Source organism: Dermacentor albipictus, chromosome 9 (assembly GCF_038994185.2).
Source record: "Dermacentor albipictus isolate Rhodes 1998 colony chromosome 9, USDA_Dalb.pri_finalv2, whole genome shotgun sequence".
Taxonomy (NCBI): Eukaryota; Metazoa; Arthropoda; class Arachnida; order Ixodida; family Ixodidae; genus Dermacentor; species Dermacentor albipictus.
In genome coordinates, this window is record NC_091829.1 from 28001376 (window position 1) to 28145554 (window position 144179).

Sequence of the window (144179 nt, forward strand, 5' to 3'; positions counted from 1 at the left end):
ATGAGCGAAACGTCAAATGCTGTGTTCTCTATTTGCTTTGGAGTTTAAAGTTGTAATGTATGCAACACAATGCAAATTCACGCTGTCTTCGACAGCATACATCACACGCCACAGTTTGCTCACCACCAATCAGACCTGTAGTAAACACCAGAAGCAAAACGAAAATAAACCGACTGTGCTGTTGTCAAGGTAACAACGAGTGTGCACAACGCACACCTTACGCTGATGCAGGGATCCTCATTAATTACCTCCGTCTTCAATATGTGCATGGAAATTTCCCCGTATGTGTGTAATTCATTCATATTTCTGCCTCCTCTTAATAAAGCTTGCGCATGCGCCATGCGGACTAGTCGATAGTACTATGCAGCATATCGCCATAGGGCAGGATAAAATCGAATCCCTTGACGTTAACAGGTCGTCTCACTTAAACTGGTGGCCCGGAATTGTCACGCGGGAAAGAACCAGCGCTGGCAATGTAAGATTCAGCCTAGTGTGCGATCTTATATACTGTTTCGGAAAATGAACCGTTCGCTTGACCTCACGTGATTGGTCAGAATCACGCTTTCGTCAGCAAACGCGTCGTTCTGACCAATCAAACGAAGGCAAGCGAACGGTTCGCCTCCCGAACCGCTATAAGACTGCGCACCAGGCTTGGAGCAATGCTTGGAGCCAACATTACGGCAAATGGATTTGTCCACGCCATGACGAAGACAATTCGTGTCGAAAACGAATCCGCTTGCCGAAACGTTGGCTTCGGGCTGCGGCTTCCCTTGTTCGATCGCTGTGGAGCACGTATATGAACACGGAAATTTTCAAAAAGCGCGCGCCTCTCGTTTTGCAGGTACCGGGGGTTGGTCCCCTGTCCACCAGATGGCTCTAGCAGCCACGCGCGCAATCGAAGGGAAAAAAAAAACGCTCTTGGCGACGTTCCGGCCCGGGCTCGCTGGGCCTGCGGTACGCCCCACCGCGACCTTTCAGAACAGGGCAAACATGGGCGCCAGTCTACACGAAAGCAAGCTTAGACCTCAACACTTATCTCTCACAGGCCACGATCGCATCACGGGGCCTCACAGCCTACCAGAAGAAACGTCGTCTGCAAGCCGAAATGTCGTCTGTTCAACGTAGTGCGGCTGCGTTCGCCCGCTTCGACCGAGGGGCGAGTTTTGTTTTCGAAATTCGTCGCCTTCCCCTCCGCACGATCGCAGACTTTGTAAGTAAACGTCTTTTCGCTATTCATCTCGCAACTAGTCTCGCGAGGAACGTTTCGTGCGCGTGCTGCGCGATCGAAGCAAGAACGGTTGCGCGACGAGCCGCGCTTAACCGAAACGTTAGCGCAGGGCTTCCCGTACGACTCGTGAAACGCCAGCGTCGCCTTGCGTAACAGTATATCACTTCCTGCCAACCCCTATCTCGAGTGACTTATCGCGCACTTATCCGCGCGGCCCCGAAACGAATGTCTGAAATAACGGCGCATATGAGCGCCTCAATATGGGCCGGGCGCGCTCGTTGCCAAAGCGGTACTTTCGTTTATTTGCTCTAGGCCTAGGCGAGGTCGGAAACGTCCAGCTGATTCGCTCTATTGCTTCTCTCTTTTTGTCTGCTTTACGCGCTTTCTCGTTCGCGTCTCGTCTTTCTATTAGTGCTCGCCAAACGAAATTCCGTGAGAAAGACGCATAATGCGTTTCTCTTGCTTAATGTCGAACGCGAAAAGCGTTCGGCGCTAGGTTTTTTTGTGCCGAAGTTGTCGAAATATTTTTGTTTTCAGTTCGCTGCTGCATCTCGCAGCCGCCAGAGGACCAAGGGATTGATGCTCTCTTGTCGTCTGCTATCCTCCGCGCGTCGTCTGCTCGCAATCGGTTTCTCTACAGTTGAATGTCCGTGTTACGACTGGCAATTTGAAAATTTGAATATAATGAGCGTATATGCAGTCCTCGTTTCGGTACTTATCCCGCGTTTCTTGACCTCAGCGGTTTGATCACACTTGAGGCTGCTTCGTATAGCAGACAGGTCCGTGTTTGTACTGCGAAAATGCAAATTAAAAAGCTGTATGTTACAAAGTTCACAGTGACGAAATCTGGCAGTGCGCTCGAGTGGGGGCAAATGTCGTCGCATTATCGACGAGTTGCTAATTCCTGATGGAAAGTGCCTTGAGTGATAATCGATTGAAAGTTGTCCGCGTACGTGGTAGAGCAGCTGGGACAAATCGTGACTGTGTCAAAGTCCTGCTAGATGACAGCGTATTGGTGCCAAAGGGAGGAATAAACTGAAAAAAAAAGGAGGGAAGAAACAACATTACTTTGTTTACGTGGTGTGAAATATCTGTCTCACGCGACCACCATTAGCGTCAGAGACAGCTGTTCTAAGGAAATTTCCGAAATGTGCATATCGATCTTAGACCGCATTGTTCTTACTGTGCTGCCTCTGTTTTCAGATCCGGTTTGTCGCTCTTTCGCAGCAGCCTCTGAGATCGGGTGTTCCGGAGGCCATATGCTTTCGCACTACGATCGAGAGTCCGCGATCCAAAAGAAAAAAATAATATAAAAATAAAATAAAAGCATATATATATATATATATCAGCGAGTGCGCGCGTATGTGAATAGTTTGACACTGGTCGTTCGCCTAGGCCGGCCTTGTTCAACGGGTATATTTTGCTGCGATGCAAAGTATTAACTTCTGACGCGAACGTCAAAGTAACGTCACGTGCTGACGTCAGCACGCGTCAAAGTGCGAAGTGAACTCACACGCGATCGAAACGGCTCGCGGATTTTGTATGTTCGAGCGGCAACACCCCTGGCAACGTTGCCCGGTCCCTATCATCATCATCACCACCACCACAGTCATCATCATAATCATTGATTATTATTATTATTATTATTATTATTATTATTATTATTATTATTATTATTATTATTATTATTATTATTATTATTATTATTATTATTATAAGCTTGTGCACTACGGCGTTGAAGCTGCTAGATAGTAGAGCTACATATTGTTGCTCTACTATGGTAGCTAAATCTATAGGTCCTGCTTCATGAGCATCAATGATCAATATTTTTTTTTCTATAATGTATTTAGTGGTGTACCTCAAGGCTTTGTATGAGGTCCACTTCTTCTCGTAATTTTCATCAATGACATTTCCTCAGAAATCAAGAAGTCTTCATTCATTCTTTACTCAGATGGCGTCACAATATTTAAGGACGTACACAGTACTAAGGACAGCCATGCTGTGCAGTCTGACCTTATACCGTCATTCTCTTAATGGCGCCAGTTAAACAGGCTCACTCTCCAGTCATCGAAGACCAAAATATTGTCACATCCACGTAAAGCCCACAATTCTGTCTACCTTTATTCTGGTGATCATATTGTGCGGATGAGGATTGGTGAAATAAGTGACCTCGATGTGCTTTTTGAGACTACGTTAAGCTTCTCCACCCACTCCAAGCACACAGCGTCACAAGGCCTGCGCACACTTGGTTCCATCTGCAGACTTGCAAAAGATTTCCCTGCCCCATTTGCTTCTTCAAACTGTTTACATCCCTCTGTCTCCAGTTACTTGAATATGCCTCGGGGTTGTGGAATGGCAGAAGCAATTCAAGTAGCATTTTAATTGAGTGTGTGCAGAAAAAGTTCATGGGTATATATAAACATTGTTCTCCGACTGCACACACCAAGAACTTTTCAACTCTGAATAATTATCCTACACTTCCATCACTTAGCTGCAGATGCAGTCGTACCAATGTCCTTTTGTTTATACAAAATAATCCATGGAATTATTACACGTTCAGATCAACTAGTTTCTGTTTTGCTGTGGTTTCTGGAGAAGACTACCAAGAAACATAATGTTGCTCCACAATCCTACCTCTTACAGCAAACATTTGCCTCTCCAGAGAGTGCAAAGTTACAGCTGTCATCTTCTCCATCTTGACATCTTCCAAAACGTGTTGTCTTCTTTCTGTTCTGAGCTTCGCACTTGCTCTTGAGCCTTGTTTCCAGCTGCAATCCTCCCCTTCTTCTCATACTTTCTCCCTCCTTCTGTACACGTTCTCCATTTCTCAGTTGTGTGTTGTAGCTTTATTAATAGTTATGCAGCTGTTTATGCAACTCTTTCTTTCCCTTGTTTTTTTTTTCATTCTATGTCCTTTTTATCCCATAACTTTTAGTCATACCTATCTTATGTTTTTGCCTTTCTTGTTTTCATTCTTCTGTGCACCAACACCCTGACCTCAATGTTGTTCCCAGGCACATTAAATAAATTATTCATTGACTGACTGATCTATAATTATCATCATCCTTATCCCTCTCTTGCACAGCTATCCTCTTGACAAATCATGGTACGTTAATGTCGATGGTTGAAAGTGTTCTTTGTGCAAGGCAACTAGTGGCATCCCTCAAAGTTCAGTATTAGGACCACTCCGTTTTTATTTTTGTGAATGATACTTCTTCCACTATGTGTTGAGAATACTTATTTCCTTCTATATGTTGATTTTCTTTTATATGTTGATGATGATGATGATGTCACATCTTGCAGTCCGACCATTCTTTTTGTGAATGGTGCAAACGTAATGACCTAGCCTTGAATGCAGCTAAGACCGAAGTTGTGACTTTCACTCACAAAACTGCAACTATTCCGTTTTCTTATTTTGAAGATCTTGTACCAGTGTGTAACATCTCTGAGGTCAACCACCTCAGGGTACTTCAATTTTGATACAACTGTACACTTTAGTGGTCATAAAGATATGTTACAATGCAGGGTCTGTACTCTCTCCATTCTGTTTGCAAACTATACAAACAATTCAATTCTGCAACACCTTTCCACACGTTGTACATAACAATCTGTCTTCATTCACCAAAACACGCATCAGTGGTCTAGAATGGCACTTCTAAATCCAAGTGACATCATAAAAGTGGTCTAGAAAAAGTTTATAAGCATACATAATCATCGCTTTGGTAGTACTGACAACGCATCTTTTTTAGCACTGTTGGATTATTGCCACTTCCATCACTTTGTTGCTTACATGTTTACTGACCTTCTGTTTTTTTCCAAACTCCTTCATGGTATCCTCACCTGCCCCAAACTCAGATGTATTGTGTTTCAAATTCCACATAAAGTCACCACAGAGCATACATCTTTTCATGTTCCTGCCTGCCATAGCTAATAATCAACTAAGCACAGAATACAAAGTTCTTTTATAACACCTACTTTGTTGAGCTCAACATTTTTTATACGTCACGGTTTTGTTTCCGCACTCTTCACTGGTGTATTCAAAGCATAAAGTTTCACACATCGTTCAAGTCCTTTTCACCTCTTTCTTTCCATTGAACTTAGTGGGATTATTGTTTATGTAAACTGCCCTTTCTATAGTTGCCTTGTTACACTTAATGTGCTTATTCTTTCATACTGTGCCCAGTTCTCACTTTTCGTTTATCTATTCCCTCTTTTTTTTCTCTCTCAGATTCTCTTGTAGATTTTTTTTTTACTGTATGCATGCATGACCACTCACACCTTAAGGTTGTTCCTAGACGCATTAAACAAATTATTGATTGATTAAAGCATGATGGAGATGAAAATGGCAGCTTGTGAAATTCAAACAACAGCAAAGTAGCCACAAGTGAAGGCACAGTACCCTCTTATTAAAATTTTAAAATAAAATGCAGGTTACTGTATTAGGCATATTTAAAGGGGCTCTACAACACCGACATTTTCCCGTTACAGCATTCCGCCTATTCATATTACGGCACCACGTACGCACGGTTACCCTATTAATGGTAATGAAAGCTGCTGTTGGTATGGCATGTTTACATGACTGAGCAAAGGACACTAATCAGCAAATCAGAAGTAAAAAAAAACATTAAGATATTTGTTCGTGATTTCCCAAGTATCATGAACACTGCAATTGCACATATGCAGTTATTAAATTATAAGGATAAATGATAAAAACAATCTGATCTTGCTTAGGGTTCCAATCTGTATTTTGCAATTGCGCTGTTATGTTATTAGTGAGCTTCATATGTGTATTTGGCATCAGTATTACTTTTCCTCAATCTTGCTCTCTTTCCACTGCGACTCATCTTGCAAGTTTGTACTGGAACTGACAGTATTGCTACCTATGATGCTCCTTGATGTTTCTTTTTGGTGCTTGCACATATATTTTTATTCTTTCTGTTTCTACTGATTTGCAGAAATTGTTATATCAATGCTTTCGTGATCATTGCCTCATGTGTAATGCCTAAACAAGCCTTTGGGTTGTTCTAACAAACCATCTAACTAACTGATTGACTAAGTAGATAAATATAATATAAATAAATAAAACAGCTGCTTTACTCAGAGTGGCGGAGATTTTTTTTTTTTGCTAATTGGCATATTTGATTGCTTGCTTTCAGGTTAATCATGGACTCAACCAGCAATCGACACCCACTGCAACCAAACTTAAACATTGAAATCAAGCAGGAACCAGTATCGCCACCGGGCTCTGATGTCGAAGAGGAGGAATGTATGTATAGGCACTCTTTACTCAGTTGCAGGCCCCTTTTCAGCGGTGTCATTGCATGCTTTATTATATAAGAATGAAATAATATTACATTGATGTGTTATTGAGCAGAATAAGGGCAGAAGGAAACAATGTGGACAGGAAAGGCACTGACTTACTACTTAAGTTTAAGAAATAGTTTCCAAGCAAAAAAGAGAGGACGGGCATGGACAGTCAGAAGTTAGATACAGGGCTCATAAAGATTCACATGTGAAGGTTAAAACAAAACCTAATACCTACTAAGATAACTTATTTCTTTATCCGTCAGCGCACTAATGCACGTGGCTGATTGAGCGCTTATCTGGCCAGCCTCAATGATTTCCCTCACCAGTCCGTCATTACACTTGCTGACATTCATAGAATTATCAAAGAGCAAGATGTAACCCCTGGCTTTTAATGCACACAGGTAGGTGCATGCCACCTGTTACAGCCTTCAGAGATGACGACCGCTCCCCGAGTCTGTCGTTAATGCATAGACTCATTTTGCCAATGTAAACTTTACCTCAGCTTAGCGGAATCTCGTAAACGATTTCAGTGGTACAAAACACACGGGATTTTACATGTCTCTTTCCACATGCATGTTTTGAGCTTTTCTTTTTGCTCTGGTAACGTGCACAACCTAGAGAGCTTACAATGGACTGTGAAAACAATGTCTACCCCATGCCTAAGTGCAATTTTCTTCAGGTGGTGTAACATTACAGTACTACTGACATACAGTGTGTTTCGGGGCATTAGGGCCTAAGCTGCTGCAGTGTCATTAAGCCTCTGCTACAACTACAACTATTACAACCTCCCCCTCCTTCCTAAAGTGTTCATGTTAGTATGCAACTTGCCTAGTCGCCTATCCCCCCTCAAGTGCATGCTCCTCCCACCCACACCCCACCCCACCCCACCCAAAAGAAAGAGAAACCAAAGAGAAGAAAGTGCCGACTATGCCACTGCTGCATTTACCATTATTCTTTCTCTGAAATAAAATAAAAATTAAAAGAATAACAATGCAATTCACTTATCTATTCAGATCTATATGATAAACAAAAGTGATAAAAATTATTAGGTGTAGCAATTTGCTTTGAAACCTTGCACTGAGAAAATTATTTGTAAGCAATACCTGGTTTTTGTTTTTCATAGCTCTTCTTGACAATCTGAATTTGTTTCAACCACTAGGATAGAAAATGAGTCCTGTTCAGTGTTTATATGTTCAGTTAATTAGCTAGATGTTATGTACATCACTTATAAATAATTAATTATAATTTACAGACATGCTGACTAGAACTCATTTTCCATCCCAGTTGATAGGACAACTTGAGTAACTTTATCATTGTGATGCTTCAAGGAAAATTTTCTAGATCTTTTTAAAATTTTGTTTACCACATAAATTTAGTTACACGAAGGGTCTGTCTACAATTAATTGGGTTTCACGTTCCACAGCCACAATATAGCTATGAGAAATACCACATCAGGGAGCTCATGATTAATTTTGCTTACCTGCGATTCTTTAGCATGTGCTAAAATCTCGATAGATACGAAGTTTCCGTATTATGTAACATGCATTTTAATTCGACTGAACTTGTGAGTCAATCACTTTGAGCCTGATCCTGGGAAATGCGTCATTGTCACATTGAAGTTAGATGAGTTCCTTTTGTCAATTACAAAGCTGTATTTAATTTTTTCTTTGTTCCACAGATGTGACACCAGACTTGTACAGGAGCTCCTGTATACCACATCTAACCATAAAGGTAAACAGTTATGTTTTTTTTTTCCTTTACCAGTATTCATTACTTCGTGCTCACTGCTTTGACGGTCAATGAGCGAATGCATATGTATAGAGAAGTTCCAACATATCTTTATTTGGTGTAACTTGTTAAGCTTGAACACAATTGTTACAAGAAGGATCAAGAGATGGCACTGCCATCTTGTATGTACGGTAGTAAATTCTGGCGCGACGCTCCTTCTGAATCCCGCACTCGCTCTGTTGCGGGAACCCTCCTCTTCTACGAACTTGGAGCAGACTAAGTACCAAGCTGCGCGCAACCCTCCTGCTCCTCTCCTGCTCATCAGCTGCCCGGTCTGAGAACATTCTACCCTTTGTACCTTCATGTGACCACAAATATTCCTATGTACTCCTCGCTTAATAAACCCAGTTAACCCCCATTGACAAAAGTCCAGTGTTCTATCGTCCACTATGCGAGACCTAACGCAACAACAATGAGATACAAAGTTTGTATCTATACTCATTGACAACCTAAGAAATCAGTAAAAGCTCAACCAACAGCAGTGCCCCCCCCCCCCATCCCTCAATACTGTCATCACTCCGCCTTTGATAACACCCTCAGTGTAACCTTTGTCTACAGCAATGCCCTCAGAACAAGCTCTGCCCATAATACTAACTTCACTCTGCCTACAATACCACCCTCTGTACAGGCCTTGCCCACGATACCACCTTTATCTCATTTCTTAATGCCACCCTCAGTTAAGCTCCACCCGAAATCTGGCCTCTGTGCCCTCCGTGCTACAAAAAATCGCTCCCAAGAGACGCAGACTTTGCAAAGAAGTTCACCTCTACCATGATATCACAAAAATGAGCGAATGTAATTGGTTGGCACATCCGTACAGATTGTCTTCCAGTTGGACAGGCAGTGTTTATTTTCCATAGCATTCTTAGGTTGTAAAAGACTATAGAAAGATTAATGCTGGCAGATTCTCTTCCAGAAAAAAACAAGATGCTTGTCTTCGTAATTCAACTTCAAGGCTGTAGCTCCAGTTTAGTGTGGATAAATGAAGTGGAAGCAATCATGGTGTAAAGTAATCAAGAAAGCAGTATGACTTTCACAGCACAGTCTATGCAATGTATGCTTGTGGGTGTCATTAGAGCCCGCTGTAGGGTCACACATTTTCATTAAATAAATGTTGAGCAATATATCATAAGTTCTGAACGCAGTGTTTATTGGAACATACAATTAAAACCAATTTCTCGGGCACTGTAAAGATAGAATTGACAAAAGCTTTCTGCACTTAGCAGTTCTGCACTATCTCACATGAACATATTCACACACCAGTGTCACAGAGCTGGTCATGTCAGATTACCGATTGGTAGAGCGTAATCGAAAGGTGGGCAGGCTGGTAAAAAGCTTGATGTAATGTCACATAAAATATGGGACAACTCATTTTTAATCATCATGGCCAGGTATTATGTAGTATCAGAGATAGAGCTAAAGCAGACCCAAAGCTCACCTCAGAGAAGTGCAGAATTTCTCATGTACAGTATATGATTGAAATCATTAAAGGGCATTTAAGCAGCAGCAATCCTAAGGTGCATTTTCTGTAGGTTGAGCTACTGGCCACAGGCACAATCTCTTATCAGTCCCATATCAGCTGAGAAACAACACAGATAAGACTCTTTTATTTTTGCAAATGACAGCAGAGAGAAATGATTTGATCTGCATGCAGTCGACACGGTAATATAGACACCGCATATTTTCTCCAGTGAGCATTTTTCACTGGCTAACAAATGTTAATAGTTAGCGCTCACCTCAATACGCACCTTTCTGTATCACAACCTTTTCAAATGTTGCCACTAATTCTATCTGTTGTCTAACTTGTTGCTGAACATTATGTAATCAGATTGCATGTCTAATGTGAATAGTGTTGTACATTCTGCAACGTGCACGAGCACCAGCTATTACACTGGAATCTACATTGAGTCACATTTAAGTAGCCGACATATCTGGCTCGTAAATCTGGTTTCGATGATTGACGACTGCGCTTGCTGCTTTCCCTCTGGTTTGAGCATCACCTGTCTTTCTGTGCGCAAGTTCGCCCAATATAGTGTTAAATTCATTACTCAGAGTTTTGCTAGTGTCTGGCTCTTTACCATCACTACAATGTGACAATGTAGATAACTTTAAGATGTTTATTGAAAGCTGATTGGCCTTTCATGTGCAATCGCCCCCCCCCCCCCCCTTGCATACTGGACATTCTTTGTATACAAAACTATTTTCGTGTAACATACATTCATCATTTGTTACTCACTCTGCAATGACATTTGCAAACGAATCAGCAGTGTTGCTAAGTAAATTAACATGGGAGAATGCACATTCATTTGGCCTCTTAAATATGGTACATTGCATTGTCACAAGTAGTAACATAGTGCAAAAACATTTTTAATTTGCATGCAGAAGGAGGAACCTAGCTCATCACCAGAAGCATCACCAAATAGAGCATTTGATCAAGAAGCAAGTGATCACTCAGCAACTGCAGTCCATCGAACGCTGAAGAAAAACGTATCACCGTCATCAGGTGCACTTCTGCATTATGATATACCCACAGTTAATTTCCTGCTTTCAATTTCATTTTGTTTCGTGAATGTACTGTTGTGCTCAGTATGACCTACAGCGTGATAGCACCTGTTGCAGCACTTACCGGGTTTGTCCGTGAAGTAATGAGACTGGGTCCGGTAAAACGAATTTATTGATCCGATCGGTACATATTATTAAAATTCTTCAAGCTAGTCTCCTTGTGCATCAACACACCACTGCCAACACGATTCCCAGGCTGCAAAAGCTCCCTGGAAGTCAGCTGTCGTAACATGTTTTCAGAGACTCTGTGACAGCCCGCTGGATGGCAGGAACATAATCAAAATGGCGACCTTTCAAGCTTCTCTGGAGCTCTGGGAACAGGAAAAAGTCTGGCGGGCACACATCGGGGCTGTACAGTGATTGCGGCAAGGTTGCAACCCCTATCGAGGCCAGGTAGGCAGTCACAACGAAGGTGGTGTGGGCCAGAGCATTGTTGTGGTGGAGCTTCCAGCGATCAGCAATCTCCGGTCTTTTCCATTTGACGGCTCTGTGAAGGCGCTCAAGGACTTCTCTGTAGAACACAGCGGGTGTTGACGGTTCGACCCGGACGTACAAATTATTTGTGGACCGGACCACCTCACGGCAGTCAAAGAAGACAATGCACATTGTCTCTTCCTTGGACTTCGACATTCTCACTTTCTTGGGACGCGGAGAACTCGCGGTGTGCCACTCCGAATTTTGGCGCTTGGTTTCGGGGTTGTACTGAAACACCCACGATTCGTTGCCTGCTATTACACCATCTAAAAGGTCCTGTTCATTTTCTAACTGCACCTACATCTCACAGGAAACGTCTACTTGCCGTTGTTTCTGCCTATCACTCAATACTTCTGGCACCAATTTCGAACAAACCTTCCGCACATTGAAATTTTCTGAAATAATTTTGTGAACCATTGCTTTGCACATGTTCAGATTTTTGGCCATGAAACTGTTAATCAAATGACAATCAGAGTCTAGGAGATTTATTACTTTAGCCACATTTTCGTCCAAACCACTCGTTCAAAGGCATCCAGGTCGCTCCATGTCTTCGACAGTCTTCTGCCCATTCTTGAACTCACTGAACCACCTGAAAAACCTGGCCTCTGATAGGGCGTCATCATTGTAAGCCTCCTTAACCAAGGCAAGCATCTCGGAAGCGGTTTTGCCCAGGTGAAAGCAAAATTTAATCACGCAGCGCTGCTCCGGTGAACGCTCCGTTTCCGACGTTTTCTGCCATGACAAAAACTCGAAAACAGCTTTCGCGCCACTTCAGATCCTCACTGCGTCAAAGCTTGGATGCGACTGCCGCCCAGTATGCTCCTTAGCTTAGAACCCCCACCACAAATCCCACCTCCGGGGAGCATGTTACTGGCCACTGCAGCGCCATGCAACAGGCAGTCTCAATCAGTATACCGACAAACCATGTATGTGCTTTAGGCAGACTACTACACATTACAGAAAAAAAAGATATTGATTACAATTAAAAAAACTCCAAATAAAACACGTAACTGATTACGGTTGAATTACTGTCCCCCGAAAGAAACTCAGCAATTACTAAAAAGTAGCTATTACTTTTACCAGACTTTCATTCCAACTTTATTTAGTATTGCACAAATACAGTAAATATATAAAACGAGCCGGCCTGGCTCTTTCAGTGCATCGCTGCAGCCCTTCACAGAACGTTTTACTTTACTAAGAAATTTTTTTCAAGGTTTTCATCACTCATCTTCCCTCTTTTTCTTCTAAAGACATCGGCAGCGACACTGAAAGCTCACTGGATGTGCATGCTAGAAGGAATGGTGGTGGTGTTGTAGCGTATGAACACTTTGCACACGAGATCGTGGCTGCACAATGCCGCAGTACTCGCATCTGGATCATCTATGAAGCGTAGCATTTCACTGCTGTTGGAGCTCGTAGAAGGCGCTCCTGGCAGGGAAAAGCTGGAAACATCGCCCACATGCAATTTGCTGGCAACAACTTCTGAAGTGGCCATCGGTCTGAACTTGCAGCAATGCCGGTTCAATTTGCCATCCAGCATCTGATGGAGCTCATGCCGGTCTCCTTCAGTTGATTGCCCTTGAGACTTAAACCAGAGCTTTGCAAGGAACACCAGCGAAAGTTCACGTTCTTTGAAAACGTAGCTAAATGTGTTATGTAATTAAAGATATAGGTGTTTATCATTCAGCCCTCAACATACTGTTTGTGTTACAATCGCAAAATAAGTGTGTGTGAGTCAGGTATCATGAAGACAAACAGGAACATGTGTGTTTAATGCCCAAGAAATTGTCTATTTGATAGACATCGTAGACTGCACTAAGCAAAAGACTGAGTGGTAACTCTTTCCAGCTGCACTTAACAACTTAACGCTTAGCAACACCGTCAAGAGAGGTGTGCGAAACTCAGTTTTGCCTATTGAAGCAGGCGTACCCATGAGGCTGCCGCATTGGACGACCATAGGCATCCTACTGCACTTCCCGCCAAAATGAAGTGCTAAATCCAGCTCTTACAGTTGCTTATCTCTTACAGTGCTTAAAGTGTTCTTACAGCTTATCTAATCAATAAAGTAACAAGTTACATGCAATTTGTTACTGAAAAAATTTAGTTACATTACAGTGACCATTATCGAGTAAAAAAGGTAATCATTAAATTACAAAGTTACCAAGAGATGCAATCAATTACAAGTAATTAATTACATGTAATTTTTTACGTACAAGTCTTGCTGTAGGTCATACTAAACACAACAGTGCTTTGACAGCCATTGGCCCAGTACAAAAGAACAGCAATACATGTGAAAAACATCTGCTTCAAAGGGGATAGCAGCATGGTGGATACTGTTGTCATCTCTCTGTCTCTCTGTATATGGCCTATGTCTGTGTTTGCTTGAGTTTTGCTTGATTGCAAAGCTTTGTAGCATTCTTACATTGAAGATATTTCATCTTTCCAGGTCCTTTTTTTTTATAATACACACCATGGCCTGTGTTGTCTCTCAAAATACTGTGTTGACTGACTATAACCCCTTTAGGTGCCAATTAATTCTGTCCACTCAAATTTTAGTTTCACGACATTTCTCGCATCTTTAGAATCAAGAAAAATATGCAGTTGCAGGACGAATACAGAATTCTCACTTCTTCAGTGAGTTTTGTCAAGCTTAATATAGAATGTAGACTCCATGCGAGAACTCTCTACAGGAATGTCACATATAAGAACATTAACTATTTTATGCTTCCTCAAACACACCACGAGAACACCTAGCTGGCTGCTTGAAAAATATGCCTGATATTAAACATTATAAAAAATAATGAAAACGAACCCAATACATGACGAATTGGCACTGAAAGTAAACACCTAGTTGTTTTTTATCCAATTTACCTTCCTAGAACACGTTACACATGTCATTCAAACTTGCAGCACAGGTCCAATGAGAAGTGTATCAAGCTGCACGTGATACATATCTTAAATTATTATTTTCATCAGTGTTTTGCTTTTGGTGTACTTTTCTGGCATTCACATACATGCATTCAGCGTATGAATGGGATGTGGCATCGAAAAAGAGCGTTGCAGAGTTAAGTGTGCATGTTGCATACTGTCTTTGCATTTCTACATAAGCTTATTGGCGACATATCAGCTTACCTATGATAGCCTCGCACTAAAGCTGCCATCTATATTGCAGCCTGTGCTCCAAACAATGTCAGCGCTGGCCCCCGTGACCACACAGAGCCAGAGTCTGAAGAAGTACATGGCAGCGTGCCACTTCAGGTGTGCCTTGAAGTCGGCGAGGTAGGTTGCATTCTTTTCTCTCCTTGAGAAAAATGCTAGAAGGAGACCATGCATTCCATAGCTGACTACTTCAGCTTGGAATACTACCGCATCACAAGCAAAATTGGAAATAGGAACACACAAAAGAAAGACACAGGAACCATGAACAGAGATACAGTGTTGATGTGTTCATTGCGTTTGTGCATCCACGTTTTGTTTGTGCCACGCTAGTATTCCAAGATAACACACCAACAAACCTGTTTCACAACCCTTTTGGATCACTTTGGCGATGTCTGTCAGCAAGTGCTCGCATGGTAAGCCAACAGACTCATACCAACTCACTAATATTATTGCATTATTATTTTACTCACTCACACTGATGCACATTCATACTCATTGGTGTATTTACATTTTGTGAACGCCGAAAACATGTGAGAGCTGCGGCACTTTTGCCCAAAGCTTGTGCACATGTACGAGTTACGAGAGAGAAATCTGGGGAGTGTGTCTAGGAACGACGGAGGAGTACGCACTTTGCTCCGTTCGTCCCCACGTGATGGCAACGCACACTAAGCGACAACCAGTGCTTAACTTCGATTCAACTGGGATAACAGTGGCCGAACCAGAGTCCGTCACGGGGGAAGCATACAAAACAACCAACTAGCAGTAACAATGTGTCATTATTCATTGGTCTACGGCCGCTAAAGCGGTGTCTACCTAAGCCTGCACCCCTGCACTTCGCGTGAGGTCACGTCACTCCCCTTGGCAGGAACCTTCCATGTCAGGCCCAGTGGGGCAAATCTTACGTAAAGAAACAACCACTACAGAAGTGAAAGGGGGAAATGATATAGTAATGGAGATATTTTGTGGAAAAGCTAATAAAATGCTTGAACCCACATTCGAACAACTGACCACGCAATCACGAGTGCAGCACTGTGACCGTTATGCCACAAAGGAGGAATGGAGGATAAGCTCATTTCAGAGCATTTATCAGCGGTTGTGTAGTGTAGCTGGGCTAGGGTGGGTGAAAGCGTGTTCATCGTCCATAGTACTCAGGTGCAGTCCCAACATTTTCATCTCAGAACTCACGCATGCACGTGTGCATCGAGAAACTTGGCATATCACTTTTGCATCTGCACCGTTGACAAAACGGAAACACATCCCACGAAGCACACAGCTAGCTAGTAGATGTCTGCCTTCTAGCTTGATCTAGGTAAGGCCACAGCTAGTAGCTGTCTTTCGAAAGCTGTACTCTAGACCTAGACCTCTACAAGCCAGCTGGTAACTATGCTAATGCTCCCTGCACTTAAGGCAAGTAGCCACCTCGGGAAGCACTGCTGTAGCTGCGGCGTAGACATTCAATGTCCAGGCTTGCTTAATCCACAGACATTCAATGTCCAGGCTCCCTCGGGAAGCCCCTATCTACGACAAAAAATCTAGCTCTTTCTTGAAAAGATACACTGACGGTCATCTACCATACACTGACGGTTCATCTACCTCGGTGTCTTGCCCCTAGCGCAGTTTAAGTTCACAAAGAAACCTTGTTTTAATGTCAAGTTCACATTGGATATTGTAAATTTCAAAAGGGAAAGCCCACTTTCCTTACTGACAAATAGCACAACATAAAATTTGCTTTCCTGATGCTGACACCACTTTGACATTGCAATTTGGCAAGCTAGAGTTTAGACTTATATATATTGTGACGAAGAAGATCGGCAGGCTGAAAAGCCCCGTTGCCATCGCGTGGCACGTACCCAGTTCGTTCGCTGGCTGTGCCCTACCTGCTGGTGCTGAGTTGGTCGCTGCTGCTCTACGAACCGAATAAACTCCCCCCTTTGCAATTGGTGGAGCTGCTGGGTACAACCAGAATTCTGGAACTTCGTAATCGGACACTGCAGCCCGTCTTCATAATGCCAGAAGAAGGAGCACCACAACCACAACCCGGTGCCCCGGTGACTACCGTGGTCTGCCTCGGCCCGTTGCGGCAACGCGACCCACCCATCTTCAGTGGTGCCGAAGACCATGACGTCAAAGGCTGGCTCACTGACTACGACCGGGTGAGCATCCACAACCACTGGGATGACACCAAAAAACTTAATTACATGTCGTTTTATTTGGGCGGTGTCGCCAGCGTGTGGCACCGCAACCACCAACGTGATCTGACGACATGGACAGCCTTCAAGACTAACGTGACAGAGGTATTTGGGCGCCCCGCGGTTCGCAAGCTTCACGCCGAGCAACGTTTGCGTGGCCGTGCGCAACAGTGCGGGGAGACATTTACTAGCTATATAGAAGATGTTGCCGACCTCTGCAATCGCATTTGACGTCGCAATGCCTGATGCCGAGAAGATCCAGCATATCTTAAAAGGCATTGAAGACGACGCCTTCCAGATGCTGTCGGCAAAAAATTCCTCGACAGTCTCTGAACTCATCAGTCTGTGTCAAAGCTTTGACGAACTGCGCAAACAACGCGTAGCCACCCGCCAATCTACACCTCAGGCCACTTCAATGTCGAGCTTGGCTGCTGCCCCGGATAACACTTCGCTGCTGCTACAGATCAAGGAGTTCATCCGTGAAGAGGTGACTCGTCAGCTTTCCTTGATTCCACTTGCACACGGCCAGCCAAGTACTCCATTGGCGCCCGCTCTCCAATCTGTCATCAAGGAGCAGGTAGCCGACTACATTTCGCCTTCTCTTCAACAGGCTCTGACGGCCGCTCCCCTGACGTACGCCGTAGTCGCAATGAGGCCTGCGCCACAGACCTACGGCCCCCTTCACCCACCTTTGCGCCCACCCGTATCCCCTCCAGTCTGTCCCCTGGTGAACTATGCACGACCTCAAGACCATTGGCGCACGGAAGACAACCATGCGATTTGTTTTTATTGTGGCCGTGCTGGACACGTGGCACGTCACTGTCACCTGCTTACACCGAACGTCCTGAACAATGTGCGTCCGTATGCGCCACGTTTCCCACAACGCCGCAACTATTCGGACGCCTTTGAATCTCCTTCTGCCATCGACACTGCATTCTCCCCCGCTCGCCGTTCACCTACTCCTCGCCGCCGCTCGCTTTCCCCCATGCACCGGCAGCGGAGCCCTTTGCGCCAGGAAAACTAAATATCGCAGTTCAGGAGGCGAGAACTGCGGTGCCAGCGAAATGTATAAGGCCTCACACTTCCCTGAAGAATGTTATTGAAGTCACAATCGAAGGAACATTGATGCTAGCACTTGTCGACACCGGCGCTGCACTTTCAGCGATAGATGCCCGTATTTGCCGCAAGATCGGAAAAGTGATGACGCCGCTTTCTGGACTGTCTCTTCGAACTGCCAACGCGCAGCACGTCGAGCCATCCGGCGCCTGCACTGCTCGTGTCGTAATTCAGGAGGTCCTCTATATAATAGAATTCATCGTGTTGCATCATGTTCACACGACGTCATATTAGGTTGGGACTTTCTCTCCACACATCATGCGATCATTGACTGCGCCCGCGCTGAAATCGAGCTGTTTCAGTTTTCGACCGATATTATCACTGACCATAAGGACCATTGTCGCAAAATCGCTGTTTCAGACGACACCGTTATACCTGCCTGGTCTTCCACTCTTGTCAGTATCTCTTGCAAATCTGTAGATGACGGCACAGTACTCTTCGCTCCGTCCGAACTCTTAGTTCGCCGCCGTTCACTACCACTGCCGTTCGCCGTCGTCGAGTTCAAAGCTGGCTCCTCTCTCATGTGCGTCTCCAACCCATCGGCTGAACCAATTACTTTACGCCGCCGTGAAAGCCTTGGCAAAGCAGAGCCACTGACCTCATCTTCAATATTTGACACGATGGACGACTCCACTTATCTTACTGCTTTTGAGGCATCGCCTCCTCAGTCACTGCCACGTTCTTTTACGCCAGCTGTTGCCAGTGAAATTACGATGATGCAGCGCAACAAACTTCTTTGCTTGCTCCAAGGCTTCTCTTCGTCTTTTGACTGCCAAGCAAAATCACTCGGCCGCACAATGACTGTTTCGCACACTATCGACACTGGGAGCCATGCACCAATTCGACAGCGTCCCTACCGAGTATCGGCGACTGAAAGACGCGTTATCAATGACCAGGTGAACGATATGCTCAATCGCGGTGTCATTCAGCCTTCTAGTAGTCCTTGGGCATCACCAGTCGTCCTAGTTAAAAAGAAAGACGGCACCATATGATTTTGCGTCTATTATCGAAGGCTTAACAAGATTACCCGAAAGGATGTATACCTGTTGCCACGTATTGACGACGCACTTGACTGTTTGCAAGGAGCGGAGTTTTTTTCCTCCTTAGATCTCCGCTCTGGCTACTGACAGGTGCGCATGGCTGACACTGACTGTTCGAAAACCGCATTTGTAACACCAGACGGTTCGTATGAATTCACTGTAATGCCGTTCGGTCTGTGCAATGCGCCCGCCACCTTCGAACGCATGATGGACGGCATCCTACGCGGCCTGAAATGGCATACTTGCCTCTGCTACCTCGACAACGTCGTCGTCTTTTCTCCTGATTTTCCGACCCATCTTCGGCGTTTACATCAAGTTTTGACCTGTCTCTGGAATGCTGGTCTCCAGCTTAACTTAAGAAAGTGCCAATTTGCAGCTCGAAAACTGACTATATTGGGCCACGTTGTCTCCAAAGAAGGCATTCTTCCTGATCCTGCTAAACTTCGCGCCGTATCCGAATTTCCAAAGCCCACTAACTTGAAAGCACTACGCAGCTTCATTGGCCTGTACTCTTATTTTCGACATTTCGTTCGCAATTTCACTACTGTGATCGCACCACTAAACCAACCTCTGATGATGCCTTTATGACTCTTCGTCACCTACTCACGTCTCTGCCAATCTTGCGCCATTTTGATCCCAGTGCACCTACAGAACTTCACACTGACGCCAGTGGTGTCGGCCTTGGTGCCGTGCTCGCACAACGCAAGAACACTAATGCCGAATACGTAGTTGCCTATGCCAGTCATGCCCTCACGAAACCTGAGGCCAATTACTCAGTAACAGAAAAAGAGTGCCTGGCTATCGTATGGGCTCTTCAAAAATTTCGTCCATATCTCTACAGTCGACGCTTTGACGTGGTGATGGATCATCACGCTCTTTGCTGGTTGTCCAACCTAAAAGACCCGTTGGGCCGCCTCGCTCGGTGGGCCCTCCGAATCCAGGAATATGATATCCGTGTCGTCTATCGCTCTGGACGCAAACACGCCGACACCAATGCCCTCTCGCGCTCCCCAGTTACTTCAGACAGCAGCACTTCTACCGACAGACATGACATCTCACCACTTGACATCCTGGACATGGCATCAAAGTAACGAAAAGACCCATGGATCGTCATGACAGACAGACAGACAGACAACGAACTTTATTTAGTCCTGAGGAGCTACTTTCAGGACCTCCTAACGGGAGGCCATTGTAGCATCGTCATGATGTTCGACTTTTTGTCACATCCTCCGGCAACTTCAGCACCTCGAGCGCTACGCCGACAGGCACAGCATTTCACAATCCGGGACGGACTTTTATACCACCGCAACTACCACATTGACGGCCGCAAATGGCTCTTAGTAGTGCCTCGCCACCTACGAGAAGAGTTCTGCTCCGCTTTTCATTCTGACCCGCAGTGTGGTCACGGCGGAGTGTCAAAAACCTACACACGGCTTCGCCTACAATATTATTGGCGAGGGATGTACACCTTCGTCCACAAATACGTACACTCCTGCATTGCCTGCCAGCTACGCAAATGTGTCCCGCATCTCTCCACTGCACCTCTCCAACCACTTCCCTGCCCAGCTCAGCCATTTGACCGTGTTGGCATTGATATATATGGGCCTCTTCCATCTAATAGCGCTGGCAACCGATGGATTGTTGTCGCCGTAGATCATTTGACACGGTATGCTGAAACCGCCGCCTTGCCTGCCGCATCAGCAAAAGACATCGCCTCGTTCATTCCAAACAACTTCGTTCTCCACCATGGCGCACCTCGTGAACTGTTGAGCGATCGGGACTGCGTATTCCTCTCAGATGTCCTGCAGTCACTCCTACCTGAATGCCAAATTATTCACCGCACTACTACTGCTTATCATCCACAGACCAATGGCTTAACCGAACGATTCAACAGAACTCTTGGTGACATGTTATCAATGTATGTTGCATCTGACCACTCCAACTGGGACCTTGTACTTCCGTTCGTCACTTACGCATATAGCACTGCCTCTCAAACCACTACCGGATTCTCACCATTCTTTCTGCTTTACGGCCGCCACCCCTCCAGCACCATTAATACGGTTCTCCCGTACCGGCCGGACCCTGCTGAATGCTCACCTGTTTCTACGGTTGCTCAGCACGCCAAGAAATGCCGCCAACTGGCCCGTTCTTTGACGTCTGCTCAACAGTGCCGCCAAAAAGAACGCCACGACCTCAATCCTCCCCCTCACCCCTTCCCCGTCGACTCACTCGTGTGGCTTTGGCCTGTTGCTGCTCCTGGCCTTTCGTCCAAGCTCCTCCCGAAGTACCACGAGCCCTACCGCTTGGTTGCACAAACATCACCAGTGAACTATGTGGTCGAATCCGTATCGCCATCTTCCGATCTGCATCGTCGGGGGCGTGAGACTGTGCACATTGACCGGCTGAAGCAGTATTACAATCCGCCAACCTCTTCCTAGGTCGCCAGGATGGCAACTCTTCAATTCCGGGGGTGATTGTGACGAAGAAGATCGGCAGGCTGAAAAGTGCCGTTGCCATCATGTGGCACGTACCCAGTTCGTTGGCTGGCTGCGCCCTACCTGCTGGTGCTGAGTTTGTCGCTGCTGCTCTACGAGCTGAATAAACCCCCCCTTTACAATAAACATATATATATATATATATATATATATATATATATATATATATATATATATATATATATATATATATATATATATATATATATATATATATATATATATATATATATATATAAACTCACTTGAAAAGCTAGAGGTTCCTCACCGATAAGTGCAAGGTTAGCTCACTTTCATATATGCCAGAAAACACAGTAAGAATTTTATATATTTAAGGTTATAAAATGCATCAGATTTACCTTTGAGGCACAGGTGATGCTCAAGCAGCAATATTGCCAGCCAGTCTGCCACTGTTCTGATAGAGTGTGACAGCATATTAGCTCACGACGGGTTGTTCCTAGCCACTTCTGAAATTCAGAAAACATTGATCAGCTGATGCAGGTAGCACAAATGACTACTTAAATTAGAATAGCAAAATAATGGAACATTGGCTGTTAATAGCCTTAAGCTGCACTGGCATATGTGAAGGATCAGTTTAAATGTAGGCTCACTATTTAACAAACTAAATTGACCTTGTTTTAGACTCGTTTTTTCTCTCAAATTTATTGTTGTTGCTTTCTCTCTGCAGCCAAATTAACCATACATTACTTCAAACTCACATTCTATGACAGCTATGAATGCCTCATCCAAGGTTTTCTTCTAGCAGTGAGAAAAGTAGAACGTCATATGAACAATGATAGTTTGCGCCAAATTTCAAATGCAACCTTCTAGTGAAGACAGGTGCTCCGAAAGAAAAAAATTTGTATGCTCAGAACAACTAAAATGGAAAAAGATGCAGTCTATATTGACTACACACTACTCTGTAACAACACTGCAAACGACACAGCTGTCCTTATGGTCACATGGGATAGTACAGCACAGAAACTATTCAGTAAAAACAAAATAAAGGCCAACTGATGGTAAAGGTATCTTGCTTAAGGAAATTTTCAAAGTAAATTGTACTCATTCAACCAAAACAATACACGCAAAAGTAATCTAAAGTTCACCATGATTTGCGAATAAGATTTTTACATTTTACACAGGAACACTGAATCGAATCCCTCAATACTAAATTTCCTAACCTTGAAATTGCAAGTTTCATTTAGCTAATGTGTAAAGGTGATTTTTCTTTTCGTTTTTTTTTTTTGCACTCAAAACAGCACGCAGTACCCGTCAGATTCTTGAACCACTTCAATATTTCGATTTTCATGAAATGTTGCATAAGTATATGCTTACAAGCTGCTGATAATATTGTTTTCCTCCCTTGTGGCTTCCCTTGAAACATCGTCATAAACTTCTGCTCTTTACTGCCATCACTGTACAAAAGAGGCCTTAGCTACAGCCGGCCGTTATCTTCGGCGACCGCACGTGTTTGCTGCCTACCGTTTGTATTATTTGCATTGCCTTCATGGCTAATAGTGGAGTGGACGCACATCTGTGAGCTAAATGTCGGGCCATCAGCTGTCTTTTTCCCAAATTGGGAGGTCAACGAACGGTGCCGAGACAACTTTCATGCAATATTTTTGTGGTATCGCTTGTTTTTAATCTGTAGTCGCAGCCTGCGAGTGTTATTTACACAATCATGTCTTAATACAGGGCATGCGTAGTGATGGATATAGTATCGCAACCGCATGTCGAGTCGGTAATGGAATTACACAGCTCCTGTCGTAGTCTCAAAGTCAGTACCATATTCAAGTTGCAAAGTGGCAAAAGAGAAAAAAAAATGGTGCTAACAAGCCTGAAAGAACTTGCAATCTGAAACAGCCTCCGTCAATAACCGCACGAACACCCAAAACTTTAACTGATGTTCATGCAGTTGTAATCATGCAACATGATTCCCAGCAAAGTAGGAACCCTTCAATCATATAATAAAATCACTTACCAAACCGAAATAAAGCGGTGTTGTTGCTGCCATTCCTGCAAACACGATTCAGAGTTCTCCACTCAAAAGCTCGTACCACTTTAAAAAAGCGAACAGCACAAACGAACCGCCACCACCACAATCTACAAAAAGCGCGAAGCGGCACTGTTGCATGTGATGCCACTTTCACTGCTGGCACTACGCTTAAATAAAGCTAATTTTTTATCATGCTTACATATTCTCACTTTAAAACAAGTTTAATGCCTACATAGCTTTGTTCTTTGAACAGAACACATTTTATTTTTTGCTTGTTCTTTACGTTCATATTAAATTGCACACCCCCTTTGCGGGCTGCAAGTCCCAGCATGCTATCAATGTGGTGCTAGATTTGAACTGGCAAAGATGCACACTTCAGATCATGCGTAGCAAATCTATGAATAATCGGTTTCCACACGCTCCATTTATGGTGCTGATTACGCTACAAGGGGTTTCATATGCCGTATCAACAGCTATTCCCTATCAATGCCACTACCCCTCACCTTTTCCAAAGCATGCTGGCAACTTCTGCCCTCACAAAATTGGCACATATTTTGGCATACAGGCGCAAGATCAGTATGCTGCAAAATGCAACATAGAAGATCAACACTTACATGCACATTGCATATACTTGTCATGTATCATGTTTCCTGACATCATTCAGGGGCCTGGGCCTTCTTCGCGTCCCTACATATACTTGTGCTAATCCTTTTCTGTACATATTGTAATACGCCTCCCCTGCAACAACGCCCTTTCCACAAATGTAGTGATACGAGTGATTAAATGAGCAGCACATTGCAATTCTAGAATGCTCATCAGTGGTCCCTACAGTGTGAAGTTACTTAGGAATGCATCTTCACGCTTGTGCACTCAAATAGGTATCGACAGTGCCCAACAAGAAAAATTTAAGTCAGGAATTTCCATGGGGTGTCAGTGAAACAAAGCAACCACTTTAGTCAAGGAGTGGCACGCACTGCTATTCTTGAGAAAAGCTAGGTGAAGTGTAGAGCAGCTAGGAATGTCTTTAAATGCATGGGTCAGTGTGCTGACATCTAAACTTCTTTAGACTGCAGGACCCTGGGCAACCAATCAAGCAAGCTCGGGCAGCAGTACGTTGGGTAAGAAGTTTTCCACTCGCTCGCAGAAGTAGAGAATGGATTAAACCTCCTACGAACTTGATATATAGATTGGTAGCTTAGAACACAGCTTCCAGCAGTATACTCTAAAATATGTGTGCGCTTTTTGGGGGTTTGACTAATCCTCAGGCAGTAATGATCATCTGTCTCGCTGGCATTTTCTTCCTTGAAAACTCAGCGGTCACCTACTTTCCTGTCAAGAATGCCATGTTGTGCTGATGACGCACAGGTTCGTGACCTGGAAGTACCAGCTGTGCAGGGTTAAAGAAAGAAAAGGCATGCAAGATAGGCAACGAGTATTGTTTGGGGACATGGTAAGCTGCAAAGGGTACAAAATAGAGTTCATATCTCGCATTTTGTTTCTTCCATTTATAAACTAAAACCTTGAGTGGCCCCACTAACCCGACAACTCAGCGTCAGTGATACAATAGCATGCATTTTCCTATACAAGGTATCAGCGTCAGTGGCATCATAGCGCCTCTCCCATGCCGTAATGCCCTGGAGGTGATGTATTAGAAATTAGATAAATAAGTGTTGGCTGGACAGACCCATATTTAGAGAATCACAAAGCAGCTCCCATCATAAGGTTGAGAGCCACAGCAAAACACAGAAGTTTTAAGCCTCACAGCCATTGGCTACCTTTTTATTGCTCGTTCTCCAAACATAGAAACACGGGGATATATGGTATTCTTTTCATTTTAAGCCACTCAGGATGGGACTAGCTACCCTTTGAGCCAACCATAGCTGACAAGATGGCCAATTCAACAATGTGGCAGAATTTCAGTGTCCAGAATCTGACAATGATGAGAATATGATACTGAATGAGAATGTGGTGGTGGTGATGATGATGGTGATGGCTCTTACTGATTTGTGAAAACTGCAGATGCACAAGTTTGCAGCAGATGCGTAAGTTTGCAGCAACTGCCGAGTTTGACAAAAGCTAGCAAGTTATTTCATGTATTCGTATATTACTGGGCAGCAACTGCCTAAGTGAGTATTTGGCTGCAAGCTGCAAGCAGAGACGAAAAAAGGTCACATCTGGCTCGTAAACTACAATGTGGTCATTCATGGAGCAAATAAATAAGAATGAACAATTCAATGTAAACAAATGAATAAAAATAACTGCCTCCAAACTGCAGTGGACAAAAACAACAACGGAAGTGGAGGCGGTGGAGACGGGACCGCCACAAAGAGCCAATCTTCGCAGTCAACAGCGGCCAAGAGCGGCCGCCGCATGCCGCTGCAGTGCCCACTCTGTCCGTACACAACCCACAATGCGACCACCATGCGCGAGCATTTGCCAGTGCACACGGGTGAGCGACCGTTTCGCTGTCCGACGTGTGGCAAACGCTTCTCCCGCAAGAAGTACTTCCGGGTACACTTGCGCCTACACGACAAGGTAAGTGCGAGCATGCTTGTGATCTCTAGGCACAATAGGTAAAAAAATAATGGACTTCGCTGACCAGCTAACCTGACACACACTTTCAAAGTTGTTGAAGCTTTCTTCTGAGCCTGTTAATTATTTTGAGGGTACCTGATCAACTTCTAACTTTCGCAAGCATGTCACAAGCATTATGTGCCAAAAAACATGGTGTCACGGAAGAACCATCATGTCAAGAAAGTGCAAGTCATGGGAAGAAACCTTTTCAGAAAACAATGAAAAAAAAAACGTTCGAAACACAATTGTAAGCTCATTCTTATAGAACTGTGCATCTCACCAACTTAAGGATAGAATAACTTTACAAACACTGTAAAAACTAATTGTGCTTTTTAAAAACAGGCTTTATATTCCTACTTAACCACACCATTGAATTATATGAACACTACTGCACAGGTAAAACTTTACTGAAGACCACCTGGGTGGTGATCCCAGACAATCACTTTCAGGGGTATGTTCACTTTCGCAAGATTTCACACGACTAGGTAGGTAATTTGGCAGTGTTTCAGATATGTTCTCGCTCATAGGTGCCAACGTGTCCGAGTCACGTGAATTCTCGCAGAGGTGGTTGTATCCCTGAAAGTTATCACTCGAGAATACCATCCCTGATTGAGCCTACGTCTTGATACTGGCACAATGAAATGAAATGAAATGTCTCACTTACTTGTTTCAGAAGGGGGACAACGATGTTTTCACCAGTGGTGACAATAGCAGCAGCGGCATGCCAGGTGACTCAGCAACTTCAGCCTCGGCCAAGACCTCTCACGAATGCGAGATGTGCGGCGAGACCTTCACACAGCGCCAGTTCCTGCAAAGGCACGTGCAGGCGGTACATGTGCTCGACGGGATGAGTGGCGGCGGCTCTGATGGCAGCAACAGCGGCAGCACAGGTAGCAACGTGTGTCCCGAATGCAACAAGAGCTACAAGTACGCGGGGAACCTGCGGACACACATGCGCATACACACAGGAGAACGCCCATACATGTGTGACGTCTGTGGCCTCCGCTTCACCTGCTCGAGCTACCTGCAGGTGAGACATGGCAGCAGGACACACATTACAGTTTAAGCTAGCTAACCATCGTCATCGTCATCATCATACGCCTACTACAGGACGAAGGCCTCTCCAAGGAATTTCTACTTATCCCTCCCTCGCATTATATCAACTTTACCCTGTGCCTGCAAATTTCCTAATTTCAACACACCACCTAATCCTCTGATGTTCCCAACAAGTCAAAATCAAAATTCAATATTGGGCTGCATGCCCTACTAAGCAACATTATACAAAGTGTGCTTTGTAACTTTTTTTCATGAGCCGAAGTTATGAAAATTTCAATTGCAGGGTATACTTTAACATAGAACAAAACGTCCTTAAACATCTTGCAGTGTATGTTCATAGGACAATCAGCCATCCTAACAAGCTCTGAAAGAAATGTTTTCAGGATAAACCAGCAAATGTTGTCCTGAGCACATCCGAAAAATTGTGAGGATGTTGGTGCCGAGTGTTGTCTGGGCTACTTTTCTTGGCAACCATTCTATAACTCTAATAGACCACCAGTTATCTGCCCTGCACATCACATAGCCTGCCGAACGATAGTTCTTCCTCTTACGCTGTCTTCGTGTCTCTGAACATTTATGCCCATAATTTTTTGTTCTATCACTTGTTGCATGAATGTGGGCATAAATTAGGTTGATGACAGTGATGCTTATAAACACACACTGCAGCTTTTCTGTAGCTAGTCATTCTCTATGGCTTGTCTGCACACAAGCCGCAGAGCTTGACATTATGAAGATAAAGCGCTGCTAGCATCAAATTTCGTGCAGTCAAGAAACACCTTGGCAAGCTCTACAAGCATGAACCTTCTTAAATGACAGATTGCTCAAGGTTTCAAAAGTAGATACTTGGCTATAATTGTTGTTCAAAGCTGTGAACAGCAAAACAAACATGTCAACGTAGTAATATGCCCTTTTAACCTGCACTGTCTGCCCTTGTTTGTAGACACGTAGCATATTGTCATCCCAGTTAGCATTTACTTTAGCTGTGTCACTTTAGCTGTCAATTGCCTTCTTTTCTTTTTTGCCCTGAGCAATTTTACAGTATTGTGAAAAATATTCTTATGTGGGCATCTTCTTTTAAAATGTACCTGCTTGATATGTAAGCATCTGTTTTCACTATGCATATTGTTCATCATTGCTTCGGCTGTCTCTCAGGCAATCCCTTTTGGGAATACGATCACTTCTGCATCTAAAGGAATACCCAATCTGTCGACGGGCTCTTGGTTCCACGTGGCATGACAGCAGAGGTGTTATTCTGGAGCAATCTTTTTCGAGAAAACAATAACTTTCATGAAATGGCTCAGCATCGGACTCGCAAAGTATACAGCCAACAGTGTGCCTAACAGTGTGCCAAGATGGGACACATCAAAGTGTGCGGCCGATAGTGTTTTTGGTGCTGGGCGAAGACATTGAGCCAAGTTTCTGACTGCCTCAGGTCAGACTGCTCCAGACTGCTTCTGAGAACTTTGCTATTCTGTGTATTGGATGTCACTACAGTGTTGAAGAGCAGAATCTGCAGTAATATAGCACATTTCAGACCTGCCGTGGTTGCCCAGTGGCTATGGTGTTGGGCTGCTGAGCATGAGGTCGCGGGATCGAATCCCGGCCACAGCGGCCGCATTTTGATGGGGGCGAAATGCGGAAACACCCGTGTACTTAGATTTAGGTGCACGTTAAAGAACCCCAGGTGGTCGAAATTTCCGGAGTCCTCCACTACAGCATGCCTCATAATCAGAAAGTGGTTTTGGCACGTAAAACCCCATAATTTAATTTAATAGCACATTTCAGTGTCAAGAGAAAAGAAACATGGTTGGCTTGACACAAAAAGTTATTCACTGAAAAGCACTGTTTAACGTTCATCTAAAACAATATATTAAACAAATAAATACTTGGAGGACGCTCAAGCTTCACCTTTAAGAGTGGAATGTTATAGCAGTGGAACATGATAGCATTCAAAGATCCCTTACTGCTTCTCACACTTCCCGGCATTTGCGGCTTATCTAACCGTAATGTTTACCGGGAAACGCTGGCGGCGAACGCTATGCACAAAGGTGAGCTTTGTGGTAGAAATGCGGCCTCTTGCGTGAGCCAGAAAATTACATCATTTTCACGTCTCTGCTAATGTTTCGCACTCAAAATATTTAAGTCTGAGAAGATTTAACTTAAGAGGCATGCTCTGTCGGTGTTTTGCTTCATGACATTGTTTTGTCAGCTGTCATTCTCAAAATTCCGAGGAATAACTTTGTCAAATGTGACACAAGGTATGAGCAACTTTAGTGATAGAATGGTCAGGCAATTTAACCGGCATATATCGCATGTCGTATAGGGTGGCATATACATATACCTAAATATAGGCGTGAATTTTCGCTCATTGACAACTCTGCTGCCGCCAACGCCGACACTGGAACTTCTGCAACACGGGGTCCTTCACAATATCACATTAAATGCGAACTTTCGGGTGGCAATCAAAACCGAAAGTACGCCAAATTTAGGGAAAAATAAGTCCAAGAACACAGAACCATAGTTATAAATCAGGTTCTGCTGTATGTATATGTCTGATCTGCATACAAATGTGTTCACCACTGTGTGCTTACTGTGAAGTCACTGCAGCTAGTCGTGCCACACGAGATCAAAAGCTAATAAGGAGACTAGCTCTTCCTATACTAGTCTTACCTCACGAGGAAATCTATTGTACGGCTTTAAACAATAAACAAACTCAAACTTGGCAAATAGTGCTGTTCAAAGTGGCAGGCAGCTTTCCTCTCCTGCTGCATTGTGTAACTTTTCCAAGCATTCCAATCCTCAAGCACAGCACTTCTATTTTTCCTTGCAGGTACACTTGCGAACGCACGTACAGGAGAAGCCATATGCGTGCCCGCAGTGCACCAAGACCTTCGTGCACAACTCGGCACTGACGGTGCACCTACGGACACACACGGGCGAGCGCCCCTACCAATGTCCGCGCTGCCCGCTGCGCTTCAGCCACCTGCGCAACATGAAGCGTCACGAGATCTGCATCCACACCCGAGAGTATCCCCACGTATGTGCACTGTGCCATCGCGGATTCCTGGTCATCACCCAATGGAGGCAGCACGTCCGCTCGCAGCATGGCCTGGAGTGCGACGACCTGGACGGCGGAGACGACGACGGCACCCCCCGACATGGCCGAAAGCCGGGAGCCACTGCAAGAGCAGCAGTCAACGTGAGCTCTTGCATGAATTCGCAGTTTGTAATTTGGCAGCTCGAAGCAGTCCAACTGTGGCGAGAAAGCCTAGTTCCCAAGTTCAGCCCTGATAGCTTGCGTTCTTTTTTAAATGAAAATCTGTTTACTTAAGGAATTAAATACTTTTTTTTGTTATAGGTGGTTCTCTATCAAATGCGCACTACTTATGTATTTTGACATGCTGATTACAAATATGCAATTGATGCTTCTTTGCATCCAGTAGTTATTAAGCTATTAAGAAATTTGTTTTTTGTGTGGACTAGTTTGAAGGTGAGCTCTCTACGAAAAGCTCGTTGTTATGAAGGAGTCTGGCATATCGAAATGATGTTGAATGATCAAAATTCACAGTTATACAGGAATGAATGCTCTAGACTGATTTGGGCTAAAGTTAGAGCACGTCAAATATTTTTAAGTAAGAATCCATATAACTCCCAGAACAAATTAAAATGCCTCACTTCCCAGTGGACACCAGAGCTGTCCCGCAGCCATGGGAAAGATACAGGCTACAATAAAAAATAATCGAGAGGAAAGTTGCAACAATATAGACAAAGAATATAGTAGGACATAAGTGATGAAGGGACATAACTATATATACATGGCTATAAATGTTACTATTTTTTTTTAAGCCAGAATACAGTCAATATACACATGAACCTACTCACCCAAACCAAGGTTTTAATGCATCATGTAATACTGACCCAAAAATTTTGTGTATCACTTCTTTTTTTTTTCCTTTTTTAAGTAGCTTTCGACTATATAATTATGGTATGAAGCCTCAATTCTTCAAGAGCACCACAAATAGTAAATTACAGCATCTTTCATAAGGCCCGTTCGAAACGGACGCCAAGTGCAGCGTGGTTTCGGAAACGAGAAAGAGGACTGTTCAAGTCAGCCAACGCTGAAGTGGTGGTCACACTGTGTCACAAAGAACTCAATAGCCCATCACTCAATCCAGTGCAGTGCATGAACGCCACGCAATCACTGCGTCACCAAAAGCTGCTAAATTGGCCCTTCCAATTGTGCTCCTCTATGCAGAACACAGAGGAGTCTGCTCACCCGTCTTATCCCGCCAAATTGCGGAATGGACTCGGCTTTGGGCAGCACATTCATAGTGTGCGTGTGTATATGTGTCAGTGGTGTCTGGTACTATGAGACCGCCACATCGGGTTTAGGTGACGTAAATAGTCTCCTGCTTTGCCATGCTGCACTTGGTGGGTGTTTTGAACTGCTTGCATTAAAATGTAAAGTAATTATTTGGTGCACTCTCGAGGAATTCACGCTTCGCAGTGTAATTGCTCGCTCAACAGCTATATTTGAAGAAATAAATAAGAAGTAAAACTATACAAGAATCTTTTGTCAGTAAAGCCAACTGCGACAAAATTTCAAATTGCACAAGAAAGAGCTCTAGGTTTGGATAGTGCAGGTATAGAACGACCTTCCTGCAAAATTTTGCACTTAAAACACAAGTGTACACACACACACACACAAACACACACACACACAAATGAGCAAGAAGAAATGTTTTCGATACTTAAGCTAAATTAAATGGATACATGCCATTACCATTCTTTGTGGGACTATTTGCTTGTTAGAGAGACATAACTGTTTGTTAGGGGGAGCAGCTGAGAGGAAGCTTTCGTTGAGGAACTCCTGTCTAAATACATCAGAACAGAGAAATAGTGTTGTTCGGCATATACTGCACCAAATTTGAAGAGGTTTCCCTGACTTAAAAAATAAAACGTTAAATTATAGTGTGAGGAGTGCATTCTTATGTGGGCCATAATTTCTTTTACAAATGTTCTTGAATATTTTCAGCAATAGTGGCAAAATATTCAAGGCCCTAAATGGAAATCTCCCTACACTAAATATAAGTCATAGTTCTCTCTTAAATTAAACAATTAAATATTATTCAAATCAATTCAGCAGTTGTCTGATGAGAGCATTTCCCTGTTTTACATGTATTGGAATAAAAAAGTCAGAGTTGGCCTCAAGGTAAAGCTTACTTCTAATACTTTCTTGACATCTGCATAATAACCACAGAAATGCTGGCATACACATTGTGCTGGCAATCCCACCAGGACTATGAGGTACCGCAAAACAATCCATCCAGTCAACTTAGTCACAACGCTTAGCAGAACCAAAGGTTACACAGAACCAAATACTTGTCATGTTGACTCTTTCTTTTGACTGGAAAGTCCAGCAGCTAGGAAGTTGCTGTAACTAGGATCACATAAAGAAAAGTGCTCATTTATTGACTTATATTTAAAATACTGCTAAACCTAAAAACAGGTTGTGCTAGATTGGTACAAACAATATGAGAAATAAGACTACATGATAATATTTAAAATACTGCTAAACCTAAGAACAGATTGTGCTAGGTTGGTACAAACAATGTGAGAAATAGGGCTACATAAGATTGAGAAAATATATAAATCAAGCTTATCACGAAAAATGTATCAGCAATATAGACATACATAGATATTCATAATGAAAAATAATCCTCTTAAAGCCTAACGATATGGCAACACAATCACTTCATAGTTCCTAGAAGACTCTGGAATTTCTTTAACTCATTTTGCATCAACTTTATCAGCGTTGAGCTTGTAACTATTCAAGGAAAGAATGAGTACTTGAAAGTGCTGTTCTAATATTGAAGTTCAGCTAATATGGATGACCACCAATCTAATTATCAGAAAATTTTACATAGTTCAATGCTTGCCTGTTCAGTAGTGCTTTGATTATCTTAGACATTCAGTTCTAATGGCATGCTTGAGTTAATTCTCTTTAAAATTTTCTTAAAATTAGCTTTTTCCAAGAGTCGAAAAATTGAGGTTCTTCCATAACTATGGAAAATTGACTTTACTGCCTTATTTTGTATGTGATCGCCCATGAACAGCTGTCCTCGTTTCTCAAACAGGTTAAGCCAAGGGACGGAAGTCTACCAGGTGACACCATAGTGCCGTCAACTGTATCGGGGACCTGAAGAAGAATGCAAAGATCATATAGCTGGCTCTCAACACTACATGGTGATGCTCTACACACTGAGCTACGGACTTGTTACATGACTGTTTGAGCTTCCCATATACCGATGTTCATGTTGCAAACCTTGCTGCAGTCATGGAACTGTTGTTGCAAAAACTTAGCGGGCAGATGGGCATTATATTCTGCATATGTTTTGTTGGATGTTGAAAACCAATTTTTTATCATTTATTGTTGGTTTGTCGCACTAGCGCAACTGAGCATCTGCCAAATGTTACTTTGTTTGTTTTTGTTTTGTTTGTCTGTCACATGCCAAAACAGCGCAGCTCAACATCAGTCATTTAGGTGAGCTTGTGCATGTCATTGTGCTGAAATAGTCAAAGGGCACATACATGCCATATATAGAAATGAGTATTAAGAGTATTGAAGTTCCCATAACCGTGTTACTTGTTGAAAACCACCAAAGTTTGACTGGTCTTATCACTAGTCTCAGAGTAGAATGTGCATTGACTAGTCTTGCAGAAGAATTATTTTGCCACGAAGTTCATTCAACTACCCTGTCCTATATAAACTCAAGTTTCAGACTTGACTGTATATTAACTAGTCTTGCAACGTTATTGTTTCACCATGAACTGTGTTGTCCTAACCAAACATCCTTATTTGTCAAGCTGCGTTAGAAAGACACATGCATATACCTAGCCTGCTGAGAATCAAAGCAAGCCTGGTCTTGTAGCCAGCATCAGAGTTTGATTGCATCTTAATTAGTGTCACGAAAAAAATTGTTTTGCAATGAAGTTTGTTCAACCACCTTGTGCTATCCAAATTCACATTTGCATCCAAGAGGCAAGTTTGCACATCTAATCAGGCTCTTAGAGAGATGCTAGAGAAATAAACTAAAGTCAAGATGGACAGATTACCCTTTCAAAACTCTCAGTATTTCTTTACCATCAAAAGATAGCTCATTAAAAGAGAAATGTAAACAAATGTTCAAATTTTTGGACTGTTTTACCCAATGGCAGCAATGATGCCACTTGTGTGATGTCATATATTTTAAAGTAACTTCACAGATTTAGGTCCTTTTTGTGCAAAAGAAGTTAACAAAGGTTATACAGAACTGCTCCAAATGCTTTGAAATCAGTATCAGTAAACATGTAGCTAGCCGTAAAGAGAATGTATCAAAAATGCCTGCTGTCTCAGGAAGCAGATGCAGGAACTTCAGAGTAGTGTTGCAACCTTCTTGCATTTCTGAAAAAATATTCTGGCATATAAAGCCTGCTGTCACATTGTGGTTTATACATTACTATTGTAGATGCACATAATCTAGAAAGCTTACTTAACTTTGTATGTACATTTAGTGTCCCCTTGAAGTCCAAAACTGAATGTATAATTTCAAAAATGTACCCATGCTTCAAATGTTTAACTTCACTCATAGCTACTACTGTTTCAGGTTTGTGAAGCCAGTATTGTGTGGCACCGCCAGCATTTTGGTGATGTATAAGAAAAGAAGTATTCTCGCCCGCTATCTGCAGTGGTTGCAGCGTTATTATAGACTTACTACACCTATTATAAGACATTTGGTGTCACTCCTGGAGTGGCCTTAAAGACAAATATGGTACAAGGGACAAAGGCAACAAATAACTTTTGTGAAGTGTTGAGTACAAAGCAAAAATCGTCATGCACTGTAAAAAGAAATAAGACGACCCTGGAGAGCTGTTTGATGCATTAACTTGCACGTTAAATGAGCGTCACCAAATACAGTATTGTAGAAATTTGCTATAACAGTCAATGTTGTTAGAGTACGACAAGCAGCCAAGGCACGGTGCCATTATGCATGCATGTGACCAGTTGATATTCACCTTGGTGTAGTACTGTGTACCGTCTCGAGACCAGACTCAGACTACTGCACTATAATTAACTGATAATACTATTATGAATCCCCATAATCATTTGTAACAGTACAAAGTGAGGTTATACCTATCCTTTAAGGCCATTATTATCAGCCTTTCATTTCTTAATGCTTAAAAACGGTTATGATAAAACCACACCTACAGGTGAGAACGTACAAAATGGCAGACATGATACACCATGCCTTTACCACTCGAAAGGCCTATGGCCTGATGTCCCATGTTTCCAAGGTTCTATCATTTTACAGGTAGAGTTGGCATCAAAAGTTTGCAGACCATAGGACTCGAGAAAAGAGCTGAATATTTCAACATCCTGGAATTTCAAATTTCCAGCATGTCATAGTACATCAACCCTCAATATAATGAATATGGATATAATGAATTATCTTGTATGACAAAGTAAATCAAAAATTTTTCAAGCTGATATTGGCATGTGTCAAACCTATGCTTTTATAACAAATATCGGATATAATGAAGGCATTGTCAAGTTGGATGCAACTTCATAAGAACAGGGCTTACTAATATGCAAAGAACATAATGCTGTATGGTTGTACTGAGTGCAGGCATAAATTGCTTGAAAAATTAACTTTTCATGAAACCCCCGGTCCATAAACTTTTGGTACTGACTGTTTATCTATCTGAAATGTCCATACCACGGTCAGCAGTTTGTGCTACATAATGAGAGTGTTTTCAGTGATCCAAACAGGTTTATGAATGTTGAAAAGTGCAAAAACAGCTGTTGTTGTTGTTGGAAGCTTGACCACCAGAGGAAGTTCAGTCACAGCAGTACAAATGTTACCCCGACATTTTATATGTGGCATTGCTGGTAACTGTAGACTACGGTTTCACAAATGTTATAACATTTCTTTGGAATATTATTTACTGCTTTTGCCTTGAACATGGACAGAAAGTTTTCTTTTTGTTGTCTTCTAAGTCAAGGCACTTTTTTTTAACCACTAAAAATTTACAATAAAAATGCAGACACTGAAATTCTCTAAATCTATGTGCATGGTTAGGCCGTGCTTCCAAAACATGGCTGGAGCAAAACATTAGGGAACATTTGCCATTTTCCCACTGTGATTACATCTGCCGTCTACTCTTCAAGATACAGGTCTGGGACTGTCAGTTTCCCCCAAAAGAATGCCACGAAATTTACCATCAGCTAAAGTATGCTATGGCAGAAAATTTTACATGTTCATACAAATTAACAGCAGCAAAGCGTCTGCTTGCGTTTAGGATGTTAATTATTGCAAACAGCATGGGAAATCATTGTCATTCATTTAAGTTTCAAGCATGTGAGGTTCTTAATGATTTGAGTTAGAGTTGCGAAATCTTCCTGCCATCAAATAAGCAGCAACATTGACTGCGGCTCCTCAAAGTACATCACAATATCGGAGATGCATTGTGAAAACAGTGTTATAAATACACATATATATACACGCACACACACACTTGGGAAAGAAAATGTGTGATCAAAATTCTATGATCCAAATGGAACATGTTCAGCGTTCTCTGCTGCTGATGTAAATAACATACTTGAAAAACACATGAACAGGGAAACACGTGAGTGATGCTCTGGTGCCACTATCATGCCAGAATGAAACGTGAACGCAAGATAACAAACTATAAAGAACATCTCCCTCTCTTATGGGGCTGTGTCTTAATTCATTCACAGATGCTTAATTTCTGGGCTAGGGGAACCAGTTACACCGCAAGCACAGATTCTCATTAAGTAATTAAGCACAAGAGGTGATCTGCTTCTTTACTTATGGTTTGCATTTTATTCCAGCATGGTAGCACACATGTTACAGTGTTGAAACAAACTAGTCAGCCTCAATATAATGAATTATACTCAGTTATTACCATACTTCCACATTGTTAATGACACAGAAAGCATTGTGCAAGGTACTGGAAAGTCGAGCACTTTACTATTATTCAAACATTACCTTGCTCGTACATGAGCAAGTTGGCACACGTTGTCTTTGTAAACAATAATAATTCTGAGCCAAGAGCTGTCGTGGAATGCACTATTATAGCAGAATGCTCCATTCCCATCACAGGTTTTATTTTATATGTACAGAAACGAACTGCATTAATTCTGTGCATCTGATGATGAAACCTCGCTTGAAAGTCTACACTCAGCTTCATCCTGTTTTCATATAATCCACCTTTTGCATCTGTTTAATGTACAGTGGACCTTCTTTAAAGCAAGCTTCATTCAGCCAAATAATATAAAACGCTGAACAAATCCCGAACCTTCATTTAGCTTTTAGTAAACATTGTGCAAAGAAATATGCGACATGCTGTAGAAATGCATGGGAAGTAGGAACGAAACAGGAGAAAGCCGATAATGGGTTAACTACAGTAAAAGCTTTAATATAAGGTTATGCATCTCGCAAAAAGAAATAATTGGTAACAGCTAGGTGTTATGAGCAGCAACCCATCATAAGTGCCCGCAACACAAGGGTAGAGATGGAGAGGAGGAGGCGAAGAAAAAAAGCTTTTTTTTAAAGCTTTCTCCGCAGAGGTGTGTGCACGTCACTGGTTGCAATTTTATAATTATTCTACATTGCAAGATCCTTCCTATGCATCATGAAAAAAATGAGACATTATACTTCATTCTTTATCTTTCTTTTCAGCAATCAGTGAAAGAAGCGGTACTTGTTTGGTTCTGGAAAAAGCTTAAGTGCTACTACTTTTATTGAAAGCAGCTTTCAGTAACCATGTGTTACTGCGAGTGTTCACAGAACAGTACTCAATAAGTGCTTGCAGTGACCGCTATTCAAGGGGAAACAGTCCGAAGGCTGGCCTCCATGAAACCAGATGCAAAGATGTTGATTCCTTTTGCATCTGGCCATGTACCACAGGCAGCCACTGCTGAGGGCTTTTTTCATGAAAGATTGAGTGGAAGCCAATGAAAAGCAACAAGAATTTTTCATGCAAAAGAAGAATCCTGTTACCATGCTGCAGTTTTCACGTCTTAATATTCGAAATGTAGAAATGCAAAGCCTGAGTGAAGGTCAGTGAAGCTACTTGAAACAAATGGTAAAAGCAAAGCAGACAACATGGCAAGCACCAGACAAGTGCACTAAACCGCACTACTATGTTCCTCGTTGAAGTTTGGTGACTCTAAACTATTTCATGCCATAAAATGCTTAGGTGTTTCACACAGAAACGTCTGCACCATTCACATAATGCACAAGCAGTAGTCTTGGTAGGATCTATACATTGAATCCCCAAGACACGTTTTTCTTTTTTTTTTCGACACATGCTTGCAACACACTATATTTGTATATTCTGTCACACCATATCATTAATATACTGTTGTCTTTGAACATTAGAAGCGAGAGCCTTCTAGCAGTGTAGTTGTTTGTAGACGTGATGCTGCACATGTGAGAACTTGTAGCCAATTGGTAAATCCCCTGGGACGGAGCATTGTTTGCTGCTTTGGAAAGCCCATTGTTTACCATCATTGTTTCTTGCTAAGACATTTTTTTTTTTACATGGATCATGAAAACAAATGTTAAACAAAAATAGTGATTGGGTACCTGCATAGGGCTTGCTGTGAGGAACAGTGTGTATGTTTCGCAAAAGTCCTGTGAAAGATTTATGTAGAGATAGCTCATGCAGTGTCAAGAGAACATACAGTAGGTCTGAATATATAATCAGAGTGATAACTGAAATGTTCATGTTATATGGTACTGTTAGATTGCTACCCTTGTTCTGTTTTATAACTGCCCACTTGGATGTTTGTAGACAACAAGAGTGTGCCTTTTTACCTGCACAACTATTTTGCAACATAGCTGCAACACATTGCAACAACGGGGAAATTGAAGTGTCTTTTTATGAAAAAATAACACTTCTGCTGGCATAGCTGAAAACTTTACTCCACTGCTGGTCAATATAAATTTTGTCATCTTCATTCTCTTGGGTACTTCGTTGAAATTTTGTTAGTTGATACAGCTTTGTTATCCAAGTACGCAATTACTCTGTATGACAAATCCCAATGTTGTATTAGCAAATTTTTGAGCCCACTGTCACTAGTTCCATTAGGTTATTGCTAGTCACTGCCACATTCTAGTGTTGTTTTGTTTGGATGTTTCGTTGCACATCGTAGAGAACTATATGTATTGAGACACATGTGAAGTTTTTGCTTATGTAATGATCGCTTGAATTGTGCAGCACTATACTTGCAGTTGATGTTAGTTGGAGTGTGTACAAACAGAGCAGATATCTAGTCATTGTTAATCATGCACTACCCAAAATCTGCAGTCATATGGGAATGTTTCACAGCACGTCCACCAGGAAAGAACCTGCAATGTTCATCACAGGGTGATTTTAATTCAGGACATGCAACTACGAGATGTGAAACCTACCAGACGCATGCAGGAGAACGGCCTGTATTCATAGTCAAGGTAATGCCACACAGCACCTACAACCAAATATAGCCGAAATTTTATATATACCCTTGTTAGGTTTGTGTTTGTAGTATGTACAACGCCGTACTACCGAAAATAAATGTTTTCACCTGCCAATTTAGCCGTGGTCGCCATTCTTCTAGACAATTCTTGGAACATCCCAGCAGAAGGCTTATATCGGCAAGTATTTTAATTCAGGACGTACAACTACGAGATGTGAAACCTACCAGACGCATGCAGGAAAACGGCCTGTATTCATAGTCAAGGTAATGCCACACAGCACCTACAACCAAATATAGCCGAAATTTTATATATACCCTTGTTAGGTTTGTAGCATGTACAACGCCGTACTTCCGAAAATAACCGTTTTCACCAGCCAATTTAGCCGTTGCCGCCATTCTTCTGGATAATTCTTGGAACATCCTAGCAGGCTTATATCAGCAAGTATCACGCGTTCTCACGTCAAGTGTACTTTGCCCGGCCTATTTAGAGGTAGGAGCCATTGAAGGAACTTTATAATAAGCATGCCGAAACAACCGTACTTACGGCATTGCGCCCGCTCAACTTTTCTGTCGTAGTTCCGAAATCGTTTCCACATGCCAGAGCTGAACAGTCGTTCTTCACAGGTGAAACCGCCCACCATGCTAAATTTATTAACAGCGCGTCCAAGCCAAGTATATAATTTAACCTACTTGGCATAAACGCACTAACTAGACACACCGCAACTATAAAAAGGTGAAACGCTTTGACAACGCACTCAAAATGGTGGTGCTTGATTTTGGCGCCAGAGCGGAAGCAGCTGCCCTCCGTCTGCTCGCGACATGCGGCAGTTTCGCAGCCTCCGCCGGCAACTAACAACGCACAGGCCATCTTGAAGTGCAACAAAGGTTTTTATTAATGTACCATGACTTTTGTACAGAGAATGAACACACTAGTCTTCTTGACTCACAAATGAAAAGTTTTTCATAAACACATTCACAGGGAGGAGAGGTTGCTACTGTGCACACGACTTGCGTGGCGCCGACCTCAAAACGAAACCACAAATGTCCACACAAAGATGTAGGAGCAGCGCGAACGCGGCAAGGCGTCTCACTTTTTAGCGTCGCCGCTAGCTTTCTCGTGCTGTACCTTGATCGGAATGGCCTTCGGCTGCTCCTTGGGAGCGTTCTTGCGCGGAGCTTCCAGAGCCAACAGTCCGCTGGGCTGCAGGTGACACTTGACGGTCTGAGGATCGACGTCCTCGGGCAGTACGTAGCGGCGGGTGAACTCACGCTTCACGTAGCAGCCGCGGTCGTCAGACTTCTCCTCGTGCTTGCCGTGAATGACGACACAGTTGTCCTGCGTCTTGACGGTGATCTCCTCGGGAGTGAAGTTCCGGGTGTCGACGCGGATGGCAAACTTGTCCGGAGTGCAGGCGACAGAATTGCCCTGCTGGGCGAGGTTGGCGTTGCTGGACTGCTGCTGGTGGCGAGGTTGGATGTAGAAACGCTGGTGGTAGTACGGCGGGTCGAAGAGCTCGCCATCGAGGAACGAGCCGCCGAAATCATCGTCGAAGATGCGCCTCACCAGGTCCGAAGGGCCCCAGCAGTTGCGGTTGTTGCCGCTGAGAAGAGGAAACAGTGCCATGGCGCTCAGGATTGCGTGATCACTTCGCGTATTCGCAGAGTCTCACTCGCAGAGCAGGAGATTTCTGATCGCCGACGCGCGCTCCCGTCGCTTTTAAACGTTTTCGCGTGTTTCTAGAACGATCGTCGAGAAAACACGAGAAGTGCGCTCGCTGGAGTGGCGTGATTGGTTGATTTCTGTCACGTGGCATGCCTGGGCTTCGCGCGGGTGGGCGTGCCGGTGTGTGCCGGCATGTGCCGGCTTTGAAACAGGTGGGAAGCGTCTCGATTTTTCTCGAATGTTCGCCATGTTTAGTAGAAGTGCCCGATTTTTGCAAAATAAACTTGTGACACCTGCTTGTTCTTTCTCACTGCGATTCGTGCCATTCTATATCGGACTTATATTCTTTTATTCTTCAGCGTTGACGAAAAAAAAACGCGTTTTTCCGAGTAATGACTGGGATGTTCACGGTGTTGCAAACTTTGCCTGCGTGGTGTTGTCATACGTTAACCAGCGTAGGGATAACGTCACGACACAAAGTTATTTGTGACATACTTTCTGCAACAAGCCGAGAAGGCGTCATTTAGGGCATTGTTGACTGTTACCAACGTTTTTAGATCTGTGTAAAAACGTTGACTGTTACGATGCCGTGGTTACGCAACAAAAATAAAAGTCGATCGAAATGAGGAAACGCGCGAGTACCGTATTTTGTGATATTGTACCTGGCGATCGAGTATTCGCTGGAGATTTACCGGGGTTATTATTCGTGCTCAGAGTTTAAACGGTCTCGGGCGTACGCTGTGATTTACACGTTCACGCGCATTCACGCGTTTATGCACTTATATCAACATCGGACGTATCATATATGGAGGCCAGCTGAGTTTTCGCATAGTATTGTCATTCTTTAAGAGCTCTATGTTGCATGAATGAATTGCATTGTTGCAGAATGGCCAGAAAGACAGAAATAATTGCATTTTTGCACATATCAGTGACTGTGTATATATAATATATATATACATATATGTGCTTCAAGACGCTGACAGCGTCTGTTAGAGCTGCGAGCTTTTAACGCTGTTATACCTGTAACATGTGCTCAGTAGATGAATTAGCAGTGTACCTACATCAGGTACTCACAATGACTACTGTAGTGAGGATCAATTGCACGATCAATTTACCTCTGTATATGGATCACTTTTCGTCGGGAACACCATCTGTATTTTTCGCCAATTGACATTGCCGAGACATTGTGTTAGAGTTTCTCCAATTATATATCTAATTCAGATTAAATTATTCAAGCTAATATAAACAGCTGCAAGCTAGCTCGGAAGCCGACCAGGCTATTAGCGGCAGCTTGGTTTTGCTGGCTAACTGGCTGCGTCAGAACGCTCAACTGCAGCACGCTTCTGCACGTTTTCTGTGACACACTATTCTCTCTTTGAGCTCTGACAATGCGCAACTATATGTTCGGCACCTACATATTGCGCACGAATGAATTCAATTAGGTGCAATAATTTGGCGCCTGTTGCCCACATCATAGCTGGCAGGCCAGACAACCTTCCATAGTGTAGATGCCCAAATTAACCTTGCCCCAATCTCCGAGTTTGAAGCTGACATTATTCATTCAGCCGTTCTCATATGCATCAACTATAAATTGCATCATAATCTGCATGTTCGTTCATGATCCTGACCAGCGGAAAGGCAGGTGGGTGTTGTCGCACATTGTTTTATGCCAGGTATCTTGCAACAAGAGCGGACATCCCATCTTACATGCCGAGGACGTCCCCTGCACAAGAATTAACTCCTGGGCGAGCCCCTATGGTCCCGCTCTGGTACCAATTTGCTTGCCTAAAGCTATGTCTATAAGCTCTGTACCTGTGGCTGCCCAGTACTATTACAGTGGTTGTATACAAAACTATATATCTATGCATAAGGCAAGCAGCGCGACATATTACCATAATTATAAGCTTGTAGAAATGTTCATTCATGCATGGACATCATAACATGTTGAACTCGTGCTCAGTTATGCAAAGACTTATGCTGATCTCCCTAGTTGCTGACACTGCACTGATATGGATACTGTTCAAAGAACAGCTGTTCTTGCCCTGAAAGGAAAAGTGCAAATATCTAACGGCCGGTGCATTGCTAAGAATTAATATATAGTTGGGTTAGTTACTGTACAGTTGAATGTATATGAGCTACATGTAAGCATGGATGAGGCAACAGAAATGTTAAAAGTTGAGAATTTATTTATTTTATTTAGGAATACTGTAGCCCTTACTTGAGGGCCATTATACAGGAGAGGAATTGTCAAATAAAAAGATAAATTCAAGCACCAACAATACAACATTACACAGCATTGTCAAGCACAAATGACAGGGAGGATGAACAAGTATGCATGTGTAAGGTCTGTTAGAAATGCAAGAATAACAGTAAGCATGCATCAATTCTTAATTATCCTGTTGCCTGCAATACAATTCTAGTTGAGTACAAAATTCTTTAACATTTCCTGCTCTTACAGTGCAGTCCGGAAGGCCATGCCATATATTAATACACGAAGGAAACAACGAGTATTGAAAACCATCAAGTCGTGTTTTAGAAGGCTGTATACTAGCACTGTGGTTAATAAAACATATCTGTGTATCTTTTTTAGCGTTTAGCACAAAACACTTGAAATATGCAGGGAAAGACAGAAAACAAGACTTACACAAGTACACTACAATGTGCCTTCTGTCTGTCCTGTTGTGAACTTATTTGTGCCGAATACTAGAAAGTAGGCTGTGCCAATGCATTCAAAACTGCACCCTTGCAAGCTAGGTTTATATCTGTACAATTAACCTACCATTAATTAACTGCACCCAACCATGTAGAACACCATGACATTGCATGTAAACTGCCTGGAAGATGAAATTGTCTAATATGATGTCAAAAGGGATACCAAAACAGACGTGTGAAGCAAGTATTCTAAAAGCAGTGCTTTCATGAATGTACTTGAGACTATTCTCTGCTAACATATGCTTCACAGAATAGATTTGCACAAGCTCTGTCTCATGGGGATAATATGAACATGTATATATGGTCTACAGCTATAGGTAACAAATAAATAATGCTAAAAACACCAATGCCTTTGCTACTTCATCAGAAAAAATTGCCTGTCACAGTGGCTGCTGAGCAGGCATTTGCATTTCGAACAGTGATATGCAGACACGTTCATGCACTTAGGCATGTTAACGAACACTTTTACCCCGCCGTGGTTGCTTAGTGGCTATGGTGTTGGGCTACTAAGCACGAGGTCGCGGGATCGAATCCCGGCCACGGCAGCCGCATTTCAATGGGGGAAAAAAGTGAAAACACCTGTGTACTTAGATTTAGGTGCACGTTAAAGAACCCCAGGTGGTCCAATTTTCCGGAGTCCGCCACTACGGCGTGCCTCATAATCAGAAAGTGGTTTTGGCACGCTAAACCCTATAATCTAATTTTTAACGAACACTTTAGTCCGATATAACCAGGCATCCTGAACTGCAGTCTCTCTCATAGCCTTGTGTTGGCACGTCAAGCCCCACAAATCAATCATTGGAAAGAAGTAGAGCAATACGTGACACTTTAGGCAGACATGTACTGAAGAAAGAGTTTAATGGAATATACCACTAATTGGGGTCTTACTCCAACCTTACTGTTGCAGGCAGTGTCTCATAAATGAGTCCTGTCTTTGTTAATCTTACTTGACACAGATGTTGAGGTCTAGGTTATGTGCCACCAACACTCTGTCCTTTTCACATATTTAGAAGCCATACCATCTGACCAATGTTGTTACAGCTAGGCGATCTAGTGAAGGGCCTCCATGGTATTCTTGGGCTCTGATTTTCTGGAATTTGACAGTTGGCAGTAGGTTTTCATTCTTTATAGTGACACCGAAAATCAAAAAGCCCCCCTATCAGAACATATACAGTTAGATGTGTCCATGCAAACACTGGCCAAACCGTGGAGTGGTGACCAATTCGCTGCTGAAACATATGCCCATATCGCTTCACCACCTCCTTCTACCAGCCAGCAATTAGCACTCCTAATGCCTGTGCATACTGAATACAACAGTACATATGTTAGTTCATTTCACCCATTATATCGATATTCTCTGTCCTTACACTGAAGTCGCAATAATCAGACATGCTTTTGTTACCTGTCCTGAAAAAGTTATGGGATTCCTACTTATTACTGCTCCTTATTTTATTTGTATAGATTATATGGGCCCCTCTTGTAACTCATCAAAGAGATCTATAACGAATGCTGTGATGCTTCTGTTTCTTACTTGGGAATGAGACTGATTAATTGACTGCTTGTAGTGCTGGGGACGAGACGTCCACTGCAACTATGCAAGCTGTCACAAGTGGCAGAGTTCCTTGACAGGAGATAGTATATTCCACATTCCCGAAAACTAAAAGGCCAGTTCACTCCTGATTGGAGCTGTCGATAGACCACACTGTTGGCTTATTGTAAAACTCATGACAATTGCAAGGTAGGTGCACTGAAGAGGACTGTTCTTTTCACCCGGATGCCATGCAGCACTGTCAAGGCAAAGAAGGCATGGCTCAACAACCATTGCAATCACTAGTTGATTTAGGTGAGACGGTACAAACTGCTCCTTGCGGGAAAATGAATGGGTCTAAGCAACCCATATGACTTTGCTGGCGACACGTTGGCTCTGCTGCTGCATAGGTGACATTTCTTCTCCAGAGTTGTCACCCGATGTACGGGGTTAACCTGTACTCATGGAGGCCAAAGTCAAGTTAACTGTTATCACACAGCCATAGCTACTAAATTCTTTTACTTAGCTTTTTCTTAAGGTATGTTTTAAGTTTTAATGAGATAAAAAGAGGGGCCGCTGGTTGTCGTATGCTGGCAATGGCTACAGCTACTCACTTAGTTAAAATTATACAAAAAAAGCCTAAATAGAGGAGAAAAGCTACTAATCCTGTCTCAGTCTTGTCTAGTAAAGGCCTCAATCAACAGCTGGGTCAAGGTAAATGCTACATTTTGAACATTTGCTAGAATAAATACTTGGCTAACTGGGCAGAACATAGTTCAAGAAAGACGGGGAGAAAGATAGTTCTCCGGATGGGTGCACACATGCGTCCACTGGCACAAAAGCTGGGAAAGGGGCAGCAGCAAGCACCACGAAATCAACAAACGGGTAAGTGGAGCTTTGTGGCACCATCAACGAACGAAATGTTATCAATCTCTATCGTTTTGGCTGCTCCATTGAGATGAATAACGTTTTAGTAATTGTTAGTGCTAAGCTCCACTTAAATTTTTCACTTTGTTTATTTCATGGTGCTCACTGCTTCCCCTTTATGAGCTCTTGTGCGAGTTGATAGAGTGGATGCATGTGCATTACTTTCTTTTCTCTTGCCCTTTGATCTCTTGTTCTATATTAAACCTGTGATAGCATGCCAAACCTTTTTTGTTAAGCTAGCCTACCCACCTATAATTAAGATTTACCACAGCAGCATGCACATGTTTTCATCACTGGCTGTTATTAGTCTCCTTGTAATACATCCTTGGAATATCACATGAGAAGCCAACAAACAAGGACAACGTAGGGGAAATTACTTGTACTTACTAATTGAATTAAATAAATGATAAATGAAGGGCAATGAAAGTGGATCAGATGTGTCATTCATTTATCATTTCTTTAATTCAATTAGTAAGTACAAGTAATTTCCTTTATGTTGTCCTTGTTGGCTTCTCATATGAATAATAAAAATCGGGCCCTTCGGTTAACCCCCTTCTCATTTTTAGAATATACATGTTATTAACACGGATGCAGCTATGCCGTGCGAATGAAGTATGATGGCAGCGAGTGTTTAAGAGCCTATTGCCCAAGGCTAGCGATCTGGAATAGCACAGCTCCAACACTCTGAACACATAAAATTGTATTCTTGTTTGTGTGTAATGTCCCCTCTGTATACGCCTTGTGCCACTAATCAGTATGAAAGAAAACAAAGAAAGGTTGAAGGGAGAAGAGTCGCCGTGCTAGCTTAATGGTAAAACACGGCATGCATTAACGCAGAAGATGCGAATTTGACACCCGCTCGAGACAAGTTGTCTTGGTCTTCACTATCGTTTCCCCTTTTCTGCACTTCAACAAAAGAAAGCAGACGAAATTTCACCTGGCCTCACTACAGCAAGTTCATGCATGCCAAAGCAAAGCTGTTGCCACGACATGCATCTACAGTATATATGGCAACACCTCTCAATAAAGCTACGAAATGAACAAGGAGCTGTATTAGAATTGGAAATTTGGCTCTTTGTTTTCATTAGCTCTTCAAAATCAGTATGTGAAGCAAATACAACGGCCACTACAAGAAAGTTTCCCCAGAAAAAAATGAAAGACATTTGTTAGAGCCTGAAGTGGTTACAATGTCCCGTTTCCGTTTCGTTATACTCACAGCTACGATATTCAAGCACAAGTTTCATGTGCTCCGAATTCCTACGACACGTTCAAAAATTTCTCCCAAGCTTCGCGTTCTGGCAAAAATATTTGAGTATTTACTTACCGTATACAAATACGCCCACATCGATTTGAGCGCCAGAATAAACGCATGTTTGTATATCTATGGTAATTCAGCTTCGATAACACCGGCAAGCCGCTCGGCGGGCAGCTCGCATCAGCGCATCATAGATGAACACACTGCCCGCAAAGATAGTACAGAAAATAACTTACTTTATTAACAACACAACAAAGATGCAACTCGGGGAACACGAACCAAAGCTACTATATAAAAAAAAAATTCTTCTGGGGAAGGCAGGAAGGTCCCGAGACCAGCTCGCAACGAACATCTTCCCGCTTTGGCCCATCCCCTATCCCCAGTGTAGGGTAGCAAACCGGAGACTCATATCTGGTTAACCTCCCTGCCTTTCCTCTTCATTCTCTCTCTCTCTCTCTCCCGCTTTGGCTGACTTGTCACCTGCCATGGTGGCCCCGAAGTCGGCCGCTAGCTCAGCGTCCTCAATTCAGGCACAGGAACATCTTGGATATCTGAACCCTCGCAGACAAAGGGCCGGCTCAAAGTTCAGAGTCCGTGCTCACTTCTTGTCGCCGCTGCCGCTGGACTCGTGGCGAACTTCAATGGGTATCGGTTTGCCTTCGTCCCTCTTGGGGGGCGGGTTCTTGCGAGGAGCTTCCAGGGCAAGGTAGCCCGTCGGAGTGAGCTGACACTTGACGGACTCGGGGTCCACGTCCTCCGGCAGGACGTAGCGGCGCGTGAACTCGCGTTTGACGTAGCAGCCGCGGTCGTCCGACTTCTCCTCGTGCTTGCCGTGGATGATGACGCTGTTGTCCTTGGTCTTGACGGTGATCTCTTCGGGGGCGAAGTGGCGCGTGTCGACGTTGATGGCGAACTTGTCGCCGGTGCAGGCCACGGACGCGCCCGGCTGCTGCTGCCGATCCACGACGGCTTGACCCAGCCGGCTGGGCTCCAGGTAGAACCGCTGGTGGAGGAACGGCGGGTCGAACAGCTCACCGTCCAGGAAAGAGCGGCCGAAGTCGTCGTTGAAAAACCGCCGGGCGAACTCGGAGGGGCCCCAGTTATCTCGGTACAGCATCGGAAACAGTGCCATTTCTACTGTAGCAATAAGGTTGCGTTCGAGCAGATGCGATCTTCAGCGACTCGCCGAGGTTGACGAATACTCGAATTGTGTGCGAATACGCGTGTCCACCCGCTTTTATACAGGCGAGCGTCTGCTTCTGGAGCGTTCTCGAAAACTCGAGAGCTGGGGAGAGCGCGCGAGACTGACCCACCGAAAGCAAACGCGGATTGGACAAGATAAGTCACGTGGGCGAGATCGCGCATGCGTTTTGGGTTGTTGCGTCGGCTGCTACGGGTGGGCGGTGGCGAGGCGGTTGTTTTGTTTCCAGAAATTTCGCGCGCATTCGCGCGTCCTTGTGGCGTTCGGGTGCTCTCGCGTTTTTCTTTCTTCCTTTTTTCTTTTTCTTTTCTTTTTGTTCCTGAATTACTCATTGCGTATCGGCGGATCGTGGGCTTTGCGTAATGACGCAAAAAAGCGATGTCCTGGCCACGTATACGTAACTTCGCATGTCTATTTATGGTCAGACTGATGAGTTATCGTAACACTACTCAAGCCGCCTTTCGTTAGAGGTGCGCTGTTACCTTCATTTGAGCGTGAATTATTCGAACGCCAGCACAGGCATGTGGAAGTTCATACATGGACTTTAATGTGCTGTTTCTTGTTTTCTTTATTTATTTATTTTCTTTTTTGTCAGAAACGCGGCGATGAGTTTGATAAATGTATCCCGTTAGATTTCTGAATAATCCCACTCAGGTTCCGCGACCCTTACATACCGCATCTTCTCGACTGTAGTCTACATGGCGAACTTCAACAATTAATTTTGCATGTTGCAGACTATAGCCATAGGCAGACAGGGGCCATGGCGTATGTACGATTTGCAAATTTCACTATCGCGCTTACTACAGCCGACTCTCTAAAACGTACCCTTCATACCTCGAACACCCTAATCATAAATGAAAAGCCCAAACGCTTACGTTTTCTTGGCATATCAAATTGGTTGCTCGGTGTTCCTTCGTTCTGACTGCCTCTGGCAAACTTTGGCAAATTTTGGGTGGTAAAGGACAAAACAAACACAGATCACAAATGATTTGGTAACGTGCTTCTCGCATTTCGGGATTATCGTAAGTATAACGCGACTGTATTCGTTAGCAGATTTTGGGGGCGGATATATCTCGAAAGTGGCGCCGTTGTGAGGCTGTGTTCTAAGCAAGGCATCACTTTGCTACTGTTCGGCTTCAATATGGCAATTCAGACACGCGCCGTTGAGGTGAGTAATTAAGAAGTTAGTTACTGAATGCTTTTTAATTAGCCACTGGGACATTGCCATTTCTTGTGCAGGCGCCGTCCACAGCTAGCTTCCGTTAAACCACCTCAGCAGGCCAAATAGCGCTTTACGCTCCGTGCGATTAAAAAAAAAAATCTGTCCGACGTTTAAGCTTCGCCTTTAAGAGTGGAACGCGATAGCATTGAGAGACCCCTGACTGCTTTTCACGCCTCCCGGTAAATGTAACGTTTACGGCGAAACGCTGCATGGCGGTGAACGCTATGCACGAAGGCAAGCTTTCTGGTACAAACGCGGCCTCTTCCTTGGTTCGATCTCCTGTTATTGTTTCGCACTATTTCGCACTTTTAATATTTCATTCCGAGAAGAGCTAACATAAAAGATATGCGCTGCTGGTTTTTTTTTTTTATTAGATTTGTTTGTGGGCTGTCGCTCTCAATATTCTGAGGAATGCTGTCAACTTTCCCGTGGCAAACCAGCGAAGTGAAGCGTCACTGTGACTATTTAAATTCAGTGGCGATTCAACGGCAAATACGAAAGAAATGCGTTAGCGCGTTACACGGGCACCTCTTTCAGATCCCGCATCCATGATGATTTAACACGCCCTTCCGAGGAGCGAAGTGAAGCTGATGGTGATCCGAGATATATATATATATGTTGTTTTTTTTTTCATCCACTTTCATTGCCATTAATCTATTACTTCTTTAATTCAATCAGTAAGTACAAGTACTTTCCCCTATGTTTTGTCCTTGGTGTCTTTGTTTGTTGGCCTCTCATGACATGATTAATAAAGATCGGGCCCCACGTTTAACCCCCTTTCTTCTCGTTCGTCTGTATACATATATGCACTTCGACACTCCTAATGCTGACGCATGAAAAACAAATCACGCACTGTATGTGACCCTGCACCGGTTTGCGTGGTCGTCGAGAAGCGTGAGAGATCCGCCGCAGTCGTCTAGAGCGTGTTAACGGTCCGAGGACGTTGCCACGTGACCTCGGCCATCGCCTCCGACGCCTCGGCTGGCCCACAAGACCACCTACAACGCGGCCTGTTACGACTCCACGCAAGCCAACGTAACGCGTATGTCGGCGAGTGAAAGAACGTTCCACAAAAAGGCTTTTTTAGTCATTTTCTCTTTTCTTTCTTCGGCATTTCGTCACCTCCCCCCCCTCCTCCTTTTTTTTTTCTTTTCGCTATTTTTGCTGCACCTCTAGCGCTTCACCTTCCTTGTAGGTTCTAAAGTACGACGACCTCTTTCCGTCTGCTACAGACGCGCGTGGAACGTATGTTCGTGTCATGGCCTCCGGGATCGCCGTCTGATCTTTGAGACCGCGCTAACTATCCCGGAGGCCAGGGTGATCGTCTACTTTAGTGGGCGTATTAAATCGCAGTTGGAGTAGCTCACTGTTCAGTCAAACCCAGAAGGCAAGCCACGGGGGAGGACCTGTGTAAATCGCAGCGAAGTGGCGCGTATGTTCTCGCTGAGGCAGAAACGTCAGCACAGTCAAGCGAGTTCGTGCTTCTATGTGGCCTGCATCCCTATCGTTCCCTCGTGCTCACATGCTGACCGGTGCACCTGCTTTCGTCCGCATTAACAGTTACCGTATCGCAGCGTCCTTCACGCGACGGCGCTATGTTCGGGTCGTCGAACCTATATGTCCATTTATTCGCCGTCGTGAGGCGGACGACGGCAGAGAGAGAGAGAGAGGGAGTGAGTGGCGGTGAATGCCAGGCATAGACAACAGAAGTAAAAAAAAGCCAGACGACAGCAGCCGCCCGGCTAGCCAAGCGATGCTTGTCTGGAAAGCATCGCAGGACTTGCTCGGCCAGTTGCCGCATTGCATCTTCTGCATTGTTCGCGGACCACAGTACGCGCTGCAAATGACCGGCTATATGGAGCCAGAATTATCGCAGCTTTGTTGCCTCAGTGGCATCTGAGAAAAACCTGCCTTTACTGAATGAAATAGCAGGACTAAGAGTTAAGCCATACATACGGGCTTTGTGCACTCGGAATTTCGGATATGTGGGTCCGCGTGTTTTGAACTAAAGTTTGTTCCAGACGACGTCCATCGCGCTGAATAAAGGTGACATGCCAGAGTGTTTAGTAGGCCTCTGTCTTACCCGCTCTTGAATATCATGGCTCATCTGGAAAACCTTTTGGTGTTAATTATTTTTTCTCCTTAAGTATTGGCTCGCGCTTGTCATAATTAGCTAATCACCGCTTTATTTCCGCTCTGTTGTCCCATGTTGCGAGCGGCATAGACAGCTGCGCCCGGAAGAAGGCAGGCGTAGCGTCATGTGATTCGGGAAGCCATCATTTTGGAGCAGAGCATGGCTTTTCTACTTTCCGCCCCCTGCAATAATGCAGCCGCCGTTATCTGGTGTCGAACTTGCGACCTCGATCAGCAGCAGAACGTCATAGCGGCTGGGCCTGAGCTGTGACGGGCAGACTACGAATGAAGGTTATATTGTAACAAGTAGCCGAGCATTTCCGCATCTTCACAAGAAAAGAAGAAAAGTTGGCCGCAAGAAGCTGTTTTTCGCCCACTTCACAACATTAACGCCCACCTACACTTAATCGGTATAAGAATTAAGGAACTGCTCTAGTCAAGTGCACCCAATAAGTGCGGCCTAAACATAAATTATCCCTATCTAATGTTTGGTTGCAAGCGAGGCGATACATAACGCGTTCCCGAAAGCATTTGGCGTTTCTTACACTGACGGCACCAGGACCGCGCGTTTCCCTGTCTGTGATTGTGCATTCATTACAGCCGGAGGATAAGCGCGTTGTCGCCAGACTTCACCACGAGCCTTCGCGATTATTTGTACCGACAACATTGGAACGTAAAATGTCGAGACAACAGCGTTTGGCGCAGGCTACTAAAGCGTGCGAAGATTTACAAATGTCTTTTGACAGACAGGGCAACGAACAGAACATTAAGCCAACGCGACGATTCGATTTATGGGAAACGCCGTAGTGAGGGACTTCGGATTGATTCTGACCACCTGGGCTTTATTTGACTTGCACCCAACGCAGGGTGCAGAGTCGTTTTTGCATTTAACCATCGAAATGCGGCCGGGATTCGAACTTGCGCCCTCGGGCTTAGAGCGCAACGCTATGCCACCAATTTAGCCACCATGGCGGGTATGAATGGAATATGTGACGCCGAATAAATAGTAGGCATGCTAACAGGGATGTTACGTATACGCACTTTTATAAGATCCCATTGTTTCTTTTTTTTCATGTAGTAAACACATATCGAGAACAATCGGTAGATTACATGGAACGTGTATACGTGTACGTAGCCTTGAACGTGTACGTTTGTCGCCGATTTATTGTTCCCATGAAAAAAAATGGCTGTGGCTTAGGTAAGGTTAAGCCCAGGATGCGAAGCATACTAGCCTTTATTTTAGTTGTTGAACCACTGTTTAGCCTGGTGAACTGCTGTTGCTTGGCTATATTTGGTTCGGCTAGACGAAGAAACAACTCATGCATTACTTCTTCGCCTTCAAGAGTGGAACGCGACAGCGTTCCCGTCGACCCGCCAAGGGGTGTAAGACAATGGGCTACAGGGCAGCGACTACGCGCCCCGCATTGGACGCGGTGAGCGTCGAGCAAAGCAGCGTTCGGCGCGGCAACGAAATGTGCGCCTGAGCAAGAGACGCACGCCTTAGAAACAGCGCGTTTCTAAGGCAACACCGCATTCACTAGAGGCGCTTTTGTACCGCTTTGAAGCGTTGTACTCGTGGCTCAGTGGTAGCGTCTCCGTCCCACACTCCCATGACACTCCGGAGACCCTGGTTCGATTCCCACCCAGCCCGTCTTGCAAGAGTTGAGCCAAAGCCACTTCTCCTCTGTCGTGACGTCACGGTGTCACGTGATTTCATGGTCACCGCCGCGCCTGAGGAGCTGGGTTGAGCCCTCGTAATATGCTTCGCATAAAAAAAAGAGGGGGAGGATTTATTTTTAGTCGGAAGTGCCCTTGCTAACTCCAGCTTCAACACACCGGATACGGATTGTAGCCTCATCAAAAGATTTGTCAAATTCTTCCGAGACAATAACTTTGCTAGTCGAGTTGAACGCCTGTCGTCTACCGCATAGCCGAGGAACTGCGTCTAAACAGGCAAGGATGAAAACAGGAACACGCCAACGTGCAGAGGGTAAGCTCCAAATTTATTAACTGTAAAAGTCAAGTATACAGCACTTACAAAGGAGTCCATTGAGATTCACTCGCGTCGCCTGAGAGCTTTTCACACGCACATCAACTCAGTATCGGACAGAAAAGATACAATAATAAATTAAAACGAAAATAACGTCATGTGACAGGTGGGCCTCTTATAGAAGACACACGACAAACTCTTATAAATTACAAGAGTTGCTCCGCCAACAAATACAACACGTCGGAGGATAAGATTTCGGGGAGAGACTAGCGACAAACATTTGCGTATTTTTCTTGCTCTCTCGAGTCAAAGAAAAACGCGAACCCTTAATACCGCTTGAGGAAAAATCATCAACATACGCACCCACCGTCCAAACTCGACGGCAAGAAAATGAGAACGTATCAATTCACACCAGAAAAGTTCAAAAGTTCGCACAAAAGTGTAAAATGGAATGCCTAAAGACGCAACAGCGCACGAACAATGGCAGTGTTACGGCAGGAACGTTGTTGAGAAGAAACTCGCATAGCGCCCGTGATCCGCGGCGGATCTCGGAGGCCGTAGAACGCGGGCGGAGGGCGTTCTACTTGGCCTCGTCGGCGACCTCTCCGTTGGTCGCGTTAGCAGTTGGCGCAGGTGTAGAAGCATCACCGCCACCTTCGTGCTGAACTTTAATCGGGATCGGCTTGGCGTCGTCCCTCTTGAACTTCTTCCGCGGCGCTTCGAGAGACAGAAGTCCCCCGTGAGTCATGTGACACTCGACAGACTCGGGATCGACGTCTTCGGGCAGCACGTAGCGGCGGGTGAACTCCCGCTTGACGTAGCAGCCGCGGTCGTCCGACTTTTCTTCGTGCTTGCCGTGGACAACGACGCAGTGGTCGCGAGTCTTGACGGAGATCTCGTCGGGCGCGAAGTGTCGGGTGTCGACGCGAACGGCGAACTTGTCCGGCGAGCAAGCGACCGCGGTCGTGCCGTTGCTTTGTTGACGGGCTGAACAGACGCCGCTGCCGCCGCCGTTTGACGTCGACGACGATTGGTTAAGGTGCCGGCGAGGTTGCACGAAGTAACGTTGATGGTAGAACGGCGGGTCGTACATTTCACCGTCGAGAAGCAGGGAGCCGGCTACGTCGTCTTCGTCGAAGAAGCGCCTCGCCAAGTCCGAAGGGCCCCAGGAGCCGCGGTTGATGAGCGGGAACAGAGACATGATGATTCCTTCGCTCGGCTATCAAAAACGTTGTACGAAACTCGCAGATTCTGAGCAGCCGGGCAGCACGTACACACGCACGGTGCAGGATGTGAGGACGCCGGTTTTCGAAAAGGCCTTCGTCTGCTCTGAAAAACGTGTTCGAGAAAACACGAGAAAAAGAAAGAAGCAGCTGAAGCATGGAGACGTGTCATTGGCCGGTCAATGTCACGTGGGACGTCTGCGCCTCTTCGTGGTCTCGTGACTTCGAGAGCACCTGGTGGCACCTGAACATCGCCCCCGAGTGCTCCGTGGTCTCTGCGCATGCGTTAGCTGAGAGAAGGTGAGAAAGGAGAACAAATTGACTTTACCGGATGTGACGTCACATTGTTGTTTGTTTTTGCTTTTTCGAAATAACTACCCTCGAACTCAGACGCATGGCTTGCGTCTCGTTCGCGCGTGTAGTACGTATGGCTGTTGTCCGCTTTTAGTTTTTGGCGAATGCTTATAGAAGCTTCAAGTTGCGGACACTGCGGTGGGCCAGGGCTTGATGACATTTGTAGCCCAGCTGCTGGTGCTACCGCGACGTACTTGGAGCAACGGTAAGTGTTGTGCGATTACCCGTTCTCTTGCTAACACGTAAAAAACCGGTTGCGCATTCGAGCTGTGGTTGATGTGATCTCGAAATTCGAAGGAACACGAAACGGTTGTCGCAGGTCCCGCAGTGATCGCAGTATAATTCATTCGTTTGTGCCTTCAACACTGCAGTTCCTACGCGTTGCACCGATGTAAAAAAATTAACAAAAAAACAGCGACATCTTCCACGCGCCAGAAATGCATGCACTCAACTAGCGTGGATGTCGTCCTATGATGTTTATCGCGTTCTTAAGTCTATTTTTCTCCATCTCTATAGGATGACTACGCTATGCCCTTCTTATTTACCCATGCAGCGCATTGCTGCATTTAATTAACTTTCTCACTGCTGACCGCGGTATGGGCGTCAGAGGCTTTCATTCGTTGCAGTGAGATAACGAAAGCGTATTTCCTTCACTTAAAGCTTCTTAGTAGCCCCTTTGCGAGCCGTCGAGTTAAATCATACAATGCGTACGTTGTGAGCGAGCTGGTAAACGAACCCACTTTACTGCTGCTGCTACTATCGCTTTTACTGGAACTTTCAAAATTAAACATATATGAGTATGAATCGGCTCACCAAGCTTTATATGCACGTCCGTTGCTTTCGTTCATAGATCATGCGCGTAGCTTTGCAACTGTGACCGATATTTAAAAAACAGCAAGAAGGCAGATGACACAAGTAGTGTGTCTGCTTTAATTGTTGTCTGTGCTGTTTTTAGAATAGCAACCAACTCCACGCACTTGTGCTGTTTACAGCTAAAACGTGTTTTTTCTTGTTGCATGAGGAGCATTTACTTCTAATTGTGGCGGCAGTAACGTTGTGAATTGTCCTCGGCCCAGATCGCTGACTGTGTGCAAATTTGTCTAATTTGTTTCACTTTACTGCTGTCTTTACAGCTTCTGCTTATTTCCTCTGCCTGCACCTTATATTTGTTGTGTTTATTGAGACCTGGCCTGTCTCTGCTTCGTTGAAGACAAATGGACACAAGTACTGGTCGCTGTTGGTTTGTTTGGTTTGCTCAGTCTGAGCGTGGTATGTATATGCATTTGCTAAAAGGGTATGCTGCTGCACCTAATGCAGGTACTGCTTATCTAAAGGTAGATTTAATTAGTAGTGGTTTGAGTGATGTATGACACCAGGGAGTTATTGTTCTAGAAAGGTGACAAAGCTGGTCCACAAATTTAAGGTATGGAGATGCTTAACCATGTAAGTGTTCTAAGTTGCCGAGAAGTATTACACACATTTAAAATTTCAGTTGCAAAAGACATAGTAGAAGAATCCAGAAGATTTGCTGCCAGATGTCTTGAGACAATACATTGTAGAGAAAGCGTTATAGTGTGAGCTGCCAATGATTGTCGTCAGCTCTAACCCATTTTTCTATATAGTCATTGTTGCTTCATAGTCTGTTGCCATCGTATGCTTGTTATAAACAAAAAATTGACCTGCGTGACTCCCCTGATTTTTCTCGCTCATAAGCTACAAATGTTTTGATTTCGGCTGCCTTGGTTCCTCATGGTAGAAAACGAGTGTTTATTAGCCACTTGCCAGCTTCTAAGATCATGTACATTGTAGTATGGGTGTTTTAAAGGATACTTAACATCTGCCATCATGACTGTGAGTGCTGCTGCCCAGCACTCTTAGGGCTATGCTTAGTACACATGCGCAGCTATCCAAGAAAATTGACATCGGGACAACTGCCATTTAAGCTCACTTGGTAGAGCATTGCAAGCACAAGGCAGAAAACGTGGGTTCAGCTTCGTTGTCTCTTGTGCAAAGCATTATCATGATCTGTCTCCTGGCTTCGTACATCCAGTCAGATAGGCTCAATAATAGTAACGTGCCTGATGGTGGGTCGTTAGTCTGGGTCCTTAGTGCAGCAGCCCAATTCTTTGCCCGTTAGCCTACAGATGCATGCATAGCGCGCCAGATTAATCTCACTGGTTCTCTCATAGCAGCTGATTCTTTCAGATGTTATGTGACACAGAGTTTGGGATTCTCCCGTTTCAGCTCAGATGCAACATAAAGCAGACGTTGTGTCTATTTTGGTGAGAAGTTGTGTGTGCAGTTGTTTTGGTTTCTCTGTGTTGACGTATTGTGCTTTGTATTTCATGTGGTGTTAGGCATTACCTCAATTGCAGCTTCAATGCTGTGCCCATAAAAACAGTTGTAGGTAGGTGCTCAGGAGTAATGGGAAGCTCATTCTTCCTAATTCTCTCATGCATACAGCAGGTAGTGCGTCCAGTTTAGTGCCACACACCTGTGTGGGGCATTTCCTTGTTCTTATTCTGTTGATGTGTTGTACATAGGGGGAAAGTCAGTCCTCTACATCATGGTTGTCAGTGGCGCTGAATACAGTGCAGTCTCAGCCTCGCTGCCTTGAAATGTCATAAGAGGTGACATCTGGGCATAAAGTAGCATCTTGCTGTCCCTTGTCATTGGGCATAGCCAAGGTTGTGGTTGTGCAACCCAAGGATCCTGGAAAAGGAGCAAAAACGTTTATTGAGCTCTAGAAAAATTTAATGAATTTCGCGGAGTCAGATGGTGTCTTCCATCTTTTTAGCAATAACCCTCTGCCTATAGTCCAGGGCTCCACTGGATGCCGCTGCCAGCTGGGCCCGTCGGATCAGCCCTAGTTGGATGTCCTGACAGTCGCTAGAGAGCATTCCTTTCCATTGCTCCGCACTCAGGTTTGGTGCCGCGTTTGTTTTCTGGCAGGCCCACGTTATACGGTAGAGCGTGGGTGTTTCCTGGCACCATGGGCATTTTTCAGTGTACTGTGTGGGTTGTATTTTACTGAGTGTATTTAAGTTCGTATATGCACCCGTCTGTAGCAGCCTCCAAGCTATGGAGTCCTCTCTAGTGAGAGAGCTATGCAGTGGGGGGTACCGCTTCCTGCTGCCCTTATAGTGGTTTAGGATAGCCGAGTATTCTCTGGGGACTGGCTCAGTTTCCTCGAGGTCATTGGTGGAGGGTGCTCGGTATGCTGTGTATTCTCGAGCTACCCTGTCAACCTCACGGTTGCCTTCCACGTCCGTGTGACCCGGCATCCACACTATCGTGTGTCTAATTGGTTGTTCTTTTTCTGGGTTTTGTGTGTGGTGATCTTCAGAGCGAAGTATGTGGAGCGCTCTGTGACCTATTCTGCCTAACATGTAGTTTCGGCATGCTGTTTGGGAGTTGGTTAGTATTGTTAAAAACCACCTAGTCCGATAGCCCTCCGCTGCCGCTAGAGCGACGGCCGCTTCTTCAGCCTCGACTACCGTGCAGTCCCGTAGAGACGCGCTGACGATTTCTCGCATGTCCGAGTTTATGCATTTGTACATAGCCACCCACTTTTCAACATCGGCGCCATCGGTACCGCAGAAACTTCCAGGATCCTTATTTATAACCCCAACGCAGTAGCGGCGGTGATAAATAAGGATCCTGGAACTTTCTGCGGTACCGATGGCGCCGATGTTGAAGAGTCGGTGGCTATGTACGAACGCATGAGTGGAATCAACAGATGGGACCCTACGCATATGCTAGTTAACCTGTTGTTCTACCTAAGAGGCATGGCAAAAGTGTGGTACGAAAACCACGAAGATGAGCTAACAAGCTGGGACCAACGCAAAGAGAAGTTGACAGAGTTGTTTGGCAAACCAGCCGACCGTAAAATTGATGCAAAACAGGAACTGGCCTCCTGTGCCCAATCCCCTATGGAGTCCTGTCTCTTGTACATCCAGGACATGCTGGCACTTTGTCGTAAAGCAAACCCGATCACAACATAACAGAAGCTGAGAAGGAAGTATTTTAATGATTGGAAAATGTAGAGAGGTCGGCCGGATAATGGAGCATCTGGCCTGCTACTCTACGTAAGGGAGGGGGAAGAGGGGAAGAAAAGGGGTCACAATGATGGATGATAATGGGAGGAACGAGGTGAATGACACATTACACAACTGGTATCACAGGCGTGAGTCCAGGCCAGTGTCACCTAGGAAACGTGAAAGTGCACGCATTGTCTCTGTCGTCTGCCAACTCTGTGGCCACGCGCCTAGCAAGAGGTCCTCCGACAGTGGTCCATTGTGGAAATGTCTCAATGTATCTGCCAATGTCAGTCTTTCTCGCGCATACTCAGGGCACACCACGAGCACATGTTCTATAGTCTCTACAGCGCCACACACTGAACAGTCCGGGGAGTCTGTCCGTCCAATAATGTGCAAATATTTGCGCGTGAAGGCGACGCCTAATCGCAGTCTGTGTATCAGGCATGTATGAGGGCGTGGAATTCCACGCAGAATAGGAAATTTCTAGCTGAGAAGGTCGGGCATGTGCTTAAGGGCATTGCTGACGACGCCTTTAATCTGCTCATGTGCAAAAGCTGCCCTACAGTTGATGTTATCTTTAAAGAGTGCTGAGAATTCCAGCAGGCCAAAAGCCGATGCGTCTTGCAACCATTCGCCAGACTTCCTAATACTGCTGCAATGCAGACGTGTGAAGATCAACCCACACAGCAGCATGTACCGCTATCGGAGGACGTGGTGTGAATCGTTGACATGAATTGGATGTGATGGCGCCTGCATTTCTGTTCGCGTATCCCTGATGCTACATTTTCAGTCCCCTTCTCACAAGCTATCATTCACCAGGAACTTGAAAACATTGGTTTATGTTCTGTCTGTGCTCTTGCCAACACCAGAGCTAACTAATACCCTTCTACTATTTTTGCTCCATCCCGACGCTTCTCTCCGTGTTATCGCAACCCGACTGAGTGGACGACTGCAGACGACCAGCCGATATGTTTCATCTGCCGCCGCATTGGTCATGTCGCCTGATACTGTCGCAGCTCGTCGCCTTTAACACTTCGCACGCCGACCAACCTGAGCCGTTTTGATGAAAATGTTTCGCCCACCGCTGAATGTAACAGCGCCAACTCTGCTAGGAACATGTGGTACAGTTGCTCACCATCGTCGCACGTACACCAGTCTCGTTCACCGCAAACATGTTGCCCACCTTCCTGTTCGCTGCAGCCATGTCGCCTTTCGTCCCCTGTGGCATTTGGCCACACCCGTTCGTAAAACTAAGAAATGCAGCCCTCGGAGGTAGTGCTGCATTGCCTAATGCTGCAGCAAATCCTCTGTCTATGCCCACAAGAATAAGTGTAATTGGCGTTAAAATAGACAGCATAGCTGTCCAAGCACTCATCAACAGTGGAGCCCACATATCTGTGATGAGTGCTAGCCCGTGTAGACGTTTAAAGAAGTTCCTCACCCCAGCAGCTGCCCGAGTGCTTCATATGACTGACGGTGGCATGCTGGTTGTTCTTGGAATGTGTACTGCAAGTATAGCTGGCCGCCCTAGTTCTGTTCTCTTTGCTGTGATCGTCTTCCCTCATAACGTTATCCTTGGATTTGACTTTTTATCCACTCATTCTGCTCTCATCGACTTAATGACCGGCGTTCTTCAGTTAGAACTGCCTCAACTCGCCTATGCTCCGAGCACCGCCTCCCCGCACTTGTGCTCACTTCACGATGTGCGTTTGTCACCCGATGCAGTTACTTACGTCACTTTGACCGCCCAGCCACAGGTTCCTGATGGTGAATATGTTCTTTGCCCCATCATCGATGTGCTTTGAACCAGTCACGGTTACTAATAATGACATCGTTTTACCGCTTCTGAATTTCAGCCTGTGCCCTGAAGTGATTCCAGCCAGCATTTTCTTGGACAGCGTTTCTAGTGGTTCTGAATTTGATGTTGAGAGTCTGCATTCTGAGAAGGGTTTATTAGTGCCAATTGCAGCTCCCAGCTCTGGTTCATTAACGGATGACTTTGCAAAAAGACTGCACTTAACCTCACCTCTACACAGGCCAGGGACATACGTCTCCTGCTTGAATCATACAATGGCATCTTTGATTTCGGCTACAGGCCTTTAGGCCGAACATCTGTTGTTCACTACCGTATAAACACTGGAGACACAAATCCTATTTGTCGGCGTCCCTATCGTGCATCGCATGAACATCGAGTCATCCAACCAGAGGTGGGCAAAACGCTCTGCAAGGGGGTCATCGAGCCATCAGCCAGCTCTTGGGCTTCGCCTGTCGTCCGTGTGAAAAAAGAAAGATGGTGCCTGGCATTTTTGCGTCAATTATTGCCACTTAAATGGGATCACACGAAAAGATGTCTACTCACTACCATGCATCGATGACGCCTTGGACTGCTTGCACAGTGCTAAATACTTATCGTCCATCGATCTTCGATCCAGCTACTGGCAGATTTCAGTTGATGAAATGGTTGGAGAAGACAGCCGTCATCATGCCGGATGGCTTATATCAGTTCAAAGTCATGCCCTTTGGCCTATGCAATGCTCCAGCGACAATTGAACGTCTGATGGACTCTCTTCTGCGAGGCTACATATGGACCGCCTGTCTTTGTTACCTTGACGAAGCTGTTGTTTTTTCTCCCATGTTCGGCAGCCGACTTACCCGACTCGCTGCCATTATTGCGGTCTTCTTAAAAGCAGACTTCCAACTGAATTCCACGAAGTGTCAATCTGGGCGTCGTCAGATTACAGTGTTGGCACACCTCATTGACGCATCCGGTGTTCAACCAGATTCGGAAAAAGTTCGTGCCATACGCAGTTTCCCTGTGCCACATTCTGCTTCTGACGTGCGCTGCTTCGTCAGCCTGTGTTCTTACTTTCGCCGTTTCGTCAAAAACTTTGCCAACATTGCTCAGCTTTTAACAGATCTTCTAAAGGAGAACACGCCATTCTCACGGGGCCCGGAGCAGGCTCACGCTTTTGCCGCTCTCATCGGGTTTCTGACCACCCCTCCCATACTTGCCCACTTTGATCCATCTGCACTGACCGAAGTCCACACTGGTGCAAGCGGTCATGGCATCGGCGCTGTTCTCGATCAACAACACAAGGGTACCGAGTGCGTGATAGCTTATGCCAGCTGCCTGCTGTCACCTGCCGAGAGAAATTACCCCATCACCAAGTGGGAGTGCTTCGCTTTAGTTTGGCCTATCGTCACGTTCCGGCCATATTTGTACGGCTGCACATTTTCGATCGTTACAGACCACCATGCACTCTGCCCGCTGTCTTCCCTCCGGGACCCGACAGGGCGGCTTGGTCGCTGGGCTTTGTGGCTCCAGGAATTTTCATTTATTGTCACTTACAAGACTGGATGCCTCCAAAAGGACACTGACTGCCTCTCGTCACCCCGTGGATCCACTTAATCCTTCTACGCATGATCCGATGACCTGCGTGATGGCGTTCACTGACATGACTGACATGCACGGCGAACAACAACGCGACGAGTCCTTACAGCCCATCATCGCCGGAATACAATCACTCCAGCAGCACTGACGACACATGCCGCATGTTCGTGCCGCACAACGGCATCCTCTACCACAGCACTATCAACGCTGATGGCCCTGAGTTGCTCCTTGTCCCTCCTTGTCATCTGCAATCTGTTCTTGAACGTCACGATGCACCGACGGCGGGACACCTTGGAGTTTTGCGTACATACGATCACGTACGACACCGGTTCTTCTGGCTGGGTCTCTACTGCTTACTGCACTCTTATGTCGCAACTTGTGAATTGTGTCAGCACCGAGAGAAACCTCCCCGACCACCTGTCGGATGACTCCATCCAGTTGAAGTTCCTTCCGAACCGTTCTCTCGCTTAGGCCTTGACTTGCCTGGCACTTTTCCGACGACTAGAGTTAACAAGTCGATTGCCGTCGCTACTGATTACACGACACGCTACGCGATAACAAAGGTGTTGCCGACTATAGTTGTGCAACAGACGTCGTTGATTTTCTCCATCACTGTTGTGAATGTGACCAAGTTCTCGCGGCATTATATTGTAAATACAGTCTTTCTATACTTCCAACATCCCCATAACAGTATGCTTTGCCTTTGGCATGTTCATGATCACCGATGGCATACAAAATAGTGATGCAGACTAAGCTTCGCAAAGAATTAATGTTCCATCTCTTCCTTACAGGCTGCTGTGTTTCAACTAAATCTGCATTTCCTGTGTCCAGTGGTCTCGTTGCTCAATTAGTGCTTGCCTATTTCTGTTGCACTGCAACCCACTAATGTTAAAATGTGATACTTCTCCTCTTTTCCGTTGTCCTCCTGTCCTTTTACACTGCTGCAAACTTTTAGATTTTGATGCTCGAATGATTAATACAACAATTGATGCTACCATATTATGTGAAGACTGTCATGACGGCAATAATTTAGGTGGACCTGAAACTAAATGAAAAAAAAAAGAAAACAGACGTGTGAGTAGGAATAACTTGTGACCAAACTGGCTCCATGCTAAACTTTGCCTCAAGGAAATTGGTCTTAAAAGTCTCAAACCCTTTTCGTGCTCTCGTGACTGTCTAATAGACAGTCACGGAAGTTGCACAAAAAGGAGTGCCTTTCTGTTGGGGAACTGTTTTTATCACGAGTATGCTATACAGCACCAGTTGTGCTATGAGCAGGCACAACTGCACATACAAGCTATAGCCTGAACTTTAAAATAATTTCAGATCTATTTGTGAACTTCCCAAGCCACTTCACAACTGCAAGCTGAATCTGATGTGTGCTGTCTCAGGGTCATGACCTATATTTGGGGGAAGACTAAGAATGCAGCCTGTGACTGAAGTTTCAGTGTTTTGAGCCCACCATTTCGAAATGCTTTTTATGTGCACTCAGTAGGAGACAGTTCTCCAAGCTTCTTGATATGATTTTCAGTGATACTAGAAGCAAAGCTTATTAGTTGTATTATACTAAATTGTCATATTTTCTCTAATATACTGTGGTCGTGATAGCACCACACTGCTTAAAAGGCATTGAGAATAAAAAAGCTACTTATTTGCCCTAGTATAATGTAGAAATCGGCATTCTGCAGTCTGAAAAGTGAAAACAAAAACATTATCGTTGCAACATTCACAACCACTTTAGCTGCTCATAAAATCATTGATGTACATGTAAAGAGCCTCTATGTTGTGTCTGTTAAAAACATGCTCCATCATGCTGCAGCATTATGCACATTAGCTTCGTGTAGAAGCCACAGCTGTTGCAATGTGCTGCACCGCAATGCACCTTGGTTATGTGGAAAAGCTACCATTGTTGCTATGCTCTTTACTGGTATACACGTCAACCTTGTGGCAAAGCCACTGCACTTGCAATGTGCTGCACCTCAAAACGTTTCAGGTATGTGGGAATGCACACTTGCATGCGCTAGATTTGGGCATTTTTAATGCAAATAATTATTTTTTCATACCAAGCACTTTGCAGTAGGCAATTTTACGTCCCGACTCGTTTCGGTCTTCTGCATTGAAAACAAAAATATGTTACAGTGACCCCGAACCTGTTTCCCAGCATAACAACCTGACACTCTAGCCATTTGACCACTGTCGTGCACATACTTCTTGCTCCCCAATGCATTGCTGTGTGTATGGGATAGTGGCACGTGTATAACAGTGCATAATACATGTCAGAGCATGTGTGCATATACAAGTTGCTTATCAAACTGTGAGCATGTCAGTCTCTCCCATTCTTCCTTTGTAGCTGGACTTCGAGGTGCTTTGTTAGAATGCACCACCTTCGGGATTCGCTCACATTTCCAAGTCCCCCTCACTGTAGCAGCTAGCACAACATGGACACTGTACCTTTATGCTGTAATGTTTCTTCACTGGAGTACAAAAAGGAATTGTGTAGATCCAACATACATGTTAAAAGTGGTTAATGAGAATCTATGAAACATTCATATTTAATGCATTGTTGCAATCCAAATGATGGAAAGCGTATTTGCGTTGGCAAGCTAGCAGTAGCAGATGTCACAGGCATGTTATGCAGGGAAGCCACCTTATCACCTATAGCTGTTCTCTGTGCAGTGAGGATGAAGGTGACATGTGCTTGTTTAGTGAAGAACGTTGACAAGAGGTGTATGCACAGAGACATATGACACTTATCTTAATACTACATGTAAGGCTTGTATACTTGTGTCGCAGCGACACATACCCATTCTATGAGATGGGCCTAGAATAGGCACGTGCCCATTTGCGCATACTGCATAAGCCAAGTTTTCCACTCGTCAAAACAGCTGCCACCACAGTGTTAGGAAAGAGGCAAAGAAACGATGCCTTTGCATTCATACTCTCCTCACAAAGCTTGTGTCATATATGCAATCACTCGCCATACACAAACATATTGGTCAACACTGCAATGTTTGGAAGAACCCAAACCAACGCTACATAGCCATTTACCTGCAACATAAATCCCGACTGTGTCTGGAATCTACATAATGTTTCTTAATTTTTCAGGCATTTGGTGGTAGAGGCCAGCGCATTAGACAGAAATCCTTCTTGACTGCAGCAATGTTCAGAATGTAGTATGAGGTACTCTGTCTAGCTGGAAGTTGAAGATAGATGTTATATTAGTAGTTAAAATATAGTAGCTAGTATTGAAACTACACATGCAATCAAGGCTGAGCCACATGCGAACACGGAAGAGCAGACACACACGGTGGTCACTTGAGCTGGCATTGTGTAGCTTTACCAACAAGCCCAGCTGGACACTGAAGTAAGGCATGTTGTTGGGCTAGTCAGCTTGTAGCTTCAGCAAAATTTTAAACTGTGTGAGGAAGACAGGACATGAACAAAAGCATAGATGCATGCGCAAAGTATAGACTTCCGACTGGCTTTGTTTGGTGAAGGCAGAGAGTTCTTCAAATGGCAAAACAAAAAACATTCGCAAAGAAATTGTGCAAGAGGCAGATATGAAAAATAGCAAGGCCACCTGTGCATTAAGAGTGCAGTAGAGTCCCAAGGTGCCCATCTAAGAATTCTATTTCTTTCCTTGATAGGTATCAAGAAGGTGAGATAACTTAGTTGTCACAAATTTTAGCGATGTGGAATGCTTTGATGACTTCTCTTTCTGCTTTTGAGCTTGCCTTCGAAAGGAATTTATTCTGTTCCAGATGAGGCAGGCAGCTTTTGCTGTCGCAGCTCCTGCACTGCAAGAGGAGATTCTCAAGGAAAGAATTACTCAGATGGGCACATTAAGACTCTCCTGCACTCTTAATGCATACATGGCCATGATATTTTTCATCACTGCCTCATGCACAAATTATTCGCAATTGCTCCTTGTTTTGCTAACTTGAAGTACCGTATATATTCTCTGCTTTCACGAAATAAAACCAGTTGGAAGCCTGTGCTTTGTGTGCGCCTATGTTTCAGTTCATGTCCTGTCTTCCTTGCGGAGTTTAAAATTTTGCCTAACCAGCTGTATAGCTTGTGTATACAATGAGTAATTAATATTATGATGACTGCAGCACAGCAATGGTCTAGTGGCATAGTGTCGACATAGTGTAGAGATCGTACTAAGTAAAAAAATCTGGAAATGCCATAAATTGTGAAATCAACCCTTATCCCTTGGTTTCCTACAGCTGCAGAGCACTTGACCACTGCAGCAGTCAGGCATGCTGTATATTGACACGTTTACTTTATCGGGCGACCACTTCTCGCCACCTAACAAATGTAATCGCGCTGCGCAGGACGTGCCTGCATGTAAAAGAAGTTTCTGGAAGTTATCGATGGGTTCCATCCACTGTCTTTCACTGCAACTTGTGTTATCTAAATGCATGTGTGCGTGACGTGAATAATATGAAACTTTGTGAAAGGCACGCGGGTCCCAGCGATTGCTCTGGAACATTCGACGACAGATGTATAAAGGCCGACGCGCTTGACCCGCTCATCAGATTTTCGACGACCGCCGATCGTGTTCGCGGCTACCATCCTTCTTTGAGTGTAGCCTGTTTTTGAGGGCACAACTTCGCCCAATAAAATGCTCGTTTCATTAATCAGAGTTTTGCTGCCCACGTGACAATATTGGGGAGTGCCAGGAATTGAGAGATCGAGACAGACCGCCACTAGAAGTTCCCTGGGCCAGGTGACAACTCAAATGCATCCCAATATTTCTATATTTCACTATATAAACTTTTGTAGAATGAGGAACTTTTCAAGGGTGCAGTTGTTTCACACAAAAGAAAACTATTACTAAATAGTGACCAGTTTCTTTTTTGTAAGCCAGATTGCATGTATTTGACATTGCTTACTGACTCTTACTTATTCTCGCTGTCCGATACAAGCATATGCCTTCACATGTTTTCAAACAATGTGTGGAGCCATGTTTTTGGTGGAATAAAATTGGTCCCAATACAGAGCTTCATGGCACACCGGATCTTACTAGCAATCACGGAGAAGAAAATTCATTAGTAGTTACAAATTGGTTCGCGTTAGTTAAAAATTTAGTAATCCAATTCGTAGTCCTGTCAATTCGAAGTTTACTGTCTTTTGTGTATTGGACCAAGCCGATGACCCCTGGCTTGGGCGGGCACTGGCACTTTACCTAGGGGTGGCCTTTGAAAATAGCAGTGTGGCACCAGTGGTTGCATCAGGATCTAGGCTCATGAAGATAGACAGCAACGTGCACAGGGCAAGGAGTTTGGTGGCCTGGTACTCGTCACAGTTGTGGAGAACACTATAGTTTTTGCGAGTCCTAGCCCCTACCTAGGGTACCAGTCTGTGCACTGTGTATATATATATAGGATGTGCAGGATTGCTTGTTGGCAGCACGTGATCATGCGGCAGCTGACGGGCCTTCTATGTGTTTCGCCCTGGTAGTGCGGTCGTCTTTGTGATTCTAGAGCTGTGCTGGCATTGCCCAAGAACAGGATCTAACGGCATGGTGCAGAATTGCAGAGTTGGGGTGCTCCATTCTATTCCCACTCCATTCCTTCAGAGTTGTGGTTATGCGATTCCAGTCCTTATAACTTGTCAGAATTCTGACAGTTGGACCAGTCCCACTGTTTGAGTGGTCAAACTAATGTACTCCAATCCTCCAATTACAGTAAATAAAACGCTTCCCGTATAATTACTTACTACTTGCGCCCCGATACAGCGATAGCGTAGAGGTAGAGCATCCGCCTCACGTGCAGAAGGACTGTGGTTCAAATCCAAGTGCCAGCATACTTTGCCCCGGCTGACCTTCCACATATGCCCCCATGGGTAATGTCCAAAATACCGGTACGTCTATCTATTCCCGGAATTTCTAAAAAATCGCGAATACCTACCGTCGGCCTCAGACATTTAACACTTGAATATATGTCGAAAGAATATGACTCCTTGGTGAGCGTGTATACAGACGGCTCGGTCTAGTCGTATGCATCTGGTGTGGCTTTTGTCGTGCCTGCGCATCAAGTCATTCGACGGTTTCGTCTGCATAACAAGACGACTACAACATCTACGGAATTAGTGGCAATAAGAGAGGCCGTTCAATATATTGCGCGACAGCCTCCTCAAATATGGACAGTTTTCAGTGACGCAAAATCGGCTCTTCAACTACTTAGAGTGGTGTTGAAAGAAAGCGCTTACAGAGTGTTGGCTCCTCAAACTGCCGAGCTCTACACTTTAGCGCAAGAAAACGGCCACCAGATCACATTTCAGTGGATTCCTAGTCACTGCGGTATACAGGGCAACGAACTGGCCGACGCCGAAACGAAGAAAGCACTCGAAGAACGAGAGTCACTGCTTTCAATTCCTTTTTCAAGAGCGGACGCCAACTGTCTCCTCTCCAGTGTCATCTGAAAATTGACAGCAAAGCACTGGGACAATCCGGATAATCGCCACAGACGACTCCAGAGATCGGACCCCACCATGAATTTTAGGCTACCACCGAAAATTCAACGAAGCTGTGCCAGTCTTCTGCACAGACTAAGGCTGGGGGTAGCGTTTACGCGCGGATACGTGCACCTCATGCGACGCACCGAGTCTCCACACTGTGAGGTGTGCAATGTGACTGAGACTATAGGTCATGTGCTTTGTGACTGCCCTAAGTTTGTGGAAGAGCGTGATAGGTTGGTCAAGGACCTTACGCGTCTCGACGGCGCACCGTTGTCGGAGGACGTTATTTTAGGCCCTTGGCCAGACGCTCAGTCGAGTTTCAAGGCGATCAAGGCATTACTGAACTTTTTAAAAATTACGGGCCTGGATTGCAGACTTTGAGCATGCCAAATTGCTTGCCATATGTTCTACATCTTCCTTCTATCGTCATCGTCACCCATCATGCACCTCTTTCTTCCCTCTTTCTTTCCCTCTTCCCCTTCCCCCAATGCCGAGTAGCTGGCTAGAGGAATATACCTCAGGCCGACCTCTCGGCATTTCGTGTCATTAAACTTCTTTCTCTCTCTCTCCAGGTGCCACACAATTTTCCACCAGATAAAAAAAATCCATGTTGATACAGTTGTATAAACAGGCCTGGTGGCCTGACTCCAGTGACCAGAACTGGTAATGCACTCCCTTAGCAGAGCAGGATTGGCCACAACCTCCTATATGAATAGAGCAATCAAACCCAGGTCCTCGGTCCCCAGCAGCTGCGAAGCAACTGACCACAGCGGCGGTCAGACCTGTGACGCCGCAGAGGGTGCTAATAATCTCTGGATCCGGACAGGCCACCATTGGAATCTGAACCTGGCAACGTTTAACGCTAGAACGTTCTCTAGTGAGGCGAGTCGAGCAGTGCTATTGGAGGAATTAGCGGGCATTAAACGGGATATAATAGAGCTCAGTGAGGTTGGGAGGACAAACGAAGCATATACAGGGCTAAAAAGCAGGCACATCCTGTGCCACCGGGGCTTAGCGGAGAGACGAGAACCAGGAGTTGGATTCCTGATTAATAAGGATATAGCTGGTAACATACAGGAATTGTATAGCATTAACGAGAGGGTAGCAGGTCTTGTTGTAAAACTTAAGAAGAGGTACAAATTGAAGGCCGTACATGTCTAGCCGCCTACATCCAGTGACCAGCAAGTGGAAAGCTTCTATGAAGACGTGGAATCGGCGATGGATAAGGTCAAAACAAGATACCTTTCTCCAGCCTGCTTCTTGCCTACCCTGGCATTGAAGTCGCCCATCAGTATAGTAGAGTTTGCAGAATGGAATAATTTGCGGACAATGAATACTTTCTTCCGCAACTGGGATAACCGAAAGTGGACTTGGAGGAGCCCGAATGGCGAGACTAGAAATGAAGTAGACCTCATACCCCGCGCTAACCCTGGCATCATACACGATGTGGACGTGCTCGGCAAGGTGCGCTACAGTGACCATAGGATGGTAATATCTCGAATTAGCCTAGACTAAAGGAGGGAATGGAAAAAACTGGTACATAAGAAGCCGATCAATGAGTTAGCGGTAAGAGGGAAAGTAGAGGAATTTCGGATCAGGCTGCGGAAGAGGTATTGGGCTTTAACTCAGGAAGAGACCCTCAGTGTTGAAGCAATGAACGATAATCTTATGGGCATCATTAAGGAGTGTGCAATAGAAGTCGGTTGTAACTTCGTTAGACAGGATACCGGTAAGTTATCGCAGGAGATGAAAGATCTAATTAAGAAACCAACCCTTATACATAGCTTTCATTGATTACGAGAAAGCGTTTGATTGAGTAAAAACCTCAGCAGTCATTATGGAATCGGGGTGTAGACGAGCCTTATGTGAAAATACTGCAAGATATCTACAGCGGCTCCACAGCCACCGTAGTCCTCCATAAAGAAAGCAACAAAATCCCAATAAAGAAGGGCGTCAGGCAGGGAGATACGAACTCTCCTATGCTATTGACGGCGTGTCTACAGGAGGTATTCAGAGACCTGGATTGGGAAGAATTGGGGATAAGAGTTAATGGAGAATACCTTAGTAACTTGCGATTCGCTGATGATATTGCCTTGCTTAGTAACTCAGAGGACCAATTGCAATGCATGCTCACTGACCTGGAGAGGCAAAGCAGAATAGTGGGTCTAAAAATTAGTCTGCAGAAAACTTAAATAATGTTTAACAGTCTCGGAAGAGAACAGCAGTTTACGATAAGTAGTGAGGCACTGGAAGTGGTAAGGGGAATACATCTACTTAGGGTAGGTAGTGACTGCGGATCCGGATCATGAGACTGAAATAATTTGAAGAATAAGAATGGGCTGGGGTGCGTTTGGCAGGCATTCTCGGATCATGAACAGCAGGTTGCCATTATCCCTCAAGAGGAAAGTGTGAAACAGCTGTGTCTTACTAGTACTCACGTACAGGGCAGAAACCTGGAGGCTTACGAAACGGGTTCTACTTAAATTGAAGACATCGCAACGAGCTATGGAAAGAAGAAGAATGATGGGTGTAACATTAAGGGGATAAGATGAGAACAGATTGGGTGAGGGAACAAACGCGAGTTAATGATATCTTAGTTGAAATCAAGAAAAATGGGCAGGGCACGTAATGAGGAGGGAAGATAATCGATGGTCATTAAGGTTTATGGACTGGATTCCAAGAGAGGGGAAGCGTAGCAGGGGGCGGCAGCAAGTTAGGTGGGCGGATGAGATTAATAAGTTTGCAGGGACAACATGGCCACAATTAGGACATGACCGGGGTAGTTGCTGTTTACGCAAGCATTTTGCAAATGCGGCTCGCTTTTAAGCACCCCTCCTTATGTCTAAAAAAACAGAAATAAACATTCAGTATACTTTTTCAACTTTTACTAAGCTTATCATATAGCTCAGTGTTAACATACAGTAATCACAGGCGAGGTTACAAAAAGCAGTAATAATTGACAGTAAACACTGCTTGGATGGTGAAAAACATGGGAATCAGGTCATTTTATTTTTGACAACAACCTTTTTTGGCATAGGAGGCTCAGGAAATGGTGATGTAGCAACACTGTAAAGACTGAATAAGATAGATGTGGAATGCCTTGATGACTTCTGTTTCTGTTTTCTTTATTTTGTCTTCGAAAGGAATTTATTCTGTTCAAGATAAGGGAGGCAGCTTTTGCATCTGCAACAGAACATCGGTGGATGTTGTGCGAAGCACTTTTTCTTTGCTTTTTCACTACCTGAGCAAGGTAACTTTTTTTTGTGCTTCATCGCGCGATTTCTACAGTCAACTTCCATTAATTCTACCCTGACGAGACTGACGGGTCGAATTAAGATGCAAAAACCTGCTGAAACACCGTTGATTCATTTGGCAGTATGTGCTTGCGCAATTTCCCTCTGAATCGAACATGCATCAACTTTCTATTTGTCCAAAGTATAAAACTAAAGTAGAAATGACAACTCCAAACCAAAGTGGAAACCTACGCATACCTGATTTTTTAGTATGCCAGCCAACTTTCTAAAGTCAGCTTCGCTGTATTACAGCCATGATAAGCGGTAAAGCATATACTGAAAAGATTTCGCGCCAAAGAACAACACACACAAGAAAGACGACGACACCATGGGCGCCTGTGGTGTCGTCTTTCATGTGTGTGTTGATTTTTGGCGCAAAATCATTTCAGTATGCAAGATCACCAACTAGCCCAGCAGTTAACTCTTCTAACGTGAAGCATATGAATGCTACAAACATGGTTTTAGTTTCGCACTTGATTGTACAGCTAGGCAATTTTCGGCTCAATGTCCTTGGAAAACAAAAACTGTTCGTTAGAATCAGATACGTACTACAATCAGACATTGTCAGCTACCGTTACAGCTTAAAAATCTTTCTCAGCTGGGTCAAAAATAAGCATTTCAGGCAGGAGATAGCGTTTGTATAACACATTCACTGTCCCCTAAGCTCTGCTCAGGCAGACGTTGCCACTAAAAAGGGTCGTTATTGGGGTCTGGTCAAGTTCGCATTATATGGCGAATGCCAGTTTTAGGATCAAAATACTGAATGTTTAGGCCCATAGAAATGCATGGGCACCGGCCAGGACCGAATTAACTGAAAAATGAAATTAACGAGAGTCGGATTATTCGAAGTTTACTGTACACCCTTTTCTGTTCTACAAGGACTTGTCATTTTAATATGTAGTTTTCTTCTATCAGTGTGGCAATGGTGCTAAATTTAGCATTTGAAATCATCCATCGTTCCAAGGACAAGTGGCAAAGTAGGGGCACATTTTGAGGCTTGAAACATTTGCACATATAAAGGCAGGACACATTAACAGCTGTCCACTTAACATAATTTGGCTGTATTATCTGCATAGTATGTGGTTGCTTTTTTGGAATGTGGTCATTCTGTAAAAGAAAGTTTTATTTGTTTCAAATAAATTGCTGAACTATTGCTTGTGTGTTTTCCTGTGCTCTCTGTGCTGATTGCGCTTTTGAAAGTGCAGTGAGCGACTGCAGACTGAAATGCACAAGGGTTCACTTCATCATGTCGGGAAGGATTTTTTGGCTTGACCAAGGAGCCTTAACCCCTACCATGCATACACACTTTTTTGTATAAACACATCAAATGAAAGAGAGTGACCTCATCTATTTTAAAGCCTGGCAATGTTAGACAGAGTGAAGTACAAATACCATTTGCTGTTAAGAGGAAGCTTTAGCTCGGGCCCATCTCCGACGCGGCCTATTCAAATACATGTAAAACGCAAAAATGTTTTTCTGAGACTACACCTGGACTGATTTTAATGAAATTTGTTGCATTTGAGAAAGAAAGTTAAATTCTAGTGACTGTTGGAAGTGGAATTTCGATTTAGGGCCTAAATTTTGTTAAAAAGATTTTCAAATATTCGACCGTTTGAAAAAAAATAGAAGCACGTTTACAAATTCATAGGTCTGCATCAAGAACAGACATCGCGGTTCGGTTAACAGCATACATTAGATCATTCAAAGCGGACAAATTCGATAGGTCATTTTACATCTTACGTGAATTTGTTACGTTGGTTACAAGGGTTCTGCAAAAGTTGTATTTCCATATTACTAAAATTTTTTATATTCATGTGTACATCAATTTTGTCCGCTTTAGATGTACTATTAGATGCAATTCACAGAATTGTATTATCTTTCATCATTGTCAGTTAGAGTTGTAAACTTGATAGCTTCGTATCTTGGAAATTTTCAATTTCTGCCAATATTTAATAAAAAATTAATGACCTATATCGAAAATTCGGAACCAACATTCACTAGATTTTAAGCTTTTCTTTTAAATGCAACAAACCTCATCAAATTCGTTGCAGTAGTTGCTGAGAAAAATCAATTCTCCTTTTACATGTATTTAGATAGGAGCACCTGAGCTAAAGCTTCCTCTTAAGTATTGCTGCTAAAACCTCATGTTTGTGTATAGTATGCACATGCAGTGCTGGCTATGCCGTGGTTGATCCCCGAAACAGCTTTCTCCACGCTGCTTGCTATAGCATTGCTGTGTTCTGCAAACTGAGGGCAAAACTATAAATATCTAGAAGTTCATCAGCGCAATTGACAGCTATTTCCGTATGTTTGATGCACTCCTGGCCAGGGACTTTTCGTCCTGTAGGCAAAATAGATGGCCGCCTCGGACGCTGTTTTGGAAAAAGTGCAGCATACCTCGAAAGCTTCCTCAGAATGCTTCACCAGCAGGTTCTGCTAGCGAGTGAAGTGGGGCACAATAATCGGACTTTACATGGTGCGGCACAAAACCTTAAAATGCTGCTGCTTCTGGCTTCCATTTACTATGACATGCTGGTGCACCTCAACATGGAGCAACCCCATTTTACTAAAATTCTGAATTCTTCTACCAACATGGTGTGGTGTGGCTATCTATGATCACTGTATAAAACCAGGGCAAAAAGCATGTCTAGAAAGTACAAAAGCTGGTATAACTGTAATGAATGACCTGCAGTCATCCAAAATGTGTAAAATCGCAAGAATTGGTCAAGCTCAAACACTGCAGAGTTTAACTAGTCCTGGCACAATTTTTTTTCTTATGCATGTGTAGCTGTCATTCAGTCAATTACACTATGAAACTTCAAATTCCTTCTATGTGCAACAAATATATCCTTAATGCAAACATTTAAACATGTGCCAAAGGCAGTGTGGCCCCATAACCTGGTGACAACATTGCATGGTAGGTCACAAACAAATGATGCATGCTGCAGTGCATAAGTAAGCCATGCCATTATTAGGTCATTGAAAACTGAGCATGTTAGGACCACTATGCAGCACGACATTGGTCTTTCCTTTCTGTCTTGGTGCACACTGTGGAGTGGGTGCATGTTAAAAACCTCAGGCGATTAAAGTTAAGCCGGAGTCCGCAACTATGGCATGCCTCGTAATCGTATCGTGGTTGTGACTTATAGAACATTAGAATTAAATTAATTTTAATTTAGATGTTTGAGAAGAGTCATAAGAAAATTTATTTAGTGAAGCAAGTCTTAGCACACATTAAGAATCCCTCAAAGCACACGCAGCTTTCAGTGGCATGGTATGGTCATAAAAGTTGCCATGTAGAACCAGATTAATATAAAAAAGTCCAGTCCAAAAGTTTAATGTCAGTGCTCCTTTACATGTAAGCATGAGGGACACATCTTTAAAGGCATCATCTAAATCCTGTGTAAGTATATATTGGTGAATATCAAATGGCCCTACATCTAAGGAAGTTATAGGGTGTTATAACAGGAAGCCACAAGATTTTTGGTATGCACTCTTCCTATAGAGACAATATAGGGCAGCAACAAAATAGTTGGGCCTTGTGAAGAATTCATTCAAGATCTTTGCCAATTTGGCAGGTTCACTATTACTAGAGATAATGAAGGCCAATCACCATGAAATGCTTTCCCAAACCTCATCAGCATTGCATCACTTATTTCAAATAACTTTCTTTTTGTCATTTTGCCAAATTAAAGTTCTCGAAAACCTGCTTGGCTGGTTTCAAGAACTTTTTGAGAACGGTTTGGTTCCATTCGAATGCAGCATTGTCAGTCTTTAGTGAACTAGACCCATCTTTACTGATATGCAATCAAGTAGATCAAAGCAGATGCTGTCAAAGTGCATGTGACAGAGTGTTAGGAGTGGGCATTCCTGGGTGATGTTGCCAAAAAGGGAGTTGTGAGCTTAATGCACATAGCAGCTGTAGCATATGAAAACCAGCACATTACTAATTTTTTGGATACCGCAGGGCTTGCACTGATGCTGGTCATAGTCTACTATAATTTCCACCATATATGGCCCTTGTAATCACAAGTTTTTATTGTCCTACAATATATTCCCTCTGTGTAGAATCAACATCTCTGCCAAGGACAACAGAAACAATACGATTGGAAAATGCAGAATTCTCCATCTGCGGAGGTGGCTGGCTGATTGCCATATAAGATGCTTTGTGAGCTGGCATTGATGTCTAAATCTCAACTCATCTGCAAGCGTGCAAAATAGGCTTTGGGATACTTTTACCATAAGCAGAGACTAGAATGACTGTTGCCTGTGACATATGGCACATACCCATGACGAGGGATCAGCTAGGATTCCCCATGAATACAACGTCAAATAGCTTTATATTCCCACTAACTTGATAGTACATAATACTGATATGTAACAAAAATAAACAACAAAGTAACTGAAAAACGAACAGGTCTACTACGATTGAGCCACAAAGGGATTAAGATGGAAACATTTGTGTTAATAGTATGAAAAATATGTGCCTAAGATGTCATCTTCCCAGCAGCAACAACATGATCATGCACAAACTAGCATTACTCTTCAGGTGCACCCCAGGCTGCTCACACCATTTTCTACAAGATTTGAAGCCCAACAGGCAGAAGGGGTCACAATTTGGCCAGTCAGAAGGGCAATGCGCTAAATACAAATAAAAAAAACCTACAGGCCCACTATGCAATGCTTTTGCCAAACTATCCCAACCTTCAATGTGTGCAAGTCCACAATGACCAGGAAAAGAAGTAAACAAATTCCTTAAAGATGGAATGAAAAAGAAATGTTGCGACAATTCAGAAATGAATTCTTTGTACTTTCTAGTGGCACACGGATAGACAGCCGGTGGGCACAATTTGAATTTGAACTCATGGCAGTGCTGCAGGGGCAAATACCACACTCATACTTCTGAAAAGCGTTGGTTACAATGCTGATTTGGAAGGGAAACATTGCAAATACTTCTTCAGAAGTTCAAGCATCTGACCAGTAAGTTGTTGAGCATGACTAGGGGAAATATCAATTTCACAAATAGCACCATTTCAAATAAACTGGCCCACTGCATTACTATTTTTCTAAAAGCCTCTGTGCGCGTTAATACAACCTCAACCTGAGGCAGCTTACATCTAGGTCCCATGGAATCAAAAAATACAGCGGCGAGTATAACACTTAAATTTGCTATCTTGCGAACATGAGCGAAAACTTCAATTTGAAAAGATTTGCTCGAAAGGAAAACTCACGGCTGTAACTCTGCTGCTCGTCGCCAGTTGTGTTAATAATAATAATAAAAAAAACATCTGCACGATGAATAGACACTTCGATATTTGAAGCAGCTCGTTAGTGGATATCAAGGAATGTGCACTGGAAAAGAGCGAAACATGTAACCGACCGACTGACGGAAGTAAGGCTCACAGGATAAGTTTTCTCTTCCTACACCGATAATGCAGAACGTATTGTGCAATTAAATCGCCCGTAATGCGCAGCAATTACCGCACTCGATTGAAGTCGCCATCGCAGCGACGCGCCATTTATTTCAGGACCACGAAAAACAAGGTATTCACTTAAGTACAGCGGCGGTTTACCTGTCGGCAAGCCCCTAACTCGCATATGACGAAAGCAAATCTCACGGAGTCCAAGCCCACGATTGCTCAAGTCAAACTGCGCTCGCACGAATATCGCGCACGTTATACGCTTTCGACACGCACAAAAGCGCGTGCAGAACGTCTTGCAGCCGACACGGCGGCAATGGCTAATCTACGTTCGAGAGTAGCTTTTTCAAAAACGTAAAAACAAGCAACAATGTGACGTCACATCCTACAAGAAAGAGTTGTTCTCCTCTCTTACCTTCTTTCAGCTCACGCATGCGTAGCGACCGCGGAGCCCTCGGGGGCGATGTTCAGGTCCTGGTGGCTCGCGATTGTTCTGTATTATTGGTTAGTTTTTGCATGTTATTGTTATTCTGCAAAAAAAAGAAAAGAAGAAAAAATGCTCGTATGAGGTTTTGCGCCATCTCTTGAGAGCTGAGGCAGCATTGCCAACTGCTTTACGGCTGATTGGCTGAATCGGGCGGCGCTATTTTTAAATTTGAGTGGCGTTCATGTCGGCTTTCAAGTAGCATCACCGTAATATAAGAAAACAACATTCAAATGTTCAGCATCACTTTATAATGCAAGGTGTAAGTCCTGACATTCTTTAGGTGCTATAGTTCATCGTGAGGCAACACTAACAGCAGCTGTAACAAGCTCATCCACGGCGGCATGTTGTTCTTGAATTATGCTGCACATGCCTAAAGGAATCATGATACTTATCATGTCCGTCACATTTGTCTTTGATATTAGTCCGGAGTAGGACATACTACAGTACACGCAGTTAATGACACCAAATAAACTACAGGCGAAATATATGTCCGGACTGGCCCATAATGTACAATAAGAATTACTGAACGTCTGAATGAACATTTGACCTAATTTAAGGGCCTGTATAGTCGCAAATAATTGCGCTTAAAGCGCCAAAATAGAGAACATGACTACAAGGACACAGCCGCCGAATGACACACAGTGGGCGTTTTTCATGCACCAGCCGTCGTTCTGGTATGACGTGTGGGTCTTCGGGCATGGCCTCCAAGACCTGCGCGTTCGCCCGTTTCTGAGGCAATTCTCCGGAAGTTTACTTTGGTCTCCCGGCGAGAGATGACACTAGCACCGCGCCGCTCAAGGTCAGCTACGAACGAACGAAAGAGCTAGAACAATCGCGAAGTTTTCACCTGTCAGAAAGCCGGCGCAATAAAAAAAAAAAAGTGCTAGCATTACCACGTGACGCAGCCCAGCCAATCACGTCCTCTCAACCCTTTCAGCCCGGTCTACGGGTTATCGCCCCGCACTGGTCTCGCGATTTCTCGAACGCGCTTCTAGAAGCAGACGACGCGCCTTTAAAAGGGGCGCCTGCGCGCCTCGCCGGCTCAGATTTGCATCGCTCTGCACTGAAAGCGCGAAGAATTCCTGAAAGAAGCGACATGGCACTGTTCCCGTTGCTGAACCGTGGTTCCTGGGGCCCCTCTGACTTGGTGAGGCGTTTCTTGGACGACGACTTCGGTGGTTCCTTCCTGGACGGTGAGCTGTTTGACCCGCCTTTCTACCACCAACGCTTCTACATCGAGCCACGCCACCAGCAGTCGTCGACCGCCGTCTGCCCCGCTCGCCAGCAGGGCACCTCGGTCGCCTGCACGCCGGACAAGTTCGCCATCAACGTCGACACCCGCCACTTCACTCCGGAGGAGATCACCGTCAAGACGCAGGACAACAGCGTCGTCATCCACGGCAAGCACGAAGAGAAGTCTGACGACCGTGGCTGCTACGTGAAGCGCGAGTTCACGCGCCGCTACGTCCTGCCCGAAGACGTAGACCCCGAGTCGGTGAAGTGTCACCTCAAGCCTAATGGTACGTTGGCCCTCGAGGCACCGCGCAAGAACGCGCCCAAGGAGCAACCGAAGGCGATCCCGATTCAAGTGAAGCACGAAGGCGCCAGCAGCAACGCTGTGAAGAACAAGTAAACGAAGAGACGTCACCGTCTCACGTAGGGGCCCAAATGGCGATGCCGAGCATCAGTTTGTTTCTGTGTGAGTGTCGGTTAATCGTCTCGTGGTGACTGCTGATAACTCCTGACTGAGTGTTTATATCTTTATGTCGTGGACGCGAAAGGTTGTGCTCCTGATTGAGTGTTTGTAATCTTATGTTGTGAATGCGAAAGTTTGTGCTATCGACGTGTGACTGGCGTTAATTCCTGTCTTTTCTATGTGCCTTAAGGCGCTTAAATAAACAGTACTTTCTGCAGCCACCGTCTGACTTTCTTTTTTTCTCGTGGCAGTTCGCAACACGCCATTGAATATCGTGTCGGCTATATGCTAATGTACCGATTTCGGTATAAAGGGACAAGCACTACAATCCTGTTAAACTTTATCAGGTCACACTGCTTTTTAGTTGGGAGTTCTCTCATAAGCGCTGAAAATTACTTAGTTCCTGACAAGCTGGAAGCAACAGGTAACTTGACTTGGAGGCGAACCTCGATCTGCCTCTTCCAGGTGTGAAATGAAAAAAAAATGCTCGCACTAAACTGTCGCTGTATATTGATATACGCGTATATGTGTACAGGCTGGGCCATCTATCACGCACCGACCATCCTATGTGAATAAGACGGAGCGCATATTGTTCGAAATACAGTTGAGAAACCACTAGTTTTCACTGCAATAAATTGCCGTTGTTTGCAGTGAATCTGGCACAACTGATCGTTTCCATTTGCTCGCTGCCATCGATTTCCTCAACCAGAAGAAAAAAAAAATTCTCGAGGTTCCGTTTCGCCAACTTGGACTTTCATTGTCTTCTCCAATTATCCTTTCTCTCGGGCCGTCGGCGCAGCACTTCAGCTACAGGGGTGTGTCCGCCGTGGTTACTCAGTGGCTATGGTGTTGGGCTGCTGATCACGAGGTCGCGGGATCGAATCCCGGCCACGGCGGCCGCATTTCGATGGGGGCGAAATGCGAAAACACCCGTGTACTTAGATTTAGGTGCACGTTAAAGAACCCCAGGTGGTCCAAATTTCCGGAGTCCTCCACTACGGCGTGCCTCATAATCAGTTTTTTTTTTTACAGGTGTGTGTCCATTGCCAGCTGATATAATTTGTGCGCGCGTGCGCGCGCTTTTGTGCGTGTCCGTGTGTGTGTGGAAGTTCTCAATTAAATCTCCAGCTTTCTTTCATTAATCTTCCAAGTAATCCTGCTTGATTTCTCTTCTGTTTGTTTTCCTTGCGTCTTCTATTGCCTTATATTTATTCATATTTACATTATTTTATGCTAAGTGTACCGCCCGCTTCTTGACCAACCCCTCTTTCTAAGTATATGCAATAGTCTGTGAATCACCACCTTTATCAACCGTATGTCGTCGTCGCTGTATAGCCGTTGTGCCTGAATATTCATCGTTAAACCTGTTATATATTGTTGTTGCGTGTCAGTTAGGTAACAGCCACAAGTCACATATTTATAAGCTGCACCATTGAAGCGTTCGGAAGGTTACGTTCTATAGGGGTGCCGACCATTGTCTACTTTAGCTTCTTTTTTTTTTACGAAGTAAGCTCTTTTAAAATTTTGCTATGCTTAAGTTTCTCAATGCCTCTTTCTTGACTGTCTTTAATGCGAATAACATTTTTGGCATTGTCAGAGCAGCTTTCTTTCCGGCTATCTTGCTACCTAGATTCTATTCCACCACAAAACGTGGGTCCATCCGGGAGATAGCGCAGTCTAAATATATTGGCCGTCCACGTGGATATGTGCTGTTGGGTTTGCGCAGGCTTCACGGCGGCACCGCCAGAAGGCGCTGAGTGGAGCCAAGCTGCAGTACACTCATCGCATATGCGTGACGCGTTTGGGATATTCGCGCACTTGGATAGCCATCCTAGAATAGCTCTGTTTTTTTCATTTTGTTCTTCGTTGTGGGCACTTTTCATTGCTGCTGCAAAGTGGCCAATCCACGTCGTGGGCACGAGGGTACCTACTAACCTGTAAAATTCAAAATCAGTAAAGATCCCGATGACCGGAAAAAAGCGAGGGTGGGGGTGGGTGTACAGCACGCATTATTACACATCATTTTTTGTAAGTTTGCGTTGAGGATTTGCTATTTATAGGATACATAGGGGCTCTCTATTTACGATTACTTACCTTGAGAAGCAGCGCGCAATCAGTAGCAGACAAGGAACAGCGAAAAGCGAAAAACAACATTGTTTTTAGGTTACACTGACTTCTTCAGCGATCGTGCTGTTGCTGATTTCGCCTGCTTCAGCAAATTGCGTGAACAAAATTGCTCGATGGTAAGGGCCCCGGAGCGAGGCAAATGATGTCTTGCGCTGCCACAACAATCACCTAGGCTCTACATCTGTGATGATGATGATGACGACGATGATGATGATGATGATGATGAGGAACCTCTATTCTGACTCGTACCCACCAAGCAGAATAGGCCAAGAACCGGGCGCCAGTAGGTAGCTAAAGAAATTTCACATTTGAAAATGAGAAACGCAATGTAAAAGAAAAAAAAAACACACAAGGAAGATTATGAATCAACTAGACTAGTATGCCAGTGAGCAGTCAGACTAACTGAAAGGTGATTCAATAAGATAACAAATACAATTTTAATAAAGAACTTGCATGGAGAAACCAGTTTTCAGTGAAATGAATCTTGATCTGATATTTGGAATAATGCTACAATAATTAACAGAGTCATAGTTTTGTTTCAGTTAAGAAATAAAACACTGCTCAACAAATGCCTCGGTGGCTATAGCCTAGGGCCAAAGCCCTAAATGATAATATTACCGGTATACTCAATCTTAATCCAATCCTGAAGAGTGTAGCTTCGAGTAACAGTTTTCTCTGGTTTGAATATCGTTGGCGTGATAAAAAGTAGTGGTCTGTTGATTCGAGTTCCTTACAATTGTGCATGGAGCGGACATCGTCAGGCCAGCTCTATGTAAATAGAAATTCATTTGCAGGATGCGACAGCGTAATCTGGTGTACGTGTCTTCCAACTGCCGAGAAGAAGGAAACCACTGTTTATTCCAGCAGAAACCGAGATGCTGAAAGTCTGGAGAAGGGTATCAGCGATAATTTGCCTAAATCAATTTGTAGGCCAAATTTTCTGTATCTCGGTGCAGTGACGTAAGCTGCATCAGGTAAAACGGAAATCAAAGGTCCACTTAAAGACGTTCCTGCTAATAAACCTGCCATCTCGTTTAAGTATAAACCGCGGTGACCAGGAACTCACAGCAAATTATTTTGTTTGTAATGTTGTAGGAACTAAATTTTGGAACATATTTAAGATAGCTGCATTCGTTGCAGAGGAGAACTACGCACATACTGAATCTGTAACTATGACAGCTGACGATTGACTAGCGGGAAGTTTGCGCAGCGCTAGAACAATGGCCAGTGATCCTGCAATGAATATGGGCGTGTAATCTGGGAGGCGTGTAGAAAAGGACCACCGGAGAGAAGCAGAAAAAATGCCTACGACAGCCTTCTCTTCAGACAATGAAGCATCAGTGGCTATTATATTGCATGTTTCCAGGCGAGAAAGGTAATCTAGTAATTGGTCATTTAAATATTAGTATGGCATCAGTTTAGCATTTGAGGGGAAGATATCGTCAAATTCTATCTGGAGACTTATCCTGGATTGACCTGTTGGTTTAATACGTTGAATTTGTACATTCCGCGGTTTTAGCTGTGCCTGTACAAATACAATCTGAGGTGTGCGTAGTCGCGGCCAATGACTAATAAAAATGAACTAGGTTCATTAATGAAAACATACATTGATTTTTCTTTGAGGAGAATCGTAAATTTTTGGTACGTTTGGACTGTGAGGATCCTGAATCTACTTTTTAAACATGATATTCGCACTTCCATATACAGAACGGTGTTATATACATAACTTAGGGAGTCCTAGGCACAATCGCAGAGTTTCCCTTTCTAATAAAACCAGAGGCTGCATTTTATAAGCTGGGATGACGGAAAACAAAACACACCCGAATTCCATGATGGGTCGGACATACATTTTATATGTCATAATTAATGTATGTCCTCGCAACCCGTATCGTCGGCTACTGATCTTATAGGCAACCATCCCAAGGCACGAGTTGCCTTAGACGCGACTTTTTCAACGTGGCTTTTCCAATTTAATGTCCCATCATACGTGATCTCCAGGTATTTAAGAAAATCCACCTGGGCAATGAACTCTCGGCGACACATGAGTGAAGTGTCATCGGGAACATCTAAAGGAAAGAAAAAGAAGTGCAGTTTTAGTGACGTTCAGAGACAACTTGGGCTATCGCTAACCTCACCAACCATTGTTTCTTTTGGTGCGACCTCACTGGGATCCAGCCACAGGGATGCTTTTTCTTGCAATTTACAATTTCATTAGAGATGCAAAAAGAATACCTTGCTGACTTTCTAAAATTATCAATATATTCTATTATTTCAATTATTTATGTTAACTTATTTTATCAAAATTCTTAACAATATTTTCACCACATATCTAAATATCAGTTCTAGTCTCACGCTCCACAATTTAAATCTAGTTTGGCTTTACTTCTAAGCATACGAAAAACCGCCTGCTTCTTGGCCAATCCCCCATAGTGGGTATGCGCCACGGTCTGGGAAACAAGACAGGACAAGACAAATGTATGTTCTCCATCCAAGTTTCAAGAGTGCATAAGTAATTTTGTAATGATTGATAATGAATGAATAGAATTTATTGATAGGAAAGACAGAGAGGTCGACCTGAGCTAGTGCGTCATTCGATGCAAGAAAGCGATGTCATCGGTATGAACGTATACCTCAAAATCCTGGAGCAAAGGGATGGAGCCTAAAAATATATGAAATAAAACAGGAGATAACACTGAACCTTGTGGTACTCTGCGTTTCTGCTTATACCTAAGCGACGAACATCCGCGTTGAAAACAGTGCAATTCTTTTTCCTTTAAAAATTCTGAAACCCATGCCGTGATGTGTTTCGGAAACCTGTAATTCTCTAATTGCTTTATCAGTATGCCATGCTCCAAACAATCATAAGCTTTAGCTAGATCTAGGGTCACTAATGCTGAATATTCCCTGCGGCGACGAGCAAGTTGTATGCGACTCTCTGAGTCTACGTTCGCGCACCATATCGAACTCCCAGATCTAAAGACAAATTGACTGGGGCTAAGTACTATGTTTTCAGAAATATAGGTCGTCATTCGGCAATTCAAAATTCCTTCTGTTAGTTTAACCAAATTGGATGTGAGAGAAATTGACCTAATATTATCCAAATCATATCCACCTCCCTGTTTTTTTTAGGTATCGGAATTACCTTAGCAATTCTCCGTTCTGAAGGTATCCAGACATTTTTTAAAGAGTGATCTACCCTATTCGAAATTTCTTGTGGGGAAAATTCATACAGAATCCTTACCACGGCTGTGGTAACTCTATCTGGACCTGGCGCTGAAGAAGGCAGAGAGCGAACAACAGGCGCCAGATATTGTAATGTAACTTCCCTAAATTCCCCTAGTGGTAATTAATGGTTTCAATAGAACGACTGAAAAGAACCTGTTTTCCAGTCCCTTTACAATATTTTCTAATAATTCGGACATTTCATGTGGCGAAAAGACAAAAGAGTCAATATATCATGGAACCGGAATCATCTTTCGAGAGCCTAAAAACCTAAAAGGAGCTTTCTGTTTTTAATTTAGGCAGATAGGTGAATTTATTCATATCATACTCATCTTTGACTTTAGCTATCGTGCGCTTGAATGGGGTAGCAACAAATTGGTAGTCGCTCCAATTGCTTGGACATTGATTACAGAGAAGTTGCTTCCGGGCAGGTTTTCGTTTTCGGTGAGCCCGCGTGCATTTTGAATTCCACCAATGACTTAAAGATGTCGGAGGTCACAATGTCGGAGATCACATCAACAGCCGCATTCTTTGAGGAACGTTTTAAAACTGCGCAGACGCTAATTTAGCCCTAGTGTCCTCTTGCATATCCGTATAGAGGGAAAAGCGTCGTACAGACCTCAAATACTTTCGAAATTTGTCACAGTTTACAAATGTGGTACCTTTTTACTTCTTCTTCTGAAAGAAGTCACAGGGTAATCAATCTAAAAAATGCTAACAGTTCCTTCACCGCCCGATTCATGGCCAATATTCCAGAGTGGGTTGACCTTTTTCATCCGCGATGTGGCAGCCATGAGCCTAGAGAACTTCCGGTCAGCCATTTTCGAGAGTCCAGTATAGCCAAAAAAAAAAAACGAAGTATTTTGCCGCATAGTATATTGTAGGCACATATTCTTGATGTTTTCAGATATAAAGAAAGTGCCCCACGCATGCGTCTAACTCATCTGTGGGTTTTTTTTTTTTTGCTGTACTTAACAATACCATTCATTGTCAAACACTAAGACTCCCCAACAAAAGCTGGCGCCAAAGTCCAAGTAGCCAAAAAAGAAAAGAAGTATTTTGCCGCATAGTATATTGTAGGCACATATTCTTGACGTTTTCAGATATAAAGAGAGTGCCCCACGCATGCGTCAAACTCATCTGTGGGCTTTTTTTTTTTTTTTTTGCTGTACTTAACAATACCATTCATTGTCAAACACTCCCCAACAAGAACTGGTGCCAGCTGGAGGGTCCTGTAAGTTTACAGGCTATTGTAACTTGCGTTGCTCGTGAGGGCTTAACCGGAAGACTTCTGGGACCTCTGTTTGTAAGCATGGAAAGGGTCTTAGGAGGTCGATCATCATCATCATCATCATCATCATCAGCCTGGTTACGCCCACTGCAGGGCAAAGGCCTCTCCCATATTTCTCCAACAACCCCGGTCATGTACTAATTGTGGCCATGCCGTCCCTGCAAACTTCTTAATCTCGTCCGCCCACCTAATTTCTGCCGCCCCCTGCTACGCTTTCCTTCCCTTGGAATCTAGTCCGTAACCCTCAATGACCATCGGTTATCTTCCCTCCTCATTGCCTCCTCAGCGACCTACTCAGGAGGTCGTTGTTGTTGTTGTTGTCGTCCTTAGTGGCCGTGGCACATACCCACAGTGGGGGATTGGCCAAGAATCGGGCGGTTTAATTAGGTGCCTAAAAATAATAATGATAACAAGGGAGTTAACAATTTGGGCGTGTGAGTTTAAAAGTAAACGTTTTGTGTTTGGAGAAAAAAGGAAATAATCAGATGAAAACGGTATAAGATAATAATAATAAAAAAAACAATAATTATTATCAAAAGATAAGAAATAAAAATAAAAAAAGCTATGGTTGGGAGGGAGAACGATCAATCTAACGTGGAAATCGATTGGTTTCAACGAGGTAATTTTGGATCGCCAAGCAAACATTTCTGTTGCTGGTCGCTGTTGATGGGCAAATCGCCGGGGGCTCGCGCCCTGGTGCCCCGGGTCGGCGCCAACATCGACATCGAATCAGCGGGCCGCGGCTCGCGCGACCCTAGAAGAAGAACCGGTTCGCAGGGGCCACCGAGGCGACAGGCCTCGCCGAAAGCGCCGACAAGATGACGGGTCAGTGAATCGTTCTCGACGCCCTACCACCTCGAACTATATGAACCCCGTGCAAGCGATCTTGCGCGCGACAGCGACAGGCGACGCGATGGAGGTGGCTGTAACGCGTTCGCTCGTCGCCTATACGAGTCGTACCACCCCACGCGAGCGACGACTTCGAGCGCTCGAAGCCGTCCCTCGACGCTGTCGCGCACGAAATCGCGCTCATGGGGTTTTTAGCCTTTATCGTGCGCGAGCGACACCCACCGTTTACGTTCTCCTGGGGCCCGATGACAGATCGGGGACATTGCCGCGCATTTAAGAGAGAGAAAGAAACGTTTATTGTACGAAAGAGTGTCCCGAGTGTTGTGTCGGCAGCGGCAGGCAAGCGGGGGGCCCCCGACCAGCGAACGCGCGGCTAGCGCTGGCGCAGTGAAGGAGACTCAGAGCGAACTGCTCCCGTTGAAAACTGGAACGAAGACTCGACCCTCGGCCGTTTATTCTTAAAAAGGCTTCACACGCCAGATCACACCTCCCGATTGGTCCAATGATCGTCGCATGGCAGAAGGGGGGTGCGCCATCTAGCTAAGCAACTACAAAACATACATGTGCGATGACACATAGATCCGACAGGGGGCGACACTATACCACACCGAGCGAGGACGGGTATCACCCTAAGGTGGGAAGGCTCCTTAAGTCCAGGAACCCTCTGGCTTCGACTGCCCTCTTGGCCCTGGCGACGAGTTGTCGTTGGTCTTACAGGTCCCGGAGGGTTAGCTTGGCCTCCCACGTTTCGAATAGGTCGTTTGCTTCTATTGCTCGTTTTGCGTGCGTCTCTGGTTGCATTTCGCTGCCTTCCTGCCACGGGCATTCCAGGAGCAAGTGTGCCAGAGTGTCGGGTACGTTGCAGAGTGGGCAGAGGTATCCGTAGAGCGTCGGGTAAATTTTTTTTTCTTAATGGTAGACGGCAACCTATATGTATGAGTGCTGTGGCATGTGTACCAAGCGTGGAAAAGCCAGCCTTGTCAAGTGAACTCTAACTGAAGCCATTCACTTCGCTATTTGAGTATGAAAAGGTGCGCACAGTTTAAACTTTTTATCATTGCATCTATATGAGGAGGAGGCGTCCTGATATATGCTTCCGATCGAATTTCCTCTTATCATGTTCCCAATGAGTCACCTTTAAAAACTGTTCGCTCATGCATGGCTATTAACGAATGCGATATACATTTTTTGCGCTTGCTATCGATCACATAACGCAGAACCTATTTTTTCTTCTGACTTGCATGGTGCTTTGAACGATGTTATCCTGAGGTTCCCTCACACGCCTATCTTTATTTTCGACGATCTTAACTTTCGTAACATAGATTGGTCCGGTACACTTCCTGCTCTAAAGGAATCCTCAAGTGAAAGTGCCGACTTCATAACGTTATGCTACGATTTCAACTTCTCGGTCAGTTACTACTCCAACGAGAACTACTTCATAGATCCAGGGCTAACGTATTTGATCTCATTTTAACAGAGCCTGATCCGGCGCATTCACCTGTTTTCTTGTCAGGGCTGAGTGATCACTGTGTTACCAGCTTTTCAATTACAACAGCTGTTACACGCCCCGCCAGTCAACGAACATTCACCATAGATTATAAAAAAAAGGCCGAAATTTGAGCGCAGCTCTATACTTGTTTTCATTTCGCGATATATCGGCTGGCGCGGACAATATGTCTCGTGCTAGTGAACCATGTATGCCTGACCCGAACTATGATCACATTCCGTGAACTTGTCATATCTTTTATCCCCCCCCCCCCCCTCGCGCCATATCTTCTTGTATATAAGCGCGTTATTTAACATTATTAAACAGTTGGTAGTTTGCGCTACGTCCGTCCACGTCCTGTCCTTTCTTAATATCGTCTGTATAAAACTGAGCGCAATACAACCATGATCGTGCTACAAGTTGCAAACGGGGCGATGTGCGGCGCGACTGCCTCGGTAATCGGGACATCGCGAGAGGCGGTGCGTGGGCGCGATTCACAGCAGCCGCGCTGCAGAGAGACCTCCGCTCACGCAGCGCTTTGTTTCCCCACGCAGACGACGCACACGCTACTCTGGCGCCATCTCGTAGCCGTCGTCGCCGCAAAGCCCGTCTTGCGCGCCCCTCTACGCTTTCCTTCTAACGCTTTCTCGGCACCCTCCTCCTCCTCCTCCGCCTTCCTCCTCGCGCTCTCTTCTTTATCGCAGTCTTTCATCTCCGGCTGCGCTCCGCGCTCACTTTCATCCTTCGCTGTGTTCGTTCGCACAAGTGACGAGGGACAACGCCGACGCTCGCCGCAGGAACGGGCACGTAAGACCTGAGGGAAAGAGATAAGAAGAAGGCAGGGGGGTTAACCAGAATCACGTCCGGTTGGCTACCCTACACCGGGGGAACGGGAAAGGGGGAAAACAAAGATAACAGGGAGAGAGCGGAGGGAATGAAAGAAGGAAATTGCAGTGAGTTCGCTGACGTGTTGTGGCCTTACAGGAATTACAATTATAGTCACAAATGGTCGCACCTAAGACCTGCGCTCTAAAACTGCTCTTGGAGGATAATTGCAGAGTATTGAAAAGTCAAAAACATTTGCACAACACTCCGCAGCTCTGAACGGTAGCAGGTTACGACCACCTGCTGCGGCAGTAAAGGGCTCCAAGGCCCTAAGTTAATCATCGCAGTTCTGATGGCTACGTTCTTTTCTCTCGTCCGATTCCAGAAATGTCGCAGATGTCCGGGATGTCGGAGATGTCGTCGGTGGGTAAGTGTACCGGCTCGTGCTTATATTTTCTTCCTCAGAACCCAAATGGGAGACCCCGACAAGGACTCCGCTCTGCGTATTATTATTATGTTGCGATAATTGTCGTCTCCTATTCCCTTCCACAGACACCGGGGGGGCACCAGCAGCAGGCAAGGGTAAGTTTTTTTTTTTTGATTCTGTTGGTCGCCGCAGTTCGACAATTTATAGTGTGGCATTTTGCGAACATTCTTATTTTTTTAAATTACGATTTCTCGACTCTGCGAACAGGACACATGAAATCGGGGGCTCTATTATCGATATATAATTTTTTTTCTGTAATGTAGCGCTGAGTACGTGTCGATTCGCACTGCCCAGTGGAAGGTGATCTCACGAAAGCAATTTGTGCGTGGGCAAACATCCGGCACGAGTTCATGTATTCGATCACTGCGGCACTTTGCCCGGAAGGGGCGACTGTAAAGCATCGATGCCGTTGCGCCGTCCCTTACACCGCATACCTTTGTCCCCGTATTCAGGCTGACCTGCCATCCTCTCGAAAGTTAAAATTCAACTCATTCACTTTATCGCTACTCATTCGTTCTGTACATCTGGAAACAAATTTCTCGAATCGCGTTTACTTCTATCAGCGACGCCATTGTTCGAGATTTCGAATGTGTGAAATTTAGGAATATTTGTACAAGCATATTTCTTTTCTTTCTAATTTTACCGCGATAATAGAAACGGGCGGGTTGGTATCGATGTAAATTTGTGAACTGTCCTAACAGATACAGGTTGGACGAATTGAACGAACGTACAAAAGCGCACTGTGCCATCTAAAAGTTTAATGAAAGCAAAACAATTTACATATACTACATACTATACCACGTCGTATATGTCGAATGTGGTATATATACTATATACCACATTGGACATATAAAACCTGTCTATTGGCAGCATCCAATCTGTATTTCACGCATTTATTTACTGCCGCTTACTGCTCTTTTTCTTCTTTCTTGCTTCCTTCTTTTTTTTTCAGATGAAAAGTAAGTTTTCTTGTTGCGTGCGCATATTACGGCACAGTGCTACTTAAAACTTTGTTACCTTCGTCGTCGTTGGCCTATTTCACGTACACAGCAGAAAGAAGATCTCTCGCAGTGATCTCGAATCGCCGCAGCCCTTTCCACTCTGCAACTTTACTATATTTCTCTCTCCTTTTGGCATTGTTTGCGCAACAGTGAATCAATTAGATTGTCACAATCAGTCAATCATACTTTGTTATTCGCGATTACGGTGCAAATGACTATTTTCTCTCCTTTTTACCTCGCAGAAGGAATCCGGTCAAGGTGTTCATCATCATCGTGCTCGTGCTGCTGGCGATAATCCTGCTGATGCTTATCATGTTCGATAAGTCGGGTACGCGTGGCCACCAACAGGGGCCACACCCCCTCTCCTTTATCGAAATTTATTTAGATCATCTGTATAAAACATATAGGCATTTGTCTAGCAACTCTGTGGGGAATGCCCATTGACGATTTCTGTAGATTAATCTGTGAACCGCCCACACAGGAACTTACGGCTTTGCGCTTGACCATATACTAGAAAATTCCTCTCGACTCGCCTGCTGACAGTCTATACACTTTGCGGGGGTCTAGTATCTCACAGGAGTACCGACCACCGCGGGTTCGAGCAATAGCGAGCCACAGGGCCGCCTCAGCCGTTAGCCTCTCGTACTCTCAAGCGTTTAGGCCGCAAAAGGTGCCTTTACAGAGCGCCACCCACGCAAGAGAACACGGTGCTGCCCCGAGTTAGCGGAAACCGTTTATTGCCTCTGGCGGCACCCAACGCTGCACAGGCGCCCGGTCCTGGGCAGGTACGGGAATCGGAGGGTTCCCGCGCCAGGGGCGAAAATACACAGGGGCGCCTTGCTGACGGTTCGCTGCCAGAGGACCCGCGACACGCCGCTGTAGGAAAAGTATCCCGCGGCTATGCTGCTTACCCTCGCGATAACCGATTGGCTCACTCGCGTAGGGCTCGGGTAATCTCCATCGGCTTGGGCCTCTGATAAGTATACGGCTCGGCGCAGTATACGACCGCACGCGAGCCGCTCTGTGGTCGCCGCAAGCCGCACCGCACGATTGCGGTTGCGCGAAAAATTGCACGTATCCAGCACTTGTGCACAAATTGCCATTTACACTGTGTGCACAGTGTATACCGTACACATTGTAAACCGAAATTAGTGCACAAGTGTTTGATACGTGCAATCTTTCGCGCGACCGCACGCGTGCGGTGTGGCTTGCGGCGATGGGCGGCTCGAGCGTACGTCCGGAAAGGACCGACACACAAGGTACGCGCTCGCTGCACGTGCAAAGTCATCGTAGGCGAGCTCAAGCCCGAGACACAAAGGGGCCGGCGGACGAGAAGAAACGCGTACGCACTCGGCGCTGTCCTGGAGAAATCTCTCCCGCGCTCGCTCTGCGGACTCTGGATCTATAAACGTTGGACTAGGGTGCCTCCACGTACCCTACTGCGGACAAGCCCCAAGCCGCCAGGGGCAGCGCGAGCGCCTCCACCGCAACCCAGCGCGATTGAAGCGCCACCGCCGACAAACGTCGCGAGTGGAGGAGGAGGAGGAGGAGGAAGTAAACTTTATTGCTCTAGAAAGAGTAGTTCAGCGCCGGGACGACGCAACACGCGTAGGCCCGCACAAGGGCGTCGGGCCGTAAGCTCAATCCTCGCAACTCGTACGATCACAACACCCTACCTTTTCTCGACCCTTGCCTACAGACTGTCTATACAGCAAATCGTTAGCCCTGTCTACATACAAAATCACATGACTTATGCGTTCACAGCTTTCGTTGGATGCATGGAAGGATGGACATACGGATAAACAGGCACCCAGGTATAAAGACGCAGATAGATAGATAGATAGATAGATAGATAGATAGATAGATAGATAGATAGATAGATAGATAGATAGATAGATAGATAGATAGATAGATAGATAGATAGATAGATAGATAGATAGATAGATAGATAGATAGAAATGGACGCAGACAGACTCACCTCGCGCTTCCATAGAACGTGTCTCTAAAAGTCGAAGCGAGAAACATGGAAGACGGTTGCAAGACACGTGTACTGTGGTGTGGCTTCCTTGCCTGGAGAGACGTTAACGCACTATTTTCATTATCCTCGACTTATTCACTTGTTTGCTGCGCCTCCTAGCGTCCAGTGAAGCCAAGGCAGGAGAAGGCGGTGATGGTGGCGATGACGGTAGCGGCAGCGGCACTTTCAGCGGCGGCGGTGGTGGTGGCGGCAGAAAAAAATGTGAGTGTATTAAACATGTCGAGCCAGGCACGTAGCCAGGCTGACTTTTTGGAGCAGCGTGTATATATATATAAACGAGAAGAAAGAAAACCGAGGGGCTCAATTTTTATTAATCATAATAAGAAACCAACAAATACACCAAGGACAACATAGGGGAAATAACTTGCGCTTATTGATTAAGTTAAAGGAATGATAAAGTAATACGAATGATAGTGGATGAAAAAAAAAAGCAATTGGCCGCAGGTGGGATACCAACCCACGTCTTTGCATTACGCGTGCGATGCTTTTGCCAATTGAGCTACCGCGGCGCCGTTCTCCCATCCACTTTCCGGGGTACTTATGTTATACTACTAGAACTAACCCTGGGTGTGTTAGACTCGGAGCGTTATTTGATTATGTAATCATTGCTTCATGCTACTGCTGGATGCACTGCACCTCCTTAATACTGATAACATTTGTTTTTCATGCTTATAACCCCATATTGCAGTTTCTTGTTGTTATCCCCTCCCTCTCTCCCTCCGATTGTAATGATGAAGATGATTATGGGCCCTTAGGGTAAATAAATGAAGTACGAGCTGTGTTCAAAAGGTACCGAACCTTCTTCTTTCTCACGTAAACCAATGTAGTGCGGGGGCTCCCTTCGGTGGAGATATGGAGGAGACATTCGTGCGCATGCGCGAGTGAAGAGCGTTAGTTGCTGGCAGTCGACATCTCAGTAAGGACGTGTAGTGAGCGCTTGTCGGATTCCAGTTAGTTGCAAAATGAGCAGCGACATTGCATCGAAGTTTGCCAGAGGCTTGGCGATACCCAAGCCATGCAAACCATTCGCAAGATTCGACAGGCTTTCGGGGACGATGCTACGAGTACCACACGGGTAAACCGGTTGTACCACAGGTAAATCGGTTGTACCAGTGGTACAACCGGGACGTACCCCACTCCGTATTTCATAAATAAAATTCACCCAGAAAGAGAAATTAGGACAGAATGTAACGTGTGCGATGGCATCATTGACATCAGACACATGCTGGCGGGCTGTCCCGCGACTCTCGCCGACCCCGAATAAAAATGGCTTTACTGGCACAAGTTCATAACAAGCTCTTCATATCAAGATCAGCTACGGGCTGTCCAGAGGGTCCACGATGTCGCCATAAGGCTCGGCCTGGCGGTGCCGACGTGGACGCTGCCCGCCTCGGTCTGAAAAGACCGGGCTTCAGGACGCTAATAAAGTTTTGTGAATGAATGAGTGGTACAACCGCTTCAAGGATGCCCGCACATCAGTGGACAGCGAACTGTGTCCAGGCAGACCGTCAACAAGCCGAGATGAGAATGTCATTGAGCAAGTGAGGACTTTGGTTATGGAGAACCGTCGCATCACTGTCCGAGAGCTTGTGAACGATATAGGAGTAAGCATTGGATAAATACATTCAATTTTGATCGAGGATTTGGGCACATGAGGTGAGTTACCGCGAAATTCGTACCGAAACTGCTAACAATGGAGCAGAAGCAAATACCGTCTGGAAATCGCACAGTACCTGCTGGACAATGCAAACAGTAAACCCACTCCAACTTTCTCAGCACCCGTGACCACAGGCGACGAGGGGTGGGCTTATGGGTGCAACCCAGAAACCAAGATGCAGTTGCCACAGTGGAAACGTCCGACATGCCCGAGGAAATTAAAAAAAAGCACGTACGTCTCCAGGTCATGCAGCAATGTCAAGGTCATGTCGACAGTTTTCTTCGACTCCCGTCGGGTGGCGCATCGTGAGTACACACCACAAGGCCAAAACCACCAAAAAGGAGTACTACCAGGAGTACTCTACTACTCTGGGAGGAGGTCCTTCGTCGCCTTCGTGATGCTGTGTGGTACAAACGACCCGATCCGTGGGCGGCAAAAACTCGGCAGCTCCATCATGATAACGCACTCGCCCATTCCGTGCATCGGATTCAGGCTTTCTTCGCCAAAGACAACATTCCCGACGTTCCCGCCAGACTCCCCATACACCCCCGACATGGCTCCGTGTGACCTTTGGCTATTTATCGAGCTGAAAATATTTGCTGAAAGTAACCCGATTTGAGTCGAGAGAAGACATCATGCGGAATGCGATGGCCCGGCTGATCACCATTTCAACGGGCACGTTCCAGAAGTGCTTCCAACAATGGCGAGAGCTCTGGGAGAAGTGTCTGCATTACGAAGAAAGCTATACACTTTGAAGATGATTAGGGTTTTTTACCTCCTAATCAATAAATGTATTTGTGCTGTCCAAAGGTTCTATATTTTTTGAACACAACTCGTATGTAAGGGTGATATGTATACTCGGGTATATTCGCTTCTTTCACGGAAAGAGCACAACAGCTGAATTCAATGTTTATCTGTAGAACACTTAAGAGAAAAAAAAATATATCGAGTTTCACTAGGGCGTCTTTCTTACTGTTAGGGGAGTCCCGATGATATTAAAAACAAATTGAAACGAGAACTAACATTCCGGTGGCGACGCCGCCGTGAAGTAGCCGCACTACGTCGCGGTGACGCCACAGATTTTGACGGTGACGTCTGCTCGGGCCTGGTTAATTTCTTATCGACAACCATGGGTTACATCGTGTTCGAAGAGAGCTCAGTACTCATCGCAGCGAGTAGGAAAAAAACTGGCTGGACCACCAACGGCCCAAATACGCGAACACACTTTCATACCCGTGGCCTCACAGTTAAGCACAGGCGTCGCGGGGTTTCGCTTTGACCTTTTATGCGTTGCATATTGCAATCACTCAGTTCAGCCCTTGGGCGCGGCCGGGCAGCCACCATTGACCTTGAGCGCAACCACGTGACGTGACGTCACGACAGCCGGAGGAAAAGCTGGGCCCCAACTCGCGCGGTCGCGCGCGGCCGCAGCCACCACCTGACTCCCGCTCCTCCCGCTAGGGGCGCTGCGCCGGCGCGTGACGTCACGGAGGAAAAGCTGGGCCCCAACTGGCGCGGTCGCGCGCGGCCGCATATTGCGCGGCCGCGCAATAAAGAAAAAAAAAAGCCGCGCAATATGCAACGCATTCTTGGCTTAACCAAGCTAAGCCTGGCCATCTTTTTCTTTCTCTTCAAGTAACGGACTTCTTTCTTACCGCGACATTAACGGGGAAAAATAGTGAGCTTTAAACGAATGATTGATCGGTGAAAACTGATTTACTGTTCTACCTTACGAGTGTCAATTTAAGCGGGGCGCTTGATTTCCCTCCGGTGATATTTGGAAAAAAAGAAAGAAAGAGAGAAAGAAAGAAAGAAAGAAAGAAAGAAAGTAAAACAAAGAAAGAAAGAAAGAAAGAAAGCTCCCACTACAGAGCCTGAATACTCGGAACAATTGTACTACGTCGTTAGGATTTGTGGACACAGAATGACGCGCTTGTCAACTACAGCCGGACGCTCTTTTTTCCTTCTTTCTCAACGCAGGGGCGTTGAAAGGTCGTCGTTATTCCCACACTAACCATTGTTAGTGGGAACGGAGACAGAGAGATAGATAGATAGATAGATAGATAGATAGATAGATAGATAGATAGATAGATAGATAGATAGATAGATAGATAGATAGATAGATGAAAACGCTATTGTCTTTGTTCTTTCTGCAGCTAAGACCACACGTAAGTGCACAACGACGTCGTTTGCGGCGTCAACATTTTGCCTCTGCGTACGCGCTCGCGCACTGCTCATTACCAACAAAAACATGTGCACACACACAAAGCACAAAAGCGCACATAAATGACCACTGACAATGTTAATTTTATTTGTGTATTGTATTGCAATTCTCGTAACGCAATTTCTTACATTGGAATTACATATATATATATATATATATACCATATGGGGGCATGTCCCGTACGAGTACGAGGGGAGGCATCCCTCATTCATCCTACGGCTCGTATCGCTCCATCTAATGCGGAAGACAGCTGTGCACTGAGGTCTTCCTGTGGTACCCCTGCATCTCTCTGGGCCTCAATCGTGTACGTAACGCGCAAGCGTGCGCGCGTCGCTGCCGCATCATCGCGCAGAGGCGACGACGCCGTCCACGACGACCAAGACGACCCCGGTGCCCACCAAGCGGCCGGCGGCGTTCATATTCTGCACGGTCGGCCCGTTCTCGGAGTCGGGCTCGTACGACGTCCTCCAGGGCCAGTTCTGCGACTACTTCGTCTACACTCACGTCCTTCCCTACCAGCGCGACATACTGTCCTACGACAACCACCAGAGCTGGGAGCAGTTCAAGAAGGCGAGTAAAGTTGGGGAACGTTGGGGAAGCTAAGACCACACGTGGGGCTAGTTGGGGAACGCTACGTCTGTCCACGTCCTGTACTTCCTTAATATCGTGTGTGTAAAACTGACCGCAATATAGCCATGAAGAAGGCGAGTGCTTTCCCAAAGGGACGAGAAACCAAAAAACATTTGGCTCGCGCTGTAGGTTGATAGGATGGGCTTGTGTAAATTCGAACACTCCGCGTATCGGGGCAACAACGCGGAGCTCTTTTGTAAGCGAGAAAAAAAAATGGCTGTGGCTTAGCTAAGGTTAAGCCCAGGATGCGAAGCATACTAGCCTTTAACAAGCAACCTTGGACCTGGTCATGACCTGGGAGTACTTCTACTCGCTCGGAGCGGCGAAATGCAACCAAACTGGCCTCGACGAGAGCGCGCCGCTCTTTTATACAGCTGTTATGACGCCACTGCCCTAGCGGGAGGAACGGGAGTTAGGCAGCAGCACCGGCTGTGCGACTGCAGGCGAGCGCAAGAGTTGAGCCCGGCTTGCAGCTGTTGTGACGTCAGTGCCCTAGCGGGAGGAGCGGGAGTTAGGCCGCAGTACCATCTGTGCGACCGCAGGCGAGCGCACGAGCTGAGACCCGGCTATGTAGCTACGCGGCCGCAAGCGAGCGCACGAGTTGAGCCTCCGCTTTTGCAGCTGTTATGACGTCATATGGTAGCTACGCGGCCGCGCGCGGCGCAGCAAGGAAGAGCGTGGTTGTGCGGCTAGTATGCTTCGCATAAAAAAAAGGAAAATAAAGGAGTCGGACTGGCGCCACCTGCATTAAATTCCGGTACCTCTCGTGCGATGCCAATACTGGCATGGCACGACCGCTCCGCACGCCCGACCGTGTTGATATATTATTTTATCTCTTCTTGGGAAAGCGGCAATGCTTTCTGTATACGTCACGTCTTCTGTCTCTCACTCGCCAGTGACGCGCGATCTATTCTCAACACGATGTTAATGCTTTGTATGTGTATCTTGCACCGTTTGTCGCGCCTTGCAGTGATGCTATGTTGGCATCGCGCAGTGCTTCTGTGTGCACTACGTGGCACCGCGAAGTTGTGCCGTCATAATCTATTTATTTGTTTAGTCATGTGTTTATTTTAAACGAACCAGAAGAAAGGGTCAGACGAAGGGGCCCGATTTTCGTTAATCACAACCATAAGACGTATACGTCGATCGACCGACCAAAACTGCTGGGCAAATAAACCGAAGATAACCGCGAAGTTGTGCTTCTGATCTTTATGAATACGCTTGGCCCATGGAAAAAGCTAGTCACTATATATATATATATATATATATATATATATATATATATATATATATATATATATATATATATATATATATATATATATATATATATATATCGATGGACGCGTCAGGAGGAGCTGCGTAGGCCAAAGAATAATTATGTATGTGGTCACAAAAACAAAACGTATAAGCGCAATCAACATAGCATAAAGCGTGTAAGATATCAATACAATAACTGCAAGCAAGAAACAGCACCCAAAGCAAGAGAAGTGTTGTTAAAATTGCAGAAGCAAAATCATATATATATACACACACACACACACACACAAACACACACACACACACACACACATATATATATATATATATATATATATATATATATATATATATATATATATATATATATATATATATATATATATATATATATATATATATGTAGTTCACTCTCGTTAAGACGAACTCGGTTAAGCCGAATTCTCGCATATAATGAGCAATATGAGAACCTTTGTTTTTCTTTCCATAGACGCAACGCAAAAAAAAATCCCCTTAAGACGAACTGTCTCAGGCGTGCTCTTCGGGCAAGACGAACATTAGGAGTGACCGCCACCGCTACCGATCCTGGAGGCTAGGGTGCCTCGATGCGCCGGGGCCGGGGCGCGCGCATCAAGGCACCCGCCTGAGGGCCTGCGGTGCACATGGCCCGTGGAAGGAGGCGAAAACAAGAGGAGGAAATAAAGAGAGACAGTGACGTTTCCCTCCGTGAACGCGGGTGACGCGTAAGCGCGTGGGCGCTACGGCCGCATACGAAGCTATCGGCCTTCGGTGCCCCTTCACCGTCTGCATCGCAGATCGTATTCACGACAGGGCTCGCGCGGCAGCGCCGTACGCAGCAGCCACCGGATAACGCCCCCCTTGTAAACGTTCGCTTACAAACGAAATTAACAAGGATGGTGTCAGCGCGCACAAGCATACATGAACACATAACACTCAATGACCAATGGTCGGCTCGCTGTCAAAATTCTGGCGTGAGGAATCGCGGCAGCAGCGGCGAGCGAAGTGACCTTCGCGCTGTATATCGCTTCAACGCAAGCCTAACGGCGAGAACACAGCGCCCAGTCTACTGAGGGCCATCGGCCCACCTATAGAATGTGACGCCAAAGCAGATCGCGTTCAAGGTAAAGCCCGCGCGATGTGCGCGGCCGAAGTACAACACCTCCCCCCCCCCCTCCCCTGTGCCGCGCTGGCGACGGAGGACGGCGCGCTTCCCCCTCCCCCTTTCTGCCTTTGCGCACGCGAGACTGAGCCGCCGTCGTCGACCTCACTAGGGAGTTTTAGTGTTGGGGACGCAAGCGGCTTGCGTACGCAAGAACTAGGGGCGACGTTACTGCGCATGCGCAGACCGCTACGTCTACTTGCGTCCTTGGGTTGTTGGAGCGGCCGAAAACATCGCTGCCCCTAAGAGGTCACGTTACCCACGTGACTCTTGCGGTGTAGGAGAACTTACGAGTAGCTAGCGGGTAGATAATCTAATAAATCTTTCGCCAAGTGTCGACAGACGTCGTTTTTATATGTATCAGAGAGGTTTAGGGTGTCTGGTTTTCGGATAAACGCAGTTGGGGTGTTGGGGCGGAGCCATAAACGGGAGCATCTTGCATGGTGCACCCACCTGGCGGCGCAAAGCTCAAATCGACAAAATGAGCTAATATTGCTGTAACCAAGTCTATTCTACTTCGCTGCTGGTGTAAATTTTCGGCACTGGCGTAATTGTGTTGCTGCCAAAAATGTATACCCGCAGCAAAGTAAAAGACACTTGGTTACTGCAATATTAGCTGTTTTTGTCTGTTTGAGCTTTGCGCCACCAGGTGGCAGCACCATGCAGGTCACTCTAGTTCATGGCTCCGCCCCAACGCCCCAGCCTGCGTTTACCCGATTACCGGACGCTGTATGCCTCTCTATTAACTGCTTCTAATAAAAAGAGTTTAATGTACTTTACTTCATATGCTTCATTTCATCATTTATAACATGATAACGCAGCAACGATCAGACGTTGGTGGTGCTGCGAGCGCATGCGACCTCATTGCGGTTTGCGTTTGGGGCCGCTAACCTATAACACGTTTCTGCTTGCGTACGCAAACGCAAACGCACCCAAGCGCTTGGGGCCCCAATGCCTTGCGTCCCCAATACTAAAACTCTCTATTTTCTCACGCTTTCACTCGCACACACAACGTACGGCGCGCGCGAGGACGATACGTTGTCACGAGACGAACCCGGTACGTCCGTATCGCAAATGACACCTGTGGCAACTGCCAGAGGAGATCAACCCAGCGCGCCTCCGCCTACTTTCCTCCTCCGCCACGCCTCGCGTCGTTTCTCCTTTCCCACTTCGCTCAAGGTCACCTAGACTTTCCTGCAGGTTGCGGTGCTTTGCCGCGCGCTCAGCTCGGAGCTTGCACCGGTGACCTGTGAGGCCGCAGATGCCTGCTTGAACTCCCTAGTGAACTTTTTTACAGCAGCACGAAGGCATAGAAGGATTTTCACGGTCGTTAGGTGAGATGACATCGTTTGTGGCTGCTCGCTGATTTGCACAGAAGCGCCAAACATCCATCATAGACTGGATGAAACCAAGCAAGAGTACCACTTGAAAACAGTTATCTGTTAAGTTCAGCTGAAAGAATGCTTTTTAATGTCACTTCCCCCACTTTAACTCTACTTCACTCCCCGTTTTGAAGTAAGATGTTTGGATGCACCTGGTCATGTTGCCAGTTATTTTTCAGATAAGACGAACTTCTGACAAGACGAACAAATTTTCATGGTCCCTTCGAGTTCGTCTTAAAGGGAGTCTATACTGGATATATATACATACCTGGTTGTTTACGCGCATATTTGACATATATGCTTATACATAGGATAACAATATGCCTAGCTGGACACCTAATATATCTGTCTACCTACGTAGTTCGTCTTTCCGTCCGCCTACTCGTAAGTTTATTAGCTAGGCATATATGAGTCCACCTGTTTGCCCCTCCGTTTATTCTGATTGCGCGTTCGCTGCGTTACCAGAGCGCAGCTGCCTACAGGAACAAGCTCGACTACTTCGGCTTCCCGAACGTGACCAACACGAGCACGGTCAAGCTGCAGCACTACGGGTACAGCTTCGCGGCCTACGACATCTCCTGGCTGAAGTCGCACCTGGACTCCGTCGCCGCAAAGGTCAAGCAGCTGTACAAGGATAACGGCTTGCTCACGGCCGGCCTGGCCTACTACTCTCGCCCCGACGCCGCTACGGACCACAACCTTGGCACCATCAAGAGCATCATGACCGTGAGTAGAGTTGCGGAGTCCTGCGGTGATGGAGGCACTTTTGTGCTTCTTAAGAGGAAGCTTTAGCTCGGGTCATCATCATCATCAGCCTGGTTAAGCCCGCTGCAGGGCAAAGGCCTCTCCCATACTTCTCCAACTACTGCGGTCATGTACTAATTGTGGCCATGTTGTCCCTGCAAACTTCTTAATCTCATCCGCCCACCTAACTTTGTGCCGCCCCCTGCTATGATTCCCTTCCCTTGGAATCCAGTCCGTAACCCTTAATGACCTCCGGTTATCTTCCCTCCTCATTACATGTCCTGCCCATGCCCATTTCTTTTTCTTCATTTCAACTAACATGTCATTAACTCGCGTTTGTTCCCTCACCCAATCTGCTCTTTTCTTATCCCTTAACGTTACACCCATCATTCTTACTTCCATAGCTCGCTGCGTCAACCTCAATTTAAGTAGAACCCTTTTCCTAAGCCCCCAGGTTTCTGCCCCATACGTGAGTACTGGTAAGACACAGCTGTTATATACTTATCTCTTGAGGGATAGTGGCAACCTGCTGTTCATGATTTGAGAATGCCTGCTCCTATCTAAATACCTGTAAAAGGAAAATTCGTTTTACTCAGCAACCACTACCCTAAATTTGACGAGGCTTGTTGCATTTGAAAGAACTTAAAATCTAGTGACTGCTGGTTTTGAATTTTTGAGTTAGGTCGTGAATTTTTTATTAAAAATTGGCAAAGATAGAAAAATTTGATAAAATGAAACTATCAAGTTTACAACTTTGTAACTCAACAACGAAAAATTATAATACAATTCTGTGAATTGTATCTAATAGTACATCTAAAGCGCACAAAATTTATATGTTACACATAAATATCAAAAAAGTTTAGTAATATGAAAATACAGCTTTTGCAGAATCCTTGTAACCGACGCAACAAATTCACGTAAGATGTAAAATGACATGCAGAATTTGTCCGCTTTGAATGATCTAATGGATGCCGTTTACAGAACCGCGATATCTGTTCTTGGTGCAGAGCTATGAATTTGTAAATTTCGTGCTTCTATTTCTTTCGAACGGTCGAATATTTGAAAATCCTTTTAACAAAATTCAGGCTCTAAATCGAAATTTCGCTTTCAACAGTCACTAGAATTTAACTTTCTCTCTCAAATGCAACAAATTTCATTGAAATTGGTCCAGGGGCTATCTCAGAAAAACGTTTTTTGCGTTTTACATGTATTTGAATAGGCCGCGTCGGAGTTGGGCCCGAGCTAAAGCTTGACGATGGGCTTGCGCGACCATCTGTGACTATTAATGCAATTTCTATAAGATCACACGCGTCAACGAACCTGCCGCAATTTCCTTATTTCCTTCCCTCCTCTCTCTCCCTGTCATATTTGTTTTCCCCTTTCCCATTCCCCCGGTGTAGGGTAGCCAACCGGGCGTTATTCTATAGTCGGATACAACTTTAGAAAAAAGGGGGCGTTTACTCCTCCGAGGCGAACGCACACAAGCATCCACCAATGGGCGCGCACTCTGGACCGACGTCATGCGCCGGACGGCCGGTGACTTCGCCGCTTCGGTCATCTGGGCGGGGCCTCCCCTTTTTTCTAAAGTTGTATCCGACTACCTCCCTGCCGCCTGCTTTTCTCTTTCCCTCCTCCGAGGACTCCTGCATGTCTCATCGTAGGAATTGATTTTCCAATCAGTTTATTCAGAGTTGATACACAAAGCCTGCACCGAGAGCGGGAGAAGGTGGATGGGGGGCGTCATGTTATAATGAAATAAAATAAAATTTGGGGGTTTTCGAGCCAAAACCACGATCTGATTATGAGGCATGCTGTGTAGCGGGCATTCCGGAGTACTTTGACCACCTGGGATTCTTTAACGTGCACCTAAATTAAGTATTCAGTTCAATTCAATTCAAAAATCAGTTTATTCAAACGACTAATAAGAAGTACATGTGAATCATCTGGGCCCTTAGCCTTCTCGGCTAGACTTGGGCCCATGCAGGAAGTGCGAAAAAATAGTTATAGCGAGACAACTCAGTATTTTACACAGGATTCATGTGACAGCAGCTATACTACAGTTATACAGAAAGGCAGGCGAAATGCTCAAGAAATTATACAATAGTTCGGAGGACAACATAAAAAAATAAAAAAATAAAAGGAAGAATGCATGAAAGAAAAAACACAGACTTATAGTGGAGTCGAATATTGCTGGCTTCGGAAAAAATTTTTTATATCGGCGATTGAGAATTGACCTACTTTTAAGTTACCAGGCAGTTGGTTCCAAATTTTAGCAGTGGCATAGGCGATAGTTCTTTTACCGTACACATTATTAACAGCTGGAAGGTTAAAACGACAACTGAAAAAATTTCTAGTTGGACGAGATGGATATACAAAAACAGATGATGATAGTGGGATGTTATGGTTTAGTATATGCGTAACCACACAAGCTAGTTTGAAATACGAGTGTATTTGCGTTTTCGGCCCCATCGATACGCGGACGCGTAGTGGCAGGGGTCGAACCTGCGACCTTGAGCTCGGCAGCGCGACGCCATAGACACCAAGCTACAACGCGGCAGGTTGTCAATGCTTCTTGTGAAAAGTGTACCGCAGTTTTCTTTTATGTAACGAACACAATTGAAGAGAATGCTGCGATACGCCGAGAATTGAACACTATTGAAAGGTTTTATAAAATACGGTATACACATTTTTATAGCCTTCGTGCCGTGTTGTTGCAAATAATTTATTAGTTAACCATATAGTACCCCATAAACAGCCAACTGAATACGTGGAAGTACCACGGCAACAATATACCCGGTGTTTTAAGAAAAAAAAATTTGTGCGAACTTAGAGGAATTTCGAATTGCACTGTGCGACATTATAATGTGCTAATGTAAGGAGAACCGCAAAAAAGAAAAATGGCAAACGAAGTGCCGATGTGGGTGCATGGTCCAGTCGGTACAGCCGGCACAATGAGGCGAAAAATCGGCTGCGCAAGTTTAAAAAAAAACTGGTCAGGTGACAACACAATGTACGAAGGCATCGCCTTGCATATCTTATCCTTGTGTTTCTTATCCTTGTTTCACTAGCGTTAGAGCGTCCATCGTTGTCGCGTTTTCTTAACCGACTTCATGTTTTCGCGCTCTTTTGTCGACTGTATTGTACTGCTGAGCACGAGGTCACGGGATCGAATCCTGGCCACGGCGGCCGCATTTCGATGGGGGCGAAATGCGAAAACACTCGTGTACTTAGATTTAGGTGCACGTTAAAGAACCCCAGGTGGTCGAAATTTCCGGAGTCCTCCACTACGGCGTGCCTCATAATCAGAAAGTGGTTTTGGCACGTAAAACCCCATAATCTAATCTCTCTCTGTATTGTACACTAGCGCTCTCTCTCTCTCTCTCTCTTGTACAATGCTTTGTTCTTATATTGTGGTGCGTTCGTGAATACACAGTTTTCGTCGCATTTATTACTCTGACGCCCCGCCCCTCTCACCCAATGAATCATTCGAGGCCTGTAAGGAACATGTAACTAAATAAATATATATAAAAATTAAATTATGGGGTTTTACGTGCCAAAAACACTTTATGATTATGAGGCACGCCGTAGTGGAGGACTCCGGGAGTTTCGACCATCTTTAACGTGCATCTAAATCTAAGTACACGGGTGTTTTCGCATTTCGCCCCCATCGAAATGCGGCCGCCGTGGCCGGGATTCGATCCCGCGACATCGTGCTCAGCAGCCCAACACCATAGCCACTGAGCAACCACGGCGGGTTCTTAACGACATGTGACACGTGACAGGTATATATATATATATATATATATATATATATATATATATATATATATATATATATATATATATATATATATATATATGTTGTGGTGAACGAGGTTTAAATCATGGAGCAGCGACCTCAGAGAGGTGCGACGTGACGCACGATATATATATATATACATATATATATATATATATATATATATATATATATATATATATATATATATATATATATGTTGTGGTGAACGAGGTTTAAATCATGGAGCAGCGACCTCAGAGAGGTGCGACGTGACGCTAACGCATTTCTCTCTCTTTTGCCGCTAAATCGCCACCGAATTCTTTCCCGCAGAGCATTAACGGAATGCTAGACGGGGCGCAAGACAAGAACACGACCAACCTGAAGACCACCTTCCTGGCAGTCAAACTGAGCGGCAAGGATTCGAGTGCCAAGAACGACGCCAGCGCCTTGCAAGAGCTAAAGGGGGTCGCGTGAGTACACGTATCCCCTTAATAAGGAGTTATGGAAACAGGGGACCCAAGCGGCATATGCGTACCTATAGGGGGAGGGGGACTTGTTCCCCCAACACCACCCTCACTGTCAGAAGTGCGGGGGGGGGGGAGGCAAAGTAGGCCATTTGCGTCAGTCGAGCGTCAGTACGTGTAACGGGCTGACGCTCAACTTTGCGGTGTGAGCTGTCTGCGGGACGCGCCCTACGTACCTGCATTGCAGAGGAGGCCGTGATCAGGGCAGTCCAAAACAAGTTTCGCCTTCTCAAGCTTCCACGATACCGTGTTTTAGCGCGACAGCGTTAAGGAGCTCGTGTCGCAGAAAGGCCGGTGTCGTCGGCGTCAGCGGAGTTGGCCGTGAGCAAAAAAATCCCGTTAGGCAATCCATAAATAAAAACAACTTGCAAGATGGGCTAGTTGGGAATCTAACCAGGGTCTCGGGAGTTGTGAGACGGAGACGCTACCACTCGGCCATGAGTTCGATGGTTCAAACGGGACAAAATTGCCTCTAGTGAATGCGGTGTTGCCTTAGAAACGTGCCGTAGAAAGTTATACTGCGGTGTATATCGGTAATTATGAGCATGTAAATTACAGAAGTCGCAGTTAAACGAGTAGCGAAGTACGTTTCCGCCACAATTCATCTGCGCTTGGCGCACACGCAGCGCCATCTTGCGGCAAACACAGAAGACCCCCTCCTCGCAATGTACGGCGCTGCCCCGACAGTTGGCGCGCCACTCGCCCGCTTCTCCCTTTCGTCTCGTCAAGAGCATGCCGAGCGAATGAGTGGGCGCTGCGAACGGGGTGCGATAACGCTATCGCGTTCCACTCTTGAAGGCGAAGCTTAAGCGTCCTCCAATTTTCGTTCGGGCCGCCTAACCTAACCATCTTCTTAAGCACAAAATCAGCATTGCTTTTTTATAATTTAGCCGTCTCTAATCAGTGTTGCCATTTTAGCGATTTTGTCGCTAGATTTATGACTTGTCTGTTTAGCGACAAAGTTTTCGAGTTGGCGGCCGGAGGCACTTCTTGCGACTTTCATTAACTATTGACGACATTTTAGCGACTTCGAAGTTTTGAAAGTTGCTTCAAACGTGACCTCCTATAGAAAGCAGTTCGTTATTCAAAAGACATGTAAGCGAACAAAACTCGCCGTATGGCGCATAGGCTCCGTGACCGTGATGAAGCCATGGTTGCCTTCCACATTTGTAGCCTCCACATTTTAATTAAAATTATGGGGTTTTACGTGCTAAAACCACTTTATGATTATGAGGCACGCCGTAGTGGAGGACTCGAAATTTCGACCACATGGGGTTCTTTATCGTGCGCCTAAATGTAAGTACACGAGTGTTTTCGCATTTCGCCCCCATCGAAATGCAGCCGCCGTGGCCGGGATTCGATCCCGCGACCTCATGCTCAGCAGCCCAACACCATAGCCACTGAGCAACCACGGCGGGTCACATTTTAATTGTGCTTCACAGCACAGCGGTCAGTCACAAGCTTCACATTGTGCTCACAGAATTAACGTCTTTCTTTTTTTCATTCTTTACGAAACTTATTCGAATGGGTTTGAAACGTTGCGGATTCTGCGGCGTCATTATAAATGGATTCGATTGGCGGACGTTCGCAAGCGGAGCAGCAAATTAATTAGAATCAATGGGAATAAATTTGATGTTCACGTTTAGAACACACCAGGTGAATAAGATAGATCGACCGCATATAGAAAGGCGTAGATATCGCAGCGGCTGAGATCGTTCTCGAGAATATGAACAAACCGGTTCCTTTTCTCACGGTTTCCAGCCTAATGAAAAAAAATATGGGGTTTTACGTGCCAAAACCACTTTCTGATTATGAGGCACGCCGTAGTGGAGGACTCCGGAAATTTTGACCACCTGGGGTTCTTTAACGTGCACCTAAATCTAAGCACACGGGTGTTTTCGCATTTCGCCCCCATCAAAATGCGGCCGCCGTGGCCGGGATTCGATCCCGCGACCTCGTGCTCAGCAGCCTAACACCATAGCCACTGAGCAACCACGGCGGGTGTTTCCAGCCTAATCAACACGGTTTCTTTCAGGTAGTTCAAAGGCGCAAGCGCGATATTTTACCTCTAAAAATTGGCGCAGTTGTCATCGCCATGTCAACAACACGCGGCGAAAAACTTTGTCCTGCTATGTGAACGTCGAGAACCAAAAGAATTGAGGGATAATGTAGACTGTAGGTGCCTTTTGTTGCTGGGAAAGCTCTCTCTCTCTCTCTCTCTCTCTCTCTCTCTGTGTGTGTGTGTGTCAAAGCCACAAAGTCGTTTGAAGCCGGGCGTACGGCGTTCGGCTTCCGTAGGCACTAGCACCGCAGTTAAGTCTAGTGACTGTTGCCGGAGACCGATGTCCTCGACAGCCTTGTTGTAAAAGGAACTGTTGAAAACTTTTGTTCGTACGCGACCCATCATGCGGGCGACGAGGCATGGCTGCATGTCTCTCTGCGATGCAGCCACATGGACCTGCTTATACTGCTGACCCACCTGGTGGACGTCCCCAGCCATCCTAACTGCAAGATACTGCCACTGAGCCGGTACGCGGCCGACGCCTTAGACCCCGTAGAGCCGCCAAGCATGGTAAGCGAACGTTAGAACCATATGGTTCTTTTAACGCGACAGCGTTAAGGAGCTCGTGTCGCAGAAAAGCCGGTGTCGTCGGTGTCGGTGTCGGCGGCGTTGGCCGTGAGCGATAAATCCCAGCAGGCACTTTTTTGACGTTGGAGAAAAAACATTCAGAGGCATTACATTCTGTGAAGGTGGATGACCAACGGAGATGTACATAACTACAAAGACGATAAGACAAAACAACAAAACAATTTAACGCAAATACGCACGGTATTGTGTTTATTTCTGTTTACGTTTACCTCGTGACCACAGTAACTATGGCTTTATGGTCGCTATGACAGACGGCCGTGGGCTCTGTGACGGCGCTGGAGATGTTCTTAGCGAACGTTAGGTCTATGCACGACCGAGGACGCGTCGTGCGGACATCGGTCTTGGCGTAACGTTGAAGGCCGAGCCTTTCCAAGAGAAACGCCAAGAACCACTGCCCGTGGGGACGAGACACGTCGACGTTAATGTCGCCTACAGTGACGATGGGATTGGGGTCCGCCTGCTGGATCCACCCAAGTGTGTCGATCATGAAGTCTTCAAAGTCCCTCTTTGACGTCCCCGGGATGAACGTATACGGTGGGGACAACGATTCCGTCCCCACTCTGTACGGCGGACGCGTCGGCACATTCCCACGGCAAGGCTCTCGCCCGTCGTTCTGCAAGACATAGGGCCCAACGGCCTCGCTGTCGTTGTTTGTTGCGTAGATCGCAACGCATCAAACCATCGTCCATCGCCGGTATTTGACACATCTGGCCTCAAACGCAGCTGGGATACACTACGCTGACACGATTTTGCCTTGTGCTTAAACTATCTTGGCTCTGTAGACGACGCCATCGTTTTTGCCTACGCACATCGCGAAACGCTGGAAACTAGCGTAATACAGCTCAGCTATATAAAAACATCAGAGGCATATGCGCAGAAGGTCCGGCGCACAGCAGCTACACAGCATACACACCTCTAAAAGACATGTTTTTTTGCCGCAAGTTAAAACACACACAAACGTAAGACACATAAAGACAACACGGACATGTGTCTTCCTTTTGTGTGTGTTTTAACTTGCGGCGAAAAAACATGTCTTTTAGCAAGCACCAACTAGGCCAACAAGCAGTTCTGTTGCAACACCTCTAAGAGCAAGCGAACGAATCCTGCCGAAACAGTCGGAAGGGACCGTAAAGATATAAATCTGTTTGGACTATTTACGTACCCTTTCAAAACTATATATTTTAAAGCAGACTGTGATACGCGCGTTATGAGAACAGAAAGTAAGGCTTAAAGTAAATTTATTTTCTTTCACTGTCGCGCCGGTATACATCAATGTGACGTATACGTCCCGGATTTCGAAGTGTTTTCGTATCTGGGACGCTGCGGCTCACAAAATATTCCGTAGATTTGCCAAGTTGAGGCATTGACTGTTTTAGAATACAACTCAGACCAGCCTTAGCCATAAGAAAAAAGAATGAACTGGGTGCGAGCAGATGGCGACAAAATTCACGACGTCACAGCTATAGCTGAAGCGAGAACCTGATGGGCAAACCGTCGTTCCTTTTCACATCTTTTCCGGCTTACCGACTATAGAAGCGGATTTTTAACGCGATAGCGTTAAGGAGCTCGTGTCGCAGAAAAGCCGGTGTCGTCGGCGTCGGTGTCGGCGTCGGCGGCGTTGACCGTGAGCGATAAATCACGGCAGGCGCTTCATAAATAAAAAGCAACTTCCAAGGTTGGCCCGGTGGGAATCGAACCCGGGTCTCCGGAGTGTGAGACGGAGACGCTACCACTCAGCCACGAGTTCGACGCTTCCAAGCGGTGCAAACGCGCCTCTAGTGAATGCGGTGTTGCCTTCGAAACGAGCCGTGGAAAGTTATACTGCGGTGTATATCGGTAATTATGAACATGTAACGTACAGAAGTCACAATTACACGAGTTGCGAAGTGCGTTTCCACTGCATTTCTTCTGCGCTTTCCGCACACGCAGAGCCATCTTGCGGCAAACACAGAAGACTCCCTCCTCTCAATGTACGGCGCTGCCCCGACAGGAGGCGCGCCGCGCGCGCATTGGGACCGCTGCCAGGCGCGTCGCGGGACTCCCTCTCCCCTGACGACGCTTCGCCGTGCTCCCGGTTTAGATTACTATCTATCTCTCTGCCCGTGCCGATCACGACGTTTGGCTGGCGTAGATCGTTTCCCCTCCGAGACACCGAGTTCTTTGGTTCGTTTCGTTCGCTCAGGCGCACGTTTCGTTGCCTCGCCGAACGCTGCGTTGCTCGACGCTCACCGCGTGATAGGTGGGCGCTAAGTCCGATGCGGGGCGCATCGTAAGTGATTGCTGTGCCGTAGCGCATTGTCTTATACCCCTTGGCGGGTCGACGGGAACGCTGTCGCGTCCTACTCTTGAAGGCGAAGCTTAAGCGTCCTCCAATTTTTTTTTCCCGACATTGCAGAAGGATGACTTGCTAATGCAGCTCAAATACTTTTCCCTTTAGTCTCGCTTTAATATTTCTTACCTCACTTGAGCCATGTGCCTCGGCACTTGGAATATGCCGGTTCTCCTCAAGCAGATCAACGAGGCTTTGTGTTAAATGAAGGTCCCGGATCTCGAAACTACTCCCCCCCCCCAAAAAAAAAGTAAATATTAGAAAAACTCAGAGTGCTCTAAATTAATATTAGTATGATATATTTTTCTATGAACCAGCACAGACGGTCACCTTATCTAAAAAAAAATGTTGAAAGTTGCAAGACCGAAGAAAAAAAGGAAAACACCAAACGCCAAGTTTTCAACTCTGTATCTAAGAAATCAATAAATAACGTTATCACACATCTGCAGACTGTTCCTGTTACATATAAAGGATACGAAATTGTTGGGTTATGTCCTGGCTCTGGAAATTTGCCACAAATTTGTGAGTATGACTTTCGCGATGCCCTTCAATTGCAAAAGGGCTCTCGTAAATTTCAAATTTGCACATAAAATTTGTCAGCTTCAAATCTGCTAACAGTTGCGGTTCGCAGAACTGCGAGAACTGTTTTCGGTGCAGAGCCACGGATTCGTAAGATCGTACGTCTATTTTTTACTGGCACGAGCATCGAGTGACACTCTTGTTTCTTGTGCTGCGCTGCCGGTTCACCTGCTGAGACTACCGCAGAGTAAATTCATAATAAATCAGAAAAAAATATAAAAATAGTACAGCACAAAATTCATGAGTTTCATTATATATATATATGATAGCCGAGCGTAAGTTAAGTTACAAGGTGAGTTGCTGAAGTGTCTGGAATGATTAGGATTAATTAAATATCACTGAGACGACCGGGGCCGAAATTCCAGATAAATCAGAAAAAAAAATAGTACAGTGAGTGAGTGAAAAAACTGTGTATAGTACAGTGCAAAATTTATTGGTTTCATTATGCATACGACATCAGAGCATAAGTTTAGTTATGAGTTGAGTTACTGAAGTGTCTGGAATAATCAAAATTAATTAGAAATCACTGATTACCGCACACCAAAGCGCAGAATCGTAGACTTCATAGACCCGCCACGTGAGCACCACTTTGACGAAATTCCTGGAAACCCGGAAGTGGAAAGCGGAAGTGATGACGTCACTGATGACGTCACGCACAAGAAGGTGGCATGATATTTGACCGGCTAATTAATGGGAAACAGTCACCTCCAAGTTCGGTTCGTGCGTTGCGCCCCGCCTAAACTTAATCTAAGGAACACCAGCTACCAGGTGCGAGTGCCACTATAAGAGACACCTAAGTCAAAGATCAAGGTCGCCATTTTCTTTTTAGGATTACCAATTTCCGGCTATTTTTCTTTTAAATATCAGGTTCTAAATTAAAATTCTGCTTCCTACAGTCACTAGAATTGAACCTTCTCTCGCGTATGCAGTAGATTTCATTGAAATCGATTTAGCCGGTGCTTACAGTCAGTGGAGGCCCGGGAAGGGGTGCCCCCCCCCTTCCTCCATATCTTAAGAAGGTGCTTGACCCGCCCCCCCCCCCCCCCCCCGCCCTCCCCTCGGCAGGTCAACTGTATCACTGCGGCACCCATTCGACAAGTGTTTGAAGTGATTTTATTACCAGTAGTGCCTTGCGTGGGGCTATTTTAAATCCCCAATCATTCGATTAATAATTTAATCACGATTAATCAGTTGACGTGGCATGAGCGGAAACAGGAAAGCAGGTATTGTCGTACCGCTACATGGTCATTTCACCTAGGCACTGCATATGACGGTCACCAATCCCTTGTTGGACTAATATTCTTGGCGTAGCGTATACTGTTTCATGAGCTCTACCTGTGCTTGAAGCTACTAGCTCGAGAATCCGTGGAAGTTTACCTTCGTTTCTAATGGCTGCCAGTTCATTTTCATTCGTTTAGCTGCGCATTATGAGTGCTGTGTTGTACCAAAGACGCATGCATTTTGCCCACTTTTGTAGGTAAGCAGGTGTGAAACCACAAAAAAATATTGTTGTAGTGCCTGAGGTTGTTATTGAAGCGAGGCAACTAATGTTCTGTGTTGCAGCTAGACTTATAATTTCACATACCTGTAATCATTTACCTACTGAGCTATTCTTGAAGAAAATTTTTTTTTCTAAGTGTTTGAATGAATCGGCACACTTTTCTTCGGGCACTTTTCTTCGGGCATATTCGGGCACTTGTTCTAAGTGCCCGAATATACATTCAGAATAAGATAATTATTCGCAGAACACCCATAAGAATTTGTTTAATTCTTGATAAGTTGGCTTCCCTACACTGTTTGAAGTTGGTTTTTCCAGCCCCAATAAAACAAATGAAAGAATTGAAGGGGCACTTGGTTATCCCTACGTGGATCAATGCGATAACATCGCGACCACCACGCGTTGCCCATGCTCTTTCAGTCATCTTAGTTCAGCTTCGCCTTAATTAACATCAATGGTTGTGGGTTGGACTCCCACCAAAGGTCGAGGGTTCGTAGCCTGTTTGAACCATCGTGTGGTCACGCCAACGCATGATTTTCCGCCTCACGAACCATATAATGCTTTAGCCGAAACGTCAGTAAAATCCTGGTGTCTATCATACGTGCCTCTATCCATTAGTGGTATATATATATATATATATATATATATATATATATATATATATATATATATATATATATATATATATAGCAGCATTGAATCAAAGGACCACCAATGGATATATAATCTGAATAGAGAGACTTTAAGACCTGGGTCTGTAGCCGTTATTTGATAATATCATCCCTGCTTACTTCATGCATTTAAGTAGGCGGCATCGGAGTTCCCCTCGAGCTCATAATTCTCACGTAATGTATCACTAATTTGTGAGCATGACTTCTGCAAAACCCTTGCACTGATTGATTGTAGCGATTTCGCGTAAGGTGGAAGCTTGCACATCGCATTTGTTCCAAGGCTTGAAAGCGCGTTGGTTCGCATTCCGTCGCGATAGTGTAGTTGAAGCGGGAAAGGACGAAAGGACACATAAGGGCAAGTGCTTGTGCTCGTGGGTCATTTCCTCCCTGTTTATTTTTTTCTTCTTCCCTGCTTCAGCTATTTTCGAGACATTGGTTCTCTTTGGATGCTCTAACGGGTGCAATTGATAAAACTACATTATCTATCTATCTATCTATCTATCTATCTATCTATCTATCTATCTATCTATCTATCTATCTATCTATCTATCTATCTATCTATCTATCTATCTATCTATCTATCTATCTATCTATCTATCTATCTATCTATCTATCTATCTATCTATCTATCTATCTATCTATCTATCTATCTATCTATCTATCTATCTATCTATCTATCTATCTATCTATCTATCTATCTATCTATCTATCTATCTATCTATCTATTTTTGTGCATGCAGAGCTCATCTTCCTGCTCGAGTTCTTTTAACTTACAAGCTATAAGCAATTTTCTCAACATTGTGAGGACCTGAAATCGACTTCCTTTTACAGTCGGTAAACGTTTCTCAAATGAAAAAAAAAAAGAAGAGAGAGAGAAAAAAATGATTACTCAAATTGGTCGAGAGGCTGTGTAACGAGGTAATTTCAGCGTTTCACGCGTGCTCGAACAGGGACATGGAAGTTGGCCTGTCGGTAGACCATCTCTTTTAAGGCCGTGCAGTGCGCTCCCTCCATAGATTGCCTCCCGTCCGCAGGAACGCCTGCTGAACTCCATCGACAAGCTCAAGGACGCGAAGTTTCGCGTGGCCTTCTCCACAAGCTTTGCGGTGTACCTCTTCAAGCCCTTGGGCGGTCTCCAGGATACCACCAAGTTCGGGGACAAGTGCATGCACAGCTTCTTCGGTGAGCACGCCGGTGATTTCTAAATGCGAGTAGTAGTAGTAGTTAGTAGTAGCAGCAGTAGTAGTAGTTGTCGTTGTTGTTGGATAGTAGTAGTAGAAGGTTGAAACTAGGTTGAAGTAGTAGTAGAACTAGTTAAAATCAAGAAAAAGAAACGGGCATGGGCAGGACATGTAATGAGGAGGGAAGATAACCGATGGTCATTAAGGGTTACGGACTGGATTCCAAGGGAAGGGAAGCATAGCAGGGGGCGGCAGAAAGTTAGGTGGGCGGATGAGATTAAGAAGTTTGCAGGGACGGCATGGCCACAATTAGTACATGACCGGGGTTGTTGCAGAAATATGGGAGAGGCCTTTGCCCTGCAGTGGGCGTAATCAGGCTGATGATGATGCTGATAACGATGATGATTACGACGACGATGACGACGACGACGACGACGACGATGATGATGATGATGATGATGATGATGATGATGACGACGACGACGACGACGACGACGATGAGAAGTGGTTATTGCTGTTGTAGTTGCTGTGTGGTAGTGGTAGTAGTTGGTGTGCAAAACTTACCACTGGTTTATTGGTGTCGTGTGTATATACAAAGCGCAAGGGTGAGACTGAAATGCGGGCGTAAAAGCAAAAAGGCCAAGTTTTAGCTTTGCGCACGAATCGCTTGTCCGTGTTTCCCGACCTGGTCTTTGTCGCACCGTAGCGCAAGCGGAAAGTATGAACGGCCGTCAACTAGCCCGTCTAATTGCCCCTTTGAACGTTAACCACTCTGTGGTACGTGTGTCTGTCCGTCCGTATCCAACTTCGTTGACACGCTTGGTGACCCAAGTTGACTAATTGCTTGGGCCACTACAGGTATGCGTTGGCTGCTGTATTACTAAGCAGACACATGGGCCGCATGGTATCTGCCATTAGGTGTGCATGTAATAGAACAATTAAAGATAGCGCGTCAACCACTTTTTGAAACACTTTGCTTTTCGTATATATCACAACGTAGCCTCGTTCTCGTTACCTCCGTCATCACAACAACAACAACAACAACAACAACAACAACAACAACAACAACAACAACAACAACAACAACAACAACAACAACAACAACAACAACAACAACAACAACAACAGTAACAATAACAATATCAACAATAACAATGACAACAATTACAACAATAACAATAACAACAATAATAATAATAATCGTAACACATAAAACCCATCACCACATTGTGAATCGCATTAGCTTAAGCAGTCAGCTCCGAAGGATGGACGCGCCACCAGTTTTTACAGCGAGAGTTTCTATAAAGTGGGTGCATGCATACTGGCAAATTACATATCTCCTGGCGATACCGGAAAAGCATGCGTGTATGCTTAAAGGGACCAAGAAGGTTAAAGAAAAACTGCTGGCAGTGGAAGCTGCCGTAGCTTCTTACCAGGAAAGGTGAAGCCAATGCTCGCCTCTCCTTCATCTGAAATAGAACATTGTCGGGTGATATCCGCTTACAGATTAAACGACTTCGCTCTTTTATTGCAATGCTATGCTAACTAGAAAATAAAAAAAAATGTTTTGCCAATGAAAAAAGTAATATCTTCTGAATATTGATGGCGTTCTCCCCAATACAGTGTGCCAGGATATTCATATTTCATACTAATGCCAGTAATGCTGAGATACACATAGATAAATATCTGTCCGGTAGAATAAGCCTTGATTAACCAAGGTTGTTGATTAACTCGTGGGAACTGTGCGAAAAGCGCTCCTTCGTCATTTTTAACGTTTATTTATAGTTTTATTGTGCCCCTCCTGTGCGGCTTCACCTTCAGGACAGAGTTCCCACTCCAGCAGTTTCGCTTTAACCTCCCTGAAAGAGATTGCCACCCAATTTTTATGGTCCTCCCCCCCCCCCCTTTTTTTTTTAGTGCAATCGAAAGCTTACCAGTCACAATGTCTAATCATGAAGTTCCAACGCGGAAAACGCCGTGGAACCTTCTTTATCAGAATTTTTCGATCTGCAGTGAGGATGTAGTCGTTCACTGGAAGCATGCTGAAAACGGTGATAGGTGAACGCGACAGCGATTACACGCCGGCATTAGTGGGAGGCAGACAAGTGTGGCCGTAGCTGTGAGAAAGTGTGATTTTGTTCATCAACTCCATGTTCGTGCGATTCATGTTTTCCGAATTATTAAAGTATTTCTGCGATAATAGCTACGTGTTGTCGTGGTTTCCTATCCAACTGCTTTGGTATTTAACCAGTCAAAACGAAACCATTAGGATCGAAAACGAAGCGACGCCTTTACACGTGATACGGAGTTCAGCGCGTTGCCGTAGCAACGCGCGCATTTTTGATTTCCGAAGCATAGAATAATGCGCGAGTGTCTAATAATATACCAACTGCAATATTAAAGGGACACTAAAGGGAACAATAAATCAGTTTAGACTAATAAAGCATTGTTTGAGAAACCTGCAGGCAGTCATTTCAAGAAAATAGTTTGAATATTAGATGAGAAAATGAAGGTCCAAGTATCAGTATTTGAATTTCGCTCCGAAACGCCAGCGCCGGTACGTCAGCGTGACGTCAGGGATTCCAAAGTTTGTTTGCGCATTTGGGCCGTGTTGGCTGAATAAAGGTTCCCGAAACTTGGCATGTTTAATATTTGGTTCCTTTAGAACACAGTGTGGTCAATCTGTACCGCTATATATAATTAGTAGGCCCTAGAAGATGCCATCAAAATCCAAGACGTCACAGCCCCCAGGTGCGGGAACTCAAGTAGGCGTCGCCACCCGCATTTCGTTCTTGCGCTTTTTCTGGCTTACCAAACGTCTTATCGTTGTAAGAGTGGTGTTTTTGGTGTTGTAGAACGGTGATTTACTGATGCAGAAGAAATCACTTTTCACTTTAGTGTCCCTTTAAGCAATAATTGTGCTGTACTCAATAACAGTCGACTTACGCAAGGTACTCTCATAGAATACATCCGAAGTACCAAGATTCCACCGCCAGGCCTCGCCACTTACTGGTTTTCGAGACTTTCTTTGCCACTTTAATATCATAATTCCTACTTAAACCGCGAACAGCGTGCTGGATTATATCACTGTAAGTTATGGTCATTTTATTTCCATCAACGTCTCACAACACATTCTGGCCCTTTAAGTAAGTCCCTTTAAGTAATTGCGTGTAATTAAATACTCCCAACCAATTGCACTGTTTCGCAGCTTTGTGGTTGTTGAATTACTTATTGCGAATTAGATATTAAGTTTACACCTTACGTGAGGTGACAACAATTACGAAGTGCCATATCAGTGCTATATCTTAGTGCTACATTTCACAGAGCTGTATTATACATTGATTACTGTCCGTCTGTTTTGGATGTGTCCACGGTACTTTTTTTTTTTTAATATCCGACGCAGACGACATGAGCGCGCTGTGCGATGTGCCGGACGCCAGCATCATTGAAGACAAAAAGAATCCCGCCGTTTCCACCGCCACGTACTCGAATAAGCAGAGCGGCATCTTCATGGTCTTCGAAACGAACAACGCCACTCGCGTAAAGGTGAGACCCCCATCGGTTGACAGGGTCGAGGAAAAAAATGGCTGTGGCTTAGCTAAGGTTAAGCCCAGGGTGCGAAGCATACTAGCCTTTATTTTAGTTGTTGAACCACTGTTTAGCCTGGTGAACTGCTGTTGCTTGGCTATATTTGGTTCGGCTAGACGAAGAAACAACTCATCCAGGCGAGCGCACGAGCTGAGACCCGGCTATGTAGCTACGCGGCCGCAAGCGAGCGCACGAGTTGAGCCTCCGCTTTTGCAGCTGTTATGACGTCATATAGTAGCTACGCGGCCGCGCGCGGCGCAGCAAGGAAGAGCGGGGTTGTGCGGCTAGTATGCTTCGCATAAAAGAAGTTAGCACTCCACGTTCTTCAGGAGGTGATTCACACAGGACGCCATAACATACGTCATCAACAGCATCAGTATACTCGCACGACTATATATATCTAGAGAGGAGCTCGGAGGAGGAGATAATGCTGGCTGCGCCTAACCTGTTCTGTGGAAATGTATACGGAGGTGCTTTAACTCTGCATTTCCCAAACGGCAACACGTTTACGGTATAGGCGGGCAAATATCATTTTTTTTTTCAAACACTATTGAATACGAATAGTAAGTGTCGAATCGAATACCGGCTAGCCAAACGGAGACGGATATATTTACTGCATAAATATTTATTTCGGCATAATTAGGTATTACGCCTGCACTGATAAAGCGCTAATGAGTCATCTATCAAGGACAAAGGGTCAATTTTAAACTCACGATTACTAATCGTTATTAAAAAGTGTACTAATAGTCTCTCAACGTCTTTAGAAAGCCTGGTTGCAAACAGGCTCGTTGCAAACAAGACTGACTGGCTACTGAATGAGTTGTTTTCACAAAACGCTAAATGGTTGCCGAAAATTATGAGAAGTAGGAGGGGGGGGGGGGGAATTCGTTCAAAATTAACGCAACCATGTGGCGCCACTCCTATTTTTCATTTTACAAGTGGATATAACTTTCGAATTAAATTAAATTAAGTAACAGGCCACAGTTCGTAAATTGCAATACGTGCCGTATTTCTTTCTTTTCAAAAGGCAATTAGCGATACTTTGTAAGTTGGTAATATATATTCATCTAAATATTTCATGCGAATAATGTTCGCCTCTCAGGGTAATGCAACCCAAAAAGTAAAATGGTGCATCTTGAAGGGAACCAGACAGCGCAAAAGTCGAGAGTCACGGTATAGGAGACAGACACAGCGTTGAGTAACCAGGCTATAGTCAGTGCTGCGTCTGTCACCTGCACGTGGCGTTCCCGTCTTTTCATCGCTCATTCCCTTAAACGTGCACTAACCAGCCCAGGAACAGCGTACTCCTGCACTTCGTTTATAGAACGTGCACGGCGTGACCTTTAAAATTTCCCCTAACAATTAAAGTATACCCGCCGTGGTTGCTCAGTGGCTATAGGTGCTAGGCTGCTGAGCACGAGGTCGCGGGATCGAATCCCGGCCACGGCGGCCGCATTTCGATGGGGGCGAAATGCGAGAACACCCGTGTACTTAGATTTAGGTGCACGTTAAAGAACCCCAGGTGGTCGAAATTTCCGGAGTCCTCCACTACGGCGTGCCTCATAATCAGAAAGTGGTTTTGGCACGTAGAACCCCATAATTACAAAAAAAAAGACAATTAAAGTATTGGGTTTTACGTGTCAAAAGCACTGTCTGATTAAGAGGCACGTCGCAGTGAGGGACTATGGATTAATTTGAACACTCGGGGATCTTAAACGTGCCCCCCCAACAGACGGGTCACGGGCGTCTCTACATTTCGCCCCCATCGAAATACGGCCGCCGCGGCCGTAATTTTATCCCGCGACCTCGTGCTTAGCAGCGCAATACCATGGCCGCTAAGCCACCACGGCAGATGTCTCTATACATTATAAACTGAAATAAATTTGAATGAGCAAATTAAAGGGACGTTAAGGGAAAGTATTAGGTCACGCTAGTACGGCAGATCATTATTCTAGGAGTATCTCATCGTTTTCTCTGTGCCAATATCTCACTTTGTCGGGTAGAAAATTGCCGCCGAAGGTCCCGCTGCTTCTCCCGAGTTCGAACCGCCCGCGCCAAGGCGGAGGAGTTGACGTCAGCTACACGTGACCTCGCTCTATGCAGCTGTTACATGTTTTTTTTTTAACTATTTAGCTCTTCGAGCGTGGGCGGCCTGGGCTGGCGAGGGTGCTTGCCGCATCGGCGCCTGTAAAATCAGGAAAAGCGATGCCGCTCGCCGTGACGGGACTTACAGAAGTGCCGACGTCGCACATGACCTCCGAGATGGGAAGGCGGCGCGCGGCCGATGCAGCGGCCGTAGGAACCAACGTCGGCAGGAACACCGATCTCGGAGGCCATGCGTCACACACGATGAAAGGCGTACCGTAGTCTAAAACAAGGTGGCGCCACTGCGATTTTTTTTCCATTTTCGTCATTCTTTCTTGATTAAAAAAAAAAGAACTTCCCTTTTCGTTGTGTGTGGTGATTATGCGGACTTCGAACATGTCCTGTGGCGCTGCGCCTCTGCCGGTCCCCCTTTCACTGACGAGGAAATGATGAAGCTAATTTGGGCCCAGGATCCGACCTCTCAAATCCTGGCAGTCCAGAGGGCTCGCGACAGGGCCGTCAGGTTCCACCTGATGGTCCCCGAGTGGGCCTAGCCAGGTAGCGTGGAGTTTACTTACGCCTATAGTGGACAGAATAAAGTTGTTTCACTCACTCACTCACTCACTCACTCACTCACTCACTCACTCACTCACTCACTCACTCACTCACTCACTCACTCACTCACTCACTCACTCACTCACTCACTCACTCACTCACTCACTCACTCACTCACTCACTCACTCACTCACTTCCCTTTTCGTTACAAAACGAGGATTCGTTAGTTCGGTAGCCTAATCTTTTAATCTGACTCTACTCGATGTTTGCCATTGGTGTCGCTTTCTAAACGCACTTGCACCGGTTCTTCTATCGGCTCGCCGCAGGTGAGCCAGGCGTTGGTCAAGGCGCGCGAGAAGGGTGTGATGCTCACATGGGCCGTCTACGAAGTGCACCGAGACCAGATGCTCTGCGAGAACAAAAAGAAGACGCTGGAGCGGCTAGCCACCGTCAACGATTCCATGGTGACGATCTTCTTCCCACCCCAGGACGACCGCTGACGAAAAGAAGTCCCCCCTTCCTGGCTGATCCCATCGCGTTCAGTAAAGAGAGGCAGTTGGTGGGACGACTCAGCGTGCGTTGCTATATACTTTAGCGAGAAGAAACAAGTCACTACACAACGAGCGAGGTCCTGCAGCACTTCCTGGAAGGACGTGCTGCAAACACGATTCGAAGGTTTATTTTTCATCGAAACACGCAAATTACATCGAATATTCAAAGGAAAGGTCGTGACGAAGTGACGGCGCGTGCGTGCTCAATGCCAGGTCTCGACACCGGGCGTTTTGCGCCGACATAGGGAGGCGCGAGAATGCTGTTTGGCATCGCCGAGTTTGACACGCGCTCCCGTGATCCCGCGGTATCTTGTGCCCACTTGTATACATGTAATCGCCTGTACACACGCGCGCCTCTCAACGGCGTTTTTTTCTCCTTTTTTTATCTAGGCTACCCGTTTCTTAACAACTTGTGTAGCGCCACCAGAATGATCTAGCTTAATATGGAAAAAAAGAAAATTTTGACCGACAAGGTTTCACCAATAATCGCGCCTTTGTTCTGCTGTGTCAAACAATACATCCCAACAACAACAAAAAATTATAAGGTTTGACGTGCCAAAGCCACTTTCTGATTATGAGGCACGCCACTCCGGAAATTTCGACCATCTGGGGTTCTTTAACGTGCACCTAAATCTAAGTACACGGGTGTTTTCGCATTTCGCCCCCATCGAAATGCGGCCGCCGTGGCCGGTATTCGATCCCGCGACCTCGTGCTCAGCAGCCCAACACCATAGCCACTGAGCAACCACGGTGGGTAATACATCACAACAAAGGACATGTGTCTCATAGGCATCTGTTTAATTTGGTCTAGCCAATTCGGGCCATTAATTTGGTCGCTTTCTCGGGCTAGCCCATTATTGGACCATTGCGATATGTGCTACCAAATGTGTGCTTTCTTAAATGTATTCTAGATGTATGTGGTACCTTTTTCTGCCGCCCCACGTGCGCCTCTCGTCAACATCCTTTCCTCGGCAGAGTCGGACTTCGCCATCGCCTTCGTGGCCAGGAAGAGTAATCACGAGTGGCCACATACGCCACGTTGTTGTCTTACTCACAGCTTGCACCGTGCTGTTAGATAAGCGAAGCGAGGTGACGCGTAGCTTTTCACCATGGTAGCTGTACAACCATATTGGTGGCCTCGATGACGTCACTGCGTACCACTCACAGGCGACGAGACCGTTCGCGTATCATCCGCTACCACAGCTACGTTGCTAACCAAACGACCTTCGAGTCAGTTGAGACAGATGCAGTAGCACACCGTTCCATAAAGGTTATAAAGATGGATAAGGCGCCTCTGAAAGGCTGGCCATCGTTTTGATAGGAAAACCTATATTCGTCAAAGGCGGCCATGTCATCCTCGGCAGGTTAGATTTAACGGAATGATAGAGTGACGTCACATGCTGTCGTTGTCGCTGGCGGCTGAGGGATAAGGCGCCCCAGAAAGGCTGGGCACTGTTTTGATAGGAGGACCTATCTTCGTCAAAGGCGGCCTTTCTGGGGTGAAATTCCTTTCAGGGGTGAAATTCCTTTCTGGGGTCCTTTCTGGGGTGAAAGGAATTATTGTGCCAAGGGAATACATGAGGTGTGGATACCCTGCAAAATTAACGATAGCTGGGTTCAAAAAATCTTGAATAACTTGCACGTCTTCTTAATCTGGCCGTGGTTGCGTACGTTTTATGCAGGGCGTATTGATAGAAAAGTGCCTCTAACGGCCGCTCTCAGCAGGCTGTCAGCCATTTCGTTCATAAATAATCCTTCTTGTACAGGCACGCAAACCAATGTAATTAAGTCTATGCGAGAAGGCATTACTAAATGAAATGCACATAAAAAGTCCACGTATTCTTACTCTTCTTTGTCTTCACCACACAACGAGCGTCAAAACAAGGCGACCATGACGTTTATTTGGCGCTAGCAACCACTTCAGGAGTGTACGCAAATTCACGGCCATCGAGTTCGGTTTCCGTAACTCTGGGGGATCCGTCGCTACACTGAGGGGTTTGAGGTGTGGACGGTGAAATACTCGGTTATCGTGATACATTTGATGAAAGAGGCAGAGGCTCGAGGTTTCTTGTCGAGTAGCGAGTAAAGGAAGTCTAAGGCTGGATTTCATGCTGCTTACGCTTTCAGCGCGATGGTAGTTGCACAATGTGAAACGAGCTGAACGATTCTGCATGGCTTCAAGCTCGCTAGCACCGGCGTCCCATACTAATGAGGCATATTCCAGGCCAGGACGAACGTAAGTGATGCAGGAGCAAGTGAGAAATATTGTTTTACAAAACCAAGCATGCGAGTGGCTTTAAGTATGATTCAGTCAACAGGCAGCTTTGAAGAGAGATTATTGGTGATGTGAACACCGAGGTAGTTATAGGCAGTTACACAATTTAATGAAGCACCGTTAAGGGAATAAGTAGGACAAGGGGATCGACTGTGTGAAACACTAAAGTAGTTATAGGCAGTTACACAATTTAATGAAGTACCGTTAAGGGAATAAGTAGGAAATCGGGATCGACTGTGCACATGTGAAACTCTGACTGATTTACATTTGGCTACGTTCAATTTCATATTCTACACTTAACACCAGGTAACGTCGGTATTTATGTCCGTTTGGAGAATAGTAGTATCAGAGTCAGAAGGTATTTTTCGGTAAATCCCACAGTCGTCAGCCAAGAAGGCAGAGAATAGAAGACATTTCATTATATAAATCAGTAATTAGAAATAATTAAGGTCCTAGGAGTGACCCCCAAGACACACCTGCCATAACAGGCGCCACAGGTGAGTCAACACGGCTCGTGTTCGAGTTAGCCCTCACGTGTACACCTGAAGCTATCTGAAGTGTGGGTTCGGTAAATAGAGACACGCGATCTTTTGCTTTACTTTTTTTCTTTGCGACGCTCGGTCGCGGCCAGCTTTGTGGCAATCTGCGCCGTCCCCTGAAACTCCTCTTATATCATCACAATGTGCGCAGCCAGACAGATAACGGTAACTTCTTCGCTTGTTGTTGTGGCCGCGGTCGATGCCGAGGCCTTATCGTAGCAGCTGTCGCTTTGCAGGCAGCCGCTAACAACTATGTGACGGATGTGAGTCATCGAGTTTTTCTGCAAAAACCACTAGAGGTAACTGCGATCGCTCAAGTGCCTCGAGAATGAGGGTCACTACGCATATATGTGTCCACTCTTCACGCTCGTAGCTTCGAACGTCCTCGTGAGGTTTGTATACTCCTATAAATTTCCAAGCACTCACAGCTTTCCGAACACAGCAGAGCAATAAGTACGTATCTGGGCACAAGCGTAATAGCTGCGAATTGTTGCGTTTATATGGCGCAATATACTCTGTAGAAAGCAGTAAACCTGCAAAGTGGCAAAGGCCGTTTGGAGCCATGAAGGGCGAAGTCTGGGCAAATACATGCACTGCGGCCATCATCATTCCCAAGCTGCAGCTGTATCGCCGTGTTTGCAGCTCCTGTTCACTAGCGCCAGAGTTGCGTCTGTTATTTTAAATAGTGAACTATACGCCTAAGAATGCAATGGCAAACGCTCCGCAATCCAACTAGGAGAGAATTTGTGTACATGCGCCACATTACCGTGCAGCAGCTGACGTAAAGACTTCGAAACGTATAGTTGTCGTTGTAGTAGTAGTAATAGTAATGACAACCATAACATAAAGAAAGGGTGAAGGAAAGAAAGAAAGAAAGAAAGAAAGAAAGAAAGAAAGAAAGAAAGAAAGAAAGAAAGAAAGAAAGAAAGAAAGAAAGAAAGAAAGAAAGAAAGGCTGCTGTACTTGGATTTAGGTGCATGTTAAAAACCTCAGCTCGTCAAAGTTACTCCGAACCACTCCTCTACGCCGACCTTCATAGCTCCCACGAATCAATCACTCGATATATATTATACAAGTGAAGCGCGCAGAAGAGAGATCTTAACTTGCTAGTACATGTCCAGTCACAGTCCTACGCGAATTCCTTAAAACACCGTTTGATACATACAGGCAGCGCTACACGAAGGCTAGAGATAGAGCTCTCACTGTTCGCATTCGCGACTGAACAAGTAGTGCGTTACGCATAAAATGTAAGGAATACACACACACACACACACACACACACACACGTGTGTGTGTGTGTGTGTGTGTGTGTGTGTGTGTGTGTGTGTGTGTGTGTGTGTGTGTGTGTGTGTGTGTGTGTGTGTGTGTGTGTGTGTGTGTGTCATGTGATTCGAGCTGAGATTCATGGCACATTCGGGTGGCCGTTTCACCGCGTTCTGGTTATGCTACGAAAAGGCGGTGAAAGACAGCTTTGAACCTCTACTACGAGAGCAACCAGAATGGAAGTGTTGATCCTGCTTCCTTATCATCAGTGGACCCCGCCTATGCTAGCAGCTACGCTTAGTTGCTAGTTTAGATTAACTTTGCAGCGCTATACCAGAGAACTCTGAAACGACCACGTCCGAGCATGCCGCGAGACTCACATTTTGCACGTCTCAATACGCGACGTGTTTATTCCATGCACGTACTTATTCCTCGGTTCCGAAGCTGTTTACCACCCATCCGATCCGAAGCTATTTACCACGGATCCGGTCCGAATTAAGCTATCTACCACCGATCGAGCGACACGTTTCCCGCGATTAGCACTCACTGCACACACAGTTTGCGCTCGCGACTGAAACAAAGTGTGTGTAGCATATGTGCTGCATAAAGCTGCGCTAATAGTATACGCGATTTCAGAATCCCTTACATCCGCAAGTCAATTGTGACGCGTGAAGCAGTTTCAAGGCGAACGTCTTAGATGGCTCGTGGGCCGAACAATTGACTGTCCGGCGTTATGGAACCAAAATTTCAAGCGCATGAGCAAGTATTTATTGATCAATAAAAAAAAGAAAAAAAAGAGAGTTCGATTATCTCTTTTCGCGTTGAAACGTGAACACCCTTGTATATAGTCAGTGTGACCACAAAAGCGTCTGCGTGCGTTTTTCCCGGTTTCATTCCTTGCCGAGCAGTGTGTATACGCGTGTCTTATGACGTTTCGAGGAGTATGAGTACGCCCGCGAGAATCGGAAATAAACTTGTTGTTCAAAGTCAGCGCTGTGTGTTTGTCTGATTTCCCTTTCCGTGCGCCTCTCATTCTCCCTGCACTTCAAGAAAGTATAATGCACCATACATACAAGCCCACATAGCTAACCTCGTCGATTAGAGAATTAATTTTTTTTTTAAATTCATTCAGTGAAACTGCGTATGTGTCTTAATGGTCTTTATACGCATACCACGACCTTTATAATGTGCCATTAACCACGAAGTGTCCAGTGGCGATATCTTTAACCACGCCATTAACCACCATTATCTATAACTTTAATATATCTTTAACTAAAATATCTTTAATCACCATTAACCACGCAGTATCCAGTGGCGACCGAAAAAGAGAACAAGATAAAGACAAGTAATGAGAAAAATAAGTAAAGAGAACCCAAGTAACATGAAGTAACAGCGCATTCGAATGAGAATGTCAAAGTAATTTAACAAATGTCTCGTGAGTAACCAGGCTTTCGCCTTCATCCTCTTTAGAGTATGCTAAAGTGACTGTCAACTTTTCCGTATATAGAAGGCGTCGCAACTCAAATACGACTGCGTAGTGCTAAACGCGCGCGTAGTAACACTTCTATAACCGGACTACTTGCGTATCTTCCGTGGCGTTGCCTGCTAGGTATGAAACAGAGTAAAGTTGCTCTTATCAAGTTTTTTTTTTTTTCTATCTGTAACGTCGGCTACACAGCTCTATGGGGATTCCTTCGCATTCAAAACAAGGATCGTTACTCGTCGTCGGGGTCAAAGCCTAGCTATCAGTGTCGACTCAGCGATGCCAGTGACGGTGAAGCGCAGTTGAACCCCCCACCCCCGCCGCTTCCCTATCCTCCATTCTCGAGCAGGCAGACACGATAGCACGCAAAACCGAACCCGTGATGTCATACGTGTGTGGGTGGGGGGGGGAGGGGGGGGGGCGAACGGATACGCCGTTTCCGCAAGGACACCTGCTTTTGGAGGAATGCCGCCGTGTGCGGTCAGACAGCTGTCGGGTGCCTGCTGGCATGACGAGCTGTCGAAAAAAAGAAAGCAAAAAGGTATGCAGGATATTGTGGTGTACAGGGTATTGTGGTATACAGGATATTGTGGTATACAGGGTATTGTGGTATACAGGGTATAATATACTGTCTTTGTTCCTTCTTAGTGTGCTGTCATTGTTGGCGCTTCGTCTTTTGAAAGGTATGCAGGGTGTCCCAACTATGATGCACCAACATTTAAAAATATGCAAATGCCAAGTAGCTGGACAGATCCCAAGCTAATGTTGTTTGCCGCCGCATGGAGATAATCAGATATCTTTTTTGCATTCCGCCTAACTACATAATTAGTCCTAATTAATTGGTCATTCAGCTTCACAATTAGTTAGATGAAAAGTGTCAACGAGAAAATTGTAGAGCAACATGAAGAACTCTCGATACAGCTTTCTGTTGCTCAACACGCGCTACATAAATGTGTTTTTTTCCGAGCGTGAAAAACGCCCTAGCGCGAATACACGCATAATTGCCGCACGACTGGCAGCTCGAGCTAATTTGCGTGTATTCGTGCGCGGGCTTCTTTCACGCTAGGAAAAACACTTTTATGTAGCGCGTGTTGAGCAACAGAAAGCTGCATCGAGAGTTGTTCATGTTGCTCTACAATTTTCTCCTTGAAACTTTTCATCTAATTATTTGTGAAGTTGATTGAACAATTAATTAGGACTAATTATGAAGTTAGGCGGAATGCAATAAAAATATAACCTGATCATCTCCATGCGACGGCAAACAGCATTACCTTGGGATCTGTCCAGCTGGCACGCGCACATTTTTTAAATCTTGGTGCATGATACTTGGGGCACACTGTACATTCACCGTGGTAGCAAGCTCAGTGAGCCCAGAAACAGCTTCGCAGGTGTGTATTCCAATCCCATCTTATACCACAAGAGCAGCGACACTGTATATACAAAGGAGTTCGCACAACTCTCGACAGTCTTAACCTGCTTTGTCATTGTTCGAAATCTATCCCAAGACTTTGCAGATGTTTCCGACCTGCCTCATTTCATCGCTGTACCCGAGTCCTTTCAAACGATTCACTATATCCGAGCTTTACTTCTATACTCTTTGTTATATCCGACACAAGTTCCTGTATGCTGAGCCAGTCCTATATACCGACGTAGGCATCTTGCTGCTCGTTGTGACGGCCTGGTTGGGCTGCGTTGCCGGATGCTGTTTGAGTGACACATTTGGTGTCGAGCACCCCATCCCAAGCCGGTCTTATTCGAGTGAACACTAAGTAAACTGCAATACTTCGACAGCCAGTTGCCGTACATTAGCGAATGTCTTCCGAGGTGTCCGGCTAAGCTTCTCAATTCGACAGGGACACGACTGGGAAATACCAGGTGATTAAGCCAGGCCGGTATATTGTGTTTTTCTTCTCGTAAGGTTTACGAATTTCGGCTTGTTTGACACGATTTTACGAATGTTGCGTAACGTCTTACGAAAAAAATATGCTTGCGGAAAAGTTTTAAAGGTGTACAGGATGGCCCAAAAGTGCCAACAACAACAACTTTACTGTTGCTTGCACGATGCGTCTCATGTTACATCATCTTTATTAAAAGTGTGCTTGCGTCAGAAAGGGTGCATGCTCCGTGCAAAGTTCTTAATGCGTGTCATCACCCTCCCTCGGTCCGCGGAGTTATTAATTTTAAACCTTATAGATTGGCAGGTATTACTGCATAGAGTTTAGGAAGCTCTGTGGTATGTTACGCTCCTCTGCTCTCTAAACACGGTAAGATTTCTTTAAAGGCCATATGGTCACAATCTACATAGGGAAGCTGTGCTCTTTACCGTAGAGACCGACAAAAGCCGTGTAAATTTGTATGCTTTGGTTCTGAGTCTCGGAGCCAACTCATAATTGTTCCTACTAAAGTATATGTAAAATAGACGTACACGGTGTATACTCACAAAACATGGCGGACCACGTTATATTCCAGAAAACTCAAACGTCCTTTACTGTAACTTCATAATCAAGTAGCAGCTAGTAGGCGTACCGCAATTCAATTATTTACTATCGATAGAGTGTTTACGAAGAGACGGTTTGCTTGGCTGCAATTAATATACTCAGCGTTATAAAAAAACGCCCTAAATAAAGTTGGCACCATTTGGGGCGATCTTGTAGCCAAACAATAATAGTCCCCTGTCTGGCTTGCGTTTCCTTTCTTGAAAACTCTGCGCTGGCTACTTCCCTTTGAATAATGCGTCCCGCTGATAAGACACCCTGTTCGTGACCGGGGAGGGCGTTATACTGTAAGAATACCTCCCCTGGAAATACCGTGCGCGCGTCGTTAAAGAAAGGAAAGACACGCGAAGAGACCATGACTGTCACTTGCCGACGAGAAAATTCAAATCACCGAAGTGGCAATACGGCTGTAACCGAACAGCAATTCGACGCGTTTTGTTCCAAAGTTTCCTTCCTTCCTTCCTGTTCCGTACATCCTGGACGGTCTGTAACTTGCGCGGTAGATGTAGCTGGTGGTATGTATGCGTTAATCACATACCATTCCAATCCGACTACACGCGCCCAGAAAAAAAAAGAAAAGCGCACGATTCCGAAGGGCTTGTTTGCAGTCGGGCTATGCGGCACCTGCTCTGAAGACCGGATGCGACGGCGGGTGAAGGACCCTGGCTCTTGCCGAGTGAGCAGACGACACTCAGGCTGGAGCAGCGCGCATGCGTGGAGACCGCAGGGTTACGACAAGTGCGGAGTGTATGCTCCCGCAGGGAGCACATACAGAAACACTAGATAGTACTAGAATGGAGAGTGAATTCAGCGGATGCATTGGCAAGCGCTGAGAGTGGTGCAAAAAATACCATTGGCTGAGGCGAGCTCACGGGCCCAGTAGCTGCCGCCTCTTCGACGCACCGTCGTTTTCGTAGCTGTTCTTTCCGCCACCTCCGAGCATCAGAACTAGATGCATCAGAATGAAACTACTGTCAAAGTTCCATGCAGCTGCGGTAGGGTATCGGACGCGAGAAGCGCACGGCCGGAGAGTGGGGCCTCTCTTTTGGTGAAGGCGACAGTGGCGCCACCAACTTCTGAATAAAAAAAGCCTCAGCGAAGAGCACGCACTGGATCCACTAGCTCTATTTAGTACACTGTCGTCTGCTATTAGTCGCGACGATGACGACTGACAGCGTTCGTTTCTTCAATGCCAGGCTGTAAAGGGGAGAGCCCGAGCGTAATGCAATTGAACCCACGCCTCGTGAAGAGCGCAGGCGTAAGGAAAAGACAAACAGGAATAAGAAACATTGTGCCTTTATTTACACGGCAGCACTCGTATTGTACAAGTGTATGCAGACACACCCACCACATAAACAGTGCCTTAAATTAACCGCGGGAGCTCTCATACAAGCACGCATACAGGCACACAAGAGAGGCCAGCTTTCACTGGAAACACAGAAAACAATAACAGGAAGAAAAAAAAGTACACACGCTGGAATGTCCGAGGCATAGCCTCGGAGATCGCGCCACTGGTCTTAGAGGTTATAGTTCCAGGCACAACGGCAATCTTCACTTTTCCTTCGCAGCGTCGCCACTAGCGCTTTCGTGCTTAATTTCAATCGGGATGTTCTTTGGCTGCTCTTTGGGGGCGTTCTTGCGCGGAGCTTCGAGTGCCAACAGTCCGTTGGGCTGCAGGTGACACTTCACGGTTTCGGGATCGACGTCCTCGGGCAGGATGTAGCGGCGGGTGAACTCACGCTTCACGTAGCAGCCGCGGTCGTCCGACTTCTCCTCGTGCTTGCCGTGAATGACGACGCTGTTGTCTTGAGTCTTCACTGTGATTTCTTCCGGAGCGAAGTGCCTGGTGTCGACGCGAATGGCGAACTTGTCCGGTGAGCAGGCGACAGAAGCGCCCTGCATTGCAGGGCAGGCGGCAGAAGTGCCCTGCATTGCAGGGCAGACGCTACCGGACGACTGCCGGTGGTGACGAGGGTGGGCATAGCGGCGTTGGTGATGAAACGGCGTGTCAGAAAGCTCACCGTCGAAGAAAGAGCCTCCGAAGTCGTCGTCGAAGAAGCGCCTCGCCATGTCCGAGGGACACCGGGAACCGTAGTTGAGCAGAGGAAACAGTGCCATGACGCTTTTGCGAACGCTTGCTTCACCCACAGCACCTTCTGTGCAGAACAGCTGCGCAAATCTGATCTAGCTGAGCGAGCAGACGCCGCTTATAAAGCGTATCGTCTGCTTCGAGAAGAGCGTTCGAGAAAGAGCGAGAGAACGACAACAACAACCACGAGCGCGATGTGATTGGTCCAACAGAGTGACGTGGTGCGAGCGCCGTTCTTGCTCGCTGTGGGGACGAGAGAGAAGGTTCGCGATTATTCTGGCTCGTTCGGTGAGTCATGCAGTGGGTTCGATAGTTGTCGTTCTTGTTTTCGTGTTTTTTTTCTTTCTTTTTTAAATCCTGTCCAGCATCGTAGCATTATCTGTCGCTACCGCAGCAAATCAAAAACTGGCGTGATCATTCTTTCACACGTCGCACGCGTCGATCTTTCTCGTACGTTCTCGCAAGTTCCGAGGCGTCGTCTGCTACGACACGACGTGACACGCCCATAGCTAGGATTCGTTACTGGGAAATGAAACTTTCTACTGCTGCTTCATGCAGCTATAGCCGTCCCAAAGCCATCAAAACGATGTTAATTTTCTCTCCTTAGTCAACGCTTCGGCCAATAACAAGTGCGTAGTACATGTTCTAAATAATAACCGGCGATCGAACTACTTGAGGAAGTTCAGCATTCTTTGAGAGCACTGCGGGTCTTTTTCTTTTTTTTTACTTGAATGAATAAGTAAACTTTATTTTCCTTTTGAAGAAAGGAGAGGGGCGGGGGGGAGAGAGGGATTGACAGACTTGAATGTGTCCGCGCTTTCTGCCATAGCTGGTTTTGTTGGCGATAGTTGATTTGCGCATGGCTCATCGTACTCTTCGGCATCGACTGTTACTTTGTTCGCTGCAACATGTTTTTCATGTTTGATCATTTTAGTGAAAATAAGAACAGGAAAGGCAGAAAGAAGAGAAAAAGAATATGCGATCGAGTCAACAACGGTTGACATGGAAGACAAGGATATCTCGCGCGCATTAGTGTACCATGTTGTTTGTTGTTTAGAATGCACCAGTGACGTAGCCAGGGGAGGGCACACCGGGTACGTGCCCCCCTCCCCGCATCCTCCTCACCCACCCCATCCCTGGTCATGTGGGTACACCCCCCCCCCCCTTCTTTTTTTCCCCTGAAAAAATGTCTGGGTACGCCACTGGACTGCATAAAACTACCTTCGTGATCGACTCACATATTTAGACTGCACTATATCCGGTATGGGCCCATATTTTTCGTTGACTAATCACACTTCCGCGGTTCCCGTTTCAGGCTCACGAAATTTGAACGAGCGCATCTGGGTTTCATTTTGACTCTCTCTCTCTCTCTCTCTCTCTCTCTCTCTCTCTCTCTCTAATTACGCAGCAGTAACGCTCCGTACGGCAGATAGCTCTACGCTAAGTTGGTGCGTCTTTTTCGATGCAAGCTTCGTTTTGACGCTTTTTCCGTTGTCTCACGATCACTAGAAGGACTCAAATCGTCTGACGTGAGAGGCGAAAGTGGCCAGATACCCATATCACACCAACACCAAATCGATCTGAAGTCTAGAAAGAATTCATTGTCTTCAAAACTACTTACCGCTTACTCTACTGACTAGTAATACTCGGTAAGAAGACACACCAAGGCCAGATGCAACCAGATACGACACGATGTGGGCAGCAGTGACGTTTATTTGACCCATAACCACAGGAGAGGGCCAGAACGGCGTCTGGCCACCATCTCAAAGAAACAAACATTGTACTGGCCGCACAAACCCGACGGCCACCCGTCAACTTAGTGTCTTACGTGCGAGAAACGTCTATGGTTCCTGGACCGCGAATAAATATAGGCTTCATAGGGTCGTTCGTGCACGAACAAGGGGTTACTTCTTTGTTTTCTTCTCTGGCAGTACAACGCGAGTAAATTGGCGCAGGCGATTGCTTGGCTGAGAGGGCTATATAGTAAACAGGTGAGCGAACTCGCTCCGTGACCTACTTTTTTAACTCTTCGCGCTGCTACTACACGTGCTCTTGCTTGATTACCACGTGGTGATCATGACCTCACCGATGCATCACGTGGTCATCAAATGAACGCATGATTCAATACGCGGTCACCATGCGGTCGCCACATCACGTGTGGTCACGACGACCACGTGGTGCGTCACGTGACCATCATAACGTAATCATATGACCACGTATGTACGTGACGAATATACCACGTGACATCTGCGTCCCGACTACGACATGCTGGCCGCGAACCTACGGTGAGGCCTCTGCTGAGATTATATTAGTAATCTGCTATGGAGAGGCTGACGGCGAAGGTAAATGTTTGTCAGTCGTTCTTTCTTTTTTTTTTTGCGAACGTTGGATATAGCCTAAAACAACGTCAACGGTCGACTAAACATGTATGCGTGTAGTATCAGTGGTTAATTAACATACACGTGCTAAAGCTGGTTCATTTGCACATGCCTTAGTATATGTCAGGAGAATTACACCGTCCCAATTCTGATGCGACATCCGCATTATCGAAATTTATGCTACACATTCGAAATTTTATCGCAAACCGCGCGGTCCATGAACGACCTCCGGCGCCATTGGTATATTGAGCTTCAACTTTCCTCCTATCACACGTGCTTGAGCCCTCACACTAAAAAATCAGTGCTAAGGGCTTTGTGTAAAATATGTGCTGTAAAGGACAGTTTAGAATTCATTGACACACTAACCTAGCCTGAGTAGCAGGCCTACATCTAATCCTAGGGATGTGGGTGCCTTCTTTCTTTCTCTCAAGATGTCACATGGCCCGTCTAATTGGAACAGTAAGTGACGATCATTCCATACATTAACACACTATTCAGTCTACCTCAATTTGTACTCGTATATATGGCGACATCTATAGTGCCTAGACGTTCAGCTTCTTCAGTTCATATGTCCTCCCCTCAACACCATTTATTTCTTATATCAAACAGCTCCCCATATCACAGATCTCTTTAGGCAGTTTCACTTGGGACGTAGCGATCAATGTAAATATATTCATGACCGATTTGACGCAGCGCTTTTTGCAAGTGCGCGCAGCTTGCGGTGAGAAATCGAAAAATAAAGAAAGAAAGGTAAAGAACTGAGAGAAATGGTACGTACGTGAAACGACGGCCAATAGCGTACGGGGGCGCTGCTCCAAATAAAGCATCCCAGACGGTGCGCTCCATAACAGTATACATAAGAGTACTATAAATAGTAACACACTCAAATACCGTTAACCCGTGAGGCACTTCCCCACTATTTCCTCAAGGTCACGCGCACAGCGGCGCCCCGCGCGCAGGTCGATAAGTTTTCATAACAGACGACTCTCGTCTGGAACCTCGATCGCTGACGCGCGATGCAGGCGTACCAGTGCTATAGCAATACGCCCCGCGCCTAACACATATCGGTCACATTTTTGGTATACCATCCACTCTTGTTCGCATTTCATATACTCTCGCATATCATATACGCACTATCATCACACATTGCCATCAATTCTCGACAAGAAAATACGCCAAGCGGATCGGCTACCCTATGTACGGAGGGATTCCATCAGGTGTTCCACCTACCACGCGTGTTTGTAAACAATCGAACGTTGGCACATCTACACGTGCGGAAGGTTAAGCCTAACCAGCTCGATCGGTACCCTCTGGGGAAGTTAATGAAGGCCTAGACGAGGTTGTCATCTATCACGGAGCGAGTTCTCGCATGTCTGTCTTCCCAAGAGGTGATTAGTATGCAACCAACACCGCTAGTAAGGTGGTGGAGCACTATGTTTTTAAGCACCTGAGCAGCTTTCTGGAAAACAATAATTTCTTTTCGGAAAAACAGCATGGATTTCGGCGTGGCCTATCTACAGTTACTCAGCTTCTACATATTACCAATGAAGTCATGGCAGCGCTGGACTGCGGCGGGCAAATAGATGTGCTTTTCCTTGATTTTCAGAAAGCATTTGACCGTGTTTGTCACCAAAGACTAAAGCTGAAGCTACAATGTACGCTGAAAAATGAACAAATTCTTCGCTGGCTTGACTCTTATTTAACTAATTGAACACAATATGTCCGTATAGGAAACTCATTTTCTTCACCTGCTCCTGTACTTTCCGGTGTACCGCAAGGTTCAGTACTTGGACCTCTTCTCTTTTTGATTTATCTGAATGACTTGTCCTTTGATTCCCCGGTACGCTGCCGGTTCTTCGCTGATGATTGTATTGTGTACCACAACATTCAATCACCCCATGATCAGACTGCTATACAGGATTACCTTAATGCAATCGATAACTGGTGTCAATCCTGGCGCATGAATTTAAATGCCACAAAATGTACTCAAATGATGATTACAAGAAAGAAAGCACCATCAATTTGTACATATAAAATCAATAATGTAGCAATTAAGACGGTTGACAAATTTAAGTATCTGGGTGTAGTTATTGACTCGAAATTAACCTGGAACGCTCATGTCCAATACGTCGTTTCGGCGTCGCTAAGGAAGCTATGGCTAATTAAACACCGGCTTAAACACTGCACTAGTAGGACTAAACTCGCTGCCTACACGACACTCATTAGACCACTGCTTGAATATGCCGATGCTGTCTGGGATCCCCACACAAAGACCGGTGTCAACAACATTGAAAGCGTGCAAAAGAAAGCCCTTAGATTTATTTATAATATTTATTATAGACGAGCCTCGATCACTGATCTCAGAACACGGTCTGGCCTCCCATCACTTGAATTTCGGCGTAGAGTGCATCGCTTACAAACTTTGTTTAATATCGTTAATAAACAAACAAAAATGGATCCCGACATATACATCAATTTCAATAAAACAAGAGAAACCAGACGCAAGCACAGCAAAACGATTGTGATGCCACCGACTAAAACTACTGCTTATCGCTTCTCGTTTTTCCCTCGAACTATAGCAGAGTGGAATGCTCTACCGCAAGAAGTCGCTTGTATGTCCTCGGTTGATTCATTTGTGGCTGCCGTACAATCTTTGCAATGAAGCGTGTTCGTTTTAGAATCACCATTTTCCTATTTTTGTAATTTTGTACATGCTGCCTTTCCCGACGCAATAGTCTGTATCATTAAGCATTCTTTTTTTTTATGGTTCCTCGTAACCCAAGTTTTTGTTATTTTGACTTGCAGTGCCGACTTTGTATACACTCACTCCTGCCTGGACTGCCAAGAGGCAGTTGGCAGTATGTAATAAATAAAAAATAAAAATATAGAGCTACAATAGTGCAACTTCAACTACGTTCCACCCCCACCCTCCCCCATTTCTTTAGGCCTTCTTGCCTTCGTGCTTGACGTCGATGGCAATCGTCTTGGGCTCCTCCTTCTTGGAGTTCTTGCGTGGAGCCTCCAAGGCCAGGAGGCCACCCTGAGTCAGGTGACACTTGATGGCCTGGGGATCAACGTCCTCGGGAAGGACGTAGCGGCGGGTGAATTCGCGTTTGACGTAGCAGCCGCGGTCGTCGGACTTCTCTTCGTGCTTGCCGTGAATTACGACACAATTGTCTTGCGTCTTGACCTCGATCTCCTCGGGCGTGAAGTGCCGGGTGTCCACGCGAATGGCGAACTTGTCGGGCGTGCAGGCGACCGAGGTGCCCTGCTGATTGGGGCAGACGCTGTTCGAGGGCTCCTGATGTCGGGGCTGGATGTAGAACCGCTGGTGGTAGAAAGGAGGGTCGAACAGCTCGCCATCGAGGAAAGAACTGCCGAAGTCGTCGTCGAAGAGACGTCTCGCCAGCTCCGAGCCTCCGCACAGGTTGCGGTTCAGCAGCGGGAACAGCGCCATGTTGTTTTCGCACGTCGTCTGCTCGGAAAGAGGATGCCGCAGGTGGTCTTGAGATTTTCTGCAAGTGCACTAGCGGTGCAGCTCGATATGGTATGTTGCGCGAAGCGGCGTTAGGATGCTCCTACCTAGAGTGCGAGGACACACACAAAAGAAAAAGAGAGGAGAAATAACATAAGCGTGTTGTGGCATGGAAGAAAGCTACAGGTACGAACTACTGGCCAGCAAAGGTCTATAGAAACTGCGCTGTGACTTACAGCTCTTGGTGTGGCACAAAATTTTAGGTATGCATAATGCTTTCCAGTTAAGGACGTGTCACTGGAGATGAAATATTAAGCTGTAATTTGATTGTTGCCTGTCTGAGAGAAAGATTGGATCAAAGAAAACACACACAAGAGGAACGTGCAAATGAATTATTTAAACTGCACCCAGTGATCAATGTATACCTGGCACCGCCTGCCCTTCATCGGCATTCTTCAATTTGTCTACAGGTACAGAAGGAAAAACGCACTGGATATATTCCTGACATCAACAGTTTCAGTGCGATTTATCGTCAAGGCCCACTACTGCACCTTTATTCTGACATGAGGAGAAATATAACGAAGAAATATTGGCATATTACCTTGTAAGCAGGCTCTAAGAATGGCAACGATAAGTGGGGAACCGGAAATCGTCTGCTTCAAGCTCCAGCTCAATGTCGTCTGCTCTGAAGACCGGGGCAGTAGAGAGTTTTAGCCCAGCGGGTTTACGGCCAGCGGAGCGGAGCGGGCGAGCGGAGACGCGACTGCGCATGCGCACCACGCTGAGGCGGCCAGCGGTTTTACGGAGCAGCGTTTACGCCCGCTGGAAAGCACTCCCCAGCGGAGGGTATACGCAGCACGCGAGCGTGCGTAAGGGCGCGCGGGCGTGTATGGGAAATGCAAGACGGCAGCCGCGAACATGAACGCCGGCAGTTCTGCATCGAAGACGGCGACTGCCGCGCTGACCCGTACATTAATACTCAGTACATTATTAACAAATAATGCACTGAGAACATGTAATATATCTTTATTCAACATTTCTTGCATAATAAGAGCAAGCGTAATTCAATTTCATTTCTCAGTAACTCCTATTCGAACCACTAGGTGGGGCAGCAGAGCTCCCCGCTCTTTACCCCGCTCGAGCGGGTGATCCGCTGGGCTAAAATTCTTTTTTCGCGAGCCGCTCCGCTGGCGTAACGGTGGAGACCGCTCCGCTCCGCTGGCCGTAAACCCGCTGGGCTAAAACTCTCTAATGTCTGCTCCGCTCGGCGCGATCGAAACTGAACCGAAGGGAGAAAGCGACTCGAAGGCGGAGGCGGCTCGGTGATTGGTCAGAGATGGGTCACGTGTGGTAAACCGTCGCAGTGCGGCAAGGTCATTGGGGGCTTTGACCGTATGGTAGACGGTGGAAGCAGTCAAAACAAACTTGGAGTTTTTTTTCTATAGGCGTTTACGTTTCCCGGGCGAAGAGGCTGCTACTTCTGGCCTTATTGTTACATTGTCGTAAGGTCATTCGAGTCAGCGGATGGCTGTGAGAAGTTATTGTCTGAACACAGCGCTAAAAAATTTATTTACGAAATATTGCACGCAGATTAAGTGAGCACGCGACGACATTGTTTTGCATATAACACATGCCAGACATGCACGTACTGCGGCAATCTATGTTAGTTAATGCATTAAACGCTATAAGTGCATTGTTGCACTTTTTAAGCTTTATCCAAAATATGTGTCAGCTATGACATTACAAAAATTAAATGATCAATGACGAACGTACATGTTCAAAAATCGCATGCAGCTGAGGTCAAAGCAAAAGACGCGCCAATAGGCCTCTTGCAGTAAATACATCTCGGAGATAACAAACATTTAGCAGATAATGCATACATATAGCCATTGTTTAGCAACAGCTTTCATTGGATCAAAATGTTAAGGCGGAATTTTTTTCGAGTCAGAGTACTAGCAGCATGCATATTGACGCGAATTTCGAGCCGCCACATATCCTAATATTTCAAACACTTCCTGTCGTTTGACAACCTTGTTTTTTGGAAAAAGAAAAACAATGATTATTAGAGTGTTTTCATTGCATGGATGTTTATCCCATAAAGAAGGTACGCTACTTCTAAATGAGGCATTTCTTGTGCGCGCGGTAATACGATATTACGAATAGATAGAGAGAGCCGTGCGTACTCAAAAGTGTAAAAGCGGACGAGGCATTGATAAAAATTAAAGTTCTATCCCTGAATAGTCTAAACATTTTCCTGCCGTTCCCCAATTTCCTTTGCCTCTAATCATATTTTCTAAGCAGCAAAATTTAGACGGCGACTGGCATGGCGGTAATTCAGAGGTTGCCTTCGAAACCGAAATCCAAACTGCTGCAGCTTTTCTAACGTTACGAGTACGGCGCCAGCGAATGTGTGTCGTTGCTTAGATTTACGGCTCTGTGTGCATGCGTACAGCTGTCGTTTATTCAGGCGTCTGTGTTTACGTCTCACAAAGTCACTCCGGAATCACTGTCCCGACATGTACGTGTATACACATTCATGATGCTTTGTGACGGGCTTCGAATCTTCCCCAAAGCTCGAGCCCGCAACTTCTCTCACGTAAGTCGATTGCGTCAGCGATTGGCGGTCAACTTGGCTATGCTACACCGTTATCACGCTGGTGTAATCACGGTCTTTGACTTGAACGCCACCTTCTTGAATCATCTATCAGATTAGCGCGTTATAGCTGCTCCAAACAAAACGCGAACAAGGGCAGGAACAGGTTTCGATCGTGCCGAGGAACTTTCCCATATCGCGTCTATTTTTGCCCCCGTTATGGTTTGCGTATTTTCTTTTATCTCTGGTAAACCTGCATAAATTAACTGAATACTGAATCTTGTACCAAAACTTCGTTCTTTTTTTATAATAAGATCTTGGTAGATGATGAAATAATTGTCGAATATCGAATACAACAAGACGCATTTTTTTCGGGTGCGCCCTCACTTTCAAAGTGAGAATGACACACATCAACACCCTCCCAACGAATTTAAAACATCACATAATGCGTTGTAGTCGCGGAAACTTTGTATTAGCATTATTTGATTCCACAGGGCGCCGTAAGAAAGCCAATATGTTGCTTGACTTTTAGGTACTTTCCCACTCCCATCCTTGCTAATTAAGAAGCCAAAGCATAACTAAATTACGCTCTCTTACACTTTATTTTTCGCCAGCCTGTTTCTCCTGTTATTCCTCCTCCATATGATTCATCGCAACACTTCCACTTGCAAGAACTCTGGTCCACTGGCAAGCTACACAGTCGGAAAAATCGACTGAACTCATTCAGACTTACCACCAAATAGAAACAACTATATATGACGCGACATCCAGGATATTTGAAACGCGCAACAAAACGAACTGGTTACGGAGAACAAATTATGAAGAACGCGATTCCAAGATTAGTAAATCCTTATCCAGAAAAAGACGTTGACGTGGAATGCCTTACTGAACAAGTGATAAGGGAATTGTAGTTTTTTGATGTCGTAAAACATGCGTTACAAAAACGTGTGCAGTCCTGCATGCGTGCATGTATTGCAGCTCCAGCCTTTCTTTTCTGGCATATAGCTCATTTTAACCGGTTCCTGCACAGAAAAAAAAAAAAAACGAAATGTGCGACAAGAATCGATTAGTTGACCAAGCGATACGCTACAGCTAGGTTGGTCGTCAGGGGGCGTTAACCGCAGGGATGCATTCGAAAACATTTCGTGGCGTAGTAGATGATGCATACCTAAGGCCATTGTTTGGCAACAGCTTTCGTTGGATCAAAATGCGATCGAAATGCGACCACGAAATTGAGCATGTGCCCGAAGAGGAACAATTTATATCGTTCCCAGCCGTACTCACGACCGCGGGGGAAGTGAGCGACAGGCAGGTGCAAGTGCAACTGATTCAACTGAAATAAACACGCCGGACGAACGCGAAGCCTGCGAAGCGCACAAATCAAGCGCCAGGAAAGAGCACGGATAGTCTAGAGCCTTCTGCGCTTTCCTCTTTGCTAGTTGCGCCATAGCACGGCCGCCTCGATCACGCGCGATCGAGGCGGCCGTGGCATACAGAGATGGTTGCTCTAGCATCAACGAGATGGCGCGCGCTGCGCGCACCACATTTAGCCCCATATAACATCACAATATAGGGAGTGCGTTGCACGAGCACATCAAAATTGGATTTAGCCAACCTCCGTAGATTTCACCGCCCTCTCTGCACATGCGTTACGTCCCGCACACACTCAAGTTCCAATGATTGCCACAGAGGGCGAAAAATTAACCACGGCGCGTTCCAGCATGAAGCGCACAAGTGGAGCTACTTAAACTTTGTCACGTACCATAGTTTGTGTTTTTTCTGTCAGGGGCGCTGAACGCGGCTAAATGCTCAGATAGAAATAACGAAACGGAGACTATCTGATTGGTGTATAATATCAACGCAAAAGTAAAGAAATAAATACATAGGTACCATTCAAGGCTAGGTAGCGCGCGCCGCCACCGTCTGCTTCAAAGGATTGAGCCTCATTCATCCACCCAACTATCCATCCATGTATCCATCCATCCATTCATCCATGCTGAATATATGATCTATAAGAGTACATATAATAATCTACAAACTTAGTTACCTTGTAATCTTTTACAAAATAAGCAGATTATTGTTTTTATTAGACTTCAGTTATTAAAGCTTGCGTTTTATTACTTAAATAAAGATTTTAAAACTTCACTGACGCTCAATCAGCAGCAGCCCACTGGCATCGATTGCAGTCCGTGCCGTTTCTCCATGCAGGAAGAAAAATGTGCGTTTATCCATGCGTTTATCGATTCAAATTGTACGGCGCTATTAACCATAGATAATGTGGTTCGTCCATAGCTGGCAGAGAAGAATTGACAGAATGCGCAGTTGGTGCAGCGAGGAAGGCGTAACCGAGGTTTGTTGCAACGGTAGCGTATTAAATTCGGGTAGCCCCAGGGGGATACGTTTGGAAGTGCGGTGTTTCTGGGATGATTTAATGGCAGAGCATTATATCGTGCCGATGCATTGTTCATTAATGTTGTTGAGCATATCGCACACTCAGGAGATCCGCGGGAACGGAAGCATTTTATAAATTCAACTGTAAGAAAGCAACGTCGCTAAGCACCTACAGACCGTTGTGAAAGCTGCACATCAAACACTGATCGACTACGATAGTGTTTACAAGTACTGCTCGAGGCCGGCACATGTAACTGGCTACTAATGCTGTAAGTCGCACCTTGGTCGCACCTTGG

General features: G+C 45.4%; 8 protein-coding genes and 2 long non-coding RNA genes across 10 annotated transcripts; 4 read left to right on the forward strand and 6 right to left on the reverse strand.

Moving 5' to 3' along the window:
- Window positions 1-906: 906 nt before the first annotated feature.
- LOC139049693 (zinc finger protein 77-like) lies at window positions 907-39622 on the forward strand. The gene is made up of 10 exons (XM_070525419.1): window positions 907-1210; window positions 6385-6494; window positions 8214-8266; window positions 10706-10826; window positions 14532-14638; window positions 24421-24472; window positions 25630-25889; window positions 26602-26958; window positions 29815-30183; window positions 33122-39622. The coding sequence occupies exons 2-10, from the start codon at window positions 6392-6394 to the stop codon at window positions 33185-33187; spliced, it is 1488 nt and encodes a 495-aa protein (XP_070381520.1). The 5' UTR covers window positions 907-1210; window positions 6385-6391; the 3' UTR covers window positions 33188-39622.
- A 754-nt stretch (window positions 39623-40376) lies between these two features.
- LOC139049957 (alpha-crystallin A chain-like) lies at window positions 40377-41244 on the reverse strand. The gene has a single exon (XM_070525888.1). The coding sequence runs from the start codon at window positions 41129-41131 to the stop codon at window positions 40595-40597; it is 537 nt and encodes a 178-aa protein (XP_070381989.1). The 5' UTR covers window positions 41132-41244; the 3' UTR covers window positions 40377-40594.
- A 6564-nt stretch (window positions 41245-47808) lies between these two features.
- Window positions 47809-48844, reverse strand: LOC139049970 (alpha-crystallin A chain-like). The gene has a single exon (XM_070525916.1). It carries the CDS (start codon window positions 48722-48724, stop codon window positions 48191-48193), a length of 534 nt encoding a protein of 177 aa, XP_070382017.1. The 5' UTR covers window positions 48725-48844; the 3' UTR covers window positions 47809-48190.
- Window positions 48845-54130: 5286 nt separating this feature from the next.
- Window positions 54131-55539, reverse strand: LOC139049959 (small heat shock protein OV25-2-like). Its single transcript, XM_070525894.1, has one exon. The coding sequence runs from the start codon at window positions 55337-55339 to the stop codon at window positions 54719-54721; it is 621 nt and encodes a 206-aa protein (XP_070381995.1). The 5' UTR covers window positions 55340-55539; the 3' UTR covers window positions 54131-54718.
- Window positions 55540-55752: 213 nt separating this feature from the next.
- LOC139049961 (uncharacterized) lies at window positions 55753-74057 on the forward strand. Its single transcript, XR_011508674.1, has 3 exons — window positions 55753-55920; window positions 56849-56984; window positions 66908-74057. It is a non-coding gene; the product is annotated as an uncharacterized lncRNA (long non-coding RNA).
- LOC139049962 (uncharacterized) lies at window positions 56980-78727 on the reverse strand. The gene is made up of 4 exons (XR_011508675.1): window positions 78478-78727; window positions 78136-78256; window positions 66195-66339; window positions 56980-58427 (listed from the first exon to the last, which is right to left on the reverse strand). It is a non-coding gene; the product is annotated as an uncharacterized lncRNA (long non-coding RNA).
- Window positions 78728-79839: 1112 nt separating this feature from the next.
- LOC139049960 (protein lethal(2)essential for life-like) lies at window positions 79840-80724 on the forward strand. The gene has a single exon (XM_070525895.1). It carries the CDS (start codon window positions 79908-79910, stop codon window positions 80442-80444), a length of 537 nt encoding a protein of 178 aa, XP_070381996.1. The 5' UTR covers window positions 79840-79907; the 3' UTR covers window positions 80445-80724.
- A 7122-nt stretch (window positions 80725-87846) lies between these two features.
- Window positions 87847-122919, forward strand: LOC139049958 (uncharacterized). The gene is made up of 13 exons (XM_070525893.1): window positions 87847-87972; window positions 90693-90734; window positions 90860-90889; window positions 92038-92123; window positions 93933-94034; window positions 97647-97658; window positions 98067-98284; window positions 102632-102892; window positions 107022-107161; window positions 109664-109787; window positions 115977-116124; window positions 119527-119669; window positions 122678-122919. Exons 4-13 carry the CDS (start codon window positions 92099-92101, stop codon window positions 122849-122851), a joined length of 1347 nt encoding a protein of 448 aa, XP_070381994.1. The 5' UTR covers window positions 87847-87972; window positions 90693-90734; window positions 90860-90889; window positions 92038-92098; the 3' UTR covers window positions 122852-122919.
- Window positions 122920-132237: 9318 nt separating this feature from the next.
- On the reverse strand, window positions 132238-133151 carry LOC139050049 (alpha-crystallin A chain-like). Its single transcript, XM_070526192.1, has one exon. It carries the CDS (start codon window positions 133073-133075, stop codon window positions 132509-132511), a length of 567 nt encoding a protein of 188 aa, XP_070382293.1. The 5' UTR covers window positions 133076-133151; the 3' UTR covers window positions 132238-132508.
- Window positions 133152-134741: 1590 nt separating this feature from the next.
- On the reverse strand, window positions 134742-139607 carry LOC139049635 (alpha-crystallin A chain-like). The gene is made up of 2 exons (XM_070525283.1): window positions 139501-139607; window positions 134742-139006 (listed from the first exon to the last, which is right to left on the reverse strand). Exon 2 carries the CDS (start codon window positions 138879-138881, stop codon window positions 138366-138368), a length of 516 nt encoding a protein of 171 aa, XP_070381384.1. The 5' UTR covers window positions 138882-139006; window positions 139501-139607; the 3' UTR covers window positions 134742-138365.
- Window positions 139608-144179: the final 4572 nt, after the last annotated feature.

Bases quoted from the DNA above. Each gene is read 5' to 3' on its own strand.
- LOC139049693 (XM_070525419.1), top strand. From the start codon at position 6,392: ATGGACTCAACCAGCAATCGACACCCACTGCAACCAAACTTAAACATT. The intron at 6,495-8,213 runs GTATGTATAGGC...TTTGTTCCACAG, and splicing joins TGATGTCGAAGAGGAGGAAT to ATGTGACACCAGACTTGTAC. The intron at 8,267-10,705 runs GTAAACAGTTAT...ATTTGCATGCAG, and splicing joins TACCACATCTAACCATAAAG to AAGGAGGAACCTAGCTCATC.
- LOC139049957 (XM_070525888.1), bottom strand. From the start codon at position 41,131: ATGGCACTGTTTCCTCTTCTCAGCGGCAACAACCGCAACTGCTGGGGC.
- LOC139049970 (XM_070525916.1), bottom strand. From the start codon at position 48,724: ATGGCACTGTTTCCGATGCTGTACCGAGATAACTGGGGCCCCTCCGAG.
- LOC139049959 (XM_070525894.1), bottom strand. From the start codon at position 55,339: ATGTCTCTGTTCCCGCTCATCAACCGCGGCTCCTGGGGCCCTTCGGAC.
- LOC139049960 (XM_070525895.1), top strand. From the start codon at position 79,908: ATGGCACTGTTCCCGTTGCTGAACCGTGGTTCCTGGGGCCCCTCTGAC.
- LOC139049958 (XM_070525893.1), top strand. From the start codon at position 92,099: ATGCTTATCATGTTCGATAAGTCGG. The intron at 92,124-93,932 runs GTACGCGTGGCC...TGCGCCTCCTAG, and splicing joins TATCATGTTCGATAAGTCGG to CGTCCAGTGAAGCCAAGGCA. The intron at 98,285-102,631 runs GCGAGTAAAGTT...CTGCGTTACCAG, and splicing joins GCTGGGAGCAGTTCAAGAAG to AGCGCAGCTGCCTACAGGAA.
- LOC139050049 (XM_070526192.1), bottom strand. From the start codon at position 133,075: ATGGCACTGTTTCCTCTGCTCAACTACGGTTCCCGGTGTCCCTCGGAC.
- LOC139049635 (XM_070525283.1), bottom strand. From the start codon at position 138,881: ATGGCGCTGTTCCCGCTGCTGAACCGCAACCTGTGCGGAGGCTCGGAG.